Below are 144,179 nucleotides of genomic sequence, written 5' to 3'. Positions count from 1 at the left end.
AATGTATATGCCAAACAGAGATAGACTCAAGATATAGAATATAAACTAGTGCTCACCAAAGGCAAGAGGAAAGAGAAAAGGCACATTAGTGGTATGGATTAAGAGATACAAACTATTATGTATAAAACAGATAAGCAATAAGAATATATTATACAGCACAAAGAATTATAGCCATTATATTAAAATAACTTTTAATGGAGTATAATCTATAAAGGAAATCAACTGAATATTCAATAGAAGGACTGATGGTGAAGCTGAAGCTCCAATAATTTGCCACCTGATACAGGTCAGGAAGCAAAAGTTAATTGGACATGGAACAACAGACTGGTTCCAAATAGGAAAAGGAGTATGTCAAGGCTGTATATTGTCACCCTGCTTATTTAACTTATATACAGAGTACATCATGAGAAACGCTGGACTGGAAGAAACACAAGCTGGAATCAAGATTGCCGGGAGAAATACCAATAACCTCACATATGCAGATGACACCACCCTTATGGCAGAAAGTGAAGAGGAACTAAAAAACCTCTTAATGAAAGTGAAAGTGGAGAGTGAAAAAGTTGGCTTAAAGCTCAACATTCGGAAAACAAAGATCATGGCATCCGGTCCCATCACTTCATGGGAAATAGATGGGGAAACAGTGGAAACAGTGTCAGACTTTATTTTTTGGGCTCCAAAATCACTGCAGATGGTGACTGCAGCCATGAAATTAAAAGACGCTTACTCCTTGGAAGGAAAGTTATGACCAACCTAGATAGCATATTCAAAAGCAGAGACATTACTTTGCCAACAAAGGTCCATCTAGTCAAGGCTATGGTTTTTCCAGTGGTCATGTATGGATGTGAGAGTTGGACTGTGAAGAAGGCTGAGCGCCGAAGAATTGATGCTTTTGAACTGTGGTGTTGGAGAAGACTCTTGAGAGTCCCTTGGACTGCAAGGAGATCCAACCAGTCCATTCTGAAGGAGATCAGCCCTGGGATTTCTTTGGAAGGAATGATGCTAAAGCTGAAACTCCAGTACTTTGGCCACCTCATGTGAAGAGTTGACTCATTGGAAAAGACTCTGATGCTGGGAGGGATTGGGGGCAGGAGGAGAAGGGGACGACAGAGGATGAGATGGCTGGATGGCATCACTGACTCGATGGACGTGAGTCTGAGTGAACTCCGGGAGTTGGTGATGGACAGGGAGGCCTGGCGTGCTGCGATTCATGGGGTTGCAAAGAATCGGACACGACTGAGCAACTGAACTGAACTGAACTATATTTTGCCTAGTGTTTTAGGGAGTTAAATCCTTTTCCTCTATATAACAGGTAGAATGAGGATCTAATCTTTCAGATTCTTTCAAAGGGTTATTGAGCTTGAGCTTGAAATCGTCTTTAATTATATGGAATTTAGCCAGAGTAGTTTTACCTTCAGTGTCTTGCCACTGCTACCAAAGAACCTATATCTTCAATTTTGTCAGAACTGAAATGATTTTGAGCAATAATTCTTATAGTTTTGTTGCCCTTATGACAATTCTGTAGATATCAACATCGAATACTATAATGATGGCTGAGAATATGCATCAGCCAATGTGAAGTGAAAGTCCCTCAGCTGTGTCCAACTCTATGACCCCATTGACTATACAGTCCATGGAATTCTCCAAGCCAGAATACTGGAGTGGGTAGCCTTTCTCTTCTCCAGGGGATCTTCCCAACCCAGGGATCGAAGCCAGGTCTCCAGCATTGCAGGTGGATTCTTTACCAACTGAGCTATCAGTGAAGACAGCAGTAAGCATTGATTTTCATTTCTTCCTCCATTTCTCCTTTTCTGAGCAAATTACTGGTATAGGTGTCAGTGGGAGTGAGGGAGAAATTCATGAGTGAGCTATCTATTTTTGTGTTTGGAGCTTTCTCAGATGCTAATCTGTCCACATCCCACGTATCATAAAAGGTCACCTTATTTTTCCTCTCACCTCTACAAAATATCTCAGTCCATGTCAGGATCACACCACCATATCCCCATATCCGTACTAGGTACTTGCCCACAATTATGGAGCTACCATAGCTCTCTGCTCTTCTACACAGGCTCTGCCTTTCTCTGGAGCTCAACACAAAGGCTTCTTTGCTTCATCCACTCTCTGATGGCCTCATAGAAAAGTGTAATTATCATTTTCTACTTTTATTTTTTAATATAAATTTATTTATTTTAATTGGAGGCTAATTACTTTACAATATTGTATTGGTTTTGCCATACATTGACATGAATCCACCACAGATGTACATGTGTTCCCCATACTGAACTCCCCTCCCACACCCTCCCCATACCATGCCTCTGGGTCATCCCAGTGCATCAGCCCCGAGCATCCTGTATCATGCATCAAACCTGGACTGGCAATTTTCTATTTTCTACTTTTCTTATTGTTGATAATACATGAACAACATTCTTCTACAAGCTAACCAGAATCAGTGGTCTTTATTCTCATGGTTTGTTTTTGAGAATAAAATTATTTTTATGTTTATAATCCTTTCCATTTCTCCCTGTTAACTGAAGATTCATTTCAGTTGTCCATATTTTCTTCTTCTTTATCTATTTCATTGTTGTTGTTCAGTCTCCAAGTTGTGTCCAACTCTGCAACCCCATGGACTGCAGCACACCAGGCCTCTATTTCATATTCACCTATTAATTTTTTGTGTTTAGTGAATTAATTTCTCATTTATACAAATTTCCTTAACAGCTTTTTTACTTTAATTTTATGCATGGATGGTCCTTTATACCATCCTCAGTTAAGGAGGAAACCTCTGTAATTATACAGAAACAAACTCACACATCCACATGGAGTGGGCAGATTTTCATCACTCTTTGCCTTTTGGCCACACATATATTTGTTAACATGTCAAATGTAGCTGTTTTTCTTTTCAATTTTTTCCATTAATCATAATCAAGAAGCTCTGAAAACAATCAAGTGAAATAATTGCATGACATTTTTTTCCATAAGACCAGTTATTTTGTTTTCTTACCCTGCTACCAAATTTGGGTGAAGGAGGAAAATATATGTATTTCAAGAATCTCAGGCTTTTTAAATTGTTCAAAATAGGACTGTAACATAACATATGACTTGTGAAGATTCATTGTCCTTACTGGTCTTTGCCCAGAATCTTGATAACGTTGTTCTAAATAATAAAAGAACAATTGTGAATGAATCACTCACCTGCTTAAAATATTAAGATGAATTCTTACTTCAAATAGAATAGAATAAAACTTTTTATTTTGGTATAAAAAGCATTATTTATATGACACTCTAGCCATATATAACTTAAGAACTAAATCTCTTACACTTATTCCTTACTCCAACCAGGCTGGTGTTTCCTTTATGTTCTTGAATAAGATAGCATGTTTGTTTTCTTGTTATTATAACTTTCCCATATTGACAACAATGGTACCTGGCAATGGGAGGCACTCAATGAAAAACAATATTTTTTTTTTTACTTTTCTTTTTTTTAATATTTTATTTTATTTTTTAACTTTACAATATTGTATTGGTTTTGCCATACATCAACATGAATCCGCCACAGGTATACACGTGGATATTTTTTAAATAAGTGAATGATTTTCAGCCAGAATTTCCCCTTCAAGACTTCTTATTATAAAGTCCATTCAACAAACCATGTGTTGACTCAATATCTTCCTCATGGAAGCTTTTACTTCCTGGTTGCGAAGGGTATAAATCACAGGATTCATCAAAGGAAAGATCACTGTGTGGAAAAAGGAAACCACTTTGTCTGCTGATAAGGCTGTGAAGGGACGAGTGTAGATAAAGATGGCAGGCCCAAACATGAGAAGTATAATAATGACATGAGTGGTGCACGTGGACAGCGCCTTGCTCTTCCCCTCAGAGGAGGAACCATGTACACGGCAGAGGATGACTGCATAGGAGGCCAGAAGGCCCAGGAAGCACAGGAGGGTCATCAGACCACTGTTGAAGACCATAAGCAGCTCCACCACAAAGGTGTCAGTGCAGGCCAGCTTGATGACCTGCGGCACATCACAGAAGAAGTTGTCCAGTCGGTTTGGACCACAGAAGGGCAAGCGGAGGATGAGGGCCACTTGGATAATGGAATGAACAAAGCCTCCAAGCCACAGAGCCAACAGCAAGGCATAGCAGGCTCTAGGGTTCATGACAGTCGAATAGTGTAAAGGACGACAGATGGCAATGTAGCGGTCAAAGGCCATCACAATTAGGAGTAGCATCTCCCCTCCTCCAAGAAAGTGCAAGAAGAAGAGCTGAGTGATGCAGCCTGTATAGGAGATCACCTTCTTCTCAGAGAGGAAGTCCACCAGCATCCTGGGAGCCACAATGAAGGAGTAGGATGCATCCAGGAAGGCCAGGTTGCCCAGGAAGAAGTAGAGGGGGGCCGTGAGACTGGGGTCTGACCTGATGGTGAGGATGATGAGGAAATTTCCAGGGAGGATGATGAGGTAGAAAATTAAGACCAGTGTGAAGACCAGGAGCTGAACATCCTGAGACTGAGTCAGACCAGCAAGGATAAATTCAGATACCACAGTACTGTTCTCTCTCTCCATTGTCTCTGCCTGAAGTACATAAAGAAGCAGAGTTTATTGTTATTACAATTTCTTACATCTAGACTTGGACTGTTCTCTAGGTAAAAATATCTGACAAACTTACCACGTTAGTTATAAACAATATGTCTTAAGTAATTTTTTGGAACATGTACAAAGAGACACAAAAACCTTGACAAAACGCTAGTGACTTAGTCACTAGGAAAGAAAGACACAAAGAGAGAAGTATGAATGAAAAATAAGAGGAACGTAATAGAAAGGAAAAAAAAAGAAAACGAAACAATATGTACAGTGGTTTGTTATGGTACATATTTTAAGAAATATTAAAATATCTGCTTTACATGTCTCCAGAACTGAATGGAATGACTAATATACAGGTACTACCATCCACAGATGGAATTTTTGAAAATCTTCCTTTAAAATGTCAGCATATATATGTATAGAAACACTGCATGTATGCATGCATGCACACACACACACACGCTCAGAGGCAAAGTGAGACTTACACAAAATTGTAATAAAAAAAATATCTTGTAGGGCCTCCAGTTAGCCTCTCTGCTTACTTCCTAACTTGTCTCTACTTCCACAGACACTTATCTCAATATTCATTCCATCACCTGTAAATAAAAATACACCCGAGAAACCCAGGAATGCAGGTGAAGAGTTCCCTCTATTTCCTCTTAGGTTCACTGCATCCCACAAGCTCACTCAGAGTTGATGTGAGTGATGTGTCATTTCATGATGTGTCAGCGTTTGATGATATCCCTAAGACATGAGAAGATTTCTGAATGTTTTTATAATTGAGAGTTATAGGCTCTCCCACTCTGCCTATTTCTTGTCATCTCTGCTTTTTCACTGTTTTCCAACAAAAGGATTCCATGCTACCTGACATACTTGATCCATTCTCTTCCCATATCCTGTTCTTGTCTATGTATTTCCCTGACTGTGATTCCAAAATGGTGCTTCGCATCAATCCAAAGACTATGTATCAGGTGAACATTTCTCTAAGTAAAATAAAATACATTTCCAAAAAAATACATACAAATTATGACCATCACCAGAATAAAAAATTATATGTTAGCCACATTAGTGGGAAAACTGTTGCCAGGCTGAGGATGTCCCTGGTGGCTCAGTGGTAAAGAATCTGTCTACCAATACAGGAGACATGAGTTTGATCTCTGGCCCAACATGCTGCTGTGTATCTAAGCCCATGTACAAGTACTGAGCCTGTGCTCTAGAGCCAAGTACCACAACTACTGAGCCTACACGCCACGACTACTGAAGCCCAAATACCCTAGAGCCTATACTCCACAACAGGAAAAGTCACCATTGTGAGAAGCCCATGTACCTCCCTCAATTCAAGCAGAGTAGACCCTGCTTGCTGCAGCTAGAGAAAAGCCCACATAGCAATGAAGACTTAACACAGCCAAAAATAAATAAATAAAGTTATTTTGAAAAACAGCACAAGAATCTTGAAATAAATATATATTTTAAAAAATAAAAAAGGAAGAGGCTGAAAGAGAAATCTAAATTCTCACCACTATATCCTTAATCTTCTTTAGCCCTTCAGCTAATTAAGAGATGCATCTGACTCTGGCAGTGATGACACAATAGAGGAATAGGAAGGCCAAGAAGACAGCCTCCTTCACTCTTTGGGCAGAGACACAAACATCATCAGGCAACGCTGTACTTGCCTTGAGGGCAAACTGTGGTCAGACCAGCTCCTGGAGCTAGACGTTCCCCGTCTCTGAACATTTCTTCATGCTTCCTTTCTCATTTTCTCTCTTTTCTCTTTCTCTCCCTTTTTATTCATCAAGAAGCCTTTCATTTCCTAATTTATTTTATGAGCTCAATTGCAGTTTGTTTTTCCCCTATTAATTTATTGTCTCTCATTTGCTCCTAATTTTCTTGACTTTTTATTTTGCTTTCTTTAAATCTCACTCTTTATCATTTTCTCTTCTTTCTTCCATTCTTTTATTCAGATCCTTTCACACTGAAAGCTTTTCACTGTCTCCACTTCTCATGTTCATTGTTACTCCTTTATGTGTCATGCCTGTCTGGCTATTTTATTTTAAAGAGCATCACTGTTGTTTCCTTTCAAGCAAGAATGAGCAATGTGTATGCTTTCCATCATCTTCCATTCTAAACATTTGGTCTACAAAAGAATAATTCAGTATGGAGTACTAACCATTTTCCCAGATTTCAGGGAGAAATATCAATAACCTCAGATATGCACCACACTTATGGCAGAAAGCGAAGAACTAAAAAGCCTCTTGATGAAAGTGAAAAAGGAGAGTGAAGAAGTTGGCTTAAAGCTCAACATTCAGAAAACTAAGATCATGGAATCCAGTCCCATCACTTCATGGCAAATAGATGGGGAAACAGTGGAAACAGTGGCAGATTTTATTTTTTTTTTAGCTCCAAGATCACTGCAGGTGGTGACTCCAGCCATAAAATTAAAAGACTCTTACTCCTTGAAAGAAAAGTTATGACCAACCTAGATGGCATATTCAAAAGCAGAGACATTACTTTGCCAACAAAGGTCTGTCTAGTCAAGGCTCTAGTTTTTCCAGTAGTCACGTATGGATGTGAGAGTTGGACTATAAAGCTGAGTACCAAAGAATTGATGCTTTTGAACTGTGGTGTTGGAGAAGACTCTTGAGAGTCCCTTGGACTGCAAGGAGATCCAACCAGTCCATCTTAAAGGAAATCATTCCTGAATACTCATTGGAAGGACTGATGCTGAAGCTGAAACTCCAATACTTTGACCACCTGATGCAAAGAACTGACTCATTTGAAAAGACCCTGATGCTGGGAAAGATTGAAGGCAGGAGGAGAAGGGGATGACAGAGGATGAGAAGGTTGGATGCCATCACCGACTAAATGGACATGAGTTTGAGTAAACCACAGGAGTTGGTGATGGGCAGGGAAGACTGGCATGCTGCAGTCCATGGGGTCGCAAAGAGTCGGACATGACTGAGTGACTGAACTGAACTAACCGTTTTCTCTTGAATGAAGACATTTCTTTTCAATTTACAAAACCTGAACCATTCGTTAACTGCTATCCATTTCCTCACTTTTTTTCTGCATGTAAATGACCTGATAAAATGAGTTGATTACCTTTCTTAAGAAAAATAAATCTCATTACTATCTCTCTAATGAAATGAATATATTTAACAATATTTCCAAAGCTTTGAGTACAACATCTGTCATCATATTAACTGAAGCTTGTAAATTATTTAAACATATATTAACAAGTTTACATATTCTGAAAAATGTTGCTTAGGCAACATGATCAAAGGTTTAATTGATACTATGCTCACAATGAATATATAAACCATCAAACAAATGAATGCACCTTCAATAAGGAATTCCCTCATCAATAGAACAGATTGATTATAAATTACCTATATATATATATCCTTCAAATGCTAACTTTCTAGACAATGTCGTAACTGAAATTGATTTGGAATCATTTTATCTGATTATGATGACTCGGCTCAGCAATTCATTAACTCTTGACCCTGGACAAGTCACTTAGATTTCAGAAATCTGAATTTTCATTCAAGAAATAGAATAATGTGTTGACTCTGACAAGGGTTATATCAGGATCAAATTGAGCTGATGATGGTAGTAATAGCTAGCTCATTTAAGTAAGTTTAAAGAAGAGCTAAAAACCTGGAAAATATTTAGACATTAAATGATACCTCTAATGAATGGACACACTGCCACTAGAGCCTCTGTAAATGTCTTTAGGATGAACTCTGAGTGATGGTAGCTGCACAAATCTGAGTGATTAAATAGAGATAAGAAACTGTGGAGGTGAAAAAGACTTCATATAAAATTCCTATTTTTACAGGAAACTATTCTCTGTTTCACAACTTTCTATCTAACCATCAAAAACCCTGATTAGATAAATAACAGAATCACAGGCAACACAAGAATTTCTCAAATATGTTGAGTATGGAAAATAAGATCTGGGCTAATGTTCTGCAACATCTGTGAATGCAAAACATAAAATCTGTGAATGCAAAACATAAAATCTGTGAAGCTTTTCTCTGGAACCCTTGGCCTACCCTCTTTGCATTTTCTTCATCTGTACTGTAAAAAGAAAAGAAAATATATCAGTCATTTACATGCTTCTTGGTTTTAAATGAAATGTCAATTCTGAAAGCTATTGATCATTTCACATAATTATGGAAATAGAATGAAAGTGTTTGTCCACCATTAAAGTAATTCTTTCAATTATCAAAAATAAATGGAAATCTATTGGGGAGAGAGTAGAAAATGCCACAGTCATGAATTTAGACCTAAGCCTCTGAATATTCCTGCTCAAACTCTGACCTTTAGTCCATTGCATTTCAAGGCAGCCAATGAACCAGCAGAATAGTTACAGTATATTTCTATTGTCCTCTCCTTCTTGTTTCTCAAAAATATGAATAGCTCCCAAACTCCAGAAATCTGAATCTCCAGATTTTACATAACTCTCATAATGCTGCCTTCCTCCCCATTCCCATAAAACATTAACTGACCATCCTTGTCATTGTTCATAAATATTTGTCATCACATAGAGAACATTAGATTTTGAAATCTCCTCTCTTTATGATGCGATGGAGAAAGAGCTTTGGAGATTTGAGACTGCCACAACTCTGCTGACTATTTCCAAAGGGAGTGATTAGATTGTCAACTGAATTTGGCAAGGAAAATACCAGAGCTTTGTAAAGGGCAAATATTTTAGAATATGTCATCTACTGCCCCAGGGAGTTAATCCTGAATTCTGATACCAAAATCCTATCAGTGACTGAAATAGTACAACCTTATTTGGAAGTCTATTAGATCAAAAGTAAACAGAAAGTTAAGAAAAGTTTATTTACATCTTATAATAAAATCAAAAAGAGAAAAAAATGTAAATAAATGATGAGAGATTGTTGATATGTATACCAAGGAAGCAAGCAGAATCAGATTGAGGATGAGACATGTGAATTATTGCCTCAGGTGCAAAATTTACCCTGATACCAAAACCCCTAGTAATCAAGGTAAATAAAAATTTAGTGCAATGTTTAAAAGTCAGAGTTAATGGAAAAATTATGAACAAGAATATCAAATCTTCAAAATAAAGACACCAACATTACAAATGTTTCCTTTTATCTCAGGTTCCAATATGGCTCAAAATGGCACTATTACTAACCCAGCATTTATTTAAAATTTAGTGTTTATTTTGTTTATCATAGTTTTGTAAAATTAATTTTGTTTTTTTACAATATCAAGTAGACCTAGAGAATATTATGCTTAGTGAAATGTCAGACAAATACTGTATCATATCATTTATATGTAGAATGTTAACTACTAATGAATGTTTATGCTAAACAGAAACAGACTCACAAATATAGAGCACAAACCAGTGGATATCATAGGGACAGGGCAGATTAGGGGTGTGGGATTAGAAGATACAAACTCATATGTATAAAATAAATTAGCAACAGGATATAAGGTATAGCACAGGGAATTATAGCCATTATCTTGAAATAACTTTTAATGGTGTGTATCTGAATCAGTATGCTATACACTTGAAACTAATAAAATATTGTCAATCGACCCCACTTCAAAAATTTGATTAGAATATTGTTTATTACTAAATTTTTGTCACTCCCTTAGATTTTGCCCTCAAGGCATATGCATTACTCATTCCTCTATCTTCACCATCAGTCTGACCCTAAAAGCAAATAATGTGGTCAAGTCAGTAATGAGTATGTAAGATTCAGCATGTTGCTGGTTCCTGGTGATGTAGACATAGCAGACAGAATATGAATAATGCTCATGAAGATATTCAAAGCCTAGTACTTCTTAGAAAAAAGAACTGTGTGGTGTAAAATGTATCACTTTCTCAAAGATGAGTGACCTCCTAAATAGGATATGAAAAAATGTATCCTGATCTTGGTATTTGTTGTTTACTCACGTTTTCTTTCCTCAGCTAAAACAAGGAGTGGAGAGGTATTTTTTTTTTCATTGACTATTACTAAAATAAAAAATTAATTAAAATTCAGAGTAATTAAATACAACGTAATTTAGTCTTGTTATATCTCGTTGTTTTATTCATTGTTTTGCTTTAAAAGTAAATCTGAGTTTGTGTGTCACTTCAAAACCAAATCACTAAACACACATTTTTGTAAACTAAATAAAATTCATAATCAAATATATATTTGTTCTAATCTGTTTTCATCTCAAGGACATAGTGTGAGAAATTAAAAAAGAGAAGAGAGAAAAAATAAAGAAGTACAAGGTTAGAATGACCAAAACAGAACAAGAAAACAGGGAAAAGAAAGACTTATGGAGACATAAATGGAAAGACAATTATAAAATCTTTGAAGCTCAAGAGACAGAGAGACACTGGTCTGTAATACACGTTCCACAAATCCACAAACTACAAAAGGAAACCAGTGATAAAGAGGCCTGTATATAGGAAAAAGAAAGAAAAAGAAAATACACAGGGTTAGATATGCACTTCAGTGGAGTAAGAGCCCCACCTTGAAGTAGGTTAGAGTTCTGCCTCCCAAAAGTCTTTGACTTTGAAAATTGTAATGTTTTCCATAATTATAAACATAATCTGAGGCTTTCCTCACTTCTTTTTTTTTTAAATTTTATTTTATTTTTAAACTTTACACTATTGTATTAGTTTTGCCAAATATCGAAATGAACCCGCCACAGGTATACATGTGTTCCCCATCCTGAACCCTCCTCCCTCCTCCCTCCCCATACCATCCCTCTGGGTCGTCCCAGTGCACCAGCCCCAAGCATCCAGTATCATGCATTGAACCTGGACTGCCGACTCATTCCATATATGATATTGTACGTATTTCAATGCCATTCTCCCAAATCATCCACACCCTCTCCCTCTCCAACAGAGTCCAAAAGACTGTTCTATACATCAGTGTCTCTTTTGCTGTCTTGTATACAGGGTTATTGTTACTGTCTTTCTAAATTCCATATATATGCGTTAGTATACTGTATTGGTGTTTTTCTTTCTGGCTTACTTCACTCTGTATAATAGGCTCCAGTTTCACCCACCTCATTAGAACTGATTCAAATGTATTCTTTTTAATGGCTGAGTAATACTCCATTGTGTATATGTACGACAACTTTCTTATCCATTCATTTGCTGATGGACATCTAGGTTGCTTCCATGTCCTGGCTATTATAAACAGTGCTGCGATGAACATTGGGGTACACGTGTCTCTTTCAATTCTGGTTTCCTCAGTGTGTATGCCCAGCAGTGGGATTGCTGGATCATAAGGCAGTTCTATTTCCAGTTTTTTAAGGAATCTCCACACTGTTCTCCATAGTGGCTGTACTAGTTTGCATTCCCACCAACAGTGTAAGAGGGTTCCCTTTTCTCCACACCCTCTCCAGCATTTATTGCTTGTAGACTTTTGGATTGCAGCCATTCTGACTGGCATGAAATGGTACCTCATAGTGGTTTTGATTTGCATTTCTCTGATAATGAGTGATGTTGAGCATCTTTTCATGTGTTTGTAAGCCATCTGTATGTCTTCTTTGGAGAAATGTCTATTTAGTTCTTTGGCCCATTTTTTGATTGGGTCATTTATTTTTCTGGAATTGAGCTGTAGAAGTTGCTTGTATATTTTTGAGATTAGTTGTTTGTCAGTTGCTTCATTTGCTATTATTTTCTCCCATTCTGAAGGCTGTCTTTTCACCTTGCTTATAGTTTCCTTTGTTGTGCAGAAGCTTTTAAGTTTAATTAGGTCCCATTTGTTTATTTTTGCTTTTATTTCCAATATTCTGGGCTGTGGGTCATAGAGGATCCTGCTGTGATGTATGTCGGAGAGTGTTTTGCCTACATTCTCCTTTAGGAGTTTTATAGTCTCTGGTCTTACGTTTAGATCTTTAATCCATTTTGAGTTTATTTTTGTGTATGGTGTTAGAAAGTGTTTCAGTTTCATTCTTTTACAAGTGGTTGACCAGTTTTCCCAGCACCACTTGTTAAAGAGATTGTCTTTAATCTATTGTATATTCTTGCCTCCTTTGTCAAAGATAAGGTGTCCATATGTGCATGCATTTATCTCTGGGCTTTCTAATTTGTTCCATTGATCTATATTTCTGTCTTTGTGCCAGGACCATACTGTCTTGATGACTTTGGCTTTGTAGTAGAGCCTGAAGTCAGGTAGATTGATTCCTCCAGTTCCATTCTTCTTTCTCAAGATAGCTTTTGCTATTCGAGGTTTTTTGTATTTCCATACAAATTGTGAAATTATTTGTTCTAGCTCTGTGAAGAATACTGTTGGTAGCTTGATAGGGATTGCATTGAATCTATAAATTGCTTTGGGTAGTATACTCATTTTCACTATATTGATTCTTCCAATCCATGAACATGGTATATTTCTCCATCTATTAGTGTCCTCTTTGATTTCTTTCACCAGTGTTTTATAGTTTTCTATACATAGGTCTTTAGTTTCTTTAGGTAGATATATTCCTAAGTATTTTATTCTTTCCATTGCAATGGTGAATGGAATTGTTTCCTTAATTTCTCTTTCTGTTTTCTCATTATTAGTGTATAGGAATGCAAGGGATTTCTGTGTGTTGATTTAATATCCTGCAACTTTGCTATAGTCATTGATTAGTTCTAGTAATTTTCTGGTGGAGTCTTTAGGGTTTTCTATGTAGAGGATCATGTCATCTGCAAACAGTGAGAATTTTACTTCTTAACCTTCATCCCAATATGTAAGACAAAATTAATATGAAGATCTAAGCTAGTTCTTAGGCTTTTTAAAATGGGATCTTTTTATTTTAAAAAATATTGATATTATTTATCTCTATTACTGAGTTTTTTGACACATCCTTAGATTTTTGCACCAAACTCAATTAACTTATTGGGTGTCTCCCCTGAGCCTGGCAGTATTGTGTCAACAGTACAGTACAGACAAGACAAAAGTCTTTTCCTTTAGAATCTTACATTCTAATTCAGGGAGACAGACAATAAGCAAACAAGCAGGAAAGAAAACATCAGATAGTAATGAGTGTTAGAAAGGAAATATAGCAGAGTGTGAGTTGCAGAGAGCTTGGGAAAGAGATTGGTGTTTTAGGAAGGATGGTCAGAGAGGATCTTTCTGAGGAGGTTTCATTAAAGTAAAAGCTGAGTGTCTAAAAGAAGCCATTCCAGTAAGTGATCATCAAAAAGAAAGATCTGTATATCAAGCAATAATATCCACCTTTTTCTGAAAAGGCTAGTAGTCTTCTTTTTTCCAATTTAAAAAGGAAGGAAGATCTGGTGTGTTGAGGAATAGAAAAGGGGTCAAAGTGCCAAGAGAGTGAAAAAATTTATACAGAGAGAAAATTCCATCCCATTTTTTATCCCCCAACACAAACTTCACAATAGGAAATAGCTATTACTCTTTGTGCATCTTCCCCAAAACATTATGCATATAAAAACTAATGTCATTATACAGTCTTTTAAAAAAGTGATAAATATGCAAAAGTAGGGTTTGTTTAAATAAATTTTAATAGCTGCATACAACTCAATACTTTACAGGCATTTAAAGTATAATATGTATGTATAACATATATATTCATGCATAATATAGGTTCCAGAATATTTTTTAAAAAGCAGTTTAAAAAACAATATATATAATATGTCCTTATATTTAGACAAAAAAGTTTAAGTATGTACCAAATATGGAGAAAATACTTTATGTACATTCTCGACCTTTATTTTTATTGTATATATTGCTATTGTTCAGTCACTAAGTCATGTTTGACCCTGAGAACCCACAGACTGCCACACACCAGGCCTCCCTGTCCTCCACTATCTCCACTACCCACAGAATTTGCTCAGATTCATGTCCTTTGAGTTGATGATGCTATCTAACCATCTCATCCTCTGACACCCTCTTTTGCCTTCAATCTTTCCAGCATCAGGGTCTTTTCTAATGAGCTGGCTCTTCTTATCAGGTGTTATATATGTTTCATCAATTCCTTTCTACCAAAAAGTCAGTTTTTAAAATTATTATTATTATTAACATAATCACATTAAGTAAAACTCTATATTGGTTCCTATTTAAAATTTTTCAAGTCAGCTTTGTACAATAAGAAATCATAATGCATGCATTACTCATTCACTTCTTACTAGCCATTATTGAGAATCTATCAGAGCAAGTCATTGTGATGAAACACAAATAGTACAAACTCTAATTTCAAAGAAGATAGAAATTTTAAACACAGACACATATAAAATAATGGTAAAATCTTTGTAAAAGAACAGCTAGAGTATCATGAGAGCAAAGAGAAGTAAACGCTGGTATGGGCATTGGAAATATATCAAGAAGCAGGAAGCACTATGGTTCAGTCTTCACTGAAACGTTCATCAGCAAGAGGTAAAGGAGAACAGTGTGCAAAGTCATTGAAGAATCAAACTCCCTTCCTGTGCTGAAACAGTAACAGGCAAGACTGGAAAAGTGGGTAATTTCTAACAGATTATATTTGATTAAGTTTACAATTCATTGGAAGAAATTCAGGAGATAATCCATGAGATGCTGTTTTACACTACACATAAAGGATATATCTAACTGATGATAAAATTGACAATTTCTCAGCTATGTTGTGGAGAAGGCAATGGCACCCCATTCCAGTACTCTTGCCTGGAAAATCCCATGGACGGAGGAGCCTAGTAGGCTGCAGTCCATGGGGTCACTAAGAGTTGGACATGACTGGGTGACTTCACTTTCATTTTTCACTTTCAGGCATTGGAGAAGAACATGGCAACCCACTCCAGTGTTCTTGCCTGGAGAATCCCAGGGACGGTGGAGCCTGGTGGCCTGCCGTCTATGGGGTTGCACAGAATCAGACATGACTGAAACGACTTAGCAGCAGCAGCAGCAATGTTGAGCTATTATTGCTGTGTCCTGTAGATATATCGTGAGAATTTTTCAATATTTTTCAAAAGTACACTCTTATGTTTTAAATTCAAAATTTATGATGGCATTCAACATGACAGGTATTAATCTGATAGATTTATTCTGGGACATAGGACAAATTTCAAACTTTTAAAAACTGAGATCATATCAAATATGTTCTTAGACTACAATAGAATTAAACTAGAAATGTATTAGGCATATTCTCAAAACTTTAGGAAAAAACACACTCTGAATAACCCATGAGTAAGAAAATCAAAGTTTAAATTAGAATATATTATTAATGGAATGCAAATGAGAACACAACATAAAAAATATGCAATATGTAGATAAAGTAGTGCTGAGAGGAAAATTTGTAGCAGCAACTGATTTTATTTAAAAGGTTTGTAAGAAAGAATTTAAATCAATAATTTAATCTCCAAATTTAGGAAAAAAACATAAAATTAAATCCAAAGAAAGAAGAAACTAAATAATATAGGTAAAGGAAGAAATATATAAATTTCTTAAATTGAGAAAAATAAATGAACCCAAAAGCTAGTTTCTTGTAAAGAACAATAAAATTCAGAAAAATTTAGCCACATTTTCAAGGGGAAAAAGAGATTACACAAACTAATAATATCAGGAGTTAAAAAAACAATTATTATGAATATTACAGAAATTTAAAGAATGCTAATGGAACATCCCGAGCAATTTCGTGCCAATAAATTTGATAACTTAGCTCGAATGCACAAAATCCTAAGACCATTAATTACCAAAACTAACTCAAGAAGAAACAAATAACTTGAATTGCTGTATATTTACTAAAGAAATTTAATTTGTAATTTAAAATCTTCCCACAAAGGAAGCTTCAGACCCAGTTGCTCATCTGCTGTATCTGCCAAACAGTTATTCAAGAAACAATCAAATAAGAAATAATCAAACTCTCAGAAGATAGATTATTAAAGGAAAAATATCTTTAATGTCCCCTGTAATATTTCTGGTGTACATTAAGTTATTAAAAGCATGTGAATATATTTGCACATATTTGTGGAATATGTTTCTCTTCTCAGTCGTTTCCAATTCAGGCTCATTGTGGTCAGAGCATGTATTCTATATGAAATACAGTGAGACTTTTATGGGCTCTCCTATGATCTATCTTTGAGAATGACTGGTGCACTTGAGAAGAACATTTGCTTGTCATTGTTGAGTGCAGTAGTCTATAAATAGCAACTAAGTCAAATCTGTAGATAGCATTGTTCAAATATCCTGTAAGCCTTAGTCGCTCATTTGTGTCCAACCCTTTGAGACCCCAAAGACTGTAGCCCACCAGGCTCCTCTGGTGGTGTCCATGGGATTTTCCAGGCAAAAATACTGGAATGGGTTGCCATACCCCCTCCAAGGGATCTTTCCAACCCAGGGATTAAACCCGGGTCTCCTGCATTGCAGGCAGATTCCTTGCCATCTGAGCCACCAGGGAAGCCCATCTCTACTGACAGCAGCTCACATATACTGTCAATTTTTTAAAAATTAACCTCAATATAAGCTGTTGGATTCTCTACTTCTTTATTAATATATGTTTAAACGTCTATAGCCCAGCACATATAACGGTCTCCCACTCCATAAAAAATTTTATAAGTACCTAATTTCCCACATTAAACCCCACTATACTGAAAATAACTAGAGTGGTTTATGTAACCTCCAACAGAATCTACAATACCAATAAGAATCATTATCATAATCAGATTGAAATCAGTTGAAAGCAGATTTTAATATCCAGGGAGGGTTTGTAATAGCTCATTAGTAATGATCATGAAGCTCTGAAAAACAATCAAGTGAAATATTTGCATGGTACTTTTTCTATAAAACCAATTATTTTCCTTTCATATATCTACCAACTTTGAGGGAGGAAGAAGATATATGTTTTCAAAAATTTTCAAACTTTTTAAGCTGCTCAAAACAAGTCTGCAGCATAACATTTGGCTTTTAATGATGTTTTTCTGGTTATTGATCTCTGCCTAGAAACCTGATATTCCTCTAAATCATAGAAGAAACAATTTCAGATAAGTCAACTCTCTTGCTTAAAGTACTAAATATGAATTGTTACTGCAATTAGAATAAAATAAAACTTCTTATCTCAACCCAAGAGACCTTAGTTATTTGACCCTTACCTATAAATTAACACCTAAAATTTCTCACACTTATTCATTATACTGCAACCATTCTGGTGTTTCTTTTGTGTTCTTTAAACACACAAAGTGTATTCTCTTGTTATGCATAACTTTCCCCCACTAGTTACAATAAAGTGAAGTGAAGTCTCTCAGTTGTGTCCGACTCTTTGTGACCCCATGGACTGTAGCCTACCAGGCTCCTCTGTCCATGGGATTTTCCAGGCAAGAGTACTGGAGTGGGTTGCTATTTCCTTCTCCAGGGGATCTTCCTGACTGAGGGATCAAACCCAGGTCTCCCGCATTGTAGGCAGACACTTTTACCATTGGAGCCACCAGGGAAAACCCAATACTTATAGTAGTATATGAAAAATGGAAGGCACTCAATGAAAAGCAGTATTTGTTAAATGAATGAAAAATTTGCAGCCAGATTTCCCGTTCATGACTTCATATTATAAAACCTATTCAGAAAAACACATGCCGGCTCAATATCCTCCTCATGGAAGCTTTAACTTCCTGGTTGCGAAGGGTATAAATCACAGGATTCATCAAAGGAAAGATCACTGTGTGGAAAAAGGAAACCACCTTGTCTGCTGATAAGGCTGTGAAGGGACGAGTGTAGATAAAGATGGCAGGCCCAAACATGAGAAGTATAATAATGACATGAGTGGTGCATGTGGACAGCGCCTTGCTCTTCCCTTCAGAAGCAGACCCGCTTATACGGCAGAGGATGATTGCATAGGAGGCCAGAAGGCCCAGGAAGCACAGCAGGGTGAGCAGGCCACTGTTGAAGACCATCAGGAGCTCCACCACAAAGGTGTCAGTGCAGGCCAGCTTGATGACCTGCGGCACATCACAGAAGAAGTTGTCCAGTCGGTTTGGACCACAGAAGGGCAAGCGGAGGATGAGGGCCACTTGGATAATGGAATGAACAAAGCCGCCGAGCCACAGAACCAACAGCAAGGCATAGCAGGTTCTAGGGTTCATGACAGTCGAATAGTGTAAAGGACGACAGATGGCAATGTAGCGGTCAAAGGCCATCACGACAAGGAGTAATCCCTCCCCTCCTCCAAGGAAGTGCAAGAAGAAGAGCTGAGTGATGCAGCCTCTATAGGAGATCACCTTCTTCACAGAGAGGAAGTCCACCAGCATCCTGGGAGCCACAATGAAGGAGTAGGATGCATCCAGGAAGGCCAGGTTGCCCAGGAAGAAGTAGAGGGGGGCCGTGAGACTGGGGTCTGACCTGATGGTGAGGATGATGAGGAAATTTCCAGGGAGGGTGATGAGGTAGAAAATTGAGATCAGGACAAAGACCAGGAGCTGAATATTTTGAGACTGGGTCAGACCAAGGAGAATGAATTCTGTCACCGCTGTGCTATTTTCTATCTTCATCTCCTGTGCCTGTAGTGCATGGGAAAGTAGAGAATTTATTTCCAGTTTTTCTCCCACTAAAAACTGTGAATTCTACATGTTATACCATTGCTGCTGCTAAGTATTTCAGTCATGTCCAACTCTGTGTGACCCCATAGACAGCAGCCCACCAGGCTCCCCCATCCCTGGGATGCTCCAGGCAAGAACACTGGAATGGGTTGCCATTTCCTTCTCCAGTGCATGAAAGTGAAAAGTGAAAGTGAAGTCGCTCAGTCGGGTTCCACCCTCAGCGACCCCATGGACTGCAGCCTTCCAGGCTTCTCCATCCATGGGATTTTCCAGACAAGAGTACTGGAGTGGGGTGCCATTGCCTTCTCCAATGTTATACCATTACTCTCCCATACATGAAGAAATCTCTTCTACTCTTTACCTGTGTGCCTGCTACTGCTTCAGTTGTGTCTAACTGTTTGTGACCTATGGACTGTAGCCTGCCAGGCTCCTCTGTCCGTGTGATTCTCCAGGCAAGAATGCTGGAGTGGGTTGCCATGCCCTACTCCAGGGAATCTTCCCTCACCCAGGGATTGAACCCACGTCTCCTGCACTGCAGGTGGATTCTTTACCCATGAGCACTGGGGAAGCCACTTCCACCCTTTATTCTTCTATAAATCATTAAGTGCCAACACCCAAATCTTGAAGCCACACTGTTCTGCTTCTGTCCTGCACTCCTGTTAACTTCTCTCTCATGCAGCACTCTGTCCTGCCCTGCATTTGTTTATGATTCACATGAGGCATATGAACTTTTTTAAATTCTTCAAATTTTTATTTGAATGGGGGGGAGGTGGTAAGATGGAAATTGATAGCAAAAAGGAATGGCAGAGTTTTTTAAGGCAAGAAACATTGCATATCTTGTCTGTAATGGTTAAAAGTATCTTTTTTTTTTCAAAATTTATTTAACTATTAAACTAGACAAAAATTAATACATTTACTGTATGTAAATTATACCTTAGGGAATGTTTGCCTAAAACGTTTTTAAAAACCTGCTTTCTTAAAATATTTCCTTTTTCTCTATTGAATATTAACCCATCATCCTGGTCTAAATAAAAAGAATCCTGGTTGTTCTGGAGAAATTGAGATCTGAGGCTTATCTGTACAGTTGTCTTTAAATTGGCAGTGTACTTATCCACTGTACAGGATAATTTTTGGTATGAAAATTTGAAGACCCAGTGTAGGCCACCTCAAATGTGCCTCAATAAGTTAGTTAAGAAATGGTCAATGCAAGGGAGACACTCTGATCCTTCTTTCTGTCTCCCTGAAAGCAGGAAAAAATCTCTTCGTGGCACCATCTGCATCTTGGGGTAAAAGGACACCCTTGTCCCTAGAGACAGGGAATTTAAGCGAGAAGCTCATATAAACAAATCTTGTTATTTTTTATTTTTCTACCCCAAACCCAGACTCCATTTAGGTTCTTTACTAATTGACCATCTAAAGCCTAAATTTCTTTGTCCTATCTGTTACAAAGTTCCTGTTTTTTTATCTAAAAAGTATTAAAGCACCTACTTTGGTCAGTTGTTTAAATCTCATTTCTGTAAGACCTCTATGCTTGTGATTAAATTGCCTTGCATAAATTTTATTATTAGTCCAACCACAAGAACTCAAGATGGGTAGAGCAGAAATTTCCCCATCCTACACAAAAACAATAACAGTAGAATTTCTATGTATATATGATTATATCCCATTCTTTGTAATTCTATTTTTGAAAGTGTCATAATGAAAATAAATATAAAAATGCACAAATAAAATACACATGTTTTTTGTACATGCTAAAAAGTTGTTTATTTTTAGGATGGAACATTTTCAGAACTTGAAGACTTGAACTAGATGATAATACTGCACTGTAATATATATCTATTTGAAATGTAAAAATATCTGATTTTGTGTGTCTAAACCCAAATAGATTAACTAATAGCAGATGTTTTTGTATATAGCTAAAATCTGGAATTATTAAAGAGGCAGTTTACATCACATAGACACATGGATATGTATACAAATGCACATATGCACACGCACACATGCACAAACACATGAATTGATTCCCTAAGCAAAACTGAAGCACAAACATTTACAAATGGCACAATCTAAATTAACCCTTCTGTTCTGTTCTTTCCTTCCTTTCTTTTTTTCTTTCTCCTTTCCTCTTTCCCTTCTTTCATTTGTTCCTTCCTTCCTTTTTTCCTAGCATTCATTGGCTTAAATATTTATCATTTTTTTCTGTGTATAATAAAACCTGCTGCTAGAAAAGTAAGTCAGGAATCTCTCTGTACTTATTCCTAAGTTATGTGCACCTTGCACTCTATTACACAATTGGTTATTTCATACTGTTTCAGATATCAAGACTGTCTTTAGGACATAAGAGAAAACTTTAAGTATTAAAGGTTAAAGGTTGCAGATTTTTCCACTGTGCTTGGCTTTCCTATCATGCACTTATGTTCTTCTATTGACTCCTTAACAGATCGTATTGATTACCATCTAATATCCCTCACTTCTTTCTCTAGTAATATGATATATAAATTTAAGACCAAGAAAACTGGTATCTTAATAAAAGTTTTATGTATTCTCAATAAAGTAATTCTAAATATTCAGAGGAACAAGAGTTATATCATTAAGAACAGATAAAAGATGTTACTGTATTATTGAATTCAGATCTCAAATAATAAAAAAGTTTGTTTTTGCTATAACAGCTCACCATTGCATTATGAGACAGCAGATGTCCCACCAGAAAAGCTGTAACATGTTTCCATTTATTCCTTCATCCTGTTCCTTATAATATGAAGATTGACAAATATATTTACCTCTCTAGCAATCCAACATTGATCTCACACAGCAAGCTCCACCTCTTAACAGAAGGGACAATAACTGTTTATTTCCATCTTTGTTATTAAATATCTCTTCTCTCGAAGACAGACCTCTTAACATTTGAAAACAACCAATTTGTGATGCAACAGCGAATGCACTCTGGGAATTCTAAGGCTAACCAAACTGTAGAACTCTTTTAAAAGGAATTTTTAGAATGCCAACGAGATCGAAATATTAGAGTAGAGATATGCTAGGTGCAAATACTCAAATATCAGTTAAAGAGACATGGCCTTTCTATTGGAATCTAAAATTAACATTCCATCAGTGACAGAAATGATGGAATGATGAGAATATTTATTAGGTCTGAATGAATAGAAAGTCAAGGGAGGTTTATATTTTATACTGTAATTCAAAAAAGAGAAAAGTAGTGTAACTGACAGAAAATCCAAGGTATATCAAGAAAGAAAATAATGTGGTCAAGTAGATAGTAACTATGTTAGATTCAAGATAACTTCTGGTGACAAAGGGATATGCAAGGAGAAAATAAATGATGGTCACAAAGCCTCCTTAGAATAATTCTTCTAAAGAAAAAGAACTGCATGTTGTAGGACTGATTAAAAGCTCAGAGGAGATGTCCTCCATACAGAACCTATTTGGTCTTCATATTTGCTGTTTTTCATTTTGAGTTTTGCTAAAGCAATGATGGGGTTTCCCAGGTGGCACAATGGTAAAGAATCCCCGCCTTTGCAGAAGACACGGGTTCAATTCCTAGGTCAGGAAGATGCCCTGGAGGAGTAAATGGGAACCCACTCCAGTATTCTTGCCTGGAAAATTCCATGGACAGAGGAGCCTGGTGGGCTACAGCCCATGGGACCACACAGTCAGACATAACTGAGTGACTGAGCATGCACATCAATGATGCGGAGCTATTTATTTTTCAATTTAATGTTATTAAGCAGAAGAAAAATAATTAGGAATCATGCAGAAGACAACATAATTTAAACTTTAGTAGATTTGATTTTGTTTTAAAGACACAGATTTTCTATTTAAAAAATTAAAATACTAACCACATATTTTAAAAATAAAAACAATGCATAATCAAACATATTTCGTTCTAATTTATGATCAGTTCAGAAAAAAAGAGGTAGGAGGAATGACAAAAGGGAAAAGTAAAGTAATAAAGAGATATACAAAGCTATGAAGATAAAAATAATAGATAAAGAAGAAGGGGAAATTAAGGATACCAATACATGCAAATGCAGCCATGAAATTAAAAGATGCTTACTCCTTGGAAGGAAAGTTATGACCAACCTAGAAAGCATATTAAAAAGCAGAGACATTACTTTGCCAATAAAGGTCCATCTAGTCAAGGTTTTGGTTTTTCCAGTGGTCATGTATGGATGTGAGAGTTGGACTATAAAGAAAGCTGAACACCGAAGAACTGATGCTTTTGAACTGTGGTGTTAGAGAAGACTCTTGAGAGTCCCTTGGACTGCAAGGAGATCCAACCAGTCCATTCTAAAGGAGATCAGTCCTGGGTGTTCATTGGAAGGACTGATATTGAAGCTGAAGCTCCAATACTTTGGCCACCTGATGCGAAGAGCTGATTCATTTGAAAAGACCCTGATGCTGGGAAAGATTGAGGGCAGAAGAGAAGGGGACAACAGAGGATGAAATGGTTGGATGGCATCACCAACTTGATGGACATAGGTTTGGGTGGACTCCAGGAGTTGGTGATGGACAGGGAGGCCTGGCGTGCTGTGGTTCATGGGGTCGCAAAGAATCGGACACAACTGAGTGACTTAACTGAACTAAATACATGAAAAGACTGTATTAGGAAAATAAATGAATATGAAAGGATAGAGAGGTATAAAAATGTATATTCTGAAAATCACATATTCAAGTAGACAACAGATAAAAGAAAGTTCTCTTTAAAAAAAAAATTAAAATATGCACAAAAACACGTGAGAAGAAAAATTCCTGTCTTGGGGTACATTACAATCTTTATTGCCATCAAAGACTTTTTTAAATATTATTTTTTCATAGCTATAGACATAATCAGGGACCTTGCTTCCTAATGTTTGCCATAATACTTAAAATAAAATTAACTAGATGATCTAACTAGCCCTCATAACAGAGACTTCATATTACTGCTGGTAAAAATTGATAATTTTAGACAATCTTAGTAATTAAAGTCATGAACCATGCTGTATTTTAGTGTTCAGTTCAGTCGCTCAGTTGTGTCCAACTCTTTGCGACCCCATGAATCACAGCACAACAGGCCTCCCTGTCCATCACCATCTCCCAGAGTTCACTCAAACTCACGTCCCTTGAGTCAGTGATGCCATCCAGTCATCTCATCCTCTGTCGTCCCCTTCTCCTCCTGCCCACAATCCCTCCCAGCATCAGAGTCTTTTCCAATGAGTCAACTCTTCGCATGAGCTGGCCAAAATACAGGAGTTTCAGCTTTAGCATCATTCCTTCCAAAGAAATCCCAGGGCTGCTGTCCTTCAGAATGGACTGGTTGGATCTCCTTGCAGTCCAAGGGACTCTCAAGAGTCTTCTCCAACACCACAGTTCAAAAGCATCAATTCTTTGGTGCTCAGCTTTCTTCACAGTCCAACTCTCTCATCCATACATGACCACTGGAAAAACCATAGCCTTGACTAGACGGACCTTTGTTGGCAAAGTAATATCTCTGCATTTCAATATGCTATCTAGGTTGGTCATAACTTTTCTTCCAAGGAGTAAGCGTCTTTTAATTTCATGGCTGCAGTCACCATCTGCAGTGATTTTCTCACATCCATACATGACTACTGGAAAACCATAGCTTGACTAGACAGACCTTTGTTGCAATGCAATGCCTCTGCTTTTTAAGATGCTAAGTTGGTCATAGCTTTTCTTCCAAGGAGCAAGCATCTTTTAATTTCATGGCTGCAGTCACCATCTACAGTGATTTTGGAGCCCAAGAAAATAAAGTCTCTCACTGTTTGCACTGTTTCTCCATCTGTTTGCCATGAAGTGATGGGACCAGATGCCATGATCTCAGTTTTTTGAATATTGAGTTTTAAGCCAACTTTTTCACTCTCCTTTCACTTTTGTCAAGAGGCTCTTTAGTTCCTTTTTGCTTTCTGCCATAAGGGTAGTGTCTTCTGTGTATCTGAGGTTATTGATATTTCTCCAGGCAGTCTTGATTCCAGCTTGTGCTTCATCCAGCCCAGCATTTCACTTGATGTACTCTGCATATAAGTTAAATAAGCAGGGTGACAATATATAGCCTTGACGTACTCCTTTCCCAATTTGGCACCAGCCTGTTGTTCCATGTCCAGTTCTTGTTGCTTCTTGACCTGCTCTATCAGGAGTCAGATCAGGTGGTCTGTTATTCTCATCTCTTTGAAAATTTTCCAGTTTGTTGTGATCCACACAGTCAAAGGCTTTGGCATAGTCAATAAAGCAGAAGTAGATGTTTTTCTGAAACTCTCTTGCTTTTTCAATGATCCAGCGGATGTTGGCAATTTAGTCTCTGGTTCCTCTGCCTTTTCTAAATCCAGCTTGAACTGGAAGTTCATGGTTCACACACTGTTGAAGCCTGACTTGAGGAATTTTGAGCATTACTTTGCTGGCATGTGAGATGAGTACAATTGTGCGACAGTTTGAACATTCTTTGCCATTGCCTTTCTTTGGGATTAGAATGAAAACTGACCTTTTCCAGTCCTGTGGCCAGTGCTGAGTTTTCCAAATTTGCCGGCACATTGAGTACAGCACTTTCATAGCATCATCTTTTAGGATTTGAAGTAGCTCAACTGGAATTCCATCACCTCCACTAGCTTTGTTCGTAGTGATGCTTCCTAAGGACCCCTTGACTTTGCATTCCAGGATGTCTGGCTCTAGGTGAATGATCACACCCTTGTGGTTATCTGGGTCATGAAGATGTTTTTTGTCTAGATCTTCTGTGTATTCTTGCCACCTCTTTTTAATATCTTCTGCTTCTGTTGGGTCCATACCACTTCTGTCCTCTATTGTGCCCATCTTTGCATGAAATGTTAATAAATAATACATTCATTCATTTTAAAATTAATTATTTAAAAATAATCTGTACAGTGAGGAGATCTCCTTCCCATCTTAATCTCCTGTGTCCATTTGTCCTCACATCTCACAGCAGAAAATTAATATTCATTTCTGTGTGTCCTTCAAAAATTGCACACATTTACAAGAAAGCATGAAAATAAGTTCTTGATTATATTTCTTTAGATGTAATTTATAAGCATGAAAATGCACGAGTAAGTGTTGGACTTGAATATTTGTGTCAATTGTTAGCACTTAAGGAACCACTATTCCAAACAAGATGTAGAGTGTTTCCTTCATTCATTCCAGAAAATCTCTTTATGATCTTTGTCATTCTCCTCTGCAAATACTACCATAGTTAGCAACCACTTTCTAATTTCTAACATCATAGACTAGTTTTGCTTTACCTTAGGTTTTATCAAAATGGAATCACATGACATGTATTCTTTTTTATCTGGCTTTTAACTCAGCATTAAGATTTTAATGTTCATGCATGTTGCATTATCTGCAGCTGTTCCTTTTAATTACCAAATAATGTTCCATTGTGTGTATAGAATCCAAAGGTTTTATTACTTTCTTCATTTATGGGCATTTCCACGAACATTCTAATGTAAATCATTTTGTCCACAAGTTTCCATTTCTCTTGGCTAACCACTTACGGGTAGGATCTCCGGATCCTAAGGTAGATGTAAACTAGCAACATATGAGAGAGTTTAAGTTCCTTCATCAGTTGACCAACGTTTGCTGTAGTGTGTTAATTGTGCCTTTTTATTTTTTGTATTTCTGATGCTTGGACGCCTTGGGCCCTGCCAGCCCCAGAGAGTCTGTGCCTCCCAGAGTTCTCCCATTCATACAGATAACGAATAACCCACCTGCAAAGCCACCTTTCATATGCAAATCAACCAATTTAGAACGCAGTATTTCAATTGCTTCCTTTGTCAGGATCTCACAGTTCTGATCCACTGGGCAACCTAGTCACTTACATGAAAGTGTCTGGTATCTAGGATGTTATATACACCTCGGGGCACTTGATAAACTACATTTTTGTTGCCTTCTGAGTTTTACTGAGGCAAATTTATGCCTGTTCTGCAGAGTGGTGAGAGTGTGCTCTGTCTGAACACATGGTCACATGTCTTGAGCCATTTCCCAGATGACTAATGATGTGCATTTTCTCACGAACATAACGATCATTTGTGTATTTCTTTTCTGAAGTGTCTGTTCCAATCTTTTTGGGGTGAGGGGTTGTGCTTAGCGGCTTACAGGATCTTAGTGCCCCAACCAGGGATTCAACCAGGGCCCCCTTCAGTAGGAGTCCTAACCACTGGACTACCAGGGAAATCCCCATTTAAATCTTTTTACTTGTTTTTCACAAGGAAAGTGATTAGGAGTTATTATGAAATTCCAAATTTCCCTCCCAGAGTATTATTTTCTTATTAATTTCATAATGGTATATTTTGATGAACAGTAATTTTTTATTTCTTAAGGTTTAATTTATCAATTGCGTGATTACAGCTTCTTTTGTGCTATTTAAGAAATCATTGCTTGTCCCAAATATGAAAAACAGAAAACACTCATCTATGTTTTCTCCTAGGAGCTTTATAGTTCTAACTGCTACATTTAGATCTATGATCCAACTCCAAATTAATTTTGTGTGTGCAGTGAGCTTGATGTCCAAGTTCATTGTTTTCCATACATGTATTCAGTTGCTCTAGCGTTATTTGTTTAAAACTTTCCTTTCTTGGTGAATTGTATATGTTTCTTTGACAAAAATCAGTTTACAATTTGTGTGAGTCTGCTTCTGCCTACTCTGTTTTGGGCCATCAGTCTGTCTTCACATCAATACCATACTCTCTTGGTTAGTATAGCTTTTTAATGAATCAATCATGCTTATTAATGAAGCCTCCATAAACCCAGAAGGATAGATCTTTGGTCCTTTTTGGAGAATTTCCATATCCCAGAAACAGACTACCTCCACATGCTCCTGTACCAGGCTCCAAGCTCCTTTGTTAAGAACTTTACCCCATATATCTCTTCATCTGGCTGTTGATGCATATCCTTTGAAATCCTTTGTAGCAAGTTGCTAATGGTAAGTAAATAGGTTTCCCCATGTTCTGTGAGCTGTTCTAACAAATTGAACCAGAGAAAGGGATTGTGGGAACCTCTGATTTATAGCCAATCAGGCAGAAGCACAGATGACAACCTGGGCTTGCACCTGGCATCTCAAGTGGAGGTTGTTCCTGTGGAACTGAGCAGTTGACCTATGGAATCAGATTCTGTTTCCAAGGAGATAGCGTCAGATTTGAGCTAAATTCTTGGACACCCTCCTGCAGCCCAGGAATTGCTTATTAGTGTGCGAAAGCTTCCGCACAAATGTGAGGGCTGGGAACCCCACTGTGACATCATAGGGAAAGCTTCCCAAAGCAAAGAACAGACGTTAAGTACCATTATTCCTTTCTACATACCTGAGGTGCACTGGATCTGGCACAGATTACCTCCTCAATAAATAGAATCCAGATAAAGAATAACCCTGGGATTATTTTAATCATTTATTTACACACATTCATTCCTGATACTGACAAGAACCTACTTCCCTCAAAATCTAATCATAGTACGTTATCAAAAACATATGACTAAAGCTCAAAGCTCCCAAAATGCTCTTGCCCTTGGATGAAATGATCCATAGTTTCGAAATTGAAAAGTTCATTTAAATTTAAAAAGTTGCATAAACGCAAACATTACAATCTTTTACATTCTGTAGTATGGTCAGTAATTGGGTTCTGAGTATTAGGGAATTAATTGATCACTAACAAATAATTCACTAAAGAATTCTCACTAGAGAGTTAAAGAAAATTACAGAAATTATAGGTCTCTTCCATTTATATCTTAAAAAGAAACATAAAATTTGATTTAATAGTAAAGAACTCTTAATTATAGTGCTAACAAAAGCAACACACTACTAATTTAACTTTAACATAAATGGCAGAATAAGCAAATACAGAAGACATGAAGACTGACAAAAGAGGTGATTTTTAAAAAATCACACAGCTGGTTGTCTATCAATTCCAATCAACCTAGAATCCCTTTCCTCCAAGTCTGTTTTCACATTGGAGGGTGTAAGGAGACTGACTTTAAAAACTACTAGCTGACTAGCAACTTCCTCTGAGAGAGGAGTCTCACACAGTAATCAAACTACACTCAGCTATGAATTTATAAAATTTGTTTCCAACGTGTGACAAAATCTTGATTCCTGTCACCAATACTGTTGAGTGGTTACCACCTGGCATGAGTTGAAATGGCTTATATGAATAAATCCTCGCTTTCCATTCTGGAAAGAGGAAGACGATAAAGGAGTAAATAATCTATTTTTCCAATCCCAGGAAGATGGTTTACCAAACATCATCCCACTGGACTAAGACTGAAACATGATAATAATATTTAATTAGGTCACTTGGAGAAGAAAATGGCAACCCACTCCAGTATTCTTGCTTGGAAAATCCCATAGATAGAGGAGCCTGGCGGGATACAGTCCCTGGGGTCACAAAAGAGTGGGACACGACTTAGCAACTAAATAAAAACATAGTCTCTTGAAACTACTCATATTCATATACTAGCCACTTACTTCTTTGTATTCATAGAGGACACATCTCCCAGGTCTTATTAGTTTTATTATTTCTCAACATATATTCTCCTCAGAGCCAAACCCTCTCCAGAAAAGCCTCAATCAACAATTAGTGAAAATGTGTGTTTTAGCAGATCATTATTATATCTTAAATTCTAATAGTGATCTGCCAGAAATTTCAGGGAGAGTGTGAGTAAATTTATTTCCATCATAATTTCTTTATTTTTTCACCAATTAGAGGGAAAACCTAGTTGGATTTAAGACCTCAGACAAAAGGAGGTAGCGAAAGCAGCAATACTACTATAAATACTTCCTTCTTTAGGACAAAAACCCTCAGAAGGACTATAGAAAATGCCATTTATCTTTCACTTCTCTTTGCATAAAATGTATCGGTTGACTAGCTTCCTCATGGCCATTTTTACTTCCTTGTTTCGCAGTGTGTAGATGATGGGATTAAGTAGAGGGAATATCACAGTATGGAACACAGACACCACTTTATCTAGGGAAAAAGAGTCAAATGGGCGAGCATAAATGTAGATGGATGGCCCAAACATTAGTACCACAATAGTGATGTGGGAGTAGCAGGTGGACACGGCCCGACTGGTACTCTCACCTGAACCTGAGTGTTTCTTGAGCATCACCAGGAGGAAGGCATAGGACGTGAGAAGAGCAATGAAACACACTACAGAGATCAGACCACTGCTAAAGATCATCACTAACTCCTCCGGGAAGGTGTTGGCACAGGCAATCCGGACAACCTGTGTGATGTCACAGAAGTAACTGTCTAACTCATTAGGCCCACAGAAGGGAAGTCGAACAATGAGAGCTACCTGTATTGTAGAGTGAATGAAGCCCCCCATCCAGGAGAAAGCCACCAGAATACAGCAGAGACGTCGATTCATGATGGTAGCATAGTGGAGGGGGCGGCAGATAGCAGCATATCGGTCAAAGGCCATCACCGTGAGCAGGAACATCTCTGAGGCCCCAACAAAGTGCAAGAAGAAGAGCTGAGCAATGCACCCACCAAAGGAAATGACCTTCCTTTCCACAAAGAAGTCTACAAGCATTTTAGGGGCTGTGATGGAAGAGTACCAAATGTCAAGGAAAGCCAGATTAGCCAACAGGAAATACATAGGTGAAGTCAGATGTGGGTCAAGCCTGATGGTGCAAATAATAAGAATATTTACTGGAATAATGAACAAGTAGAAGGACAGAAATATAACAAATAGTACAAGTTGCACCTCCCGAGCCTGGGATAGGCCAGTGAGAACAAATTCTGTCACCCTGGTGTAATTTGCAGTTTCCATTTCTTCACTTTTTTTCATAATATGGCTATGAAAAATAAAGAAATTGTTATTACTCCAAATAGCATTTAGCTGGAGTTACATCAACACTTTCAAAATCATCAAATCTGGTCTGCCATTAAGAGATTGTACTAGCATAAGTTTGGTTGCCTGATTTTGTATTGTATAAACCAAGACAAGGAAAGAGTAAGTGATGATCTGAAAATTGGAAACGTTGAAACCATACGAAATATGTCATATATCTGACACCAAAATATCAACTTCTTAGTGTTATTTCTATTTTTTATGAAACTCAGAAATGCACTAATCCTTCCCCTAAACATCTACTATAGTAAGTGATATGTGCAGATGCTTCCAAGTTTAGCCAAATTTTAGACTGGTAATAAAAGATGCAACCTGTTCTTTCTAGATTTTTGTGGTTGTTGTTGCTGTTAATGATGATGTGAAATCCAATCAATTTGAAAACTTGGGCTTATAGTCTAATATTGGGTGTGCTGATCTGATGATATTTTAGTTATAAACCATCAAAGAGATGCCAGAGCTTCAAGTTTAATGAATGGATATTTTTTTCCTTTAACCAAAACTTAGAGAACTTAACCCTTGGTTATATATAAACAACCACAAAATACAATGATACAGGGCCCTATATAAAAATTCTTTATGCGGATTACTCCATTGGCCATGCATTTTACCCCATTTCAGGTAGTTAAGAAGAAGATGAAGTAATTAAGCAATGGATATGCTTGCCACCCAAGCCGACCCATTCTGTCATTTCAAGCTAGCAGTGGGAATAAGATTATTGATAAAATTTTTCTTAAGGTCTAATGTTGAACCTGTTTCTATTAGATCTAACAAAACCACCAAATAAAACTAAGACAATCATTTACTTTACCAAATATGCTTCCTCTTTTAAGTAATGTAAAAACTGCCACACCAAAGTAACAATTTCTTGTGAACAACAACCAATGCCAAAGAGTTGCTTCTATTCTACTGATGTGCTGTTTTATAGTATTGCCTGTCCTCAGGAAATACATATACACAAAGGTTAGGGTTCTAGAAAACCAAATAGATACCACAGTGTCTGTGCACTAAAGCTTGTGTATAATATTAACCAAAGAAATTCAATGTTTCTACCATGGAACCTACAATCTCAACTCGTGCATAATTTTAACAAACACAGACTTCCAAATGTGTTATAAAAGCATTTTATTATAATGAAGGGATGGTTCATTACAGGTGAACACCTCTCTCCTCACATTCCCTCAAAAAACAGTGTTTGCAAGGAATTTGACACAAGAGGCAGAAAAAAACGCCAAGGAAGGTCAGTGGAATTATTCAGTATTTAGCAAAGGGGAAATATTCTGACATTCATGAATAGCGCAGTACGGGTCCTCAGTGAGTTAAGTAATCATGTTAAATAAGGTAGGAACATTTAAAATTCAGTTTAGAAATATTTTAATCAAAAGAAAGATAGATGCTGCTGCCAGTTTTCAATCCTCAAGTTTCTTAAAAGAATGGTTATTCAGAAAGACATATTTCCTAGGATTTTTGAAAGCCACAGTGTTAGTGTACTTACTTGGAAAAGGTGCCCCATAGCCTCCATACTAAAAGCAGAAAAAAACAAATAATTGTAAATTCACAGCATGCTATTCATTTGCACTCACTGATAAGTCAGCTATGAGTTTCCAACAATCAAAAGTGTCTCTATCAAAAGCATCCAGAACCTTATGATTACTTAGTTTACTTGGATATTTTGCTATTATGTTACACCATTTTCAAACATGTGGAATGATTGTTTGCTCTTCATAAAATAACTGCCTTCTTGTTACTAAAAGTAAATGAATATTTCAATGCAGTAAATACTATTACAAGACACTAAGTATTTTTAGTCTTCAAGGGGACACTGATATGATAATTCTGATTATTGTCACACAGGTCACACTTTCCTCCTCTGTCATATTCTGTACCTATCCCATCAAAAAGAAGAGAAAATGGCACTAATCTAGAAAGAATCTGGGTGAATGTGTGTTGACGTACTGGAAAGGCAAACATACGTCAGGTGTTATGAAATAGAAAGGATTATTTCACCAGAAAAAAATAGTGTTAAAGAGATTTATTTTTGTACCTCAATGTCGGATATATGACATAAAATTAGAAACTAATAATATACACCTCATGAAGATAACTTACCTGACTTATTCCTTGGGGAAAAAAAAATAACAAAACATTTCATCCTTCCTTCATCCTTGGTGAATGCCTATCTCCTCCACTACTTACAACCAGCAAGTTACCAAACTCCCTACTCCCCAAGCCAGCACTCAGCTGCTACTCATAAAACACATACACACATGCAGCACTTTATCAAGGACAAACCAACATATATATATATGTGTGTGTGTGTATATATATATATATATATATATATATATATATATATATACACACCCTACATGAACATGGCCATGGCCTAAATATTATAAAACCCACAACAATTCTGACCCTGGTCTGTATTTGTGATTTGTGCTGTGTGCTCAGTCGGTACTGTTGTGTCCAGCTTTGTGACCCTATGGACTGTACCCGCCAGGCTCCTCTGTCCATGGGATTCTCCAGGCAAGAATACTGGAGTGGGTTTCCGTGCCCTCCTTCAGGGGAGCATCCCAACTCAGGGATCAAACCCATGTCTCCTGCATCTCCTGCATTACTAGTGGATTCTTTACCTCCTGAGCCATCAGGGAAGCCCACATTTGTGATTTAATGTGTATCAAAGCAAAACTTCACACATGACATTGAAAGCTCTGTCTCAAAATGTGTAAATTCTGTCATTTCTATAAAGTGTTCACTTGTTTACCCAACAAATATTTAGGGAATACTGAATGATGCTGAGGCTGAAACTCCAGTACTTTGGCCACCTCATGCGAAGAGTTGACTCATTGGAAAAGACTCTGATGCTGGGAGGGATTGGGGGCAGGAGGAGAAGGGGACGACAGAGGATGAGATGGCTGGGTGGCATCACTGACTAGATGGACGTGAGTCTCAGTGAACTCTGGGAGTTGGTGGTGGACAGGGAGACCTGGCGTGCTGCGATTCATGGGGTCGCAAAGAGTCGGACACGACTGAGCGACTGATCTGATCTGACTACTTGTTAACAAATGAGAAGACAACAGTGAACAAAGGAGACTTTCTGCCTCATTGAGCTTCCATTTTAGAAATATATACAGATAAATTAGTGAACAATGAGTAAATGAAAGAAATAAAATAAATATCACTATTGATAGAAGAGGTAAATAAAAAGGGGAATTGTGGTTAAATAAATGATGGTGGCATGTGGTAAGGTGTAGTGGTGGCTTTCTTTAGGAAAGATTCTTTGAATTGGTGGCATTTCAATTAAATTTGAAATTCAGGAGAAAAGTATTTTAGGAATATAGAACAACACATATAAAGAATGTGGCAAAAAAGAGAGTTTCTATGGACTCTAGAAGACCTGTGACTGATCGAAGAACAAACAGAATAGACTAGACAAAGACCAAGCATTTGAGTCCTTGTTAAGGAATTGGATTTGAGCAGCTTCCAGTATATTTTAGAGTAAAATCTAGAGAATGGCTGATTGCTATGTGAGTAAATTGAAGTGGAATTACATACAGGAAAAACGTTGTGATTTAATCTTTAACTTTAATCTTCAACAGCTATTTAGAGAAATGAATTGCCTCTTCAGAAAATATTTAGGATAGGCAACTGGCAGGATTTAATGTTCAATTGTATGTTATTGCCACACCACCAAAGTCAGCTGGAATGTGAGCACCATAATGACAAACTTTTTTAAAAAAATGTATCTTTATGTCTTTTATGTCTGAAATGAGATTCATCTAGCACATTCTAGGTTCTTAATAAAATTTGACTGTCTGCCAAAAATACTTAGAAGTGTTGTGTCACGCTCTAAAAAATCTTGGGATTGTGCCAATAAAATCCAGAACAAGGAATTATGTTTGTGGGGAATTCTTGAAGGGAAATTCTTAGGGTAATCCATGGAGATTGAGTCAGGACATTTCTTTCTAAAGCCACCATTTAAGAGGGGTTAATGATTCCAAGCCGATAAGTTCTTACTCAGAGCAGTTGATCAAGAGGGTTTTATTTCATTCTGCGTTCACCCACCTATACCTCCTAAGCTTCTGGATGCAAGCCTGCTTGTTTTTTCTGGGGGATTGGGGTGGGGGGAGCTTTTTTTAAAGATAAAAATTTGATACATTAAGGTGTCCTACATGATGATTTGATATACATATACACAGTGAAATGATAACTACTTTCAAGCTATTAAATACATAATCACTTCCACATAGTTAGCATTTTTTCCTATGATGGGAGCACCTGAAATCTATTATGCTAGCAAATTTCCAATACCCCAATATAGCAGTATTAACTATAATCATTTTGTACATTGGATCTCTAGACTTATTTATTGATTCTACATAACTGCAACTTTGTACATTTTGACCAGTATCTCCCTATTTCCCCCACCTCCCTACTTCTGATAACTACCATACTATTTTTAAATGGATAAAGAGATTATGATTTGTGCATATACATCTATACACACATATTATTCAGTGTTAATAAAAGGAGCTCCTACCATACCATTTATTTTGCAAAAAAAAAAAAAAGGATGAAATTAGACGACGTTATGCTAAAGAACATAGGCCAGACAAAGAAAAAAAAAAATTGCATAATCTTATCTGTAGAATCTTTAAAAAGTCTGCTGCTCCTTTAACAGTATCTTGTGAATTTCCATTCTGTGTTTACTCTGCAGGGATGAAGTATCTGGAGGATGACTTTGGAGATACCTAGGGGTACAGAGGCCCTCCCTATCAGTGGGTGAACTGTGAACTCTCCTCAAGGGAGCAAATGCTTTGGGGAAAAACAATAATCTGTGAAGAATTTATTTGTTGCTAACAATATAATGTTCATTCATGTACCTAGCCAAGCTCTCTATAGCCACATGGAGAATAGCTGTCTTGTCAATTTAAGTAACTTAGGGAGGCTTTCACACAGATCTTGAAATAGCAAAAGATTAAATAACTAAGTTACACTCATACTAGAGGCTTAAAAGAAATTAGCTATCATCTACAACTATTCTCCATTCTCTTTGCTTAAATAAGGATGTGAATGAAGAAAGTAGTATCTCTGTGAGTAAAAGTCGCCTATCCTAGCCCATCTTGATAACCAAAAGCAAAAAACTCACAACTGAAAGAAATGCTTTCAGATTGTACTTCAATAGCATTGAGTAGAAGGATTATGCTGTCACTGAGAAATGGGTGAAATGGAAGAGAAGGAAAGGTTATATTGATGAGAAGAAAGGAAGCTATAAAAGAAAGAGGAAGTTATTATCCTGTATTTCTTCTGCAGATGAAAATAGCTCATCTTTATGGCTTACATTGCCACCAGTGGAATGTTCATTTAAAGGAAACAAAACAATTTTAAAAAAGAAAACTATTTATAAAATTTCAAGTTATGATTAATTGAAAACCATTTTATAGAGAAAAAAGGTACTTTAAAGCCTCTCAAACTTGCTAATTAGGGGAATATGGTACAGGTTGTGGAGCAGAGCTTTCACTTTACTGAGCCATGGGCAAGAAGAGCAAAGAAAACACAGAAATGGAGACTAGGGGTTGCGGAGGGCATGAAGGCAGGTACAGCAGGAAGGTACTAGATATTTAGAAACTTTAAAGATATAGGATGTTTATTTTTAGAGAGTATTCCACCTGAGTAAGATATGTGTTAGAGCACAACATTCAAAAAATACATTTTTTATAACAATGGAGTGAGGAATCAAGTCATTATTTAAAGGCTTTTATCTTTATAACTCTTCTAATGCTGCATACAAGCTCAATATTTTTTTTTTAATTCTCCAAAATCTTCACAAAGAATCACATTTTAGAAAGTGTGGGATCTTTTTTTAATTTTTTTTTTAATTGGAGGAAAATTGCTTTACAATATTGTATTGGTTTTTGCCATAACCTAGAGCCTCTTATACAAAAGTGTAAAAGAGGATCTCTTAACACTCACTCCAGTTTGAAAAGCAGCTGTAAAGAGCACTGAGCAATAATTGAGAGACTTGGCTTCTCATTAGAGATCAGCCACCAAAATCTGTGTGATGTTGGAAAGGTCATTGACCTCCCGCTATGTCAGATTCTTCCTAACAACATAATGGATTTTAACAGTAGAATTTTAAGAAATCTTCTAGCTCTATAATCATAAGATTCTCTGAAAATAAAAGTAGATTGAAAGTAAAGGTCCCAGAAAAGTTAATTAACAACTTTTTGTGGTTGGCACTTTGGAGGGACAGTAGTGTAATCTTTCTGCACATGTCCACATATAAAAGAAATTTGAATTGATTTCTCCTACTTCCCAGATATCAAGCTCAACTATCCTCTTCTATAAGATAGTGAAGAGGTAGTATATGAAAAATTTTCCCCATATAGATGGGTATGTGGAGACCAAGCGCCCTGAGTCTCATACTTAAACCAGTAGCAGAAAATACCAAGATGTACATCTCTCAATTTCCTATATACTCTGTTGCCCACAGTAAACTAGGGAAGAAAAAAGCCTTAGAATCAGTGAATGGCTGATCTCAGTATGAGTGTTTTGAGGATTATTTGCTGCATGAGCATTTCTCGTATAATAGATTTAGATACGGAGCATCAGTGCCCTGGTTTGAAACACAGCTGACCACTTACTAGCTCCTGTAGCTCCTGTGATCCTGAATGACTCACTTCACTCTGCCTGAAATGCCCAATGGTGCAATGGAGATAATAAACATATCTTGTGCATAGGTATTATTGTAGGGATTAATGAGCTAATGTATACAAAACTCAGAAAAATGTCAGGCAAATAGCTCACACTTTCTTAAATTATTATCATTATTGCTGTTGCTGTCATTGTTATATTTCCCTAGCAAAATATCAAGTTCAATAGAGAAATTATCCTCCTAATATGTGATTCCCAAAGTATTATCCTTAACATCTGTTTATACCTCTCTATTCCCAGCTACCATCCTTGGGCCTGGAAGACTAAGATCAAGTCTAGGAAATAGCTTAGAGAGGAGGACAAGAACATCTGATTTCTAGATGCTACCATCTCCCCCTGCTTTCCCCGAGACTACAGTCCTATGTGACTGTTGATACATCACTACTACTAAATCTGCCAGCTATTCTCAGAAGGCCTTCTTTCCAAAACACCTGGAAGTTTGCATGAATAATTTCTAACAAGCGCCATAGAAATTTGGGCTTCTATAGGAGTACTCTGTTTACATCTCCAATAACAATTTATCCATTGCATTGTAATTTTCAACTTGTATTTTGGCCAAAGTAAACAGAAACTCTGATCTCTTGAGGTCATGAAGCATGTCTCATTATACATCTCTCTAGTACTTTAGATTACTCCTAGCACACTAAAGATCTTTAATAAATGTTTATTGAATAAATAAATGAATGATTAAATCAATTTTAAGTGAATACATCAATGACTTATTAAGAAAAATTGTCAAATACTTCCAAATCTAATTGTTTTATTAACTCATTTGGTGTTTTTTTGATTCTGCTTCATGATTCCTGGCTTTGTTTCCTGGAGTCTTCTTTTGAGATTAAGAATCTCAAAAGAATTCATCTCCGAGAATCTTCTCTGAGAGTAAGAATGGTTGATCCTGTAGGTCGGAGATGACCAAAATGTCTTCTCAGTGCTCCACTGAGCCTTTAGTTATGGAAATCAAGCAAAAGACATTGTTTGTCCAAGTCCATGCTTAAGATCTGGTCTATATGACCACCATGTTTTCCCTAAGATATTTCATTACCTGAGGCTTTCTGCTTCTTACCACTGTTCTCTGAGTATTTTACTTATTCACCCCAGTGTCTCAAAAATATAGTGGTTTATGCAATTATTCCAGCACCATTTTTCTACCTACCAATCAGAGGTGCCAGTCTTGGTGTAGTCAGGAACTACAGACGGGGGAGAAGGTGCCTCTTTCCCCATCCACAACAGAAAGCTTTGTCTTCTATATTTTGGTGTATGTCAGTTCCTTCCCTGATGTAACAATGAGCTAACTATCACTGCAGGTTGTGACTAAGAAAACTGATTCTCAGGAGACCAGGGCCAGCCAGCTAGGAATCAAAACCCTGAGGGAATAATTTAAAAGTTGATGTGTATTTCACCCAAAGAGCATGGAAACACAACTTCTGAATTGCCCACACCAAGTAAAACGGCTAAGGATCAGAGGTGGAAAATGTGTGATATGCCTTCTAGAGTATGACATTCGTTTCTAATTTTACTATCCTATAGAACTATATCTATCACTTAGAGATACTGGATCATTAGGAAAACAGGGACCTGTCCAAACCATTATTGCTGCTAAGTCCAACTTTAGTCGTGTCCGACTCTGTGTGACCCCATAGATGGCAGCCCACCAGGCTCCCCCATCCCTGGGATTCTCCAGGCAAGAACACTGGAGTGGGTTGCCATTTCCTTCTCCAGTGCATGAAAGTGAAAAGTGAAAGTGAAGTCGCTCAGTAGTGTCTGAGGTTAAATACAGAAATTTTCAAAAACTTTGTTTTAGATAGTTGAAAACCACTTCAAAACCAAGTTTTTAGTAAAGGTACATGAAGGTACGAAATAATACAAGTGTCAGGTTACCTATAAATTTTGACAAAAATAAATGACCACTAAAATAGTAGAAAAAATAACATGCTTCTTACCATCTTTTTTTTTTTTTTTTAGAAGACTTCCTAACTCCATTTCATTGGGCAAGTTACTATCTCTTAGAACTTAATTTTTCTTATCTGGGAACTAGAGAGGCTAAGAACATATAAAATTGCTATGAAGTAAAATTGAAAAGCCATATGTGACCAGTCTAGCACAGAGTCTGGTGCATATTAGAGGCATAAATTGTAACCATGACAATGAAAAAACAAAAGAAATAATGAGAGTGTCAATAAGACTAATAGATAATGTATTCCAAATTCAAGTGAGAATAAACATTGATTAACAAGAAAACACTGCCAAATTGACTGTGTTAAAAATCTACCTAAATTTTAGCATGTGGCATGCCCTAGGACTGCTTCATGAAATAGAGACCAGTTGAAGAGTTCGTGGCAGTTGCCCTGGACCAGAGAACCTTAATCACCATCCTCTTTCCCTTCCAAATGTTCTTTGAAGGAAAAACAGTCACAGCGATGTAATTCTAGTGACAAATTAGGAAAAGTTAGAGGTAGATCCGGAGAAGGCAATGGCACCCCACTCCAGTACTCTTGCCTGGAAAATCCCATGGGCAGAGGAGCGTGGTAGGCTGCAGTCCATGGGGTCGCTAAGAGTCGGACACGACTGAGCGACTTCACTTTCACTTTTCACTTTCATGCATTGGAGAAGGAAATGGCAACCCACTCCAGTGATCTTGCCTGGAGAATCCCAGGGACGGGGGAGCCAGGTGGGCTGCCATCTATGGAGTCACACAGAGTAGGACACGACTGAAGGGATTAGCAGCAGCAGCAGCAGAGGTCGATCATACCTAGTCTGTACAGGTATGGTGCCATAAATGCAAGTTGAGGGAGGAAGGATTGTGACAGGAAGGCAGGCTGGAAGACTCATCTTTCTTGTGTCAGATTTGCTTAACAATGAGTTCAGCAGTTAAGGTAAGAGAAAGACAGATCAATAACAAAGTAGGAGTGTGCAAATTTAAATCATGTCAGTCCCTGGAAACTGGACTAGTTGCTAAATTTGTTTTTCAGGTATATTTTTGCGAAGATTGTAGAGACATCCAAGCAGGATATAGAGTCTAAGTACTTAAGTCCTTATTTGAGATTGAATTAAAATAAAATAAGTAGTATGAGATTAATAGAAAAGCAATTAGAAACAATGGAAAGGAAAAGTGTGAAAGTTTAAACAAAAGACAATACATGTAGAAAAATGCTCTAAACAATTTTTTTATTAAAAAGAAAGCTTTAGGTTTACATCATTATACAAATAATTTAATTCCCGCTTTTACAAATAGTATCTTTTATGTTATTGCTTTGGCTAAATATTCATACAAAGTTTGACTGACAAACATGAGAGTAGATATCCATTTTCATTTCTAATTATATTTGCAGACTCTAAAATTTGCAATATTTTAGCCAACTTTAGCATGAAAATTAATAAACAAAATGAATGCCCAATTTAAAAAGCACAAAGGACTTATATGACTAAATGACAATTTCTGCTGGAATACATGAATAATTTGAATAAATAGAAAGAAATAACATAGTCGAGTAGACAAAAGTAATACTGAAAAATAATAATTTTTCTTAATAAACTTAGTACAAAGCATACTGAACATATTTTGGGGATACTAAAAGAATTATTTCAAATCTGAAAAGAAATATGCTAAAAAAAAATTAAGATATTTTGTAATGCCAAAAATAAATTATCATGGGGCATTGTCATCCAAGTAGAAAGAACTATTAAAGGAATAAATACAGTAATCTATCTGAGAAATAATAAAATTCAGTAGTCAGCACAATAGATTTTGGTCTCAAATTAAGTTGGAGATGACAAATAAGTTAATAAGTTGTGTTGAAACAACTTGCTAACCACTTTTGAAAAAGTAAAATTAGATTTTGTGCCTTATGTGTCCCTGCTCAGTCGATTTAGTCGTGTCCAGCTCTGTGACCCTATGGATTGTAGCCCACCAGGTTTCTCTGTCCATGGAATTCTCCAGGCAAGCATACTGCAGTAGGCTGCCATGTCCCCCTCCAGGGGATCTTCCCCACCCAGGGGTGGAACCTGAGGCTCCTGCATTGCAGGCAGATTCTTTACTACTGTGTCACACAGGAAGCCCTTTATACCTTATACCTACATAAATTTAAAAAGAGTTATATTTTATTAAGTTAAAGAAGCACTTTAAAACACTAAAGAAAAGACAAGCTCAAAATTTTAAAAAATGTGTTGAGAAACTACAAACATTTCAGGTGGGCTAAAGTTTAAGTAAACATACCACACATGAGGCAATGGCACCCCACTCCAGTACTCTTGCCTGGAAAATATCATGGACGGAGGGGCCTGGTGGGCTGCAGTCCATGGGGTCGCTAGGAGTCAGACACGACTTCACTTTCACTTTCACTTTCACTTTTCACTTTCATTCATTGGAGGAGGAAATGGCAACCCACTCCAGTGTTCTTGCCTGGAGAATCCCAGGGACGGGGGAGCCTGGTGGGCTGCTGTCTATGGGGTCACACAGAGTCGGACACGACTGAAGCGACTTAGCAGCAGCACCATACATACATACACTGAGATTTAGCTTATGCTTCTAATTTTATTAGGCTTCCCTGGTGGCTCAGCTGTAAAAGAATCTGCCCTCAAAGTTGGAGACGCAGGAGACTGAGGGTTCAATTCCTGGGTCAGGAAAATCCCCTGGAGTAAGAAATGGCAACCCACTCAGTATTCTTGCCTGAAAAATTCCAAGGACAGAGGAGAGTGGCCAGCTACAGTCTATGGGGTCACAAAGAGTTGGACACAACTGAGCATGCACACACACCTGATTTAATTATTCAAGGACATAAAATCTAATTGGAAGGAAGGTGACAACATACAGCATTATTCTTTTGCTGTCCTGACCACCAAATTCTGATATTTGTGTGTGGAGGAGGTTCACCCCTACACATTCAACACACGGTGCTCTGAAAACCAGCTGAGTGTCCCTACAATTTAACTCAGTTCAGACACTATTTACCCTGAGAAGGCATATCCCACAGGTTAAGGGTTTTGTCTTAACAAGGCTGATCTTCCCACACACACACAGCTCAGATGTCAATTGAGTGTAACCTGTGCTTCTACCAACCAGCAAGAAATTAAAGGTTCCCTTGACCCCCTCCCTGGTTTCAGTTAATTTGCTGGAGTGACCCACAGTACTCAAAAACACTGACTTTACTGACACTGGTTTATGGTTTATTATAAAAGTTATAACTTAGGAGCAACCAGATAGGAGAGATACATATGATAGGCTAGGGGGAAAGGAAGCAGAGTTTTCATGCCCTCTACAGAGAGCCCCTCTTCCAGCACCGCTGCATGTTCACCAACCTATAAGCTCTCTGAACCTAATCCTTTTGGGCTTTTATGGAGGCTTCATTACATAGTCATGATTTATTAAATAATTGACCATTGTTGATTGAGTCAGCCTCCAGACCTCTCCCCTATCCGAGGCCAAGGAGTAAGACATGAAAGTTCCAGCTCTTTCATCATAAGGTTAGTTCTCCTGCCAATCAGCCCCATCCCGTCCATGGGTGCTTTCCAAAAGTCAGCTCATTAAATATTATATCATCACATTTCATTAGCATAACAAAAATACTTTTATAGCTTTCATTACCAGGAAATTCCAAGGGTTTTAGGAGCTCTGTGTCAGAAGTGAAGACAAAGACCAAATATATATTTTCCATTATAAACCACAATTTTACAACTAAAAGTGTAATTCCCCTTGACTCCAGAACCCCTAATACTGACAATACAGTGCACCATTGGTAGTTTCATCTAAGAGCTTAAATACTAAACTCTAAGTTTTATAAAATAGGGGCCCAGTTTCATTCTTTTGAATGTGGATTATCCAGGTTTTCCCAGCACCATTTACTGAAGACACTATTCTTTTTTCATTGCATATTCTTGGTGCTTTTTCAAAAATCCATTAATCATACATACACAGTTTGTTTCTGGGCTTTCTGTTCTATTCCATTGATCTGTTTCTGTATCAATATCATATAATTTTGATTACCATAGTTTGGTATATAGTTTGCAATCAGGAAGTATGAGGCTGCCAGTTTCTTCTTTCTGGAGGTTTTTTAACTATTTACTCTCTCTCTCAAGATTCCAAAAACATTTTAGACTTGTGTTTTCTATTTCTGTAAAAAAAAAAAAAAATGCCACTGGAATTTTGATAGGGATTGTGTTGAATCTGTAGATTACTTTGGGTAATATGGACATCTTAACAATATGGTTAAGAGATTTTAGTCTTCTGATCTATGAATATGGAATTATTTTTCCATTTAATTGTATCTTCTTCAATATCTTTCACTAATGTCATACACTTTGCAGTGTACAGATCTTTCATGGTTAAATTTAATCCTAAATATTGTGAGGGACAGCCCATGGGGTTGCAAAGAGTCAGACATGACTTAGCAACTCAATGACAAATTGTCAGAAAGGGGGATATTTCCCCCTTTACCCTTCTACCTGTCTTAAATTCTTGTGGCTGGACTAATAATAAAATTGACACAAGACAGATTAACAGGAGAAAAAGAAACATTTTAATTCATGCACATGGAGGTCTCTTAGAAATGGGACCAAAAAAGTGGCCAAGGCCAGCATCTTTTATACTTTTTGAACAAAGAAACACATTCATGAGGAATTAACAGGACAAATACATATATATATATATAGGCTCTGGGTGTTTAATTAGTGAAATATCTAAATCTAGTCTGGACTTGGGATACTCAATTATAGTAATCAGGTTTGTTTACACAGGTTTCTCACCTGGATTCCCATCTCTGGCAGTAAGGTTGTCCTACCTCCACATGAGAGGTTTACTGCCTGATTTGGGGAAACAAAGGAGGATCAGATAAAGGAAGGCAGGAGGGAAGGGAAAACAGCAGGGAAGGAGGAGGGAGAGAGAGAAGGGGATAAGGAAGGCAGCTCCTAGGAAGATGGACTTTTTTACAGAGAAATTATCCAGTTCCTCAGAGATAACTTTTTCTTGTAACTCCATTCTAAACTATTGAATTGTATCTTAAGAGTGTTGGATTTGAACTGAAGGGATCTAAGGTATTAAATGAGATATGAGCAGAAGTGTTTACTCTTCCACTCTAGAAATAAGCGAGGATAAGCCTAGCCAGTATGGAAAGGTTTAAGTTTTGCTCACCTAGAAGCAGAAAGATGAAATAGCCTCAAATTATTCCCTTTTAAAAGAGAACTATGACATAGTTGAATGTTAGAGACTATTCTTTAAAATTATTAATAAGTTAAGGGCCTTGGAAGGTATCAACTAATTCTGATTTTGTAATTCTAACAAACTATGCCTTCTGCTTTTCCTTCAAGGAGACTTTGTGATTCCACACCCGATTCATGGCATTCTTTACATCCTTATTCCTCAGAGTGTAGATGAGTGGGTTTAGCATCGGGGTGATGGTAGTATAGAACACAGACACAGCCTTATCCAGTGGGAAAGTGGTGGATGGACGGAGGTAAATAAAGATACAAGGGACAAAGAAGGAAGTTACTACAGTGAAGTGAGATCCACAGGTAGAGAGAGCCTTGCGCCGGCCCTCAGCAGACTGCTTCCGAAGACTGACTAAAATGACTGTGTAGGAGGCCAGAAGAATGAGGAAACACCCCAGGGAGATGAGACCACTATTGGCAATCACCAACATGTTTACTAGGGTTGTGTCAGCGCAGGCAAGTTTTAGAACTGGGTGGACATCGCAAAAGTAGTGGTCAATGATCTGAGAGCTGCAGAAGGGTAACTGAAAGGTCAGGAGGGTCTGAACAAAGGAGTGAGCCAGGGCTCCCAGCCAGGACAGTGATGCCAGCAGGGTGCAAGCAGTGGTACTCATGATGTTGGCATAACGGAGCGGTTGGCAGATGGCAGCATAACGGTCAAAAGCCATGACAGTCAAAACAAAAATCTCAGTACAACCAAAAAAGTGGAAGGTAAACATCTGAGTTACACAGCCCCAGTAGGAAATAATCTTTTTCTCAGAAACAAAGTCTGCAATCATCTTGGGTGCTGTAGCTGAGGAATAGGCAATGTCCACAAAGGACAAGTTACTGAGGAAGAAATACATGGGTGTATGAAGCCGGGGATCAGAAAAAACCATGAGCAAAATGAGCAGGTTTCCCCCCAGGATCACCATATAGAAGAGGAGGAATAGAGCAAAGAGTATCAGTTGCATTCCAGGATCTTGGGAAAGTCCTAAAAATATAAACTCGGTAACATTGTTGACTACTTCCACGGAGATCCAGGCAGAACTGGTTGAGTGGCTCTGGTTCTCTGCAAAAATAAATGTTATAAACCACTGTAAGCGAGTAAAGCCTAACAGGAACAGCCTTCTGAAAACATTTGAAAGTGAAAGTGAAATTGAAGTCCCTCAGTCGTGTCCGACTCTTTGCGACCCCATGGACTGTAGACTACCAGGCTCCTCTGTCCATGGGATTTTCCAGGCAATAGTACTGGAGTGGATTGCCATTTCCTTCTCCAGGGGATCTTCTCGACCCAGGGATCGAACCTGGGTCTCCCTCATTGTAGACACACGCTTTACCATCTGAGCCACCAAGTGATGTTAAATATAGCAGAGGAAAATATTAATATTTCTTGAGTATAGTTCATGGATATTTTTTCTTACCACATTATTGACTCCCATTTGATTTTCTATTATGCTTAGACCTACAGTTCCTTTCTCCCAATTGTTTTCCTTCATAATCATCTTGTCCCTCTCTCTCAGTCTCTCTCTCTCTGATCTCACACTGCCCACTCCCACATCAGAAATTCTCTTTGGTATGAAAACACTTTAAGTATTAAATGGTTAAATTAATTTTTGAGGCTAAAGATACAAGCAAGGAGTTAGCATTTTAGATTTGATGTCTAAAATTCCTATGAGCCTTTTAATATAATATATACAGACCAACTTTACAAGAATAACATTCTATTTAGTCAAGTGAGAATGACTCAGTTTCTAGTTTCTAAATTAGGTTGGAAGTTTCAGTGCAATTAAAAATGAAATTATTTTTAGTGACTGAGAACAACATATACATTGACTCCCTGGCTCACCAACAACCTACGCTTGTAAATTTACTTTGGAAGAGTTTGAATCCTAATCTTTGACCTCCATAAAGAAGTTCAGCTTCACTTGCCAGTAAGGAATACATCAAACTATACAGAGAAATACTTTGTCCTATGTATTGGATAGAATACAATACAATCCAAAGTATTTTACATAGGAAAATACTTTGTCCTATGTGATGGCTCAGATGGTAAAGAATCCGCCTACAGTGCAGGAGACCTGGATTCAATTCCTGGATCAGGAAGATCCCCTGGAGAAGGGAATGGCTATCCACTTCAGTATTCTTGCTTGGAGAATTCCATAGACAGAGGAGCCTGGTGGGCTACAGTCTATGGGGTGAAAAGAGTCAGACACGAATGACTAGCATACACATTTTGTGCTAAAGAGTTGAAAAATTTTTTAATTACTGAAACTTTTATCATCCTTAATACTTTTGCCTTGAAAAGCCCCAGATAACTCTTTGCCCTTGCAATTATAGTTAAGAATTAGGAATAAAATGTCCCATACAGATAATGGTAGTAAGTGTATTTTACAATTGTATAAATTGTTTTACAAGTTACATACAGAAGTGCTTAAGACATACAGAAAAAGTACTGGATAAAATAATCAGAAATGAATTCTTGAAAGAGATGAATCAAGAGACAAAATTTAAAGATCCTCAGAATGAAAATGGCTTCTCTGAATTATGCAAATGTTTTCTCTGAATCAAACCTCTTTTCTTCATGGATAGTGGAAAGAGCACTGCCCGTAGCTGAGTGATTTGAGTACCCTCACCAACTGTTAACTTTGGGTAAATCTACTTACTTTCTCTGAATATTTGTTGTCTCATCTATAAAAGATGGATGATAAAGTTTTGGCCTCACAAAGCTGTTATAGAAATAAAATGAGATCATCTATATAACATTTTTGTATTTATGAAGTGCTTTACCTTATAATTTGATTCTATGAAGTGAAATCTCTCTAGTAGGTAGATTTGTAATTTGATGTAGTCAGTAATTATATTAAAGCTATATAGACAACTAAGAGACAATACTAAAATTCATATCTAACTTTATTCCTGAGACAATAAACCATAATGTCTGTTTATTTTCATTGTAGAAATACTATTAGTAATGGTTATTATGAACTATTAAGCACTTTTCTGTGTGCAGGATTGTATGCTAAACGATTATCTTATGTTACCTCATTTTATCCTCACAATGTGTGTGTGCTCAGTTGTGTCCAGCTCTTTGTGACCCCATGAATTGTAGCCCACCAAGCTCCTCTGTCCATGGAGTTTTCCAGGCAAGAATACTGGAGTGGGTTGCCATGCACTCCTCCAAGGGATCTTCCTGGCCCAGGGATCGAGCCCAAGTCTCCAGCATTGCAGGTGTATTCTTTACCACTGAGCAGAAGGGGCTGACATTTGAATTGTTTTATTCTGATCCTAGAACCCACAAAATACACAAGCTCTTAAATAAATGATGAAAGACAGAATAATAGAAAAATGATAGATAATTGATAATGATAGATTGATGATTATAGATATAGATGGACAGATAGATGATAAATAGATCAGAGAAAGATAAACTGCTCATGAAAAAACAATTGCATTTAAAAAACAATTGCTCTGTTATGGTGTAAAGCCCTTTGGTAGGAAGATATGCTCTGTGTCCTTAAATCTTCAAATACTCTGTGACACTGTAACAGTAAAGCCAACCTGTACTCAGTTATCACCAGCTGGTAAGATCATAAGGATTGAAAAATATTTAGATAATAAGAGAAAACACTTATCTTGTACTTACTATGTGCCAGTTATTGCTCACATTTAGTTCTCATACAAATCTTATGAGATAGGCTATCATCATTATCCCCACTTCAGAGATGAGGAAAGTGAAGAACAAAGAGAGGAAATAACTTGCCCAAGATCATGGAGCTTGTGACTGGCATTACTACTTGAACCTAGGAAATGGGATCTCAATTTTTTAAACCAATATTCATATTCCTGGGGCTGATGGCATCAAAATCACCATATCTTCTTTCTCATTGGAAAGTCTTAAACCTTCTGTATAGTCAAAATACTGTATCCCTTTTCTGCTAATCATGAAGGGTTTATTTACTTTTTAATTACGTATAGTATTTGGAGAGAAGGACTACTGTTGCAATGGGCAAGATCATCGCAACATACACAGTTTCTGTCCAACTTTGCTCAAATTTAATTTACAATAAGAATGCAATAGCAAGTGATGTGGTATTGATCATTAATCTAGATATCATTTTATTTGTCATAACTGACAATCAAATAGAGGAGGTCCACTCGAAAACTTACAATCACAGTTCTCTGAGATAAGGGTAAAGAAGTCCAGGAGAATCAGGAACACCTTTCCACACAAGGTTATCAGTGAGTGGAATTTTGGAAGGTGAATTAGAGCTAACCTGAAGATGACCCTGCAGGGTGTGGGCACAGAAAAGTGAACAAGGCAGGAAGTGAATAGTGAATAGAGTATATGATATAAATATAGGATGTAAATCATCATAGCATCCTCTATGGGAAATGTCAACAAGTTTGATGTGATTCAGCACAGAATCCATGGATGGAAGTGTCAGGAAATGAAGATGAAAAGGAAGAGTTTCTCATGTCATAAAAGAGCCCTGTGAGTTAAGTTGAAGTGTTGGAATTTATTTTGGATGACTTGGGGGATTATAAATAAGGATTCCCAGGATAGGAGGAAAGCAGGAACAGGAGGTGGTAAAGACCACTTGTTAAAAGAGGTCTGAAACTCAGTTTTCCTAGATTCAAATTCTACCTCTACTACAATTCTTGCTAGCACTATGACTTTAGGAAAGCTACTTAACTCCCTTTGCCTGTTTTTTCAAATGTAAAAGGTGGATAAGACTAAAGTATACCTCATAAGTATTGTAAAGATTACATATGTGTTCCATATAAAGCACTTATGTACATGGCACAGTGTTAAGTGAATATATGATTAGAATTACCTGTGACTGGAGAAAGGGAAGCCTGTATAGCAGCTGACTTAGGACATTAGCCTTCTTATCATGTCCATATCCTAATTCCCATTTATATGTATTTCCACACTTGTCAAAATCTTAGAAAATACATCTACTTCTGACAACAAACCTTTCAAATACATTTTTAACTGAAATAAGAACATTTTTCCAGTCCCCATGTATATGGATGTGAGACTTGGACTATAAAGAAGGCTGAGTGCTGAAGAAAATAGAAGTTTTTGAACTGTAGTGTTGGAGAACACTCTTGAGAGTGCCTTGGAGATCTCTTGGAGAGTCCCTTGGAGAGCAAGGAGACCATGCTGGTCAATCCTAAAGGAAATCAATCCTGAATATTCACTGGGAGGACTGATGCTGAAGCTGAAACTCCAATACTTTGGCTACCTGATACAAATAGCCAAATCCTTAGAAAAGGCCCAGATACTGGGAAAGATTGAAGTCAGGAGGAGAAAATGACAGAGAATAAAATGGTTTGATGGCATCACTGACTCAATGGATGTGAGTTTGAACAAACTCCGGGAGATGGTGAAGGACAGGGAAGCCTGGTGTGCTGCAGTCTATGGGGTGGCAAAGAGCTGGACACTACTGAGCAACTGAACAAAAAAGAACAATGTAGTTTATGTCCCTGTAAGGTTTTCTTTAAGAGTCAAGCAAGGATACCCAAAGATACTTATACAGCTGTTTTATTTTTCCTAAATAGTGACTATCTCAACTTTATTTTGAATCTACCTCGGTAGCCCATGAAATTAATCCAAGCCTAAGGCTCAAGAGCCTTTCTACTATCTTCGTTAGGGGAAAGAGCACAGAGATCAAAAAACTGGGCTTTACTCATAGCTCTGCTTCTTACAGGCTGTGTGATTTAAGATTTTCCTCACTTCTATTAACTTCAGTCCTCCTCTGTGAAGGAATAATGCCACCAATGCTGAGGATCAAGTCAGTTAACAGATATAGAAACAATGTGATTTGCAAATCTAAGTCAAGATCATTTTTTGTGATAGACTTTCAGGAGCATCAGTATGAGACTGGTGCAAAGCCAACCTTTTCAGGAGCATTAGTATCAGACTAGGTTGAATTCGGCCTCTCCTCAAAGATGCTAAAGAATATATACTAGGTATAGGTATAATGGAATCTATGCTGCTAAAGAAACAGCATTGCTACTATTCCAGTGACCTACCTAAATTATTTCAAATAGCACAAATAGCAAGATTGCAGCTCCCTAAAATTTTCTGAGAGAAAAGGCTCAGTCTTAGTTTCTCCTGTGAGGAATTTGCAAATGACAGAGACCAAACATTCTGGACCTTTTTCCTAACAGTAAGCTCCATCCCACAGCAAACTTTCTTTATACAATAGTGTCTAAACAAATAGAGTTGAAAAATCTGCAAATGAGTTAATGTAACACAATGTAGACTATACACATATTTCTATATTTCATGCAGCACAAATATTTATTTGTCCTTTCACTTAGTAATTGCTCAATCTCAGATGGTAAAGAATCTGCCTGTAATGCAGGAGACCTGGGTTCAATTCCTGGGTCAGGAAGATCCCCTGGAAAAGGAAATGACAACCCACTCTAGTATTCTTGCCTGGAGAATCCCATGGACAGAGGAGCCTGACAGGCTACAGTCTATGGGGTTGCAAAAGTCGGACACGACTTAGCAACTAAACCATCACTTAGTAATTATTTATTGAGCATTTTCTCTGTGTCTGGTACTGTGTTGTGAACACAAAAAGATGAATAAAAACCTATTCTTGACATAAAACCATTCATTTTAGAGTAATACCTTTAAAAGACTTTCTCAAAGCCTTGTAAATTTATGTAAAATTTGAAATCTAAATATAAAGATGGTGAAGGACAGGGAAGCCTGGAGTGCTGCAGTCCATGGGGTTGCAAAGAGGGAGACACGACTGTGTGACTAAACAACAATAAGTAAAAAGAATATGAGAGACCGCTTGACTTGCTTTATTCCACTTCTTTAACCACTGGTGAAACAAATGAAACGCAGAGAGGAAACTGAATTATCGAGGTTCCACTGTTAGTGGTAAAACTAGGACGAAACTCCAATTGGATAATAGGATAGATACTTTAAACTGTAATAAACTTCTTCCTTAATTAACAGTATTACAAGAACAAAAATTGCAAAGTGGATGAAGAATTTAAGATTTCCCTTTATGCATGAATATGATTTACATCAATAACATTACCTCTGTCTCTTTCACCAGTTGTTAACCTGGCATTCCAGGTACATACTTACTCTGGCTGTCTTCCTGAGTGTGGTCCCACGACATGGATTTGGACAACCTGAGATCTTCTTGGATCAATAAAATGTTCTGAGCTAGAAATGAGACATATATCCAGAAATTCACACTAAAAAATTGAGATCTGTATAGCGATGCTTCTCTTATGTACATGCCACATTTCACAGAAAGGACTGCCCTACAGCCTAAGATAAAGTCCTGAGTTTGATCATCTGTTTTTTTTTCTTCTCACTCTCTTTCTCTATCTCTACCTTTCTCCCTTTCTTTCTCAAAGATAGAACTTCATGAGGTTAAAACCATGCCATAGCTTCTGATCTTGGTCTGCAAGAACTTCTTCTATATTCCTGTCTGCCAGAAGAAAGAAACCATCAGCAATCTTTATGCCTCATCACAACCCTGAGGGAATTGTGGGGCCAGTGATTGGGTAGCAGCTGGACAGGAAAAGTACAAGTGTAATAACCTCTAAACCACTCCTTATAAAACTATATTGAAGGTTACTTGATAAAAAACTAGGTAATAAGTACTCAGGCCATTTCCACAGTTTTACACAATTTATTCAAAATCGGGGCAAGAGAAAGGAGAAGGTGATTCTCGGTATCAATGTATTGGACCCTTTATCAACAATAAATATTTGCTTAGACAACTGACAATATTTTACTTCATTTTAAAATTTGCTGAAGTTCTAGAAGATAAGCAAAATGTTTAATTTAACAGCACTGTGAAGACAGTGCCTCAGTCCTATTAGTACATGAACCAGTTTCTTAGGGATTTGGGTCAGGGAGGTTTGACTCGAGTTGAGGATTACACCTCTAAAATCGAGTATAAAATTTACTCAGTGAATTACATTGTGAACTTTCAGGTCGAGGCTAAAGTTCTGTGTGTTTGAATGGTACCACCATATACCATGAAAGATATAATAACCCAATTAAGATGAAAACGCACCTTGGCTAGTGATCTTTCTGAGGCAAAAAGGACTTACATTGGTTGCAGCGTAAAAAAAGTGTCTTTTGTTGTTGCTGGCAACAGTTGATTGTTCTATGATGGGGCTAGAGTATCAGTAAAGGGGTGTTTAGTTAATGTAGCAGTATTGGTTGATTAGTTGTGACAAATGTACCATAGTAATGTAAGAAATTAACAATAGAGGAAATGATGTGACATATACAGAAACTGTCTCCACTGTCTTTGCAACTATTCTGTAAATTTGAAACTGTTGTGAAATTTTAACAAAATACTTAGATTTTTAAAAGATGGTATAAAAGCCTTGAAAGTAGAGAACATTTTTTTATATTCCAAATGGGATTATTTTAATCTGATTTTGAGGAAACATATATCACCTAACATGAAATTTCCTGTGTCAAAGCTAGTTGCAATATGAATGAAGGAGTTATCAGAAGTTTTATTGTCATGTGGCAGGGGTCTAGGATTAAAATCTCTAGTTCCTCTTTGTTTCCTCTGATTCTCCAGGATCAAAAAATTGTACAATCTTCTTTCAGCTTTTATTTTGCATTGAACAGAACAGTTAGCAATAATTTTAATATAACCAGACAGTATTTAGTGAGTTCTGACCACCTGTAGACACACTTTTTAGAGCTTTACAAGTCTTATTTTTTGTTATTATTTTGTTTAAGTTTCCTGAGAACCCTGTGGGGCAGATACTATTATTTTCCTCATTGAACAAAGAGATATCAAGGTTAAGTCGCTTGTCCTCTGGTAAGTGGTGGAGGTAGACCATGACGAGAATGTCAAACTCCAGCGTCCACACTTCTCACATCTCTGCTCTACTCCCCTAGCCATCTGGGCTCACACATTGTCTTCAAATACTATTCACCTCCTCCTGGTGGATATTGAGAGCCTTTATAATTAGATATCTGGGTGACCTGTTGATGCCTGGGGGAACCCCCAAATGGCAAAATGTCTACCGCATTTCCAAGCACATAATAGGCTTTCAGCAAATAGCTACTCACTCAACGAATGGATAATAAATTAATAATGAATTCACAAAGGAATAATGAATGAATGAATATAAAAGGATCCAAAAATAGGATTTATTTATTAAAGGAACATCTGCCTGGAAATGTTTCCTCTAGATGAGGAGTAAACACTGTGATAGCACACTGACTTCTTTTCCATAACACTGAATAATTTCCAGGGCTCCAAGAGGGGATAATTTAACCATAAGAAAGCTTCTGTTTCTAAAAATCCCAAATAAATGACTCTGTAAAACTATATTGAAGATGACTTGGTAAATAGCTAGTTAAAATTCAAATCATTCCCATATATTTGTGTACAATTTGCTCAAAGTTGGCACAAGGTAAAGTGAAGGATGGTACTCAGTATTACTATTTTGGACCACTAACCCTACAACAACAAATAAAACTTGCTTTTCTTACTATTGGCTTCCTTACTTTGTTCTTACTATTCTTGACTCATTCACAAGGTGTTTAGAGCTAGGCCATAAATGTGCAGTCTTAGCTCTCACGAGTTCTGGAAATGTGAAGTCAATAACCCTCCTGTGACTTCACGAATCAGACTTGTCTTTGTATCCTTTCACTTCTTTCAGTACCCCAAAGGACTCCAAGAGCTTGTGAGAAGAGGCAGACCCACCTTGAATATCTGTGGGACTCAAAGCAAGAGTACAAATAGAACCCATGTACCATGTCTAAAAGCTATACTGAGTGAAGTAAGTTAGACAGAGAAAGACAAATATCATATTTATTGGTTATTTGTGAAATCTAAAACAACGGGTACAGATGAACTTATCTACAAAATAGAAAAAGAGTTACAGAAATTAAATATCATTTCAAGGGAATAAAGGAGGGGATAGACTGGGAGAGCAGATAAGGCAATGGCAACCTACTCCAGTACTGTTGCCTGGAGAATCCCATGATGAAGGAGCCTGGTGGGCTATAGTCCATGGGGTCGCTAAGAGTTGGACACGACTGAGCGACTTCACTTTCACTTTTCACTTTCATGCATTGGAGAAGGCAATGGCAACCCACTCCAGTGTCCTTGCCTTGAGAATCCCAGGGACGGGGAGCCTGGTGGACTGCTGTCTATGGGGTCGCACAGAGTCGGACACGACTGAAGCGACTTAGCAGCAGCAGCAGGCTGGGAGAGAGGGGAGATTGAATTGGAAGGTTGGGATTGACATATAAACACTACTATATACAAAATATATGACTAATAAGGACCTAATGTATAACACAGGGAACTCTACTCTGTAATGACCTATGTGGGAAAAGAATCTAAAAGAAGAGTGTGTATATGTATATGAATAACTGATTCACTTTGTTGTACAGCAGAAACTAACACAGCATTGTAAATCAAATATAATCCAACAAAAAAATTTTTTTAAAAAGCTATGAATCAAGGTAACAACATTTAAATTAATTTTAATTTTATCATAGAAAATAATGTTCTCATACTCATAACTAACTACTGGAAGGCCAGGTTCAAACTTAAAACCCATCAGACATGGCAGTATGGATATAGCAAGTTTGGGTGCTCAGTCCCCAGCCTGCATTTTCTGGTTCCAAATCCCAGTACAAGAGATCTCTCATGTATGAGTGTGGATTCTGCAGCCCAGCCAGGCTCTAGTCACGCAGTTCGCACTCAGTGCCCTCAGTCCGAAGGTGCACACAAACACAGAGCTATGATCCAGCCTCAGGGAGGCAGCCCTGAAGCAGCTCAGGCAAGCCACGGAAGCGCTCTCGGCGCATCTGAATTCTGAACTCTGTGTATGCACGCTTGCTAAATCAGTCACTTCAGTTTTGTCTGACTCTTTGTGACCCTATGCACTGTAGCCCACAGGTTCCTCTGTCCATGGGATTCTCCAGGAAAGAATAGTGGAGTGGGTTATTATTTCTCCAGGGGATTTTCCCAACCCAGGGATCAAACCTGTTATCTTTTATGTCTCCTGCTTTGGGAAGTGGGTTCTTACCACTAGCGTCACCTGAGAGGTCCTGTGAATTCTGTAGATAATATCAACAATGTACAGTCTGAAAAACAGAAATTTTATAAGGTTAGTTGCCGGGAGCCACCATGGGAGATCCCACCCATGACAAGGTCATGTGGAAGAGCCATGACGAGCAAGGCGGATCATGGCTCAAGAGATTCCCTGGATTTGCTCGAGCATCTACCCCAAAACCAGAATCTGTCTTACTATTTTGTGCCTTTCACCAACTCTTCTGACATTAACAGGGGGCTATCCCCGACCGCCTTTCTCTGGAAAAAATCAACTTAGGGCTTTAGTTCATGGACATGATAAGAGTGTTTCAATTCAAACCCCTCTGTTGGCATTCTAGCTTGCCTGACAGGTTTATCCATACTCTTGCAATTAACACACATGATCGTTCACAACTCCCCAACCTTGAAAGGCACGGGAAGCCAAAACATTCTAAAAGTCCTAATGAGCATAGAGTCCTTTATGGGATGTCCTTTAAGGGATGAAAAATTATTAGAATAGATAGTACTGATAAAGAGCTTCATTATTGGGCCAATGCTTGCTGCCAAGTGCCCATATCCCTTATCCATGTGCACCTGGGAGTGCATTGGTTAACATAGTTGGAATGTGAGAAAAACAAGTAGCAGCCTTGGAATTAACCACATCAGACCTTTGAGCTAATTGGTTCTTTCTTTGTTGTGACCCACTGCACCTTTGCTCCGTGAGAATGTAACTCTGTTTAGTACTTTCTGAGGCTGGGAGAAATAAAGAAGAAACACTTTAAGGGAAAAAAAGTTTTCTGGCTGAGCAGCCTTTATCAAAAAAGGGTCATAAAATGTCCACAGGCCTCCAAGGCCAGAAGATAATGTACACAACATTGTTTATGGGAAAGGTATGCAGAAAAAATCCTGGTTTCCATAAAGACAAAACAGATGTAATGTTTGGGCTGACTCTGTATGACTTTGCATCTTTAATTTCCCTCTATGTACAATTCAAGGTATAAAAGTTCTTTTTGAAAATAAAGTTATGGGCCTCGCTCACCAAAGCTTGGTCTCCCCATGTCATTCTTTTTTTTCCTTTTCCCTCCTTTTCGCTCTCTGTTCTTCTTTCAGGATGACTCCTTGGAACACGGGAACTTTATTGGCTTTCTGTGTTAATCAAGGAAGATCAAGCCTCTTTCTCTTCTATCTATCCCTAATCGCCTAGGCCGTCATCCTGAGGGTACCCCTGGATCCTGCTGGGGCTGGACCCCGGCAGTTATTACTAAAACTTTTTGGTGGTGCTAATGGTAAAGAACCTGTCTGCCATGCAGGAGACATAAAAGACATGGGTGGGTTCAATCCCTGGGTCAGAAAGATCCCCTGGAAGGGTCATGACAACCCACCCCAGTATTCTTGCCTGGAGAATCTCATGGACAAAGACTGGCAAGCTACAGTCCATAGGGTCACAAAGAGTTGGACACAACTGAAGCAACTTAGCACTCAGCAGAGAACTGATAATGCAAAAACAGTATCTTGCTTTTCTGAATATTATGCTACCAGTTCCAGATATCAAAAGGACTTTTAAAATGTGGTGGTCAGAACACAGGAAATTACATGTTGGGTCATATGTGTGTGCATGGGTGTGTGTATATATATATACATATATATATATATATATATATATATACACGCATACACAATATGAAGATAACAGAAACTTTCTGATTGCCAAATTATCCCCTCTAAGAGCTCTAGAAATTATGAAGTGTTATGGAAAAGAAATCAACATGCCATCACAGTGTTTACTCCTCATCTACTAAAAACATTTCCAGAAAGATGTTCCTTTAATAAATAAATCCTATTTTTGAATCCTTTTATATTCATTCATTCATTATTCCTTTGTGAATTCATTATTAATTTATTATCCATTCATTGAGTGAGAAGCTATTTTCTGAAAGCCTATTATGTGCTTGGAAATGTGGTAGACATTTTGCCATTTGGAGGATCCCCCAGGCATCAACAGGTCACCCAAATATCTAATTATAAAGGCTCTCACTATCCACCTGGAGAAGGTGAATAGTATTCGAAGACAGTATGTGAGCCCAGATGCCTGGGGGAGTAGAACAGAGAGGTGAGAAGTGTGGACGTTGGAGTTTGACATCCTCATCATGGTCCAGCTCCACTATTTACTAGGGGACAAGAGACTTTACCTCTTGATTATCTCTTTGTTTGATGAGGACAATAAAATAATAGTATCTGCCCCACAGGGTTCTCAGGAAAGTTAAATACAATAACACTTGTTACCCTCTAATAAGTGTGATTTCCTAAGGCCTTCAATTTTCCTATGAAAGAGACATTAGAAAAAGGGGATGTTGCAGTCAGCTGATGCAATAAGAAAGCCTGGAGCTTCATGTTCCTGCAATGTTCCTACAATGTGCCTGGCTGACTCTCAGCACCACTTAATCCCTCCTGTCAACTCACACACTACTCTGACTGGCAGTTTCCTCATGTCAGCCCTTCTGGATATCTATGGTAGACAATAGTTCTCTGTGGAAATATCATGGAGTGAAAGGAAAAGAAGAGGGTGTAATCAGTACCAGGAGGCCATGCACCCTCATTCATCCTGTTAAGAAATCACCCAAGTGGTAGCTTTGTTCCTGGTCTTTGAGAATTCCTTCTGTAGCCACATATACATACACACACACACACACACAAACACACACACACACACACACACACAGTTTCTTAAGCATAAAGTCACTAACTCCCAGCATAAAACTGAAAATCCACTCTTTATTCCAATGTAAAGAAAACTCTTACATAATGAGTATTGCAAATTATCTAGTAAATCAAAGTACTAGGTAGAATTTCAGACTTTTTTTCTGAAGTATGCTTTTTAACTAAGTAATTAGAAAAGCCTCCCTATAGCAATTGATTAGGAAATAAAGAGAACAAATATAAAAATATTCTTCAAAGTCCATCATTCTATTATTATTTAGTAAATAGAATGAATTCCTTCCATAGGCATAAAAAGTTGCAAAGAGCCTTAAGTCATAGGTTTGTTGTAGTTGTTTAATCACTGTCATGTCCTACCCTTTGCGACTCTGTAGCCCTCCAGGATCCTCTATCTATGGGATTTACGAGGCAAGAATACTGGTGTGGGTTGCCATTTCCTTCTTCAGGGGATCTTCCTGACACAAGGATCGAACCCACATCTCCTGCTTGGCAGGCAGATTTTTACCACTGAGTCACCTAGATAATCTTAAATATAAATGTTCTGGTGAATCTTTTTAAGGATCTCCTAGGTCTCGAGATCCTATGCAGGTATAATTGAAATAAAGCAGTTAGTTCATCTGATTGTATTAATACTCTTCCTGGGGAGAAAAAAATATTAACTTAGACTTAATTAAAGTTTTTAGCTTTCTTGGTTAATTACACTTTTTCTACATGATCTTGGGCAAGATATTATTTAACAAATTTGAGTTGGTAAAAACAAAGTTGAATAATATTACTTACTTTTCAAAGCACTTCTGGGCAGAGCAATAGTTCTTCAAGGGCAGGAACCAGGTAGGTGGGAGCTTTAAACCATAGCTCATTTCTTTCTCTTTTTCCTTTAGAGTTCAGAGCTCTTAAACATTGTGAACAGTTAAAGAACAATCTTATCAGTTCTCTCCCAATACTTCAGCTAAAAGAAAAACTCTAGGTGAAATGGAATGCCTCTTCTAAAGAATTCTCTACAGCAGAATGCTGAGAGCTTCCCTCACTCCAGCACCCTTAGACTTCCTTTCCTTTACACATAAACTTCATTAAGAGCTTATGTTCAATCAAATGAGTTGTTCAACTGCATTTCCAAAAATTGGCACAATGTACAACATAGTTCCTGGGTGACCACTGTTATACAGGCTAGTTTGTGATGTTTTCAAGCTTTGTTGCAGACAAAACAAAAGCGATTCACATTGCCTTGGAAGATTCTCTGATGAGACCTCAGAAGGAACTTCTGGACACCAGGAAATGTTATACTCTAGAGGACTAGGACACAAAAGGAGCTGTACAATCTTCTTTCATTTGAAAAGAGCTTAAAAGGGAAATGAATAAAGGAAGACCACTTATAGGCAAAAGGCTAGAAGAGCTGATCTTTCAACGTGTCCCTTTGACCTTAGTACTCAATTCTTCTTATCATTTGTGGGCCAGTAAACACTACTGAGGTCCTTGCTTAATATTTGACACCTGATAGTCACCTATGCCTCCCAGCTATATTCAAGAACAATGCATTATAATTTTTATACTGCCTTCTTTTTTATACCAAAGTCACCAAATTTCTTCTCATGCATGTACTCAGGTATAGGATGAGTTAAGAGTGTTAAGAAAGAATACATTTTCTAAATCACCTCTTCCTGTTCATTCTTGGACATGGCAGCAGGCTGTCACATGTTTTTTTCTCAGCTTCTTCATAGCTGTCTTCATATCAGTGTTTCTGAGAGTATAAATGAGGGGGTTCAACATAGGTGTGATCACTGTGTAGAAGACAGAGAAAACTTTGTCCACAGAGAAGCTGCAGAAAGGTCTCAGGTAGATGAATACACACGGCACAAAGATCAGACTGACCACTGTTAGGTGGGAGGCACAGGTAGAGAGTGCCCTGTTCTGGCCCTGGCGGAAGCGAGTTCTCAGGGTGACCAGGATGACAGCATAAGAGAAGAGCAAAACCAAGAAACAGACAAGAGACAATAGACCACTGTTCGAGACCATCAGCACTTCTACTACATATGTGTCTGTGCAGGCAAGCTTGATGACCTGTGGGACGTCACAGTAGAAGTTGTCCAGTTTATTGGGCCCACAGAAAGGCAGCTGAATGACCAGTGTGACCTGTGTGATAGAATGGACAAAACCCCCACACCAACAGGCAAAAACCATCTGAAAGCAGAGCTGGCGGTTCATGACTGTCAGGTACTGCAAAGGATTACATATGGCAACATACCTATCATAAGCCATGGCTGTCAGCAGAAACATCTCACTGGCCCCCAGAAAGTGCAGGAAGCAGATCTGGGCCAGGCATCTGGAAAAAGAGATGATCTTGTCCTCCTGTAGGAAATCTCCTAACATCTTGGGCACAGTAACACAGCTCAGGCATAGGTCAATGAAGGACAGGTGGCCCAAAAAATAGTACATAGGTGATTGGAGCAGGTGAGTATCAGCTCGCACTGTTACCACTATCAAGAGGTTTCCCAGGACAATGGCCATGTAAAACAACAGAAATATTAAGAAGAGAAATAGCTGCAGCTCCAAGGATGATGATAGACCCAGAAGAACAAATTCTGTCACCTTAGAATCATTTTCTTTTTTCATCAGGTCAAGAATACCAAGTGACCTAAGAAAGATGAATTAAATTAGAATAAGAGAGATTTAAGCTAGACAAAAGGCAAAAAAAAAAAAAAGAAGAAGAAGAAGAAAGAGGAGACTGAAATAATGGAAGAAATGGGAATTAGGATCCAGATGGGTTATATTAGAATTAGGTAGGCTCAGGACAGTATTGCCATGAATCCAGCTATCGTTGTATTACCACTAAGTAGTGTCCGACTCTTTTGTGACCCCATGGACTGTAGCCTGCCAGCTTCCTCCATCCATGGGATTTCCCAGTTGACGAACCCACCGTAGTGGGTTACCATTTCCTTCTTCAGGGCATCTTCCCACCCCAGGGATTGAACCTGCATCTCCTACATTGGCAAATGAATTCTTTATTGTTGAGCTTCCAGGGAAGCCCCCATGAATCCAGTGCCTTCTGTTATGTAAATTTGATCCTGTCTTATCCAAATCTTGTAGCCAGCTTCCAAAATACTACCATCCCTAGAATTCCCTGATGCTGTGGGAATTTCATTGTTCTGTAAATGCTTCTAAGTGCATAAAACAAGAACAAGACTCAAATTATTTCTTAAATTTAAGATTTATAAATGTCAGTATATAGAAAAAAAGAGTATGAACAACAGGAGGTATAAAAAGGATTTCAGAGTCAGAAAGAGGTATAAGGGAGGAGACTGGAGATCTGAGAAACTTACATCATTGAATATCAGGAACTATGCAGTTTCAAAGAAAGAACATTTTACCCTGCTCTTCATTCCACCAGCTCCTTCTTCATAGTCTCAGGCTAGCAAAATGAGAAATTCTCAGATGACCATCAAAGTTGCCCTGTCTGTGCCCTCATGGTGTTCTTATGAGTCAAGCCTTAATTGAGGGCTGGCTGTAAGGACTGGAGAGATCCCCTCTCCCTAGGGCTTTGTCTGTATCTGACGCTTTTATGGTCCTTATGCCACCATTCAGCCTAATGAGTCCTGGGATTCCCTGGGCTGCTGTTGTTTGAGTTGTCTGCATGTCAGTTCTTGCTGGAAAGCTGACCTTGGGCTCTGAAGGTTCTGAAACAGTCAGACCTTATTGTACAACACAGCCCTCCCATTTACCTATTTCGTATTGATTAATTTGACACTACGTGCGCTACCAATTTTCCATATGTCAGTCTGTTATCTGAGTAAAACAATTCTCAGTGGTTTCCCAACCATGCTTCCTGGAGTGGGTTAGGCTGAATGATAAATGCCAAGTTACCATAGGAAGCTGTACAAGCAGGAACACTTCCTTCAGGGTGTTACAGTCTTAATACAGCACAAGTCTCTTGATGATACTTCAAGCATCTTCTCTAACTGCCTATGTATGGATCTTATCCAGAAAACAAAGATGCTATCTTTAGTAACTGACTGTGTTGCTGTCAAAGTAAAATTTTTTATGTTATAAAACATAATTCTGATATGGCTGATTCATGTTGAAGTTTGAAAGAAAACAACAAAATTCTGTAAAACAATTATCCTTCAATAAAAAATAAATTTAAAAAACATAATTCTGAAATAGATGATGAACACATGTCAAAATTGTATTTAATTCTTTAATGAGGGATGGTAGGATGACAAAGCCAATTCAAAAAACAATATAAATAATGACTGTATAATCACAGTATAAAAAAGAACACTAAAATAAAATTTCTAAATATATAAACCAGTTAATGCCCTAAAGGAAAACACAACCTTAACATTTGGGATTTTTTTCCCCCACACTAACAAGAAAATTGACACAGTTTAGCAGTTTTCTATTATATCTAACTATATAATTGTACACATCTGAAATCCCATAAATAGCAAATACTAGGTTAAAATTACATCCTTCTAGAGTTAGATGAGCCTTAAGTAGGCTTGTTAAATAACATTTTAACATGACATTAAAAGGTAACACTTATACTTGGATTTCACTTTAGGATAAGAATAAGAAATAAAGCATACCAGCAGGATAATATCAGACATTTCTCTCTTGCAGAAGGAGTTCTCATGGCAGACAGGTTTTTAGATTTTTTTTCCCTCCCACTGCAAAGTGACAGTTCAAGGGAAAAGAAGAGATATACGCAGGTGAGAGTAGGACCCACACTGAGTTAGATTATTCAGGCATTGTTGAGGTCAATATCACCCATCCAACTGCATCAGCATAGCTCCAGGGTCCCTGAAAGAAACATACCCAGTCATTAGAGTCATTGCTCTCCAGAATGCCCAAATCTATGTCTTCTCATCAGCCTCATCTATGGCTTTTTAATAGGCCATTCATTATCTTCTTAATCTAGATAAAAATTTCTAAGTCAGTTTTATCCTAAGAATTATTTCCCATAAGCATAGTTGACATTCCACCATTTTTAGGTTTGCAATGAACAGAGATAGAAAATTAACCCAAAATAATATTTATTTAGAAAAAATTATTGCAGTTACTTTGAACTAAAGTGAGTAATATACTTCCCTTCAAACTTCTAAATTGTTCTGTCTCATCTCAAATTTTATGTTTTATCATTTTTATTTTATATATATCCAGCATAAGGAGATCAGTCCTGGGTGTTCATTGGAAGGACTGATGTTGAAGCTGAAACTCCAATACTTTGGCCACCTGATGAGAAGAGCTGACTCATTGGAAAAGACCCCGACGCTGGGAAAGATTGAGGGCAGGAAGAGAAGGGGACAACAGAGGATGAGATGCTTGGATGGCATCACCAATTCAATGGACATGGGTTTGGGTGGACTCCGGGAGTTGGTGATGGACAGGGAGGCCTGGTGTGCTGCAGTTCATGGGGTTGCAAAGAGTTGGACACGACTGAGCGACTGAACTGAACTGAAATGAACTAGCCATTTATGTTTTTAAACAAATTACTCTTCTTTGCTCTTAATAAGTAAAAACATATCTATTGTCTTGCATATACATTTGTATTTCCTTGCCACCTATGTATCTAGTAGAGTCTCAACAACCTATATTACTTACAATTGTCAACAAAACGATACTTGAGGATTTTTGTCATACACAAACATCTCAGCAGATAGGAATAAGCACACATTTTATGAATGCCTATAGTCACAAAAATTCCTTTTTGTTTCTTAAAGAGGTGAAAATAAAAATATGCCTTAACATCGTCTAAGGGTAGTTAAACACCCTATCAAACTGTTATCAAATAGCCATTCTATAATATATATAATGTATAAAAATAGAAAAATCAGAACTAAACATGCTTCTCACTCCAATTCTAGGGAACTGTATGTAGGGAAGGTTGCCTTGGTAATAAGTAGATGGAAAGAAAAAAAAAAAGGCCTTGAGAAGCTGGGGTTACAGAGAGGCCTTCACGAATGTGGCGGCCTTAGTTTACATATCAGGAATCTCAGACTTTGCTTTCATTTAGGGATATCCTTAACAAATAGTGTCCTCTGGTGCCTGATAGCCACAAGCCCAAACCCTGGATGAGGAAGGGATTTTCCTCCTGGGTCTCACAGAATCCACACAAACATCTTTTTCAAGGACAATGAGCAGACAATGCCAAAGACAACTGCATTACTTAAAAAATTTTTTTGGTTGTAATACTTTTGTACTGCTACAGTAATGCAACAAATGACCACCAACTCAGTGGCTTAACAAATAAATTTATTATGTTTATAATTCTATAGGTCAGAAGTCTAACAAAGTCTTGCTGTGATAAAAATCAGTGTTGGCAGGGCTATAGTTCTTTCTGGGGGCTTTGGCAAGAATCTTCAAAGCCTGTAACACTAAATCAAGCCTTGTCTCACACCTACCATCTTTCTGGTTCCTGAAACCAGGAAAGGTTCAAGGCTCTTAAGGACACAAGGATACACCTTGAATGGGGCCACCTGGAAACTGAAAGTTTTCCCAGCTGAAACTCCTTATCTTAGTACATCAAAGTCCATTTCACCAGGTGAAATAGCAGATTCACAGGTTTGGAATATGTTAGTCTGAGGATTAGGCCCCTGACATCTTTGGTGCTGTTATTTTTCTTACCACAAAATTCAATATAACAAAGTGTCACAAATTAGAGCCAACAAAAAGCTCAGACACAAGAGACAGACACCCAGACTTCAGACACTGGGCTTATCACACATGGTTTATAAAAGAACTCTCAGATATAGATTGTTTAAAAATTATGTCTAAAGAAGTAAAACACAAAGTCTGGATATTTATTAGAGTTAGGAAGGGCACACCTCACATGTTTCTCCACACTGCTTTTATTTAACGTGTCTTTGTTTAACACTGATCCTCCATGGATGTTGTTCCTGCTGATGCAGTTCTGATTTGGCAGTTTCTCTCCCAGAATATTCAAGATATAATTCCACATATGGTTTTCACTGTAGATATTGAGCAATCAACTTTCTGCATAAGTCCTACTTCTGGAGATGTAATCAATCAATTTTTTTCTCTTGTTTCTTTTCAAGCAATATTTTTGTCTTTAGTTTTCTGTTGCTTACATAAAACTCATATAACTATGAATCTATTCTTATTTATACTGTTTGTAATGTGTTGGGCTTGCTCTTTGAGACTGTAGATTTTTGTGCTTGACCAAATCTATAAAAAGTTTCAAACATTTTGTCTTTAAATATTTGCTTGTGTCTGCTTCTCTCATCTTTTTCATTTGTCAAACTAATATTGGACTTCCACTTTAACTTCTCTTTCATTTTTCTCTTTTTTATCTATTCAGAATGCATTCCTTATTCTTCTGATGTAGTCTCGAGTTAATATATTTTTTATCTGCTCTCTGATCTGCTGTTAAACTAGTCCATTAAATTTCTTTTTTTAAATTTCTGGATGGTCATTAACTTTTCTCCAAAGAATATTTCCACATCTGTTAATCAGCATGTTGACACATCTACCTGAAGCTAGTGGGTAAAGATGTTAAATGACATCTTTACCCACTAGCTTTTAGACTTTTAGACTTTTTAAACTAGAAGTTTAAATCAATTGCCATGGTAGAATGCAAGAAGGTCTCTGTCCCCTTACAAGGAAAAGTTATTAGGAAAGCAGATGTCTGGCCTTTTAAAAAATATGTTGACATTCTTTTTTGGCTTGTTTGTTTGGCAGCTTGGCTTGAGGGATCTTAGTTCCCTGACCACGAGTTGAACACATGCCCTCGGCAGTGAAAGCAGAGAGTGCTAACCCCTGGGCTTCAGGGAATTTCCCTATGTTAACTTTCTTATCTCTCTTTTTCTGCCTTTTTAGGACTGAAAGAGGTGGAAGTTTAAAAAAAAATGTTGAGCATTAGCTTTTATGGAGAAGAGAAAAATATGTCTGTGTGTGCTCAGTCGCTCAGTCGTTTCTGACTGTTTGCCACCCCATGAACTGTAACCCTCCAGGCTCCTCCATCCATGGGATTTCTCAGGCAAGACTACTGGAGTGGGTTGCCATTTCCTGCTCCAAGGGATCTTCCTGACCCAGGGATCGAACCCACATCTCCTGCACTGGCAGGTGAATTCTTTACCATTGAGCCTTAGCTTTTATGGAGAAGAGAAAAAGATGCCTACTGGTTGCTAAACCCAATGCTAGGGAACGGTGGCTTCCCCCAGCAGCAAGAAGAGGGACTTTGTCAGCTAAAATGACTCTAAATATCATAGAAAACAAATATACATGTCAAATATTTCTGTCCACTAAGCAGAAGATACGTCCAATGAATTCCCAATTTGTGAAATAGAATGGATATCTTTGCACACTTGATACTAATAAAAATATTTCCATCACAGTGGAAAACCTCCCACCACAATGCACATGAAGTTTGAAACACTGATCTTATTTCATCACAACACAGAAAGAGTTGTATTTGGGACAGGGTAAAAACCAACAGTTGGCAACCTATGGCAAGCCTAGCACAGATGAAATTAAGATAGAACTGATCCTAGACAAAATTGATAAGTAGGGAAAGTGTGTCTTGGTCCATGTTCACTCTACGTTGGGTCCTCCATTATTAATCATACACATGCTGTAGTTCTAACACCTCAAACTGGCTCCTGATGCTCATGGTTCCCCACCTTGCACTATAATGACCTATATAAACTTCTAATATTTTTTGCTCAACCTTTCACTACCACATAGAAATAGACACTAACAGACAGATTATATCAATCTGTCTTACTATACCTGACTCCAGAGATCCTCTAAAAGGTCATTCGGGGAATTCCCTGGTGGTCCAGTGGTTAGGACTTCACATTCTCACTGCAAAGGGCTTGGGTTCAATCTCTGGTTGGGGAACTAAAACCCCACATGGTACACAGCATGACCAAAGATTTTTTTTTAATTAAAGTATAAAAAAATGGTCATTCATAACTGATTTTTCTGTTTTCTTCTGTATTTTTCCATGACTGTACGTACTGCCTCGTCTTGATTTACAAGCAAAACTACAAAAATAAGTGTTTTGTGGTTTATCCATGAATAATACAGAAAATATTCCTGTTATATTTTTGGTGAAAAAAAATTTTGTAAAGTTTATTTCAACCTAAATGAAATGTGAATTTTGTTTGAAAAAATAAATGGTCATTCACATAGTGACTCTGAAAAAAATATGTAGGTAACACCTCAGTTGGAAGATATTTTTGAAATAGCATTATTGGGCCTATTATATTGATCAAAAAAGATAATTATTTTTTTGTACACAAAAAAAGTTAGAATAACATTGGGAATAATTTCGAGAATCTTAAGAGAAAATTCATCATACTATGATGTATGCTAAGTTGCTTTAGTCGTGTTCAACTCTGTGAATCTATGGACTATAGCCTGCCAGGCTTCTCTGTCCATAGGATTCTCCAGGCGAGAATGCTGGAATGGATTGCCATGCACTCTCCAGGGGATCTTCCTGACCCAGGGATCAAACCCATGTCTCTTAAATCTCCTTCACTGGTAGGCGGGTTCTTTACCACTAGCGCCACCTGGGAAGGCCTCATACTATGATAGTACAGAGCTAATACAGTTAAACCACTGATTCTGAAGGAAACAAAAAATAAACCATAATGGCACCACTAGCAACAAAAATCTCATATTCCTTAAGTTTTTCCCTTTTTTTTCCTCATAAGAAAACATTTTCAATCTTCTACATTTCTCTGGTGATCGATTATATGGCTGTCACCTTTCCCTAGAGGCGTGGTCTTACAGAATAAAAAGATATTTCGTAATTAACTTTGAGTTCAGAAGACACAATCATATGCTCAGTTCACACAACTACTTATTTTTCCTAGTTGCTCTCTAAAAGGTATTTAATCACAGATGGTAAAGGCAGATACTGGCCTGAGAGACTAGCCTTCCCAAAGGACAACTTTTTAAAATATACAAAGAACCAAACCTTTAGGATGCTCTCCAGAACGCCATTTTTTAAATTTGTTTTTAATTAGAGAACTGTTGCTTTACAATGTTGTGTTGGTTCAGAACTCCTTTTTTTTTTGATTAAAAACTTTACATAGATGGTACTTGAATCCTTTCTTCCAAATTAAAAACTAAAAACCACTCCCAAAGTCTAACCTTCACCAATCTCCAGACATCTCCCCTGACGAGAATCTTGGCAGTCACTGCCAAGTTAATTGTACAAAAGGAGGTTTGTTTTTCAGTGAAAGTCCTGGGAATCACACTTTTGAGACAGGAGCTGAGAAACAAGGACACAACTGATTCAGTTCCTCCTGAGCATAGCTCACAGGTATGCAGAAATCACACCATGCCCTTATCTTTTCTTTTTTCCTCAAGAAATAATCCTGAATTTGTTTCTTTGTGGTGATGCTGGTGGTGGTATCCTTGATGAAAGATCTGAGGGCCAAAAATCCAAATAGCTTCAATTCCCAGGCAAATCTGTGGTGTTTGTCATTAAAGGAAGTATCGATGAATCCTTTTTCTAGCTTTTTCACAACTCTAAGTGACAGTATGCTCTCTTTTGAAAGCAAGAGAAGAGTTGAGTTATGACTAGCAATTCATAGGAGATGATGTCAAACAGGATTAAAAGTATCGCTTCCCTGGTTCCACTTATAGGAGCTGTATTTACATATCCTTACATTGTTTCAGAGAGACAGAACCGATGACAAACTACAATACTTACCATCCACTTGGAAGTCCAGGTAGGTTAAGGAATTAGGAAAAGCAAATCAGTTTGGGAATGTTTCATAAATTCTTTTTAAAACTAAAAAAATATTAACCCTGTTTTGTTTTTACTTATATGTATATATAATTGTCTATCTACTGGGTAATCAAGTCTTGGGAAACCATAACAATGCTTTTTTTTTCATAACAATGGTTTTATCTGATAAAATAGATTCCATATCACTGCATTTAGAAAGAAGAGACAGAGACACAGATCCTGGCCAAACCAGGACTAATGACTGTCAGGGAGACATCCAAAGTTCTTCTGAAGGAAGTGTCAGACATCAATGTGGTTCATACCGATACCAGGAATAATAAAGTATTTCTTTCCCTTAAGTAAGGAAACCAAATTAAACTATTTTAGGTCTTTCTTTTTCCAAGGTTGCTATATGTTTTCTTTAGTATATTGATCATCGGAAAGCAGATCATTAAATGTTTTGAAAAATCATCAACTCAATCTAGATCAGAATACCAGCCCCAATTTCTTCTTAAATACAATGCCAAATCAATCTGTCTCACTGGCTGCTGCTTCCTCCCATTATATTTCCCCATTTCCAAGGTCTTCATGGAGTCTTTTTCTTCTAATAATACCTTCAGAGAAATTTGATTGAAAGAATCAACTACCTTCAGGTAACCATAAGAAGAGAAAAAAGCAGACTTAGTCAAAGGAAATATGGGTCAAAAAAATGCAGCATTACTGAGTAATTTAGTTTAGAATGGAAAGAGTATCAGGGCTGCATCTACCCACCCAAGGACCTTGGCCATGTATTTCCACACAGCCTGCATTTCTGGAGTGTGAAATCAGTTGATATGAGTGTACTTGGCTGCACAGGACATCCAGCCTTCTTGGAAGTCCATTTGGACAGCCCCTGCTGTTGTTGCCAAGTGTCTTCTCAGTACTTGTGTATGTCCTCTTAATACTCCCATGGTCATAGTGAAGCCCTTTCCTTTTTCTCTGTGGACAAATAAGAGAAAGGAGGGACTTCAGTAAGATCCAAGGGGACCAGTGCACATGCATTTTTGAGGTAGCTGGGTCAACTTTGGGACCTCATTTGGTCTCAAAGTGACAGGCTATCCCTGCTTCTCTGGGGCTGAGGGTTCCCTGAGTTACAAGACTTTCAGGGTTAAAATGAGTTCAGTTCCAGGCAAACTGGCACGTTTGGTTACTCTAGTCTCACACCATATTGATCCACCATCTCCTCTTTTTGCCATATCCTTGCACTCATCTGCCCCCACTTTCTTCTTCAAGGTCCAATGGTATGGTTCTTTCCTTGCATATGTGAAATGATTAAGGCTTCCAAGTGGAAAGTTATCTGAATTAAAATTCAAATGGGGGCAGAAATGATGATTTATTCACTTAGCAAGCAATTACAATGTACATATTACCTAAAAAATAATGTGAAAGTTGCTCAGTCGTGTCCAACTCTTTGTGACCCCAGTCCATGGTATTCTCCAGGCCAGAATACTGGAATGGGTAGCCTTTCCCTTCTCCAGGGGATCTTCCCAACCCAGGGATTGAACACAGGTCTCCCGCATTACAGGCAGATTCTTTACCAGCTGATGTATTAGATACCAAAAAAGATCAAAGATGATTAACACTTGGCCTCTGTCCTCAGAGGTTTACAGTCTAGTAGTTATATTAAGACATGAAAAATAAATAAATAAATAATGCAAAGTACAAAGTGCAAAGTCTTTGGTGTAGAAAAATGCTGTAGCTTTTAGAGTGTTTTCTTATTGCTTCTGGAAAACATTTTAGAATGTTTTTTCAATCCTTAAAAAATAATGATTCATTTCTTTAATGTTGATTCAGGAAATATGTTAGCATGCCTATGAAGTGAACTGAACTGTGCTAGGAATTCATAATATGGAGATGAAAAATACATCTCTGCCTTCAGAAGCTCAGACTGGTAAAGAGAAAAGTGACAGTTACAAGAAGGCATAATATAAGTTTACATACACATATGTCAGATGCTATGGAAAAAACAAAGAATTACTATATGATGGTGAAGTCCAGCAGTATTTCATGAAGTTGGTAATCAACAAACGGTGTAGATTGCAAGTACCAGTTATTCGATCAAAGGAAAAAAAGTAAATAAATAGTAAAAAGATGGAGAAAGAGAAAGGAAGGGATCCAGAAGGGATGGGCAAGAAATAAGAAAGGAAGGAAAGAGGGAGGGAGGGAGGGGTGTAGGAAGAAAGGGGGGGGAGAAAGAGGGAGGTAGAAAGGGTGTATGTGGGTGTCACGTGTGTGCGTGCTAAGCTCCTTCAGTTGTGTCCGACTCTTTTCCACCCTATGGACTGTAGTCTGCCAAGCTCCTCTGTCCATGGGATTCTCCAGGCAAAATTACCAGGGTGGGTTGCCATGCCTTCCTTCAGGGGATCTTCCTTACAGAGGGATCAACCCCTGTCTCACGTCTCCTGCGTTAGCAGGCAGGTTCTTTACCACTAGCGCCACCTGCGGGAAGCCCAAAAGGAAGAGCAACAGCTATCTTAAGAAGAATAGCATGTCATTTGACGGAAATGTGACTATTCTTTTCTTATCTGGGACATAGAACTCAAGAGGTGAGGTTAAACAAGTAGATAAAGATCAGATTGTGAAGGGCCTTGTGTGTTATGCTCAGTTGTTTGGATTTGGCTTCACAATAATAATGTTTCATTGCAGCACAGCTTACAGACTAAATGAACATCTCCGAATCAGCATCCCATTCTGAATCAGTGCGTGAATTCATCCTTCTGGGTTTTCCCTGCAGCAGGGAGATTCAGGTCATTCTGTTTATGTTCTTCTCCATGGTCTACCTCCTGACTCTCATAGGAAATGGAGCCATTATCTGTGCTGTGTGTTGGGACCAGCATCTCCACACCCCCATGTACATCCTGCTGGGGAATTTTGCATTCCTGGAGATCTGGTATGTCAACTCCACTGTTCCAAACACACTGATCAACTTCCTCTCAGAGAGCAAGGCCATCTCTTTCACTGGTTGCTTCCTTCAATTATATTTTTTCTTTTCCATGGGCTCCACTGAGTGCTTCTTTCTCTCAGCAATGTCGTTTGATCGATACTTTGCCATCTGCCGCCCTCTAAATTATGCCACAATTATGACTGGTAGACGTTGTTTCAACCTAGTGATTGCTTGTTGGGTATGTGGATTTCTCTGGTATCTGGTGCCTGTTATTCTCATTTCCCAACTGCCTTTCTGTGGTCCTAATGCAATTGATCACTTTGTATGTGACTCAGGCCCACTGCTGACCCTTTCATGTGTTCCTGCTCCCATGTCCAAGCTCACCAGCTATACTCTAAGTGCCCTCATCATCCCCCTTAGCTTCCTTTTCATCCTCATCTCCTATGCCCTGGTTCTACTTGCTGTTCTTCGATTGCCCTCAGCATCCAGTCGACAAAAGGCCTTTTCAACCTGTGGGTCCCATTTGGCTGTGGTGCTGCTATTCTACGGGACCATTATGGTGATGCATGTGAGCCCTGGATCCAGCCACTCCACCTTATTGCCGAAAATCATGACTTTGTTCTATGCCATGGTGACTCCACTCATCAACCCTTTGATTTACAGTCTCAGGAATAAGGTTATGAAAAAAGCTCTCTGGAAAGTTCTGGAAAAGTTTAAAATTTCTTTTAAAGTCTTTGGAAGCAGGCGCAGGAGGAATGTGGGATAATCTGGTTTAGTGTAATGTGGGTAAAATGGCCATCCTTGAACTTTCACACATTTGTCCCATCATCCATTCAGTAAATAGTATCCGAACGCCTCCTTCATGTTGGACACTGCACTTGGCACTGTATTGTGAATATAATTATGAAGATAAATCAGACACAATCTCTTCCTCAAATTGAACTCTAATGGTGCAAACAGGTAAGAAAATAATTAATATAAAATGCAATAAATATTCTAACCGATATATGTACAATATATGAAACACAAGGAAAAAACAACTAATTTTGCCTGGGGTCGTGGGCAGTCAGGATTAGTGTTAGGGAAAACTTCAGTCAACATCATGGCAGACATGTATATTTTGTGATGAGTTTGGGGAAAGCCTTGTGTTCTGTTTAACTTCTAACTAGATTTCTTTTTTTATTAATATTTTTAAAATTTTCATAAAAAAATAGTTGACTCACAATGTTGTGTTAGTTTCAGGTGTACAGCAAAATGAAACAGTTATACATATACGTATATCCACTCTGTTTTTTTTATTCTTTTCTTATATAAGCTATTACAGAGTAGAGTTCCCTGTGCTGTACAGCAAGTTCTTATTAGTTATGTTTTATATATAGTAGTGTGTATATGGAGAAGGCAATGGCACCCCACTCCAGTACTCTTGCCTGGCAAATCCCGTGGACGGAGGAACCTGGTGGGCTGCAGTCCATGGGGTCGCTAAGAGTCAGGCATGACTGAGCGACTTCATTTTCACTTTTCACTTTCATGCATTGGAGAGGGAAATGGCAACCCACTCCAGTGTTCTTGCCTGGAGAATCCCAGGGATGGGGGAGCCTGGTGGGCTGCCGTCTATGGGGTCGCACAGAGTCGGACATGACTGAAGCAACTTAGCAGCAGCAGCAGCAGTGTGTATATGTCAGTCCCAATCTCCCAGTTTATCCCTCCCCCCCTCATCCCCTGGCAACCATAAGTTTGCTTTCTACATTTGTGACTGTACTTCTGTTTCATAAGTAAGTTCATTTATACTCTTGTTTTTTTAGATTCACATATAAGCAATATCATATGATATTTGTTTTTCTGTATCCAACTTACTTTACTCAATATGACAATCTCTATGTCCGTACATGTTACTGCAAATGGCATTATTTGATCTTTTTATGGCTGAGTAATATTCCATTGTATATATGTACTACACCTTCTTTATCTTGTACCCTATTGATGGACATTTATGATTGTTTCCATGTCTTGGCTATTATAAATAGTGCTGCAGTGAACATTGGGGTGCATGTATCTTTTCAGTTTATGATTTTCTCCAGGTATATGCCAGGAATGGAATTTTTGCATCATATGGTAGTTCTGTTTTTAGTTTTTGTGAATAAAACAACTGACAAGGGATTAATCTCCAAAATATACAAACAGCTTATGCATCTCAACATGGAAAAAAACAATCAAAAAATGGGCAGAGTATGTATAGAGACATTTCTCCAAAGAAGGCATGCAGATTGCTAAAAAGCACATGAAAAGATGCTCAGTATCACTAATTACTACAGAAATGCAAATCAAAACTACAAGGAGGTATCATCTCACACAACTCAGAATGGCTATCAGCAGAAAATCTACAAGCAGTAAATGCGAGAGGGTGTGGAGAAAGGGAACCCTCCTACACAGTTGATAGGAACCTAAACTGATACAGCCACCATGGGGAACAGTATGGATGCTCCTTAAAAGCTAAAAATAGATTGCTTTTTCAATCCTACTATGATGTCTTTGAAAGGATATGAGACTTAAAATCAAAAGATCTAGGTGGGAACTCAATTCTTCCATTAATCCACTGTGAATTTGGCAGGTAACTTCATTTCAACTAAAATTGAAATGGCAGTTGAACAGAGAACAATTCGTGTGATGTTTTAACAAATCATGAGTCCCAAAGTTCTTAAAACAGTACACAGAAAATACGTAATAAATATTAATTAAATATGAATGTTAATGAATTCTTTGTTCTCATGTTCTTTATCAGAATCAAAATCTCAGGTCCTCCATGAAAGTCACCTCCTATAACTTTTGGCAAAGCCCTTTTACAACAGCTCTCCTTCTCAACTTTCCTTGAGACATAACTAAATTATGTTTTCTCCATTTATAGCCAAAATACCACATGTTAATTTAATTTTGGTTTGTGAGTGTGTGTGTGTGTGTGTGTTTACAGTGTTCTGGAGAATTAAGTCTTTGAAACTGGGATTTGTTTACCCCTGGGATACATGAAGACTTTCCAAAAGGCACACAAGCATACATAGTTCAATTTCTAGATCTTCAACTTACATATGCATTTTCCTAAAGCTGCCGGGCCTAAGAACACATCTCTTATTGAAGTTTCAAATGGACTTATTGCACACATCCTCTTTCACAAGTGCTTTTCTCCCACTTCAGATATAAAGCCTGCCATTCACCAATTCTGACCTTAATATTTTGCATTGTTTGGGTATATAAGCTTCTAGTTGGGACACTGAACAAATAATTTGAAATAATGATCACTCTACTGTGAAAGTGAATGGATTTGACAGATAATACATCCTTTGGTAACAAATGGTTTACAAGTTTTTCTTTCCAACAAACTAAAAAAGGGTGTCTTGTTTTGGATTGTCATAAAAGAAGAACCATGCAGGTAGTTTATTATTAATAGAAGGTGGTTTCAGGTAGTATGAATGAGGAATGAGAAGAAGCTACTATGACCAATGAAAATTTGATTCCACTAGAACCTCTGAGAATTGTCCATTCAAATGGCACAGGTCTAAGATATTTATTGACTAACCATGGTTACACAGGGAGATATTGACTACTCGTGTTTCCAAAAACACATTGACTGGTGCACCAAATAAGCCATGTGTCTTCAGAAAAGGCCCTGGGAAGAAAGCAGGAAGACTCATGGATAGGGCTTGAGACGGGAGGGATGCCATCAGACTGATTCTAAGCTCCCAAGGGACTGCCCACCACCTCTGAAACTAACATCAGAGGTAGGTCAGGAAGCTCACAAATATTCGCTACACAGGCTACTTACCTATCCTGATAGCACGTTACAAATAATTTGCAGTTAACAGGCAATATGTGGTAATGGTCAGAACTAGACTGCCTGAATTCAAATTCTGTCTGCACTAACTGCATGACTTCGTATATGCCTCCATTAACTCATATTTAAAGAAGCAATGATGATAGAGCTTTCCTCCTAGTGCCATTGTGAGGATGAAATGAATCAATCTGCTTATCAGAGAGTGTAGCAAAGAGTAAACCCTAAAATATCTCCATCATTGTAATACTTCATGCTTATGTTCACAGGGAATTTACTCTCATTACAAGTTCTAATTTGGAAGTTAATTTTCTATCCCAAATTCCCAATTACTAGAATGTAGCTAAAAATGTGGACAGTATAATGAAGAGTTAACAAGTCAAACATTGTATACTCAGATTACAGAGAAATAAAGAGTATATCAATATAGAAATATAGAGTGTATCAATAACATAGATGTTGCTGAATCACAAGCAAAGATGTTAGTGTGTTGAAGCACAAGATGGTTTTCTCAGTAATATGACTGACAAAGACTATCTTAACATGAGTTATGAGCAAATGAACATGCAAACGCTGAATTACCAATTTAAAAAACCAATGTCCTTGTATGAAAGAACATAGGACATGCAGAATTATAGATTGCAGTTACCTATAATCTGAGAATGGTCTCAGTCTCTTTTTCCCTCTCTCTCCTCACCCTTCTTCCTTTCTTCTTATGCCCCTCTCTCTCGTTCTCTCTCTCTCCACATACACTGTTGTGCTTCTCAGGGATCATAGACCTCTCTGACTTTTGATAGGAAAAGAATTTGCCTTCAAATCTGCCAGATCCTGAAAATACTCTTCTCCACTGCACAGATATCATTCAATATCATGTAATATTTCTGTTGCTGCACAATGGAAATCTAGCAATCCGGTGTTCTATCTTGTAATATAAATGTTCTCTATATATCTCTATATAAATGCTCTCACATTTCAAAACAAAACAATTTGTTAGTTGGGAATCAGAATTGCTCCCACTGCTAAATCTGAAAATGCTGCCAGCCCTCTGTGTCTGGTGCACTGGGGATAGAGAATCTGCAGTATCGACTGTACTGTGCCATTTTTATGTAAGGGACTTGACATTCCCTGGACTTTTACCTTAGGGGATCCTGGAAACAACCCCCCCATAGATATGGAGGGATGGCTATACTCCTTTTCCTTGGAATCTTTATAACCTTTACACTATAACCTGAATATTTGTGTCCCTCTGAAATTCAAATGTTGAAATCCACACCCTCAACTCGATGGTATGCTATTAGGATTTGGGGCCTTTAGGTGAAGAGGTCATGAGGATGGAGCCATCATAAATGGGATCAGTGCCCTTTGGAAAAGACCCCAGAGAGCTCCTTCATCCCTCCCACCATGTAAGGTTGCACTGTTAACAAGGCTGTCTAAACAAGAAGCATGCTTTCACCAGATACTCTAACTGCTGATGCCTTGACCTTGGATTTCCTAGCCTCCAGATCTGTGAGAAATAAAAGTCTGTTTATATGGTACATATAGTTTATAGTGTTTCTGTTGAAGCAGCCCAAACAGAAAAGACAGTTCAGAAAGTAGTCTTTCTGTACCATGATCTTTCAAAGACACTACTTTAGGGGAGCATTTTGTTAATTTGATTGGTCTCTACTCTGCCTCTTCCTCTTTAATTCTCTGGCTTAACCAAAGCATTTTCCTTACCCTAACTAAGGCTTTCTTCCCACCCACCGCTGTCTTCTTTTTCTTCTCTCCTATCAACTTCAAAGATGCACATCACAGCCTAAAGACCCATGTACCCCACACACAGTTCTCCTATTTAGAATGCCCTCCTCATTCAGTTTGAATTCTACCTGTCCTGTGAGTCAGTGCCTTTAACTGAAGTGAAAGAACCCAATTCATTGCAGTTAAGATTAATAGTTTCATAAAATAAAAAAATAATAATTAGAAAGTGAAATATAAAAAAATATATAGCTAACTTTTATATTATTAGATTCAACACATCACAAACTAGTCAACTATGAAAGTTTCTAAATGCTTCATCTTAGTATCTGAATTTATCACAGACAGCAAACAATTTGCTGCTGCTGCTAAGTCACTTCAGTCATGCCGACTCTGTGCGACCCCATAGATGGCAGCCCACCAGGCTCTTCTATCCCTGGGATTCTCCAGGCAAGAACACTGGAGTGGGTTGCCATTTCCTTCTCCAATGCATCAAGTGAAAAGTGAAAGTGCAGTCACTCAGTCGTGTCCCACTCTTAGCGACCGCATGGACTGCAGCCCATCAGGCTCCTCCGTCCATGGGTTTTTCCAGCCAAGAGTACTGGAGTGGGGTGCCATTGCCTTCTCCAGCTAACAATTTGAGGACTATGCTAATCCATTAACTGAGCTTGGAGTAGGACTATTCTATGTCACATTTCAAACCATTTCTTGAATCAATTTTCTAAGTCTCTCATAATGATTTTAACCTATATAGAGCTCTCCCTGGCTGAATCTCTTTATTATCTGCAGATGTAGAGTAATACTGTAATGTACCTTGATTTTTTTTTTTTTTTTTGCTTTGGTTCAAGTTCAGTTCAGTTCAGTTGTTCAGTCGTGTCCGACTCTTCATAACCCCATGGACTGCAGCACACCAGGTTTCCCTGTCCATCACCAACTCCCGGAGTTTACTCGAACTCATGTCCATTGAGTCAGTGATGTCATCCAACCATCTCATCCTCTGTTATCCCCTTCTCCTCCTGCTGTCAATCTTGCCCCACATCAGGGTCTTTTCCAATGAGTCAGTCCTTTGCATCAGGTGGCCAAAGTATTGGAGTCTCACCTTCAACATCAGTCCTTCCAATGAACACCCAGGACTGATCTCCTTTAGGATGGACTGGTTGGATCTCCTTGCAGTTCAAGGGACTCTCAAGAGTCTTCTCCAATACCACAGTTCAAAAGCATGAATTCTTCAGTGTTCAGCTTTCTTTATAGTCCAACTCTCATATCAATACATGACTACTGGAAAAACCATAGCCTGGACTAGACAGACCTTTGTTGGCAAAGTAATGTCTCTGCTTTTTAATATGCTATCTAGGTTGGTCATAACTTTCTTTCCAAGGAGTAAGCTTCTTTTAATTTCATGGCTGAAATCACCATCTGCACTGATTTTGGAGCCCCCCAAAATAAAGTCAGCCACTGTTTCCACTGTTTCTCCATCTATTTGCCATAAAGTGATGGGACCAGAGCCATGATCTTTGTTTTCTGAATGCTGAGCTTTAAGCCAACTTTTTCACTCTCCTCTTTCACTTTCATCAAGAGGCTTTTTAATTCTTCTTCACTTTCTGCCATAACTTTGGTTCAAAGGTGCTAATTTTACAAACAACAAAACTCATATAAAAAAATGCCATTTAATCAAATATTTCATGAGGGCCAATAAATGCAATGTATTTTTATCTATTTGCTAGTTCAAAGCTGAACAATAATAGTTGTCTGCCTCCAGACACTTTATAATCTGGGAAGGGGGAAAAAATAAGTATATAACTAAGGACAAAACAAAGTTTCTGATGAGCATCATAAGAAAAATACAAAGACAGTTAAATAAAATTTCAGAGGTGAAAAAGGTGTTCCATTAGGGGAATAAGGAAAAGTATTATGGGAAAATGTCATTTGAACTAGAGATTGAAGGATAGATGGGGTTTTGCAGGTGCAGAGGGAGGTAATGAGGATTTCCAATAAGCAAAATGACCACAAAGATGCAAATATGAGAAGCTGAAAAGTACTCAGAGAATTAAATGTTATTCACTTTATCTGAAAGGGGGAGTAGGAAAAGGTAAGATGAGAAAGGCATTTGAAGTCTATTTGTGGAGAACTGGGGAAATTTGCATAAGGAAACCAGTGGTGGTTTTTAAGCAGGCAAATAACAAGATCAAAGCAATGTTTTAAGAGTTTCTAAGGACTGACGTAGTATCACTAAAAGGTAATAAAAGTCTAAGTAATCTATTTCCCCTTTAGTCTCTCGGTTTGAAAGTGTGAGTTGCTCAGTTCTATCTGACTCTTTGTGACACTATGAACTATAGCCCCCCATGTTCCTTTGTGCATGGGATTTCCCAAGCAAGAATACTGGTGTGAATAGCCATTTCCTTCTCCAGTGTATCTTCCAGATCCAGGGATTGAACACGGATTTTCTGCGTTGCAGGTAGATTCGTTAGTGTCTGAGCCACAAGGGAATGACACTTTTAGTGTGAGCAATTTACATTTAAATATTCCCACTCCAGTATTCTTGCCTAGAAAATCCTGTGCATAGAGGATCCTGGCAGGCTGTGGTCCATGGTGTAGCAAAGAATCGGACACGACTTAATGACTGAGCACATGTGCATGCGCAAACAGCTTGTGGTTCACAGACCAGTGTTCCAAGGCATCTATTCCTGATGTCTGCAATCATTTTATGCTACATGATAAGAGCATTCATTCACACCTGGGTGTTTTAGTATACTTGGTAAACCCTAAATGACTTAAGGTAAAAATTGAAGGATAAAAAATTTGATGTCTCATATTAATCAGGAAGTCACATGTGCCTCTGAAGTATTTCAGTCAATTAACTTAAATACTTCTCTCATATCTAAAGAATACTATGCTGTAAGCTATTTCTAAATTCTCCAAATTTTTATCCTCAATGTCCTACAGTTTATTCACCTCAACATTTGCCTCATTGGGTTCTCTGCCCATCACTTCCTTATCCTCCAAAATATGCCCAATGACCTTTGAAATGTTCCTGTAAGAAAAGACATTTACTCCTTGGAAGGAAAGTTATGACCAACCTAGATAGCATATTCAAAAGCAGAGACATTACTTTGCCAACAAAGGTCCATCTAGTCAAGGCTATGGTTTTTCCTGTGGTCATGTATGGATGTGAGAGTTGGACTATGAAGAAGGCTGAGCGCTGAAGAATTGATGCTTTCGAGCTGTGGTGTTGGAGAAGACTCTTGAGAGTCCCTTGGACTGCAAGGAGATCCACCCAGTCCATTCTGAAGGAGATCAGCCCTGGAATTTCTTTGGAGGGAATGATGCTGAAGCTGAAACTCCAGTATTTGGCCACCTCATGCGAAGAGTTGACTCATTGGAAAAGACTTTGATGCTGGGAGGGATTGGGGGCAAGAGGAGAAGGGGACAACAGAGAATGAGGTGGCTGGATGACATCACTGATTCGAAGGACATGAGTCAGTGAACTCCGGGAGTTGGTGATGGACAGGGAGGCCTGGCGTGCTGCGATTTGTGGGGTCGAAAAGAGTCAAACACGACTGAGCGACTGAACTGAACTGAACTGAAGAATCTTTTGTGACACATCGTATCTTATTTCTCCTCAAACTGTGCCTTCTGGAAACTTTTGGAATCCATATTTCAGATGGGCTAGTGATTTGTAAACAATAGGGCCTCAGAGTAATAGTCACTTCTCTTTACTGATTCCTCAGAGAATATGCAATAGGTTAACTTTTAATGAACCATTGGCTTGGAGGAGAACTTCCCTAATGCTACAGAGGCCAAATCCCAGAAAGAACTTCCCTAATGCTACAGAGGCCAAATCCCAGAAGAATCTGTGGGAAAGAAAGTGCAATCTTAATTTTTGTGCAGCAATAAATTCTTTATCCATCTGAAGACAAGAAGATATAATTATTTAGACAGGTCCCTAGAGATTCAATGTATATCAACACCTTTATCTTTTGAGCACAGCAGAGAGTCCTGACACCTCTTTGTCAGTCCCTTTTATTCTATGATTTCTTTATTGTTGATTTATTAATGTTTCTGATTTGGAGTAGTTTTGAAAAGATTCATATTATTAAATAAAGGAATTTTAATTCCTTCCACCCATCATTATAGAAGACTTCGTAGAGCACTGGTGTGGAGAATAGGTGGGGAAAAATTCCTTCTGAAAATTGTGTGTTTGTGCCCATAATATAAACCCTCACAATTTTTAGGACTCACATCCCTGCATATTGCCACACACAAAATATTTCAGGGAATTTATATTCTTGTCATAGTTTTCATGAGAATGTAGGATGAAAGACGTTTACTTGTGACCAAGAAAGCTTTTGATTTCTCTCATATAGTGGAAATTGTTTACTTCAAATGAGTATATAAAGAATCAGTTCAGTCACTCAGTCGTGTCTGACTCTTTGTGACCCCATGGTCAAAATAATAAAGAAACCTAATCCCAGAATTTTGTGGGAAAAAAATACTTAAAAATATAAAGTCTCATACCTAGGTTTATTTTACAAACTTCTGTCTAGGTGAAAGATTAAGCGAAAATGTCAAGCCACTGCTTTCTACAGAAGACATTGCAACATTACAATATTAAAAGTCAATGTCAGTAAGTAATATCATGGTCTTAAATTTTTATGGTGCTTAAGCAGAAATGCAAAAGTATTGACTTTAAAATGATTTCTAACAAGTTGGTAAAACATAGTCACTTGTTTCACTGTTGAATGGTATGTTAAGTAGCACATTTAACTGAAAGATAAATAGTAAAATTAAAGCCTTTACTGAGTCTGTTGCCCCACGAAATGGGTTTAGGGAAAGAAACTAGTACATTTATTAAGAGCAAATATGGGGCTTCCCTGGTGGCAGACAGTGAAGAATCTACCTGCAATTCAGGAGACCCAGGTTCAATCCCTGGGTCAGGAAGATCCCCTGAAGAAGGGAATGGTAACCCACTCCAGTATTCTTGCCTGGAGAATCCCATGGACAGAGGAGCCTGGAGGGCTACAGTCCATGGGGTTGCAAAGAGTTGGACACTACTAAGCAACTAACACTTTCTGATATATGCTATCAAATCTATGAGAAACTATTATAGATCATGCTTTCCCCAAAGAATAATAAGCTTACAAAATGAGTTTAAAGTTTTTTAGTGATATCATAGTAAGGAAAAATTTAGAGGCAAGCAAAAGCTTTTTTCTGTGAAGCCAGCTATCTACTGTGCCCCAATTTGTATTTGTCTTCTCTTAATTCTTAAATAGGAACACATTTGAAGGTAGTCCTAACTAATATGTGTCTGTTGATGTTGCAGGTTACTGATCCAGTGAACATGAACATCTCTGAGCCAGATTCCCACTTTGTCTTTGTAAGAGAATTTATACTCCTAGGTTTTTCTTATGAGTGGAAGATTCAGAGCCTCCTCTTCTCACTCTTCCTTACAATATATACTCTGACCATAACAGGGAATGGGGCCATTATTTGTGCTTTATGGTGTGACCAGCGACTCCACATCCCCATGTACATATTCCTGGGGAATTTCTCCTTCCTAGAGATCTGGTATGTCTCTTCTACAGTCCCCGAGATGTTGGTCAACTTCCTCTCACATAAAAAGACCATCTCCTTTGTTGGATGTTTCCTACAATTTTATTTCTTTTCTTCCTTGGGAGCAACTGAATGCTTGCATTTGACCGTTATGGCTTTTGATCGGTACCTTGCTATCTGCCGTCCCTTGCACTACCCTAATATCATGACTGGGCATCTCTGTACCAAACTGGTCCTTATCTGCTGGGTCTGTGGATTTCTGTGGTTCCTGGTCCCCATTGTTCTCATTTCTCAGATGCCTTTCTGTGGACCAAACATCATTGACCATGTTGTGTGTGACCCAGGGCCACTGTTTGCATTGGCATGTGTCTCTGCCCCCAAAACCCAACTGCTTTGCTACAGTCTAAGCTCAATAGTTATCTTTGGTAACTTCCTCTTCATCCTTGGGTCCTATACTCTTGTCCTAACAGCTGTGTTGCATATGCCTTCAGCTACTGGGAGACAGAAAGCCTTCTCCACCTGTGGGTCTCATTTGGCTGTGGTATCCCTGTTCTATGGCTCTCTCATGGTCATGTATGTGAGCCCAGGACTTGAACATTCTGCTGGGATGCAGAAAGTCACAACTTTATTCTATGCTATGGTGACCCCATTCTTCAACCCCCTCATTTATAGCCTCCGGAATAAGGAAATAAAGACTGCCCTGAGAAAGGTTCTGGGGAGTTTCAACATAATGTAAGACATTCTAGATGATCTGTCCATTATCAGGTCAGTATAGTCTAACATAAAACAACCAGAATTATATTGTTATCTAATTTTTAAAAATGGGTCTAGTGATAATAATTTATATTAGCCTATGAAATTAATCATTTATACATTATAATCATAAAGTGCTAACATTATTCAGATAAGTAGAAGTGTTGGGTTATTATGTGGACTGCATATTAAATGAGAAATGTACACATATGGGTGTTTTCTTGATAGTTCGTGTGATTCATCTGGGATAAAAATTTTTATACTCTTTTTGGAATTTTAGATTATTAATTCTAGGGTCAACAAAATTATAATTATGTCATTTTTATCTTTATTCAGCTAGTTGTAAATAAAAGAAGGAAATATATTCTTTTCTGATTGTGGTTCCTATCATTTTTTACTTTATTATTTTGTGATAGCCATTCATAGTAAATAAGCCCTTAAAAGCAATCATCCAAAAATTCTGTTGGACAATAAAAGTCAAGCTAGCCTAATGACATCCAGACATAATTTGCTTCCTCTACACATTACCCTTTTCTAAACCTTTAAAGGGTGGTTCTAATTCCATATATAACAGTATCTATCAAAGTATTCAGAAAGGGAGTGTTATCAGTAATAATATTTTCACCAAAATGAAGTGTCACTAAAAATTTGATTGGTTCAATAATGGGGTTTTAGGAAATAGAACCTCTCCTCTTAAAAACTGGAGAGGGAAATGATCTTGTGGAAAAATCACTTTTATTTAAAAGAAAAATGACAGTTCATTGTTACTTGTTGCTGAAACAGTGTTAAAATAACATTAAGGAAAAATTGTAAAGAAGAAAAGCATCCAGAATTCAATTCATATAATACAACAACAATATTTTTATTTTCATTTATATGTATGTTTTATTTAATATAAAGTCTCAGTTGTTCCTTTATTATAGCAAGCCTTTATAATTATTTTTTAGGAACTATAATATTCCATTCAAGTAATGTGGTATGGGTTTCAGATTTTTATGTGGTGAAGTGAAATTTTCCTAGAAAGAGGATTGTCCTTCCAAGTAGCTTGATGTTAACTTGTGAAGCGTATCAGCACAGTTCAGTCACCCAGTTGTGTTTGATTCTTTGTGACCCCATGAACTGCAGCACTCCAGGCTTCCCTGTCCATCACCAACTCCCAGAGTTTACTCAAACTCATGTCCATTGAGTCGGTGATGCCATCCTCCCATCTCATCCTCTATCATCCCCTTCTCCTCCCGCCTTCAATCTTTCCCAGCATCAGGGTCTTTTCCAGTGAGTCAGTTCTTTGCATCAGGTAGCCAAAGGATTGGAGTTTCAGCTTCAACATCAGTCCTTCCAGTGAATATTCAGGACTGATTTCCTTTAGGATGGACTGGTTGGATCTCCTTGCATTCCAAGGGACTCTCAAGAGTCTTCTCCAACACCACAGTTCAAAAGCATCAATTCTTTGGCACTCAGCAGTGAAGGGTATAAGAAAAGAGATTAGGAAAAAAATGAATGTTACCAATATATATTAATGACTGCTTACAGAATTAGTGCTCAGAGAATCAGACTCTCCTTCCATTCATTACCAGTCCTTTCCTTGAACAGTCTTTCCACTCTTTTAATGTTAAAAATAGTACCTCAGGGGCTTCCCTGGCAATCTAGTGGTTAAGAATCCACCTTGCAATGCAAGGGACACTGGTTTGATCTCTGGTCTGGGAAGATCCCACATGCCACAAAACAACTAAGCCTGTGTGCCACAACTACTGGGCCTGCACTCTGGAGCCCAGGAACCACAGCTACTGAATGCACTCACCTTAACCACCGAAGCCCACTTGCCTGAAGCCCGTGTTCTGCAACAAGAGAAGCCACCACTATGAGAAGCCCGCCCACTGTAATAAGCCTCACTTGCTGCAATCAGATAAAGCCCACATGCAGCAACAAAGACACAGCACAGACAAAAATAAAATAAATAAATATATATATATATTTTTTTTTTAATTATCACAATAAAATCTTTAAAATATTTGTCATGATGAAAAATTGCAAATCTGTATTAGGATTCATTTAGTCCAACAACAAACCTGCTCCAGAAAATCTAGGATATAAGAATGTTTTGTGCATGTAGCAATTTCTCTTGTAGAGTTTTTCTCTTAGAACAGTTTTCTGGGAAAGAGATGAATGACTTGGTTCAAAGTAAAGTTGCTCAGTCGTGTCAGACTCTTTGCGACCCCATGGATGGTAACCTATCAAGCTCTTCTGTACATGGGATTTTCCAGGCAAGAGTAGTGGAATGGATTGCCATTTCCTTCTTCAGGGTGTCTTCCCAACCCAGGGATCAAACCCGGGTCTCCAGCTTTGCAGGCAGACACTTTACCGTCTGAGCCACCAGGGAAGCACTTGGTTCAAAAGATAGGAAGAAACTGTGAGTTTTGAAACAGATATCCTGGGTAAGACAATTATTTTTTCTTTTGATTTAAGAACTTGCTAAGCTTCTTAGTCAATCTTACTTTCAAACCTCTGCCATATATCTCTCACTTATCTTAGTCCATGGAAGAATTTTTCTAATTCTATACCCCTTTCCAGGGTACACAACATTTAAATATTCTGAGATTAGATAAGCACGGGGCTCAAGAAGAAGGGATTGATGACCTGTTGACTAGGCAAGAAATGCTTCAACCATATTGTCAGACTCTCTGCCTTGGGTTAGTAAATTAATACGTTGTGCATCCTCTGGTTTTCAGTGATCCCTTCTTAAAACCCAAAATACTATTATATTTTCACAACCAATTCCATAGCATAACATTACAACTTGTATAGGATATGTTTTAAAGGCCTAAATGCATTCCCAAAGAAAGAGGTGAAGAGAGAAAAAGCACAAGGAATAGCAGTAAGAAGATAGTGTTCTGTTTGTTTGTTTGTCTCTTGGTAGTTAATCTTTCAAAAGAACACAGAAAGATGGTATTTAAGACATCCAGGTGGCCAAGAGGCACATGAAAAGATGCTCAACATCACTAACTATTAGAGAAAGGCAAATCAAAACTACAATGAAGTATCACTTCACACCAGTCAGAAGGGCCATTAAAAATATACAAACAATAAATGTGGGATGGGGTATGGAGAAAAGGGAACCTTCTTACACTGTTGGTGGAAATGTGGATTGGTGCAGCCATTCTGGAGAATAGTATGGAGATTCCTTTATAAACTGAAAATAGAGCAATATAATCATGTTGGAGTCTTCTCCAACACCATAGTTCAAAAGCATCAATTCTTTGGTTCTCAGCCTTCTTTGTGGTACAACTTTCACATCCATACATGACTACTGGAAAAACCATATCTTTGACTATCCAGACCTTTGTTGGCAAAGTAATGTCTCTGTTCCTTAACATGCTGTATAGGTTTGTCACAGCTTTTCCTCCAAGGAGTAAGTGTGTTTTAATTTCATGGCTGCAGTCACAATTTGCAGTGATTTTGGAGCTAAAAAAAAATAAAGTCTGTGATTGTTTCCATTTTTTCCCCATCTAATTGCCATGAAGTAATGGGACCAGATGCCATGATCTTCGTTTTTTGAATGTTGAGTTTTAAGGCAGCTTTTCACTCTCCTCTTTCACTTTCACCAAGAGGCTCTTTAGTTCCTCTTCACTTTCTGCCACAAGGGTGGTGTTCTGCCTATCTAAAATATTAATATTTCTCCCAGCAATCTTGATTCCAGCTTGTGCTTCATCCAGCCCAGCATTTCGCATGATGTACTCTTCATATAAGTTAAATAAACAGGGTGACAATACACAGCCTTGATGCACTCCTTTCCCAATTTGGAAACAGTTCATTGTTGCATGTCTGGCTCTAACTATTGCATCTTGATTTGCTTACAGATTTTTCAGGACTCAGGTAATGTAGTCTGGTATTCCCATCTCTTTAAGCATTTTCCACAGTTTCTTGTGACCCATCCAATCAAAGGCTTTGGCATAATCAATAAAGCAGAACTAGACATTGTTCTGGAATTCTCTTGCTTTTTCTATGATCCAAAGGATGTTGACAATTTGATCTCTGGTTCCTCTGCCTTTTCTAAGTCCAGCTTGAACATCTGGAGGTTCTCGGTTCATGTACTGTTGAAGTCCTGCTTGGAGAATTTTGAGCATTGCTTTGCTAGCCTGTAAGATGAAAGCAATTGTGCAGTAGTTTGAGCATTCTTTGGCATTGCCTTTCTTTGGGAATAGAATGAAAGCTGATCTTTTCCAGTCCTGTGACCACTGTTGAGTTTTCCAAATTTGCTGGCATATTGAGTGCAGCACTTTCACAGCATCATCTTTTAGGATTTGAAATAGCTCACCTGGAATTCCATCACTCCCACTAGCTTTGTTTATAGTGATGCTTCTTAAGGCTCACTTGACTTTGCACTCCAGGATGTCTGTCTCTAGGTGAATGATCACACCATCGTGATTATCTGGTCATAAAGATCTTTTTTGTATAGTTCTTCTGTGTATTTTTGCCACCTCTTCTTAGCATTAGCATCTTCTGCTTCTGTTAGGCCCATACCATGTCTGTCCTTTATTATGCCCATCTTTGCGTGAAATGTTCCCTTGGTATCTCTAATTTTCTTGAAGAGATCTCTAGTCTTTCCCATTCTATTGTTTTCCTCTATTTCTTTGCATTGATCACTGAGGAAGGCTTTCTTATCTCTTCTTGCTATTCTTTGGAACTCTGCATTCAGATGCTTATATCTTTCCTTTTCTCCTTTGCCATTTGCTTCTCTTCTTTTCTCAGCTATTTGTAAGGCCTCCTCAGACAATTATTTGCCTTTTTGCATTTCTTTTTCTTAGAGATGGTCTTGATCACTGCCTCTTGTACAATGTCACAAATCTTTGTCCATTGTTATTCAGGCACTCTATCAGATCTAATTGCTTTAATTTATTTGTCACTTCCACTGTATAATCATAAGGGATTTGATTTAGGCCATACCTGAATGATCTAGTGGTTTTCCCTACTTTCTTCAGTTTAAGTCTGAATTTGGCAATAAGAAGTTTATGATCTGAGCCACAGTCAGCTCCCAGTCTTGTTTTCTTGTTTTTGCTATATACATGCAGGTATGTATGTGTGTATATATATATATATATATATATATATATATCTTTAGATAATAAGGTGATTTTGAAGATATATATATATATATCTGAAAATGGCAGCTGAGTTTTGCAACAGGAAAGAGGCCACCCATATTCCACATTATTTTTGATGGACCAGATTGTGCCACACAATGGCCCCTGTATACCAGCAAGGCTGTAACATTTGATTTTTTAACCTGGGCACATTGCCTCCATAAGAGAATGGAGATTGTGTTAGGCAGGAATATAAGAAAAATGGGTAGTAAGTATGCATTAACACACTCAACCACACATGTACTGAACATAAAATTAAAAAATGAATATAGGGATGGAAATAGCCTATTTTCTCAATGCTGCCACTTATGAAAGTCAATAGTCAAGCAAATCTTCATATAAAAGAAACAGCAAGAAAGACAGTGGCTAGAAGAGCTAGTGGCCAGAAAAGTTTTGAAGGATAAAAATTTTAATTAAAACAAAAAAATGAGGCACTATAGAACCTATGATTTTAACCAAAATTCATGAAGCTGTGTGGAAAAAAATATACATAGCTTTGTGTTCCTGGTCCTCAACCAGCAAAAGCACTTCAAAAAGCTAATGCTTGGTACAATACATGAGAGAAATATTTTAATATATCCATAATCAAAGTTATGAAATCATTAGTCTAAAAACAGACAAAAAAAATCAAAAAAGAGTTTCAGTCAAAAAATTTCAATCAAGTCAGTGAAAGTCACTCAGTCATGTCTGATTCTTTGCAACCCCATGGATCCATGGAATTCTCTAGGCCAGAATATTGGAGTGGGTAGCCTTTCCCTTCTCCAGGGTATCTTCCCAATCCAGGGATCAAACCCAGGTCTCCCACATTGCAGGCAGATTCTTTACCAACTGAGCCACAAGGGAAGCCAGAGAATACTGGAGTGGGTAGCCTCTCCCTTTCTCCAGTGGATCTTCCTGACCCAGAAATCAAACCTGGGTCTCCTACATTATAGACAGATTCTCTACCAACTGAGCTATCAGGGAAGCCCCTCAATCAAGTCAAGCATGATGTAAATGAAAGGAAGAAGGGGAGGAGGGGCCATCTCTCTTTGGATGCTAAGTTACCAAAACTCAGCCCTAGTTCTGATTTCATGACCTCCTCCCAGAAGTATCTCAATAGCCCATATCCTCTGGAAAAGGAGTACCATTCATATAGAAATGTACCATTCCTTTCTTCTTCTTCTTCTCTGCACTGCAAACCTCACTTTGAAGATAAAGTTCTCTCCAGCAAAATTATGGGCCCATCTTCAAGCTGCCTCATACAAAGGGGCTTAATATTAAGACATTGGGAGGACTCAGAGTATAGGGATAAAAATGGAGAAGATGGTGTGTTGCTATGAATAGAAGAAATAAAACTGTCCAGGAAAATGGAGAAGCATCTTGTTCTTTGGACACGGTGCAAAAGCAGTGAAAACGGAAATCCCCAAATCAGACTGGAAAAGAGAACATCATGAAATAGAAAAAATTGTTAAGAAGAAAAAGAGAAAAATTCGTGTAGATTTGGGGAAAATGAGAGGTTAATGGAGTACCCTCCTCTTTGCCCTGACATTTCCCATCTCCAGTTGAACTCCAGGTGACACCCCTGTAGGGTAATACACCAGGGAATAGCCATGGAAATAGAATGACTCAACATGAAATGTGTTGAGGAATGTTCACAATGAAGCTGATGGTTTTACAAGGTCAAGTTACCTGGGTGCATATTCCCCAGGCCTTTCTCCTCGTGCCTCCTCTAAACTTTTTATTCAAGTGTGAGAAATATACAACAGTGTGCTTGAGGAAAGGTAGCTTCAAAGCTTCCAGAGCCAGCACTTTTGTGATCATCCAAGCATGTTATCCTCATGGGGAACTCAAGGAAAAGACAGAAAAGTCTGTATCTTTTCCTATCAAATCCTCTTTGCCCAGTCAATCTCAATGCCTCTCAGGAGAGTGGCACCCTTCATTGCAGTTAACTGACATCTGTTCTCCCAGAGCAGCCATCTGATCTCCTGCCTTTTTCTATCTTCTCTGGCACCTAGATGAGGGACACGTGATTATGGCCCATTTCTTAGTGAGGAAATGGAGTTCTTCCTATGGAGGAGGATAAGTAAGCAATGAGAAAGAGTCAGTGGGAGCTCCTACCTCCGTACTGTATTCTGAGCACAAAAGTATCAAAGTTTCATTTTCCTTCAACTGCCCTTTAGATTTTTCCATTCACCTTATTACTTTCTATACTTTATATTTTACCTGAAATAACTTTTGTGATTCTCTTTATAAACTCAAAAAAAACTCAAAAGGAGAATTCACTTGAAATATTCCCTTAGTGTTGCCTGAGGACTTCTGTTGTGGAAAGACCACCAAATTTAGAGGTAGAAAACCTGGACCATAGTTAAAACTCTGTCACTTTTACCTCTCTAAGAGTCTTTAACACCCAGCTGCCTCATCAGTAGAATAAGGAGAGTAATATGGGTTCATGTATATTACGTGGCTAAGAATCAAACCAGGCCTGAGTGCCAGAAAATCTGGTTCCCACCTTGGAGAAACCTTTTCCAGTTGGCAAGGGTCTAAGGCAATGCCTGCCTGAGAGGGAATTTGGTGTTGAGCAGGAGAGGATGGATGCTATGGCCACGAGCATGGAGAGTAGCAGACCACCCTCTGTGTGCTCAACTGCCAGGCCCTGGAAAGTTCCTGGTACAATCTGGGGTTAAGACTCACCACCTACCACTTGGTGGCCAAGCCTAAGACTGCTCACCTCCTGCTGCTATTTCTGTAACCTACTGCCGGTGGCAGCTGCACAGGTACCACCACCTTACCCTGTGGCTGCAGAAGAAGGACTACTTCAATTTGTCCTAAGGAAGGGTGGGTGGAGTGGGATGTTTCTGTGAGCAGCTCTGGGAGAGGCTAAGGAAAGCTGGGTGAGAGAGGGGATTAGGGGATGTCAAAGAGAGATTCAGCCATGCTGAGAGTAATAATTCTCAGTTAGGGCCTGTATGCTATCACATCCCTGGAGGACATGATCAGAAAGACAATCTATAAGCAATGCTTAGTTCAAGCTCATTTTCCACACTAAAAATTACAGATGAAGAAACCAAATCCCAATGGAATAACATATTAGAAAGCACTTGGAAACAAAAAAAAAAACAGTTCTGATAACTGCTAGTCCTCTCAACACAAGTCATTCTGTTGTTTGATGGGGAGAATATACAAAACTATGTTATAAAATCTACATTTTTCATAATAAATTCATTCTGCCTAATGAAAGGAATGTATTTACTTGTCTGGTTAAAAAGAAAATATATATATATATTTACACATAAAAATATACATATTCTAGCAGAATGGAGCAAGAATCAATGAGCTATTTGTCAGTGTTCTACAGCTAGATTGAAATCATGTTTGCAATTCACCAAAACTCCAAAAATTCATAGTTTCCCTAACTCATGAGACTCTCACAATATCAATATTACATGAGTCAGAATATCTTCAATGTTATATTACAAATGCAAAATCTAAGTACATAAAGTTTAGGGATTTATCATCCAGGCACAGCCAGTGTATCATTAAAGTTTAGATCAGGCCCCAATTCCTTAAGTCACACTCCAGTATCCTAAGTTCTCTACACAACTGTCTTCCAGTGATTGCTAACCTATGACAACTTAGCTTGCTGCTGCTGCTAGGTCGCTTCAGTCATGTCCGACTCTGTGCGATCCCATAGACAGCAGCCCACAAGGCTCCCCGTCCCTGGGATTCTCCAGGCAAGAACGCTGGAGTGGGTTGCCATATCCTTCACCAAAGCATGAAAGTGAAAAGGAAAGTGAAGTGGCTCAGTCGTGTCCGACTCTTCATGACCCCATGGGCTACAGCCTACCAGGCTCTTCCATCCATGGGATTTTCCAGGGAAGAATACTGGAGTGGGTTGCCATTGACTTCTCCGACTTAGCTTGCTACAAAGTTAAAAGAGTTAAACATCTTAAAAATACATAGGCATATGATCTAATCCCAAAAATATTTTCTAAAGAAAAAGAAAGTAGATTCCCAGAAAATTACATAAAATAAGTCTTCCCAAAGAGAAGGATAAAATACATTGCTTAAAATGGAATATCATGCACCCATTGAAAATCATGCTTAAGGAATATTTAGTTCTACGGAAAAAGAAAAAAAAACTCAAGACATGATACTAAACAAAAATATTGACAAACCACATGTGCTATAAATCCAATTTTTTAAAAGTTGCATATGTACCTAATATGAAATATGTAGAAAGAGAAAAAAGACTAGAAATGGCCCTTCATGGATGATTTAAACTTTTTATATATTTCAGTTTTGTTCATCTTCTTCTGAAATAAGCATGTTACTTTCAAAATAATAAAAATAAAATAATTCTATTTCAAAAGTAACAGCCTTTAGTGTAGACCAGTTTAAGTAGTTCTCTACTTTGTGGTGGCACAATGGGAGCTTTAGAGAAAGCATGAATGCTGAAATTTGGATAAATGAAGAAAACAGAGTGAAAAGTCACCCAAAACAATCTATGTCAAAGACCATCTGTCATATAAATGAACCAAAGATGCCTTCTATATATTGACTTGGTTGTTTACTTCACAGCAAGTTGAATTCTGTTAACTCAAATACCCACCAGGGCCAAAAATTGAACATGTCCAGTTGTTTCATATGTAGCCGAAATATGCAGATTTTTGGGCTTCCCCGGTGGCTCAGCAGTAAAGAATCCATTTGCAATGCAGGAGATGCAGGAGACAGCTTGGATCCCTGGGTTAGAAAGATCCCCTGGAGGAGGACATGGGAACCTACTCAATATTCTTGCCTGAAAAATCCCATGAACAGAGGAACCTGGCAGGCTACAGTCCATGGAATTGCAAAGAGTTGGACATGACTGAAGAGACCAAGCATGGCACAGAGTGCAGATTTTTAGCTATTTAGGGCCTGTCTGCTTTGCATATACCAGGAAACTGTGCCCACCTCTGCCAACCGCAGATAAGATAAAGATCCCGAGTTACTCCTGCCCTTCGGAGTTTTTGGCACGGAGTCCTCAGCCTCATCAGGCTGACATCACCTCAACAAGTAAACTTGCTCTCTCTTCTCCTTTCTCCTAGGCGTTCCTTTATCCCTCCTCCCCTTCTTACTAGCTCCCAAGTCTACAGCCTCTGGAAGGTCTCCTGCTGTGAGGGATTTCCTGCATGCAAATCTGTCAAAGCAGTGTCCCCAAATAAAACTTGTGTGTGCTACTGCCACCTCTTTCCTTGTTCAGACCTGAAGTTCTTCTGATCCCCCTACTCAGTCCTAGTAGAATCGTCTTTGACCAAAACTGAGGAGCCACTCAGTTTTTGGCTCAGAGAGCAAGTTCCACACACATTTTTTCAGGAAACAAAAATGCCAGTTTCTTCAATTAATAGAATTAGACTATCTGTATTCCCAAGGCATAACCCAAGGACTTTGCTGGCCAAACCACTGTCCAGAATTCTCTTTTCTCCTCCCTTTGTCTGCTGTCAACTAATGACCATTAAAATACACCATTCATTTTTATCAATATAAATGAAAGCCTCAAGTTCTCATTAACCTTAATATTTCCCATTACATTTTTTTTTAATATCACTGATGTTGCCTGGATAGGTTTTCTTTTCTTTTCTTTTTGTTTTTGATACATCTTAAATGCATATAACCAAATTTCAATATTGAAAGACATTTGCTGCTGAAGCTTAAACCCCCTCTACCACTTTCCCTGCTTTTATCTGATGAAATCCATGCTAGAAAGTAGTCTTCTGATAGAAAACAGCACTAGGTAGGATTCTGTTACAAAATTATTCTCCACATTGGATTACAATGTGTCTCACTATAGATTTAACTATTTATTTTTAATTTTCTACTTTGAGGGATAGATGGGATAGATTGGATTGTTCTATTAAATGGTCATTTTTCCTCTGTCTGAATGGAATCTTTTGTTCTCCAATTTAAAATTCCAATTCCTTCCACTGTTACTCATACATCATACTTCTACGGATCTTTAAGTTGTTTTCTACAAATTTACTGCAGTTTGCCCATGGTCTTCTTAAATTATGAGACCCAGAACTTGTGAAGAGCTCTATATCTGATACCTACAGATAAAATCAAACAGGATTAGATCTTTACCTTCATTTGAATATTTCAATATGATGTTATTAGTTGTGGTGACCATAGTGTTGATTTCAATGTCTACTTTTCTCTGGCTGAAGTAATATTGAAAGGACAGGTCACAAAACAAGTGGAGTAATATTTACAGTCAAGTATCACTTCATGGCAAATAGATGGGGAAACAGTGGAAACAGTGGCTGACTTTATTTTTGGGGCTCCAAAATCACTGCAGATAGTTATTGCAGCCATGAAATTAAAAGATGCTTACTCCTTGGAAGGAAAGTTATGACCAACTTAGATAGCATATTCAAAAGCAGAGACATTACTTTGCCAACAAAGGTCCGTCTAGTAGAGGCTATGGTTTTTCCAGTAGTCATGTATGGATGTGAGAGTTGGACGTGAAGAAAGCTGAACACCGAAGAATTGATGCTTTTGAACTGTGGTGTTGGAAAAGACTCTTGAGAGTCCCTTGAACTGCAAGGAGATCAAACCAGTCAATCCTAAAGGAAATCAGTCCTGAGTATTCATTGGAAGGACTGATGCTGAAGCTGAAACTCCAATATTTTGGCCACCTGATGGAAAGAGCTGACTCATTGGAAAAGACCCTGATGCTGGGAAAGATTGAGGGCAGGAGGAGAAGGGGACGACAAAGGATGAGATGGTTGAATGCCATCACGGACTCAATGGACATAGGTTTGGGTGGACTCTGGGAGTTGGTGATGGACAGGGAGGCCTGGCATGCTGTGGTTCATGGGGTCACAAAGAGTTGGACACAGATGAGCGACTGAACTGAGCTGAAAGAGGGGACACTTGTTGTGCACATGCTAAGTAGCTACAGTCCAATTCTTTGTGATCCTATGGACTATAGTCTGCCAGGTTCCTCTGTCCATGGGATTCTCCAGGCAAGAATACTGGACTGGGTTGCCATGCCCTCCTCCAGGGGATCTTTCCCACCCAGGGGTCAAACCCATGTCTCCTATGTCTCCTGCATTGGCAGGTATGTTCTTTACCACTAGTGCCACTTGGGAAGCCTGGGACACTTGTTACTGATCCCAAAATCTAAACATTACCATAGCATACTTGGGGTTGGTTCAGGTGTAGAATTGTGGAAAGAAGGGAACAGATGGAGCAAAATTTTGAAGTGTTTTGTAAATTCTTTGCAATAATTAACTTCTGTCCTTATATCCTTTGACTTTGTAGAACTCTTGCCTTTACATTCTCATTCCTAAAGCCAATATCACCTCTATTGTGCAGAAGCATAGCTATACTACTATAAAAATATATACAGACGCTGCTGGTTGTATTTAATGCTCTGATTCAAGGCTTAAAGCCAACTTATTCTTCAACTTGGACCTCAGGCCTGCCTCATCATCTTTCCCTTTTCCCCTAAAGGCTGAACCAGCACTTTCTGAGATCTGTCCAAAATGTTCTCATTGTTGTCCCTAGATGAAGCCACTGGGAGAAGTTTGGTGATCTCGGACAGTCAGACACAATCTTCATATATTTATTGAAAAGCATGCTATGAGCAGGATTTCAGTAGTAAGGCCTGACTGCACACCTGGAGTAACATTGGATCATCTCCTCCCAAGGTAGAGTGTTTTGAACAAAATAGCCATGTCTCAGGATGTGTTTGCTACTAATACACAAAGGGTGTATTAGTAGAGAAAAGAGTGTGATTGGTTCTTCTTAAATCAGGAAAGACCACATTGCCATTTATAACCACATGGAATCACCTTTTCAAATTGTTTAAATAGTATGGTTATTCTGTGGGCTTTGAATAATTACTATATTTAATAATATTACATTCCAACACTCACCTCCCCGACTCCACTCCATTAAGAAGATACTCAGATGCCAGTTTGAATTTGTTGTGCATTTCCTTCTGCTGAAATGAGAGAACAAGGAGACTGAGGCTGACTGCATACTCCAGGAGAGAGAAATATTGGAGTCTGCCTCTACCAGATACTATAATTCTCACACAAAAACTTCAGATAAGATACAATTCAAAAATTTTCAAAATGTCTTTTTCACTTTTCTCTAATCCTGTATTGTAGTTTCTTCATATAAAAATGTAAACTAGAATAGCTTGCATATGATTGGTTAGATTCTCAACTGTGTAAACTGTATAGCATCTAGTATTCTCAACTGTATACTGTATAGCATCTAGTATTCTCAACTGTATACTGTATAGCATCTAGTATTCTCAACTGTATACTGTATAGCATCTAGTATCAAAACTGATTTAATTAAATGTTAGGTTATATGTGTGTTATTTATAATTAAATAATTTAAGAAAAATAATATCTCACTTAAGTTGAGATGTTAACTTAACCACAGAACCACATAGGCCAGGAATAAATTGTAGAATGACCACTTTATTCTATACTTTAGTACTTATTCAAGTCACATGTACCAGATTTCTTGACCTTGAATATGAGACAGAAGAAAATATCAGACAGTAAGAAAAGTACATTTTTCTATTAAAGTGCTTTGGCTAACCACATGGGGGAAAAAAATCAGTTAGACTATATACATTTTCTTTAAGAGGGAGAAATATAAAACAGTTCACTACCCATTTAAAAAGTCACTCAATTAAAATGTTTATAATTAGATACAGAAAAATACTGAAAGAATAGACAGCAAAAACCAGAGTGTCTGTTCATACACACACACAAACATATACAAACAAACACCCTTAAAGCATGATTATAACTTAGCAACAGTAAGAAAGCACAGAGCATGAAGATGAGTGGATAGAGAGGACATAAAGAAAGACAAAGTGATTCAAAGAGAGAGGTAGCCTGGAGGAGGTTGCCTGGAGTAGGCTCCCTTCATGGATCTTCTGTTTTCAGGGACTGAGGCTTTCTCCCACACAAGTGTGTTGCCTTGTTTTGTTGTAATTGTGTTCAAAAGGTTGAGAGTGGGCTTCCCTGATGACTCAGTGGTAAAGAATTCGCCTGCCAATGCAGGAGACACAGGTTCCATCCCTGATCCAGAAAGATCCCACCTGCCATAGAGCAACTGAGCCCTTGCGCCACAACTACTAATCCTGTGCTCTAGAACCAGGGTGCCACAACTACTGAAGCCCACATGCCCTTGAGCCAGCAAGAAGAGAAGCCACTGCCATAAGAAGCCCATGCATTGCAACTTAGAGAGTAGCCTCTGCTCAATGCGACTAGAGAAAAGTTTGTGCAGCAATGAAGACCTAGCACAGCCAAAAATAAATAAATAATTTTGTAAAGTAAAAAAAATTGACAGCAAGTATTTGACATGATCAGATTTTTTTTTTTTACCTATGTTTTGAACAGGAGGCATAGAGATTTTGTTGATGATTTGGATGTGGACTATTGAGAGGTGTGGTGAGGACGTGGCCAAAGTTTGTGGCCTGAGCAACTGAGCAAATGGAGGTGCCATTGGATGATATGGCAAAAAAGCAAGGACCCACCAGTTCAGGCTGAGAAGAACCAAGAGTTTTGTCCTAGGCTTCTTGCCTTTTGGGCTTCCCTTGTGGCTCAGCTGATGAAGAATCTGCCTGCAATGTGGGACACCTGGGTTTGATCCCTGGGTTGGAAAGATCCCCTAGAGAAGGGAAAGGCTACCCACTCCAGTAGTTTGGCTTGGAGAAATCCATGGACTGTATAGTCCATAGGGTCACAAAGAGTCAGACATGACCGAGTGACTTTCAGTTTCTTGCATTTTTGTTACATTCAGTAGCAAATGGAGACGTTGAATACAAAATTGGGTAGATAAATCTAGGTTGTAGAAGATACTCTACAGTTAGGGAGAGAAAATGTGATTTCATCTCACATAGGTGGTTTTTATACATGTGGCTAGTTGACAGATCACTAACAGAGAAAGCATAATTGGAAAAGGAAAATATCAAGGACTAGGTCCTGAAAAAAAACATGTATCGGTCAAGGGAACCTGAAGGAACTCTAACATAGAAGTCTCGAATTAAAGAGACAGGGAGAGAAAAATGAGAATGAATAGTCCATGAACAGATCTTCAATCAATATAATTCAAAACTCAGAGTGCTTTAATGATATATATACCACAGTAGCTATTTCTGCTCTATGTGACAAAATATATATGTAGAAAGTAACACCATGAGGTACTTTCCCATTATGTGATAAATTTCAACTGAGGACTGAAGCCTGTGTCCTCAACTTGGGATAAATTTTCAATTAAAAAAAGAATAATGTTAGTTTATAGTCTGAACCTCATTCATGCATACCAGTTTCATTTAAAATGTTGTTCACAGTGACTGTGCATGAAGCTTACTCCTGTTAAGCAAGAAATTCTTACCTACAAAGAAGTGAAGTGACGTGAAATTCACTCAGTCATGTCCAACTCTTTGAGACCTCATGGACTATAGCCCACCAGGTTCCTCTGTCCATGCAATTTTCCAGGCAAGAATACTGGAGGGGATTGTCATTTCCTCCTCCAGGAGATCTTTCCAATCCAGGGATCAAACCCAGGTCTTCTGCATTGCAGGCAGATTCTTCACCATTTGAGCCACCAGAGAACGTCTTTGCAGGTCCTCTGCCTACAAAGAGGACCAAGTTAAAAATGAAGAGTACATTGGAGAATTGTACAAACACTGAAAGACATCAACAATGAATATTGTGGAATCTTTTTACAGATATCTTAAAAATAAGAGGGTACATGAACTTCATAATTGGCCTTGCTATAAGCAATCACTGGTAAATATTATGTTCTTTATCTCTTTTCCAACACTTCCAACAGTACATAAACAGAAACCCCATCTAAAACTGTGCATGTGTTATTACTAAAGCTTACATAATAAAAAAAAAAAAACTCTTGCTTTATGGCTATATATTCTCACAACATTTTCTTCTATTTACACAGAGAATGATCTGTACAATTGTTTAAACGTCTATGTGTCCTTATGTAGGTTTGGCTCAGGTGGACATTTCTGAACCACAAAACTAACACAATATCGTAAAGCAACTATACTCAAATTAAAATTAATTCTAAAAATAATAGAAATTTTTAAAAGGAATGAATAAGGAAACTATTGATTGAAAGATGTGTCAGACATAGGAACCAGTAACAAAATGTGAACTTTATTTGGCTCCTACTTCTTTCACTTTCACTTTCAAACAAACTGAAGAACTCCTTTCCTTCCAGTGGTTAGGACTCCATGGCTGGGGAACTAAGATCCCACAAGCTGAGTGGGCATGACCAAAAAGCAAACAAACAAACAAATAAATTGTAAAACAAAACAAAACAAGTCTGATGGACAGGGAGGGATGGCGTGCTGAGATTCATGGGGTTGCAGAGTCGGACACGACTGAGCGACTGATCTGATCTGATCTGATAAAATTAAAGAATTATTAATTTTTGGATTATATAGAGATATTTTAATTATAGTTTTAAAATTTTTCCAGGGTTACATGCTGAAATATTTTGTAATGAAATCATACGTTTGGTATCTGCTTTGAAATAATATGGGAGATATGGAAGTAGGTGGAGTTACAGCAAGTTTGCCCATGAATAATTGTTGAAGCTATGTGATAAATGTGCAGGGATTCACTATACTCTTCTGTTTGCTTTTGTATATCCTCCATAATTGAAAGTAGAAAAAAATTATTCTTATTAGACTTTGCTTCCCATTCTCTGGGGGAAAAAAAAAAAAAGCCTCTGAATGGCGAGGAGAATCTACCTTGGTTTATGTATTGCTGAGGACACAGACAAAGGAAGACATTAAATGGACCATGACAGGCATGATGATCATGAAGATGAGGCCATAATTAGCCCCCACACTCCAAGTTCCTTGTTTCTTCCCAGTGTCACATTGGGTCAAAGAATGCTAAAAATCTTTAAGTAATCTAAAATCATGCTGCTCGCTGAATTAATGTAAAGCAGTTCAGAAATATCTTAATGAGAAAACTTCTGTAGAGTCATTTGAAAGATAATGATGTATTCCTACTGCAATTTTAGGAGAAAAAAAATGAAAAGTTCAGGAGGAAATAATCACTCTGACCCTGTGAGTGAATTCATTCTCCTTGGAATCCCTTGGACCTGGGAGGTTCAGATCTTCCTCTTCTCACTCTTCTCTGTGATCTATGTGTTGACACTAACTGGAAATTTGTGCATTATCTGTGCAATGTGGTGGGATCACCATCTCCACACCCCCATGTACATCCTGCTGGCCAATTTTTCCTTCCTGGAGATGTGGTATGTCACTTCTACTGTCCCCAGTATGCTAGCCAACTTTCTCTCTGAGACCAAGACCATCTCCTTCTCTGGCTGCTTCCTCCAGTTCTACTTCTTCTCCACAGGCGGTGCCAAGACCTTCTTCCTGTCTGCCATGGCCTTTGGCAGGTACCTTGCCATCTGCAGGCCCCTTCACTACCCCACTGTCATGCCAGTGCAACACTGCATCTGAATGGGAGCCTGCTGCTGGGTGTGTGGCTTTTCCTGTTTTCTTCTCCCAGTTTTTCTCACCTCCCAGCTTCCTTTTTGTGGCCCCAATACTATTGATCACTTCCTATGTGACCCATGACCCCTTATAAAGCTGTCCTGTGTGCCAGCCCCTGCCACTGAAATCATTTGTGCCACTTTTAATTCAGTCATCATTTTCTCTACCTTAGTCTTCATTACCAGCTCCTACACCCTGGTTATCAGAGCTGTGTTTAGGGTGCCCTCAGCAGAATGCTGATGTAAGGCCTTCTCTACATGTGGATCCCATCTGGCTGTGGTGTCCCTGTTTTATGGCTCCATCATGATTATATATGTAAGTCCAACAGCAGGCAATTCAGCAGAGATGCAAAAATATGTGACTTTGCCCTATATTGTGTTAACTCCGTTATTCAATCCTTTGATCTATAGTCTCTGAAATAAGGAGATGAAAGAGGCACTGAGAAAATTATTTAAGATGGTGAGATTTAGTCAAAGGCATGAAAGAAATCTCTGAAGAACTGTGTTCATAACTGAAACAATGTATGGGAAATAAATAATTAAAAGATTGGTAATCAATTGTACTAATTAAACTAGGAAAATGTATTTTGGAGGAGGAGGAACATACTCAAGTGTAATTAGATGTTCATTAAATTAACTGTATCCATTTTTTTAACTGTATCCATTTTTATTGTTAGAGAAAATTTTATATTAATAGTAAAACTTTTCAAATTCAAATAAAAATAATCAAAAGCCAGATGATCAGTCATCTTGCTGGCATTCAGATTGAAGCTAGTTAATATTTGCTGCCAATATCACATACATACATACATACATACTGATACATGCAATCTGTCCATTTTAAATTTATTACCAATATTTCTCTGGTGAGTCAAAAGTTTTGTATGCTAAACTTATAAAACAACATTTAAATTTTACTATCTCAATATTAAAAATATAGCAAAATGCATTCACCTTCTTATGAAAAATTGATTTATCATAATTTTATTTCTTTACATTTTCTCATCAAAATTTAGTTAAAATAATTTTACTATTTGGCCATTTATATGTACTTTTAAGAATTATTTTTGGAAAGAGCTCTCTTTAAAAAAAAGCCAAACCTTTTCTTAATACATCATTTGTGTCTTCTGTAGGTTAAGGTTAGAAGATAATGACTAGTGACTCTTAGGTATATTTCAAATTACAAAATTGTTAGGTTTGCCTCTTCCAACTATCTCAAGAACACTAATACCTCATGCTATCAACCAGAATTTTCCTCATACCACAAAGAGAACCTGGACCCGTTAGCTATCACTCCCTAATTTACTCTCTCTCCATTCCCTGGAAACAGTTAATCTACTTTCTGTTTCTATGGATTTTCCTATTCTGTAAATTTCATATAAATGGAGTCATACAATATGTGACATTTTGTGACTGGTTTCTTTCACTTAACATAATGTTTACAAGGTTCATTTATGTTGTAGCATGTGTTCAGTTTAGTTCAGTTCAGTCGCTCAATCATGTCCGACTCTTCACAACCCCATGGACTGCAGCATGCAAGGCCTCCTGTCCATCACCAATTCCTGGAGCTTGCTCAAACTGATGTCCATTGAGTTGGTAATGCCATCCAACCATCTCATCCTCCGTTGTCCCCTTCTCCTCCCACCTTCAAACTTTCCTAGCATCACAGTCTTTTCAAATGAGTCAGTTCTTCAAATCAGATGGCCAAAGGATTGGAGTTTCAGTTTCAGCATCAATTCTTCCAATGAATATTCAGGACTGATTTCCTTTAGGATGGACTGGTTGGATCTCCTTGCAGTCCAAGGGACTCTCAAGAGTCTTCTCCAACACCACAGTTCAAAAGCATCAAATCTTCAGCGCTCAGCTTTCTTTATAGTCCAACTCTCACATCCATACATGACCACTGGAAAAGTAGTTTATTACATTTGTGGTTGAATAAAATTCCACAGTATGGATATACCATATTTTGTTTATCTAGTTAACTGTTGATGGCATTTGCTTGCATTATTGGTCTATATGAGTTATACATAGACAAGTTTATTTTGTGAATACATATTTTCACTTTTTTAGAGTATATCCTTGGGAGAGGAATTTCTGGGTCACATGTTATTTCCATGGGCTTGCCAGGTGGCGTTAGTGGTAAAGAACCCACCTGCTAATGCAGCAGACTGGAGAGACGTGAGTTCCATCCCTGGGTCAGGAAGATCCCTGGAGGAGGGCATGGCAACCCACTCCAGTGTTCTTGCCTGAAGAAGTCCATGGACAGAGGAGCCTGGTGGGCTATGGTCCATATAGTCGCAAAGAGCTGGACACGACTGAAGTGATTTAGCCCAGCACAGCACACTATCTTGATATTACTGAATAGACTATCTCATACCACATATTTTCAAGAGGAATCCATTTGATTATGTCCCTGAATCTATTATTTCTTCATCTAACTTTTAAAAAGAAATTTTTGACATAATTTATAATTAAATGGGACTTTACAGAGATATTTAAAACATTGATTTAGGATAGGGAAAGAAAGAATGAGAAATAAATTTCTGATAAAAGGAAACAATAGAATAGGCAAATTGCAGAATATGGGGTAAGTGGAGAAACGTAATTAATGAAATTACTATAATGATTGTAGTAAATAATACATAATAATAAAGTTCTTTTCTTTAAATACATTATAAAGAAAGCAAATGTATTAAAAAAGACTTAGTATGTCTAAACTATTGGTATTGTCAAAACTTTTGTTCACAATCTTTTCTTTGTTTCTGTTTTTATAGGTTGAACAATTTCCATATTGTCAAATATCACTATGTGAACATCATTTTAGTCAATTGTCTTAAGTGGCCATTTTTTTTTTTTTATTCTTCCAATTTTATTTTATTTTTAAACTTTACATAATTGTATTAGTTTTGCCAAATATCAAAATGAATCCGCCACATGTATACATGTGTTCCCCATCCCGAACCCTCCTCCCTCCTCCCTCCCCATACCATCCCTCTGGGCCATCCCAGTGCACCAGCCCCAAGCATCCAGCATCATGCATCGAACCTGGACTGGCAACTCGTTTCCTACATGATATTTTACATGTTTCATTGCCATTCTCCCACATCTTCCCACCCTCTCCCTCTCCCACAGAGTCCATAAGCCTGTTCTATACATCAGTGTCTCTTTTGCTGTCTCGTACACCGGGTTATTGTTACCATCTTTCTAGATTCCATATATATGCGTTAGTATACTGTATTTATGTTTTTCCTTCTGGCTTACTTCACTCTGTATAATAGGCTCCAGATTCATCCACCTCATTAGAACTGATTCAAATGTATTCTTTTTAATGGCTGAGTAATACTCCATTGTGTATATGTACCATAGCTTTCTTATCCATTCATCTGCTGATGGACATCTAGGTTGCTTCCATGTCTTGGATATTATAAACAGTGCTGCGATGAACATTGGGGTACACGTGTCTCTTTCCCTTCTGGTTTCCTTAGTGTGTATGCCCAGCAGTGGGGTTGCTGGATCATAAGGCAGTTCTATTTCCAGTTTTTTAAGGAATCTCCACACTGTTCTCCATAGTGGCTGTACTAGTTTGCATTCCCACCAACAGTGTAAGAGGGTTCCCTTTTCTCCACACCCTCTCCAGCATTTATTATTTGTAGACTTTTGGATTGCAGCCATTCTGACTGGTGTGAAATGGTACCTCATAGTGGTTTTGATTTGCATTTCTCTGATAATGAGTGATGTTGAGCATCTTTTCATGTGTTTGTTAGCCATCTGTATGTCTTCTTTGGAGAAATGTCTATTTAGTTCTTTGGCCCATTTTTTGATTGGGTCGTTTAATTTTTCTGGAGTTGAGCTGTAGGAGTTGCTTGTATATTTTTGAGATTAGTTGTTTGTTGGTTGCTTCATTTGCTATTATTTTCTCCCATTCTGAAGGCTGTCTTTTCACCTTGCTAATAGTTTCTTTTGATGTGCAGAAGCTTTTAAGGTTAATTAGGTCCCATTTGTTTATTTTTGCTTTTATTTCCAATATTCTGGGAGGTGGGTCATAGAGGATCCTGCTGTGATGTATGTCGGAGAGTGTTTTGCCTATGTTCTCCTCTAGGAGTTTTATAGTTTCTGGTCTTACGTTTAGATCTTTAATCCATTTTGAGTTTATTTTTGTGTATGGTGTTAGAAAGTGCTCCAGTTTCATTCTTTTACAAGTGGTTGACCAGATTTCCCAGCACCATTAAGTGGCCATTTTTTCACATTACTATACTTACAGATTTTTTTTTTTTTTTGAATGTGGAATATATTTGTTGGTCCAGTTAAAATGTCATAATAGGGGCAATTTTGATGGTGGCCAAATGGTAGCAAGTAATATGTTTATAAATGTATGAGAGGAAGGAATTAAAGCAGCTGGTGTGTTATCCATTCACTCCCTTCACCATGAGGAAATTCCTGAGTAAAGGAAAGAAGACAGGGGAGCCACACTAAATTCCTTATCAGCTAGACTCCAAGTAAATAAACTAAAGGTATTTTCTAGAAAAAAAAAAAAAAAACAGACTTTAATCTCTTAAATTCCCTCATCAAAATGTTACTGATAAAGGATCACCTACTATAATACAAATCCAATATCCATCTAGAGGCATGGCTCTCTAGTAAATATTATGTAAGTTATACAGCTCTTAGGAATGTAAAAAGGAAATTTTCCAAGTGACCTGAACTCATCAGATTACATTTTAGTAAATAAATAATGCCACCTTGCTTATTTAACTTATATGCAGAGTGCGAGCTAAGTCATTCAGTCATGTCTAACTCTTTGCGACCCCATGGACTGTAGCCTGCCAGTCTCCTCTGTCCATGAGATTTCCCAGGCAGGAATACTGGAGTGGGTTGCCATTTCCTTCTCCAGGGGATCATCAGAGTATATCACGGTAAGTGCCAGCCTGGGTGAATCACAAGCCGGATTCAAGATTGCCAGGAAAAATATCAACAACCTCAGATATGCAGATGATACCAGTCTAATGGCAGGAAGTCTAGAGGAACTAAAAGGCTCTTCATGAGAGTGAAAGAGGAGAGTGAAAAAGCTGGCTTGAAACTCAACATTCAAAACCTAAGATCATGGCATCCAGTCCCATCACTTCATAACAAATAGAAGGGGAAATGTGGAAGCAGTGATAGATTTTATTTTCTTGGGCTCCAAAATCACTGCAGACAGTGACTGCAGCCATCAAATTAAAAGACCCTTACTCCTTGGAAGGAGAGCTATCACAAAACTAGACAGCATATTAAAAGCAGAGACATCATTTTGCCAACAAATGCCAATATAGTCAAAGCCATAGTTTTTTCCAGTAGTCATGTGTGGATGTGAGAGTTGGACCATAAAGAAGGCTGAGTACCAAAGAATTGATGCTTTTGAATTGTGGTGCTGGAGAAAACTCTTGAGAGTCTCTTGGACAGCAAGAAGATCAAACTAGTCAATCCTAAAGGAAATCAACCCTGAATATTCCTTGGAAGGACTGATGCTGAAGCTGAAGTTCCGTATTTTGAACACCTGATGCAAAGAGCCAACTCACTGGAAAAGACCCTGACACAGGAGAAAGATTGGAGGCAAAAGGAAAGGAGGGCAGCAGAAGATGAGATGGTTGGATGACATCACCAACTCAATGGACATGAATTTGAGCAAATTCTGGGAGATAGTGGAGGACAGGAGACTGGCATGCTACAGTCCATGGGGTCACCAAGAGTCAGACAGGACTTAGCAACAGAACAATGACAAATAAATATTACTTTGAAATGGACAATCTTATCTGCTAGTGAAACTGTACCGAGTTCCACAGGAACACAAAAAACCAGATTTACCAGTCTATCTATATGTAGAATCTTAAAAAAACAAAAAGCACAAAACTCATTTTAAAAGGGATCAGACTTGTGGTTGCCATAAATAGAGTGTTAGCAGGAGGGGTATTTGGAGGTAGGTGGTCAAAAGATACAAAGTTCCAGTTAAAGATAAATAAGTACTAGGGTGAGTCTCTTGATGAGGGTGAAAGAGGAGAGTGAAAAAGTTGGTTTAAAACTCAGCATTCAGTAAATGAAGATCATGGCATCTGGTTCCATCACCTCATGGCAAATAGATGGAGAAAGAATGGAAACAGTGACAGACTTTATTTTCTTTGGCTCCAAAATCACTGCAGATGGTGACTGTAGCCACGAAAGCAAAAGATGCTTACCCTTGGAAGAAAAGCTATGACAAACCTAGACAGCACATTAAAAAACAGGGACATTACTTTACCAACAAAATTCCATCTAGTCAAAGCTATGGTTTTTCCAGTAGTCATGTATGGATGTGAGAGTTGGACCATAAAGTAAGCTGAGTGCCGAAGAATTGATGCTTTTGAACTGTGGTGCTGGAGAAGACTCTTGAGAGTCCTTTGGACTGCAAGGACATCAAACCAGTAAATGCTAAAGGAAATCAGTCCTGAATATTCATTGGAAGGACTGATGCTGAAGCTGAAACTCCAATCCTTTGGCCACCTGATGTGAAGAGCCAATTCATTGGAAAAGATTCTGATGCTAGGAAAGGCAGAAGGCAGGAGGAGAAGGGGACGACAGGATGAGATGGTTGGAGGACATCACTGACTCGATGGACATGAGTTTCAGCAAGCTGTAGGAGTTGGTAATGGACAGGGAAGCCTGACATGCTGCAGTCCATGGGGTCGCAAAGAGTTGGACATGACTGAGTGACTGAACAACAAGTACTAGGGATGTAATGTAAAACATGATGGCTATAGTAAACAATAGAAAGAAAAAGAAAATGAAGTTGCTCAGTCGTGTCTGACTCTGCAGTCCCATGGACTGCAGCCTACCAGGTTCCTCCATCCATGGGATTTTCCAGGCAAGAATACTGGAGTGATTTGCCATTATAATGGTTGTATAATACATAGGAAAATTGTTAAAAGAGTAAATCCTAAGTGTTCTCATCACAAGGAGATATTTTCTTCCTTTTCTTTTGATTGTATCTGTTTTGATTCATCTGACATGATGAATGCTAATTAAACTTATTGTGATACTCACTTCATTGTATATGTAAATCAAACCATCATGCTGTACAACCTAAACTTCTGCAGTGATATATGTCAATTATTTCTCAATAAAACCAGAAAAATATTTTAATGGATTGAGGGGACTCCAGCCAGACAGAAAGGTACCCTAAGAGTGGGTTAAAGGACCTAGAAAAATTGGGAACTTTTTTCCAAGGCTAGGATATCAAGACTATCCTTGAAAGAAGCTTAGGCCTGCCCATTGCTCTGATTTACTGGTTCATCTGTTAAAAGTATCCTCAATTGGAAGAAAACTGAAGGTGATGAGAAATTGACTTTATACTGGGTAAGGTTGGAATGAGGTCCACAAGCCAGTTCGCAAACTTACAAACGTCCATGCAACTGGCTACAGATTTCCATGTTTTCACATTACAACCTGCTTCTCCTTGTCCCTCCATATTATAACATTGGCAAACAATGGCAAAGAGGCTTGGTGGAGAAAAAGGAAAATATATATATTAGCAAGCTATATAGAAAACTATAAAAATTTACTGAGAGAAATTCAAGAAGACATAAATTAACAGAGAAATATGCCAAGATCATCGATTGTAAAAGTAATCATTATATAACTGACAATAAATCTACCCATTCAAAGTAATCCCAATCAAAATTCCAGCAATAATTTTTTGTGCAAATTGAAAAGTGGATCACAAATTTATGTGGAAATGTATTAAGCCAAGACTGCCAAAAAAAGTTGAAAGATAAATAAATTGAGAAGACTTATCTTACCAGATATCAAGACTTATTAAGTAGCTATGATAATTAGAGAATGCGGAACTGGTCAATAGGTACAAAAAGCAGATGGCATTAAATAGAGAATCCATAAAGCAATCCATGCATATACTAACACTTAAAATAACAAAAATATATACACTATGAAAACAGTGTTTAAATATTTAGTAGTGCTATTGTAAACTCTGTGTTAATCCTAAAGGAGGGAAGGATCACTTTCCTATGGAGATGATAAAAATAAGACTACATACAGGGATAAGACTGCATACATAACAGGGATGGACTTAAAGGGTTTTTTTGTTTGTTTGTTTTTCTACCAAAATGAAAAAATCTAGGTCAAATGGATTTTCATGTTGAAAAATGAAATTTGACTTCTATTTCTTACAGAGAAGTTAAGCCCAAGATGATTGTAGATCTCAAATGTGAAAGTTAAGATAGAAAAGCTTATAAAAAATTAAGTAGAATGTTTTCATAATTTTGAAATAAGCAAAAAAAAATTAACTCTAAAAAAATTAGACACATTAAAATTTTAAATTCTGTTCAGTAAAAAAATGAGACTGGAAACATAAATCACATAATTAGCAGAAAATACTAGGAATGCATATAACTCATAAAATGTGTTTTTAAAATCTTTAAAGTGATAAATTCCAAGTAGAAAAATGGGCAAGACTCTTAAAAAATCATTCCGCTTTCTTTGCAGTAAGTAGTTTTCTATTGTACTGCGTAGTGTCATTTAATAAGTGAACAATCTTGGAAATCAAATTAATCTTTGAATCCTTAAGTGAAGAAAAATAAAGCTGTGTTATCTTGAGGAACTTTAACTCATGTTTCTGAGTCTAATTTTTTACTTGCAATTTGGGACTAATTAATGCATTTAAAATAATACATATAATGGCATAGAGTAAGCATTCAAGAATGATCAGTACATTATTTTTATTCTGCCTTATTTTTTTGTATTTTGGTCCCATATTAAGAAAAATAAAAACTGCATATGTGTCATATTTTTATTCTAGAGCTTATATTGTTGATTCTTACAACTGAATTTCAATTCATTTAATTTATAATTCTGCAAGAAAGAGGGTAAATTTTGTTTATAATTTGAAATTTTTAGGAATTTGTTTTTAAGGACTGAAGAGTGTTTTAAATATACCATGATCCATACATGTTTATGGGTGTTTGAATGGAAAAATTGGCCTGTATATTTACATTAAAATATATTTGTTAAATGCTGATTACATATGAACTTATGTACTAAATTTCAAGAACTAACCAGGTAAGGCATAGCCCCTGCCCTTAAGGAGCTTACAATTGAGAAGTTTTACACAAATGGTTAATAATTTAAAGCATAAATATTAGTCCTTGCAACTAAGATAATCAAAAAAAAAATCATTAGGCTTTATATTTATTTTTCACTTTTATCAAGTTAATGGAAGCCAAACACAGAATAACCTCCATTGTTATTCTAACCTCCACTGCTATTCCTTATGTATTGTATCACTGTTATTTCATTCTCTTTCTATTCTCTCCCATATAGCTTTTCTTTAGTATTTGGGTAAAAAACTCCATTAAATAATAATTCAGTTGCCTCTTGACCAGAGGTTAAATGAAAAGCTTGAGGAAAAGAGTGAATATTACAGAAACATTTTCCAAATGGAGTTAGGAGAAAAATCAAGAGAAGTTTATTCAGATGCTATCTATCAGGATGGAGGTATGACTTGGCTGAATAAATTTAAGCTTCTCATTTCAGAGTTAAACTTCAAATGAGAGTTTAAACTCTCATTAAAAGGGTTAAAGCTCAGTTAAAGGCATAAGAAGACTGATTAGATAATCCCCTCACAAAAAGGGATTATTAGTGTTTAAATTTTAGATAAATATTTCATGGTGTTCTACTGGTTGACTAATAAGTTGTTGAAATTCCATAAATTAAATTAATCCTATTTCTGGACTTGGAGACAGACACAACATGTAGATATAAATTGAATGCCTAGAATTTTCAACCTCTTTTATAAGGTCTGCTGCTGCTGCTGATGCTAAGTCGCTTCAGTCATGTCCGACTCTGTGCGACCCCATAGACGGTAGCCCACCAGGCTCCCCCATCCCTGGGATTCTCCAGGCAAGAATACTGGAGTGGGTTGCCATTTCCTTCTCCAATCCATGAAAGTGAAAAGTGAATTGAAAGTGAAGTCGCTCAGTCCTGCCTGACTCTTAGCGACCCCATGGACTGCAGCCTACCAGGCTCCTCTGCCCATGGGATTTTCCAGGCAAGAGTACTGGAGTGGGGTGCCACTGCCTTCTCCGTTTATAAGGTCTATATGTTGTCAATTTGAAGTGCTTCCAGTGAGATTTTAGGCATTAATATTCTTCTTGGAATGTAGGTAGTAGCCTCTGAATCTCTTCAGAGCATTCTTTATCTCTTTATTTCTCAGGGTATAAATGGCTGGATTTAGAAGAGGTGTAATAACAGAGTAAAACACAGCAAGAAATTTGTCCACCCAGGTGATGCTGAGTGGCCACACATAGATGAAGATGCAGGGCCCAAAGAAGAGCACCACCACTGTGATGTGGGCAGTGCAGGTAGAGAGTGCCCTAGATGTACCAGCTTTAGAGCTTTGGTGAACAGTAAGAAGAATATATGTGTAGGATATCAGCAGCAGAATAAAGCAGGTCATGGCCAGAACCCCACTGTCAGCATTCATTAATATTCCCAAGTTATAGGAATCTATGCAGGCAAGCTTGATTACCAGTGGTATATCACAGAAAAAGCTGTCAATTTCCCTGGGGCCACAGAAAGGCAATTGCACAATCACAGCCATTTGACTCATGGCATGCATAAAGCCAATGGTCCAGGAAGTCACCACAAGCCCAATGCACTTTGGAAGGTTCATTATGGTTGAATAGTGGAGTGGCTTGCAGATGGCCACATAGCGGTCATAGGCCATTACCACCAATAGCACCATCTCACCCCCTCCAACAAAATGCACAAAGAGGATCTGGCACATGCAGCCTCCAAAGGAAATAGTCTTGTTCTCTCTGACAAAGTCTGTAATCATCTTAGGAGTAGTTACTGAAGAAAGCCACATATCAACAAAGGACAGGTTGGCCAACAAAAAGTACATGGGGGAATGCAGACGGGGGTCAGTGATGATTAAGATCATGATGACAATATTTCCAGATACAATGATCAAATATAGCATACAAAATATCAGTAAGAGTAAGACTTGCTTATTCCATGACTGGCAAAGTCCCAGAAGCATGAATTCTGACACTACAGACAGATTTCTTTTATCCATTGTACTCAGCATGTCCTCTAAAATAACCTAGAGAGAAAAATAGATTGTCAGTTAGTAGGATGGGAAAGGCTACTTATTTTCTAGACTTTGGTTAAAATTTATCTCACTGAAATTTAAATTTCATTGAAATTTAGCATCTACATCTGAAAGTGAAAAGTATAATTGGGAAGATAAATTTTGGTAAAATATTCAGGGTAGTGTGCCCAAAAAGAAGTAAAATGCCCAAAACTGTCTTTCCAAGATCAGATTCTTATGAATGACTGAGAGGGTTCTTTCACAATGAGCAAGTGAGAAAGCTAGACAGCAAAATGAAAGGCTGAGAAAAGATTGTTGGGCCACCTAGAATCTAGCTTTAGTCTGCTTCTCCAGTGAAAAGAATCTGGATGGGTGACCAACAACATCTGTTATAAGTTAATAACCAAAAAAGTAGTCTACCTAGGAAGATGATGGTGAACAGATACTGAAATCCAGAACAAATGACATGGCACAAAATTACAGTTTCTCTGTGTTAAGCATAATGATTTCTTCAAGCGTCAGTTGAACTTAAAAATAAACTAAACTAACTTTTTAGTTTATTACTCTAAAATATGGGCTTCCCAGGTGGCTCAGTAAAGAATCTACCTGAAAATGCAGGAGACCCAGCTTCCATCCCCGAGTTGGGAAGATCCACTGGAGAAGGGAATGGAAACCCATTCTGGCGTTCTTGCCTGGAGAATTCCATGGACAGAGAAGCCTAGCGGGCTACAGTCCTCGGGGTCGCACAGTGTGAGATGTGCCTGAACAACTAACACTTCCACTTCACTTTTCAAGTATGTATTGGAACAAGCTTTTTTAGGAGAGAAGCTATACAGAAGGCCATATAAAAAATACCATGGCATGATCATTCAAATGCAAAATAAGCACATAATTTACCATTAGTTAGGATCACAATTAATACAATTCATTTAGTAAACTGAATCTATTAGGGAAAAAATGTCAGGGGAGTGTTATGTGAGAAAGGGATTGACCAAAGTTTCTACTTTGGTGGCAACCCAGACTCACATTCTGATTTAATGACCTCTGAACAAAGGTTTTTTATAACTCAAGTTTATCAATAGAAAATATTTACCTTCAACTATGCCAATGGATTTTTTGAAATATTGCCATAAAAATTTTAAATGTATCTTTTCTAAAGTGAAAATAAGCTATAGACATGTTAGTACCAACTGATGTGAAGTTAAAACTTTAGAGATCACCTTTAAATGGAATTGCTTATATTGCTAATATTCATCCTGAAGTAAATTAAGAATTCCTTTCCAGCTGGCTGGTGGAAAGGTAGTTATATCTTTCTCTTTCCATTTTATCTATTTCCCTTGTCCTCATTTTACTTTTAGGCTGTTGAATCTCCTTTTTTTAATTTTATTTTTTTATTGACATATAGTTGATTTACAACGTTGTGTTAGTTTTAGGTGTACAGCCAAGTATTCAGTTGTACACACACATACACACATACACACATACACACACATATTTTTCAGATTCTTTCCCTTATAGATAATTACAAATATGGAGTATAGCTCCCTGTGCTATACAGTAGGTCTTTATTAGCTATCTATTTATATATAATAGTGCATATATGTTGATCCAAAACTCTTAATTTATCCCATCCCACCCCTTTCCCCTTTTATAACCATAAATTTGTTTTCTATGTCTGTGGGTCTATTTCTGTTTTGTATGTAAGTTCATATGCACATATGTTGCATCTTCTTTTATCCTTTGAAATCTCAAGGGCGGTACCAAGGAGAGCAGGTGAGCAAAAATGAAAATCATTACCTCATCATGAGCACTGGTTTTCCCTTCTCTCATACTGAGAACTAAGAAGTATAGATAAAGGATGGAAAGCAAGAAGATTTTTTAAAGGAATTAGGTAAGTCACATATTTGCTGTGAGAATGGGAACATGTGACAATAGTTTCACAACTAACAAATAAACATAACCTCCATTATATTTATTTAATTTCTAAGAAAAAATATTCTGATATTATATGCAAAAGACCTTATTTCAGCCACTCAGTCTTGTCCGACTCTTTGCAACCCCATGAACCGCAGCACGCCAGGCCTCCCTGTCCATCACCAACTCCAGAGTCCACCCAAACCCATGTCCATCGAGTTGGTGATGCTATCCAGGCATCTCATCCTCTGTCATCCTCTTCTCCTCCTGCCCTCAATCTTTCCCAGCATCAGGATCTTTTCAAATGAGTCAGCTCTTCGCATCAGATGGCCAAAGTATTGGAGCTTCAGCTTCAATATCAGTCCTACCAATGAATACCCAGGACTGACCTCCTTTAGAATGGACTAGTTGGATCTCCTTGCAGTCCAAGGGACTCTCAAGAGTCTGCTCCAACACCACAGTTCAAAAGCATCAATTCTTCGGTGCTCAGCGTTCTTCACAGTCCAACTCTCACATCCATACATGACCACTAGAAAACCATAGACTTGACTAGATGGACCTTTGTTGACAAAGTAATGTCTCTGCTTTTTAATATGCTGTCTAGGTCAGTCATACGGAGAAGGCAATGGCACCCCACTCCAGTACTCTTGCCTGGAAAATCCTGTGGACGGAGGAGCCTGGTAGGCTGCAGTCCATGGGGTTGCTAAGAGTTGGATACGACTGAGCGACTTCACTTTCACTTTTCACTTTCATGCATTGGAGAAGGAAATGGCAACCCACTCCAGTGTTCCTGCCTGGAGAATCCCAGGGATGGGGGAGCCTAGTGGGCTGCCGGCCAAGGGGTCGCACAGAGTCGGACACGACTGAAGAGACTTAGCAGCAGGTTGGTCATAACTTTCCTTCCAAGGAGTAAGTGTCTTTTAATTTCATGGCTGCAATCACCATCTGCAGTGATTTTGGAGCCCCGAAAAATAAAGTCAGCCACTGTTTCCACTGTTTCCCCATCTATTTGCCATGACGTAATGGGACCAGATGCCATGATCTCAGTTTTCTGAATATTGAGCTTTAAGCCAACTTTTTCACTCTCCTCTTTCACTTTCATCAAGAGGCTCTTTAGTTCTTCATTTTCTGCCATCAGGGTCGTGTCATCTGTGTATCTGAGGTTACTGATATTTCTCCCAGCAATCTTGATTCCAGCTTGTGCTTCTTCCAGCCCAGCGTTTCTCATGATGTACTCTGTATATAAGTTAAATAAGCAAGGTGACAATATACAGCCTTGACGTACTCCTTTTCCTATTTGGAACCAGTCTGTGGTTCCATGTCCAGTTCTAATTGTTGCTTCCTGACCTGGATATAGGTTTCTCAAGAGGCAGGTCAGGTGGTCTGGTATTCCCATCTCTTTCAGAATTTTCCACAGTTTCTTGTGATCCACACAGTCAAAGGCTTTGGCATAGTCAATAAAGCAGAAATAGATGTTTTTCTGGAACTCTCTTGCTTTTTCGATGATTCAGCAGATGTTGGCAATTTGATCTCTGGTTCCTCTGCCTTTTCTAAAACCAGCTTGAACATCTGGAAATTCATGGTTCAGGTATTGCTGAAGCCTGGCTTGGAGAATTTTGAGCATTACTTTACTAGTGTGTGAGATGAGTACAATTGTGCGGTAGTTTGAGCATTCTTTGGCATTGCCTTTCTTTGGGATTGGAATGAAAACTGACCTTTTCCAGTCCTGTGGCCACTGCTGAGTTTTCCAAATGTGCTGGCATGTTGAGTGCAGCACTTTCACAGCATCATCTTTCAGGATTTGAAATAGCTCAACTGGAATTCCATCACCTCCACTAGCTTTGTTCGTAGTGATGCTTCCTAAGGCCCACTTGACTTCACATTCCAGGATGTCTGACTCTAGGTGAGTAATCACACCATCATGATTACCTGGGTCGTGAAAATCTTTTTTGTACAGTTCTGTGTATTCTTGCCACCTCTTCTTAGCATCTTCTGCTTCTGTTAGGTCCCTACCATGTCTGTCCTTTATTGAGCCCATCTTTGCATGAAATTTTCCCTTGGTATCTCTAGTTTTCTTGAAGAGATCTCTAGTCTTTCCCATTCTATTGTTTTCCTCTATATCTTTGCATTGATCACGGAGGAAGACTTTCTTATCTCCCCTTGATATTCTTTGGAACTCTGCATTCAAATGGCCTATGTCTCCTTAGAAATTTGAATAATTTGACCTTTACCTTGAACTTAACTTTTGTCAAGGTAAATCTTTCCAAAGCTAGTTTTCAATAATTAGTTTTGTACCGATTGGAATAAGAGACATGGAAGATAAATAATAGCAAAAGTAGAATTTCAACTGTGTTTGAGAGAGAAATTTGCTAAAAGATGAATATGTATAATGCAAGGGAACAATTTATCAATAAGAAATCATATTGTTTCATCAGTTTTGAAATTGCTAATATTTCACAATGTTAGTAGAGATATTATTCAATCAATATTAGTCCAACATTTGGGATAATTCATAGAATAACCATGGACTTTTTAAAATAGTCAGATCTAGTCTGAACCCTGTTACTTGTTGACCTTATGCCTTTTACCTAAATTTATTTCTGTTTCCATGTCCTCATCTGTAAAAAAGACAACACTCAATCTAATAGACTTGTAATCAAGTCAGAAAATATACCGAAAGCAATTAAAATTTTGATAGTGCATGTTTAATAAATATTAGTTATTTCCCTTCTTCATTCATTAAAATGCAACCTAAAGCTCTACAGTTTCCAAAACTTACTGGCAAAAATCTTAGTGAATGGCCAACCACCTTCTGTAACCAAAATACATGCGATAACCTTTCTCTGTGGGCTTCCCTGATAGTTCAGCTGGTAAAGAATCTGCTTGCAATGCAGGAGACCCCAGTTTGACCCTAAAATACCTACTGCTTATATTTTCTCTAAAATAATAAGTAGATGCTTAGCAACCCTATAGGATGTAGAGGCAACTGAATTATCAGACTTGCTTCTTGCTTTCCACGAGCTTAATAACCTTTTTACCTTTCAATTCTGCTTTTATCCAGGAGGCATTTAATATTTTAAAAAGACTGACAAGAGGTAGTTACACGTTCTTTTAAAGCACCTTTGGAATTCTGTAACCTAGGGTGGATTTTCACAAAAGGAGGTAGTAAAATTGAAAGATTTGAATTTTTCAGTTGGGATTAGTGAAATTGAAAAATTAGGGAAAGGAAATAAACTGAGTTACTCTTTTTGAGTATTAAAATATAGCAACAAAAAAAAATATAGCAACATATTTTTCATCCTAGTCTGGATGCAATGTCCTTCCATTAATTTTTTCATGATAGTAATCCTAAAGCTGTGAGATTCTCAACACTTATAATATTACAAACAGAAACTTAGACTCAGAGAATTTAATAGATTGCCTGATATAAACACTGGCTGAGGTACACAGGGAGATACTCCAAGTTCCTTCTTCTACCTAATGTTGCCTTCCTTTTTTCTCAAGTTATGAATTTTAATCCTGTTAATCCCATAATAAATGAGTTTTATATCACTTCTCACTGGGTACATAACTCTTTTCACTTCTATCTCTATGCTAAAATTTGTCTTAGTATGCAATACTCTCTCTGATATAAAACATTTATTTTCTAAAATGTTAAGAGCCATTTAGTCAGGATAGCTGGAAGTTCTTCATAATCAAGTAGCTGTCAAAGCCCTCTGATCTCCCAAAGCAGACTTGAGAGCATCTCTGAGACACAGCATCGTGATGATATGTACATTTGTTAAAGAAACTGCAGAAAATCCAGTAGGAATAGAATATGAGGAGAAAACCCATGAATGATCTCTTTAAAGTTCAGAAGTTAAATGAGCCATACTCAGTTCCAAGCATAACAGGCATGTGTGAGACAGAAACAGATATAGGAACACATGTACACCTGTGGCAGATTCATGTTGATGTATGGCAAAACCAATACAATATTGTAAAGTAAAAAATAAATAAATACATAAATTGAAAAAAAATTCTTTTAAAGAACAGAGTCCCAGAGAATATGAGATAACTTACCATACACAATTTTCTCTAAGACCAGATTACTTTTTACTCTTCTCTTCTAATATATGCTTGAGATAATCTCCATTGTTGGATAGAGACAGTATCCATGCAAGAACTTTCCCTCAGCCTGACACATATTTACCACTGGAAGGAATCCCTTGAGTGAAATTTTCCTATTCTCTATTTTGGACAGAACAAGAATCATGAAAATAATTTGCATTGGACATCTCTTGGGAACTTATTTGTTAAGAGCAATAAATTTTGCATATTCTGATAATCAAATTAGAGAGACAAGAAAATCCACATATAAAGCAGCTAAGCATTAACCATAAGCGAAGTTTTAGATTATTTTTCGTTTAACGTGTAAGTACTAGGCAGATGTCTTCTGCAATCTTAGTCTCTAACTAAATCTAAATCATCAGATACAGTTAAGGTTTCATTAATAGTTCCAGTTCCAAGAGAAATCATATCTTGGCCACTATGATATGTGGCCACCAACAGAAAACCTTGATGTGGATGGCATGCTCTAATGAATGCCTAATGTTTTCTAAATAGACAGGTAATGTTGGTTGCCTGACTAATTTGTTTCAACATTATCTATGATTACTTTAGGTCCTGATAGTTATGCACTGGATGTCAAACTATTAAAATATCTTCAAAAGAACACTGATATTAGCATAAAATACATTTAATTTGATCTTTTGGGTCTTTAAAATAATTTTATTGTGGTGTAATTAATATATAACAAACAGCACATAAAGTGTGCAATTTGATAAAATTTGACACGTGTTCAACAATGAACATCATCACAATCAAGATAGTGAACATATCCATCAGCCTTTATGTTCCTTGATAACCCCTCTTTAATAGAAAAGATACATGCATCCTGATGTTCATTGCCCAATTATTTCAGTGGCCAAGATACAGAAAAATTTAAGTATGCATCAATATATGAATGGATGAAGAAGATGTAACATAGATATAAATATATACACAATGGAATATAAGTCAATGAAATAATTAAATTCTGCCTCTTGCAACAACATGGATGAACTGAAATGTATTACATGTAATGAAATAAGTCATACAGAGAAAGGCAAATACCGTGTGTTATCACTTATATGTGATCTCAAGCCATTTCTTCAATGAGCTTCCTAAGAAGTCTCTCATAATGAGTTGTAACCTACATACATCTCTCCTTCCCTCTGAATTTCTTTCCCATCTGTGCATATAATGTAATATTGTCAGGCACCTTGGTGTTGTCTTTTTTTACTTTGGTGCCCCAGGTGTTGATTTTACAAATAATTGTGGTTGTTGTTTAGTCGCTAAGTCGTGTCCTACTGTAGCCTGCCAGGCTCCTCTGTCTGTGGGATTTCCCAGACAACAATACTGGAGTGGGTTTCCTTCTCCAAGGGATCTTCCTGACCCAGGGATCAAATCTGTGTCGCCTGCATTGGCAGGCAGATTCTTTACTACTGAGCCACCAGGGAAGCCAGTACGGTTCCGGTCCCATCACTTCATGGGAAGTAGATGGGGAAACAGTGGAAACAGGGTCAGACTTTATTTTTCTGGGCTCCAAAATCACTGCAGATGGTGACTGCAGCCGTGAAATTCAAAGACGCTTACTCCTTGGAAAGAAAGTTATGACCAACCTAGATAGCATATTCAAAAGCAGAGACATGACTTTGCCAACAAAGGTTCATCTAGTCAAGGCTATGGTTTTTCCTGTGGTCATGTTTGGATGTGAGAGTTGGACTGTGAAGAAGGCTGAGCGCCAAAGAATTGATGCTTTTGAACTGTGGTGTTGGAGAAGACTCTTGAGAGTCCCTTGGACTGCAAGGAGATCCAACCAGTCCATTCTGAAGGAGATCAGCCCTGGGATTTCTTTGGAAGGACTGATGCTAAAGCTGAAACTCCAGTACTTTGGCCACCTCATGCGAAGAGTTGACTCATTGGAAAAGACTCTGATGCTGGGAGGGATTGGGGGCAAGAGGAGAAGGGGACAATAGAGGATGAGATGGCTGGATGGCATCACTGACTCAATGGACGTGAGTCTGAGTGAACTCTGGGAGTTGGTGATGGACAGGGAGGCCTGGCGTGCTGCGATTCATGGGGTCACAAAGAGTCGGACACAACTGAGCGACTAATCTGATCTGATCTGATCTAGTATCACCAAGAGGTAATAACATCTAAGTAATCTTTTTCCTCTTTAGTCTTTCAGTGTAAAGAGTTTGCTTTTATATGTTAATTGGGAAGTCACACATTCCTCTGAAGTATTTTAGTCAATAAGCTTAAATATTGATATTTCTCGCTCTTTTCTCTCAAATCTAAAGACTTCTACCATACTGCCTTTCTAAACGATACTTCCAAATTCTCCAAATTTTTGTCATCAGTGTCCTACAGTTTCTATATCTCAACATTTGCCTCACTGGGGTCTCTGAACATCCCCTCTCTATTCTCCAAAATATGCACAATGATATTTGAAATATTCCTATCAGAACTTTGGCTGACATGGTGTGTCTTTTTTGTTCCACAAACAGTGTTTTCTGGAAACTTTTGGAATCTATATTTCAGATGGGCAAGTTATTTGTAAATAATGGGCCCTCAGAGAAGTTGCTACTTCTCTTTACTGATCCCTCAGAGAATGTGCACTAATTTAACTTTATAAAGAAACTTTGGCTTGGAAGAGAACTTCTCTAAAGCTACAGAGGCCACGTCTCAGGAGAACCTGTGATAAAGAAAGTGAAATCTTAATTTTGTGAAGCAATAAACTCTTTATCCGGCTAGAGACAGAAGGATATGATTTTTTAAACAGGTCTTAGAGATCTGGTCAACATTAAAACCACAGGTCTTTCTTTCAAGCATAGCAGAGAGTCTTGACACCATTACGCCAATTCCCTTTTATCCCCATCTCCTTATGATTTCCTAATGCTCTTGGACTTGGAGTGATTTTAAAAGGATTTAGATTACTAAAAGATGCACACACTTTTACCAAATCATTATGAAAGACTTCTCAGAACACTGATGTGGAAAATAAGTGGAAGAAAATTACTTTTGAAAATTTTGTGTTTGTGCTGAAAATATAAGCCTTCATAACTTTTAGGACTCACATGCCTGCATATTGCCACAAAAAAAATTTTTAAGAAACTCAGATATCTGGCATCCTTTCCATGAGAATATAGAGTAAAAAGAAATTTGCTTACAACAAAAGAAAGCATTTGCCTTCTCTTGAATCCTGGAAATGTTTTACTTTTAACTAGCTTATAAGTAAAATCAATCCCAAAAATCCCAGAAAAAAAATACTACAAAATACAGTCCCATACCTAGCTGCTTTTTTCTACACAATTTTAAGTAAAAGACTAAGTGCAAACTGAAAGCCACTGATTTCTAGCGAATCACTGTAACATCACAAAAGCCAATGTCGGTAAGTAACATTATGCTCTTATATTTTTATGTTGCAGAAAAACAGAGGTATTGCCCTTAAAATGGTTACTGCCAACTTACTGTAAAATATGTCCATTTATTTTTCACATTTTAGTGATATGATAAGGAATATATTCAACTGAGATGTAAATTGTAAAATCTTCTCTGCTATTTGACCATAAGATGGGTTTAGTAAAAAAAAAAAAAAACTAGTATATTTATGGTGTTAACTTTGTGTTACATGCTATACAGAAACTGTCACAGATCATCTCTGTCCCCAAAATAACAAGCTTACAAAATATGTTTAAAATTCTCAAGTTCTATCAAAGTAAGGGAGAGATTCAGAAGCAGGCAAAAGTTTGTTTCTGTGCCACCAGTTATCTACTATGCCCAGAACTCAGAGTATATAGCCAAGAACAAGCAGACTATATTCTCTTCCCAAATGATGAATTTTGGAAAAATATCTTCTCCTCATTCTCAAACAAGAACACATTTGAAACTAATTCTAAATAATAAATGCATCTCTTTTGAACTTTCAGGTTACTGATAAAATGAACATCTCTGAGCCAGATTCCAGCTTTGCTTTCGTAAGAGAATTTATACTCCTAGGTTTTTCTTATGAATGGAAGATTCAGAGCCTCCTCTTCTCACTCTTCCTTACAATATATGCTCTGACCATAACAGGAAATGGGGCCATTATTTGTGCTTTATGGTGTGACCAGCGACTCCACATCCCCATGTACATATTCCTGGGGAATTTCTCCTTCCTAGAGATCTGGTATGTCTCTTCTACAGTCCCCAAGATGTTGGTCAACTTCCTCTCACATAAAAAGACCATCTCCTTTGTTGGATGTTTCCTACAATTTTATTTCTTTTTTTCCTTGGGAACGACTGAATGCTTACTTTTGGCTGTCATGGCTTTTGATCGGTACCTTGCTATCTGCCGTCCCTTGCACTACCCTAATATCATGACTGGGCATCTCTGTACCAAACTGGTCCTTATCTGCTGGGTCTGTGGATTTCTGTGGTTCCTGGTCCCCATTGTTCTCATTTCTCAGATGCCTTTCTGTGGACCAAACATCATTGACCATGTTGTGTGTGACCCAGGGCCACTGTTTGCATTGGCATGTGTCTCTGCCCCCCAAACCCAACTGCTTTGCTACAGTCTAAGCTCAATAGTTATCTTTGGTAACTTCCTCTTCATCCTTGGGTCCTATACTCTTGTCCTAACAGCTGTGTTGCATATGCCTTCAGCTACTGGGAGACAGAAAGCCTTCTCCACCTGTGGGTCTCATTTGGCTGTGGTATCCTTGTTCTATGGCTCTCTCATGGTCATGTATGTGAGCCCAGGACTTGGACATTCTGCTAGGATGCAGAAAGTTGCAACTTTGTTCTATGCTATGGTGACCCCACTCTTCAATCCCTTTATCTATAGCTTCCGGAATAAGGAGATAAAAGCAGCCTTGAGGAAACTTCTTGGGAGTTTCAACATAATGTAAGACATAGTAGATGATCCATCCGTTGTATTGGCAGGTGGTTTCCTTACCACTAGCAATATACACCAGTACAAATTTTAAAAAAGAAGTTTTTTTTTTCACTCTGTTGAACAGTAATGGTCAATGCTAGCCTAATGACATCCAGACATATGTTGTTTCCTGTACATATTACCCCTTTCTGAAGCCTTAAAGGGCAGGTTCTAATGCCTACATAGCAGCATCAATCAAAGTATTCAGAAATGTAGTATTCTGAATACTAATATCTTCATCAAAGTGTCACCAAAAATTTGATTGTTCCTGTAATGGGGTTTTAGGTAACATAACATCTCCACCTAGAAACTGGAGAGAGAAATGGTCTTGGGAATATACTACTTAAGATCAAAGAAATGAGTGACATTTCAAGGTTATTTGTTACTAAAACAGTGTTAAAATAACATTGAGGGACAACTTTAAAGAAAAGCATCCAGAATTCAATCCCTGCAATAAAGCTATTTTCATTTGTATATATGCTTCATTTAATATAATGTCAAATTTGTTCCATATTATGATGAGTCTATAATTATTTTTAGAAACTATAATATTCCATTCAAATATGTGTCATGGATTGTAAGTTTTTACGTAGTGAAGTGACTATTCTCCAGAAGGAAAATTGTTCCTCCAAGTCCCTTGTAGCTGACTTGTGAAGGATCTAAAGGAATTTTCAGAACGTAGATTAAGAGAAAAATATATGTTACCACTAAATAATAATGACTGCTTACAGAATTAGTAGTCAGGGAATCAGACTCCTGTTCCATCCACTACCAATCCTTTTCTTGAATATTATTTTCATTATTTTATTGTAAAAAATAGTACCTTAATAAAACCTTTATAAAGATTTGCAGTGGAGATACATTGCAAACCTAATTTAGGACTCATTACTTAACCTCAAAAAAACTGCCCCAGAAAATCCAGGATGTAAGAATATTTTGTTTATGTAACAATTTTCCCTGTTTTATTCCTGGGAAAGAGATGATGACTCAGTTCAAAACATAGGAATGCATTTGTGAGTTTTGAAGTGGACATTCCAGGGAAGAAAACTATTTGTTTTTGATGTGAGGGGTGCTCAAGCTGCTAACTCATTCTTACTTATCACAACTCTGCCATATAATCTCTGGCTTCTCTAGTCCATTGAGATGCTTTCTAACTCTATGCCTTTTTCCAGGCTACATGACTTTTAAATTTTCTGAAATCAAGTAAGAAATGGGTTCAAGAAGAAGTAATTGAGGCAGGAAATATTTCCACCCTGCCCTGGTTAATATGCTAACTGATTTAACATATTAAAATTATATTAATAAGTTAATATGTTTCTGCAGCCACTGGTTTTCAATGACCTCTTCTTATAACCCCAAACATAATGAAAGTATTCTCATTAGCTCAATTTTATAGATTAAAAAGTAAAAAAGAAAGGTCAAATAATTTGCAAAAGCTTGCAGTCACTGTGTCAAAGTGTTTTGTAAATGTTAAAGAGCTTTGCTAATGGAAGAGTTTCATAAAATTAAGTGAGAGCAAGGAGATCAAACCAGTCAATCCTAAAGGAAATCAATCCTGAGTATTCATTGGAAACACTGATGCTGAAGCTGAAGCTCCAGTACTTTGACCACCTGATGCAGAGAGCCAACTTATTGGAGAAGACTCTGATGCTGGGAAAGATTGAAGGCAGGAGGAGAAGCAGGCAACAGAGGACAAGATGTCTGGATGGCAGCACATCACTGACTCAATGGACATGAGTTTGAGCAAACTCCAGGAAATAGTGAAGGGCAGTGAAGCCTGGCGTGCTGCAGTCCACGGGGTCACAAAGAGCTGGACACAACAGAGTGACTGAACAACAAAGTGACATCAATTCTATAATATCATGTATAATATGCTATTTTGATTGGCTTCATTTATTCATTAATATATGTAAAGAACTTAAGATTGTGCCTGACACAAAACAAGTGGCTCAAAATGTTAATTATTCTTCTTTTCAAAGTAGCCAACAACAACAAGCCCTGTAGTGGTGAATTTGCACATGCAAAACTTGTTAAACTCATAAATTCACTTTCTTTTTTCTTGCAATGTTATTTTCCCATGTCCTACATGCCCTTATTTTTCCTGGAATCTGGAACATTAATAATGTATGATTTTATAAATAAATTTAACTTTGCAAAGGAGTTAGCAGCATTGAAGGAGAGTCAATGTTTGGTCAGCTTAACAAGGGTTTAAAGGCAGCTAATAAATATGATGACTCAAATTAAAGGTAAAAAAAATACTGACTTTTTCATTTCCCCTGAGGAAACCACTAACCATCACAGTTATTTTTATTTTTTTAATTTTATTTTATTTAACTTTAAAATATTGTATTGGTTTTGCCATACATCAAAACGAATCCACCACAGGTATACATGTGCTCCCCATCCTGAACCCTCCTCCCTCCTCCCTCCCCATACCATCCCTCTGGGTCGTCCCAGTGCACCACCCCAAGCATCCAGTATCATGCATCGAACCTAGACTGGTGACTCATTTCATATATGATATTATACATATTTCAATGCCATTCTCCCAACACAGTTATTTTTAAACATCACCTTTCTGTGTTCTTTTGAAAGCTTAAGTACTCAGAAACAGACAAACAAAAAGAACACTATCTTCTTACTGTTATTCCTAGTGCTCTTTCTCCCTCCATCTCTCTCTTTTGCTCTGTCTTTGGGATACAGTTTGGCCTTGAAAAAATGTCATATACAAATTATAATGTTATACTGTGCAAGGGTTGTAGAGCAGTAAAAAGTCATGAATGTATGTGGAAAAAATAAACTTTTATTTCCCTGACCCTCAACAAACAAAATCACCTCATACAGTACTTTAAAAAAAAATGAATTATTGATACAAGTGGTAAAAGAAATATTTCAAAATATCCATATTCAAATTTATGAAATTGTTACTCCAAAAACAGGCAAAAAAAAAATCCCAAAAGAATTTCAGTCAAGTCAAGCATGATATGAATTGAGGGAGCCTTCTCTTTGGGACATGAAGTTACCAAAACCCAACCCTGGTTCTGATTTCATGACTTCCTCACAGGACTATCTCAATAGCCTACATCCTCTGGATAAGGAGATAATACCATTCAGGTAGAAATCTACCATTCTGTTTCTTCTTCCTTCCTCCTCTACACTTCCTCCTCTACACTACAGTTTGATGGTCAAGTTCTCTCCAGAAAAATCATGGGCCCATCTTTAATCTTCCTAATACAAAGGGACTCAATATTAAGACTAGTGGAAGGACTAAATGGAAAGAGATAGAAATGGTAAAGATAGTGGATTGTACTTACAATAAGGAAGAACATAAACTCTCCTGGAAAACAGAGAAGCATCTCATTATTTCAGACATCAGGAGGTATGACACAAAAGTAGTGAGAACTGAAACCCCCAAACCAGATTGGCAAAGAGAAATCATGAAATAGAAAAAGCTATTAAGAGGGAAAAGAGAAAGAAAACCTTGTAAGTTGGAGAAGTTAACAAAGAGGTTAACAAAGCACTCTACTCTTTGCCCTGACAACTTCCCACCTTCAGTTGAAAAGGGTGTCACACTTATGGATGAGAGGAAGAAAAGATCACAGAGGAAATGAAGATGAGAAAGAGGGACTTCCCAGGTGGTCCAGTGGTTATGAATCCACCTTCCAAGGCAGGGGATGCAGGTTCAATCCCTGGTCAGAGAACTAAGATCCCATATGCCACGGGGCAACTAAGCTCCTGCTCTGCAGCTACTGAGTCTGCATGCCCCCAGAGCCTGGGTACCACAGTAAGAGAGTGCCACACACCACAACTAGAGAAGCCCGCACACCACAACTACAGACGCCCGCACACCACAACTAGAGGAGCCCGCACACCACAACTAGAGGAGCCCGCACACCACAACCAGAGACGCCCACACACCACAACCAGAGAAGCCCGCACACCACAACCAGAGACGCCCGCACACCACAACCAGAGACGCCCACACACCACAATCAGAGAAGCCCGCACTCTACAACCAGAGACGCCCGCACACCACAACCGGAGACGCCCGCACACCACAACTAGAGAAGCCTGCACTCTACAACTAGAGACGCCAGCACACCACAACCAGAGACGCCCGAGCACCACAACCAAAGACGCCCGAGCACCACAACCAGAGAAGCCCGCACTCTACAACTAGAGACGCCCACACACCACAACCAGAGACGCCCGCACACCACAACCAGAGACGCCCACACACCACAACCAGAGAAGCCCACACTCTACAACCAGAGACGCCCGCACACCACAACCAGAGACGCCCGCACACCACAACCAGAGACGCCCGCACACCACAACCAGAGAAGCCCGCACACCACAACCAGAGAAGCCCGCACTCTACAACCAGAGACGCCTGCACACCACAACCAGAGACGCCCGCACACCACAACCAGAGAAGCCCGCACACCACAACCAGAGACGCCCGCGCACCACAACCAGAGAAGCCCGCATTCTACAACCAGAGACGCCTGCACACCACAACCAGAGACGCCCGCACACCACAACCAGAGAAGCCCGCACACCACAACCAGAGACGCCCACGCACCACAACTAGAGGAGCCCGCACACCACAACTAGAGAAGCCTGCACACCACAACTAGAGAAGCCTGCACTCTACAACTAGCACACGCACCATAACAAAGATCCAATGAGGCCCAAAAAAATAGAAAAGAAGATGAGAAAAAAATCCTTCCTCAGAAATGTCAACTCTGTCTCCACTGATCTTCATTTCCTCTGTTCAAATGTAAAAAATTGCTCCAGTGCCAGGTAAGCTTTGTGGACAGTGTGGAAGAGCAAGTAGTGAAAACAAACAAGGATGAAAGCAAAAATGGAGACTCTCTCCTACATAGAGATCCTGGACTTCTCCAAGGGAGGCCAGAAGCCTCAAGTTAGGCAGGGGATGGGCAGAGCTTAAGGGGAACATTTGGGTTAAAACTAGCAACATTTAACTGGCCAAATGAGGAACCATCATTTGTGGACAATCTAAGTGATGCCAACAAAGCTGATTTCCTAAGGACAAAAGGACATTCCACAGCCCAGAACTCTTCTGTATTCCTTGGATCTCTATTCTAAGGTCACTGTGTGTTCCTAGTCTGAGATCTATCCTAGGCTCTGGCATGCAACTTGACATTTAGAGGACTATGGGGGTGAGCTCAAGAAGCAGTCTTTCTAAAATGCAAGGAATAGCCATGGAGACAGAAGCACTCGGCATAAAGTATGTTGAGTGACATATGAGGCTGGTGGTTTTGCAAAGTCAAGTTACCTAGATGAATATGCCCAGGCCCTTCTCCTCATGCCTCCTCTGAACTTTTCATTGAAGTCCGAGACACATACAACTGTGTTGCTCGAGGAAAGGTAGTTTAGTGCTTTCAGAGTCAGCCCTTTTGTGATCACCCAGACATGTTGTCTTCATGGGCAACCGAAGGGAAGGAGGAAAAGTCTATTTCTTTCAATACCAAATCCTCCTTTGCCCAAAGTCATGAGTTACTAAAAAAGCTAAATCCCTCTCAGGAGGGTGTCTTCACTGTTGTAACCGACATCTGGTCTCTCAGGGCACCAGTCTGGTCGCCTGTCTCTTTCTATCTTTCTTGGGCTGGGATGAGCGATATGCGATTACCACTTATTTCTACTGCTTCCAGCTTTGTATACTTGACCTTGGGAAGGACCAAATTCAAATTGTAAAGTACAAGAATTTCTTGAGCTATTGCTCCCTGAAACACCTCAGCCTTCATGCCAATGGCTTGCAGTCACTTCCTTCCAGGCTCCTGAGTGCCCTGGCCCAGCTTCAGAGGCTCACTCTGTCAAAGAATAAACTGGGCCCAGAAGGCTTCCAGTGTGCCAGTTCAGCTCCACCTGAGGGTGCTAGATCTGTCCCACAACAAACTCTGGGGTCCTCTCCTTTCTCCCTCAACTCCAGGAGCTCTGGCTGAGTGGTAACAATAATTCCAACTTACCCAACAAGAACCTGGAGGGACTGAGGTCTCCTTAGCATCATAGCACTGTTTGGAGGTCTGGTCAGAAGTTTGCAGTGAGTTTATAAAGACCCCTTCTTGTTCTTGGAGAATCTCACATTGCAACCTTCACATATGTTGCTGCATCCAGATGACACTGTCCACCCTGCGTCACCTCACTTTGAGAGGCTGCATCCCCTCCATCTTCTCTAGCCATTAATCTAGAGATTCCTCCCATAGCTTCCGCTTCTGGAGCAGTTGCACTTCTGGTCTGATCATGAAGGTACAGAAGGTCTATGTCTATTTGTGATGCCCAGGCCGCAAGTGTTGGAGCTGGGGGACCTGGATGTGCTATGCACCAAGTTCAGTGAAGCTGGAGATGCTACTGGAGGAGCTGCCTCTAAAGTTCCAGGTGCTGGCACTGAGAAACCTGAACCTCAGGAACACTCCATCTCCCGCTTCAGAGACTTGGGCCTCTCTTAGAGGCTGCTCCTTAGCTCCACTCTACTGCCTTCCAGTGATCTCTAACCTACGACCACTTGGCCTCCTACAAAGTTAAAATAGGCAAACATGGATAACATCTTAAAAATATAGGATAAATTCCCCAAAATTTTTTAAAGAAATAAAAATTTTAAAAATTACCAGATTATATAATGTTATAAGTGTTCCCAAAGAGGAAGATAGTTTAACCACATTGATTAAAATGGAATATCACGCACCCATTAAAAATCATGCTTAAAGGATATGTACTTTTATGGGGAAGACTTGTAACATAACATTAACATATATGCACTGCTGCTGCTGCTGCTGCTAAGTCGCTTCAGTCATGTCCAACTCTGTGTGACTCCATAGACAGCAGTCCACCAGGCTCCCCTGTCCCTGGGATTCTCCAGGCAAGAACACTGGAGTGGGTTGCCATTTCCCTCTCCAATACATGAAAGTGAAAGTGAAGTTGCTCAGTCATGTCCAACTCTTCGAGACCCCTTGGACTGCAGCCTACCCGGCTCCTCCATCCTCCATGGGAGTTTCTAGGCAAGAGTACTGGAGTGGGTTGTCATTGCCCTCTCCGATATATGCACTACTCTATACAAAATAGATAATTAATAAAGATCTACTATATAGCATAGGGGGCTTCTCCAATGGTTCAGCAATAAAGAATCTGCCTGAAATGCAGGAAACACAGGAGATGCGGGTTTGATCCCTGGGTCAGGAAGATCCCCTGGAGGAGGGCATGGCAAACCAGTCCAGTATCCTTGCCTGGAAAATCCCATGGACAAAGGAGCCTGGTGGGTTACAGTCCATGGGGCCTCAGAATTGGACACAACTGAAACAGCTGAGCATAGCACAGCATATAGCACAGGGAACTCTACTCAATATTCTGCATTAACCTATATGAGAAAAGAATCTAAAAAATAGTGGATATATGTATATATATATAACTGATTCATGTTGCTGTACACCTGAAACCAACACTCTACTCAATTTTAAAATGTTTTAAAAATTTACCAACTGCCTGTACTATAATCCAATTTTGAAAAAGTTGCATATGTACCTAAGATAGGAAATATGTGGAAGAGAGAAGACTGGACTTCCCAGGTGGCTCAATTGGTAAAGAATCCCCCTACAGTGCAGGAGACCCAGGTTCAATCCCTGAGTCAGAAAGATCCCCTGGAGAAGGAAATAGCAACTCACTCCCGTATTCTTGGCTGGAAAATCCCATGGACAGAGGAGCCTGCTGGCTCCAAGAGGTCACAAGAGTCAGATACGATTCAGTGACTAAACACCACCAGAAGAGAGAAGATTAGAAATGTAAATTAGAAATGGCCCCAGAAATGGAATTGTGGATAATTTAAACTTCTTATATATTTCTTTTTTATTCATTTTTTCTTAAAAATAAGCAGGTATTACTTCCTAATAATAAAAATAAAATAAAATCTCTTTCAAAAGTGAAACCATTTAATACAAACTGAATTAAGTAATCTCTACCTTATGGTGACACAATGGGAGCTTTAGAGAAAGCATGAATGCTGAAATCCGGGTAAATGGAGGAAACAGAGTGAAAAGCCATTACAAATCACCGATTTCAAAGACCATTTGTCGTATAAAGGAGCCAAAGATGGCTTCCACTTATTGGCCCAGAGGTTATTTACTTCTTCACAGCAAACTGTATTTTACTAGCTCAAAGACTCACACATCCAGCAGTTTCATTCGTGGCCCAGATGTGCAAGTTTTTAGCCATTTAGAGCCTGCCTACTTTGCACATTCCAGAAAACTGTGCCCAACACCTGCTGGCCACGGGTAAATGTTCCAAATTATTGCCTTTCAGAAGTCTTTGGCACAGAGTCCTCACACTCACCAGGCTGACATCACTTAGACAAGTAAGCCTTCTCTCTGTTCTCCCTCTTTCTCCTAGGAGTTCCTTAGCTCTGCTTCCCTTCTTAGTGGCCCCCAAGTCTATAAGCCTCTGGAAGGTCTCCTGCTCTGAGGGATTTCCTGCAAGCTGATCTGTAAAAGCAGTGTCACCAGACAAAATTATGTGTACCACGGCCACCTTGAGGCCATATCTTTTTCCTTGTCCAGCCCTGAAGTCCCTTGAGCACTTACACCCACCTTGCAGAACTATCTTTGGCCAAACCAAGGAGCCACTCAATTTTAGGCTCAAAGAGTGAAAGAGTTCCACACACACTTTTTCAGTGTGTGCATGAAAAATTGGCATTGTAAAAAAATACCAATTTCTTCAGTTAATAGGATTAGACTATTTGTAGTCCCAGTATATAACTCCAGGACTTTGCTGACCAAGCTGCAGTCCAGAATTCCCTTTTTGCCCCCGTTGTCTGCTGTCAGCTAATGTCATTAGCTGACCATTAGAATATACTATTCTTTTTTATCAACGTTAATGTGAAAAGCTCAAGTTCTCATTAAACTTAGTATTTCACATTATTCCTTTTTTCTTTTTTTGATACATTTTAAATGCATATAACCAAATTTCAGTTGTAAGAGAAATTTGCATCTGATGTTTAAACCTGCTCTACCATTTTCTCAGCCTTTATCTGGTGAAATCCATGATAGAAAGTAGTCTTCTGAAACAGCTTATTCATCACTGGCTAGGAATCCTTTTCGAAGTTATTCTCCACATTTAATTACAATGTGTCTCCCTATGTGTTGTGCTTAGTGGCTCAGTCATGTCCGACTCTTTCTGACCCCATGGACTGTAGCCCACCAGGCTCCTCTGTCCATGGGATTCTCCAGACAAAAATACTAGAGTGGTTTGCCATGCCCTCCTCCAGGGGATCTTCCCAACCCAGGGATCTAACCCAGATCTTCCACGTTGCAGGCGGATTCTTTACCAGCTGAGCCACCAATGAAGCCTGAGAATACTGGACTGGGTAGCCTATCCTTTCTCCAGGGAATCTTCCCAACCCAGGAATCAAACCAGGGTCTCCTACATTGCTGGTGGATTCTTTACTACCTGGGCTACCAGGAAAGCCTGTATCTCCCTATGCTGCTGCTGCGGCTAAGTCGCTTCAGTCGTGTCCGACTCTGTGCGACCCCATAGACAGCAGCCCACCAGGCTCCCCCGTCCCTGAGATTCTCCAGGCAAGAACACTGGAGTGGGTTGCCATTTCCTTCTCCAGTGCATCAAAGTAAAAAGTGAAACGAAGTCGTTCAGTTGTGTCCGACTCTTAGCGGCCCCATGGACTGCAGCCCACCAGGCTCCTCCGTCCATGGGATTTTCCAGGCAAGAGTACTGGAGTGGGGATAACTTCTATTAAAAACTATTATTTTAAATTCTATATTGGGGGGATTAAATGAGACAAAAGCAATTGCTCTGTTAAACAATCATCCTTCCTTTGTTCTGAGGTTCTTTTGTTCTTTTTACTCCAATTTAAAATTCTAATTCCTTCCACTATTACTTCTTTTAGATACTTGTAAGCCCCTTTCCAAATTCACTGATCTTTGCCTATGTTCTTCTTAAACTGTGAGATCCAGGACTTATGAAGGGTTCTATCTCTGATATCTACAGATAGAATCAAACAGAATTAGATCTTTACCTTCATTTAAATATCTAGTCACATTAGTAATTATGGCAATCATAATGTTAATTTATTTTTTAAGTTGTATTTGTATTAGTTTTTAAAGACTGAGGGCTAGAAATAGCGATAAAGTGGACTGCAGCTTAAAAAGGCCTGTACTAATCATAGTTCTTTTGAAGTATTTTTAAAAGTCATACATCCTTAATATTTATCTAATTGGTTGTGTCGTAGTGAAAACTGGATGAAAATAAAGAGATTAACAAACTGAAAAATCTTTCTTTACTTTTTTTGCTTTCCTTATTTTCTGTCAAAAGCTGTGGACTTTCTCTTATCCAGAATGATCCTGCCCTGGGACTTCCCTTGTGGTTCAGTGGTTGAGACTTTGCCTCCAATGCAGGGGTTGTGGGCTCAGTCCCTGATCTAGGAGCTAAGATCCCACATTCCTTGCAGCCAAAAAATAGTAACAACAACAACGAAAAAAAAAACAGAAGCAATATTGTAGCAAATTCAATTAGACTTTAAAAATGGTCCACACCAAAAAAAAATCTTTAAATTAGAATGATCCTGCCCTTCTGCCAACCTCTCTTTCTGTACCCTGATGCCATGTGTTCTTTTGACCAAGCACTTCCTTTTGAAATTTCAATATTTTCTTTTTCATATGCTATTTAATCTCAGAGAGGAAAGCTGTTTAGATCACATCCAAACTTGAAGACATTCCTTAACTCTAATAATCTTGCAAATTATTTGCCACATTTTTTTCTTTAAAAAAAAGAAATTGTGAAATACCAGTTGCCTCCCTTTGTCATCATGCACTATTCATTTGGCCAGTTCATACACTGGTTTTCACTGGTGCTATTCTGACTCTGAAGTCTCAAAGGTTAGTAATAACCTCTTACTTGATTAACACAGAGATATTTTCCAGTTCTTCTCCAAGTTTATATTACTTGTATTTTGCATTTCATATCACTTTACATTATTAATTCTCATTTCTATCTACTTAAATGACTAAGAAAATATAATATTTAAGAAAATAAATTAGTGACTTTGCACATTTTCAGTTTGCACAATTTGCACATAACAATTTGCACAATTGTTATGACACACTCCTGTGAACTAGTTCCCTAGATCATTTGAATTTTGTCATTCAAAGAACAGTTGTAAAGTCAGTCTTTGCTGAGAAAGAAAAGATTTTTATAAATTATTTTGCCATAATTTCAGACATTGGAGTTGTTACTTTGATTTAAATGTTTACCTTTCTCTGGCTGAAGTGAGATTGAAAGGACAAATTCACAAAACAAGTGGAGCTATAGTTTATAGTCAAGAATGAATGGAGCAGTTGTTACAGATCCAAAAATCTCAACATTACCATAGTATATGTGGGGCTGGTACATATGCAGAATTGTGGAAAGAAAGGAATATTGTGGAAAAGAAAGGCTTTGAAGGTTTATTTTAATTATTTGCAACAACTAACTTGTCTGCATATCTTTTGGCTTCATAGGCACTTTGCTCTTACATTTTCTTTCCTAAACCCAGTATCATCTCTAACATGGGAAAATAAAGCTGCTTTACTATAAAAAATGCATATAGATGCTTCTGGTTATAGTTAATATTCTCATCCAAGGCTTAAGGCCAAATTATTTTTCACCTTAGACCCAGGCTTCATCATCCTTCCCTTTTCCTCTAGAGGTTGGACCAATTTAGACCACACTTGAAATACTTTCTGAGGTCTGGCCAAAACTTTCTCATTGTTATCCCCAGATGAGGCCACAGGGAGAAGTTCAGTAATCCAGGATGGTCAGAGACAATCTTGGCATATTATTAAAAACTCTGTGGGGAACAGGAGCTCATGGTTAAAAGCTGACTACACAGAGTGCCCTGGATCACCTTCCCTCCAAGATGGACTGCCTGGAACAGATCAGCCATAACTCAGAATGTGTTTGTTAACATACTCTCCTTTAGAGGCAGGAATGGAATTGGTTCTTCCCAAACCAGAAAAGACCAGTGTCCTTTACAACTGCATATAACCACCTTTTCAAGTTGCTTAAGCAATATAGTCATTGTATGGCCTTCAAATAATTGCTATGTTTGATAATATTACCTTCCAATACTCACCCCCTTTTAGAAGCCATCAGATACTCGGATGCCAGCCCCACTGTCTGGCTCTGCTGCACATTTCTTCTGCTGAAATGAGAGAACAAGGAGACTGAGGCTGACTGCATATTCCAGGAGAGAAAAACCTAAATTTGAACTCTGCTCTCTGCCAGATTCTGTAATTCTCACACAAGATCTTCAGGTAATATACAGCTCAAATTTCTTTGTAGTGACTTTTTCACTTTCCTCTAACCCTATGTTGTAGTTTCTCCATATGAAAATGTAAATTAGAATAGCTTCCTCATAATGGAAAGTGGTTAGATTCTCAATTATACAACATTGCCTCTGGTATTAGAACTGGTCTGATTAAGTGCTAGATTTTGTGTGTTTCATTTATAAAATATAGGTAAACATATTTGAACAAAATAATATTTTTATTAAATGAATATGTTATCTATATCACAAAACCACATGGGCCAAGAATAAACTGTGGATGACAAGTTTATTTTATATCTTATTACATATTCAAGTCAGATGTACCAGATTTCCTGACCCTGCATATGATACGGAAGAAAAATCAGGGAGTAAGAGCATTTTTCTGTTAAAGTAACTTGAACAGCCACATTTTCTTTAAGCTGCTCTTTTGATTTTAGGCAGGAGAAATCAAAAACAGTTCACTTACCTATTTAAAAATAAGAAAAAAAAAGAATTATAAAAATCATTCTTTTAAAATATGGACAATCAGATATAGAAATAGATTGAGAGAATAGATAAAGAAAACTGTGCATGCACACACACACACACACACACCCCTTGGAGCATGATTTTCACTTAGCAACAAGAAGAAAGCACAGAGCACAAAGCAGAGTGGATGAAAGGAACATAGAGACAGTGTGATTCACAGAGAGAGGTGGCTTTGGTAGGACTGTCTTGAGTGGGCTCCTCTCATGGATCTCCTGCTTATGAAGGCTGAGGTTGTTTCCCCATACAAAAGGTGTTGCCTTGCTTTTGTGTTTTTAACAAACTGGAGAAACCAGTCTTTACATTTTCTTAAACGTTTTTCCCTGTCTAAAGGAATGGTTTTCCTGTTTAGTTACTATTAGGGCAAGGCACTGATTGAGATGACAAATATTTAATGAGCATCCCTAATATGCCTTGCCTGGTGGGCTATCGTCCATGGGGTTGCAAACAGTCGGACACGACTGAGAGACTAAACAACAAAAAATATGTCTTGAACACTATCCGAGATTCTGGGAATACGTCAGTGAGCAAAATGATGTCCTCTTATATTCAAGCAATTGAGATAGAAAATACATGCTAAGTATATAATACAATGCCAGGTGGTGATATGTGTTTTGTAGAAAACCAAAGCAGAATTGGGAAACGGAATAGTAAAGATGGGCTAAATCAAGGAAGGTTTTCCAGGCGGTAAAGAATCTGCCAAGGCAGGAGACACAAGAGACACAGTTTGATCCCTTACTTCAGGAGATATTCCTATCTCCTGAAGTAAGACATGGCAACCCACTCCAGTATTCTTGCCTGGAAAATTCCACAGACAGAGGAGCCTGGTGGGCTACAGTCCATGGTGTCACAAAGAGTCAGATGCGATTGAGCCTTCACACGTGTAAGTTTAAGAAAGGCCTCTCTGAGTCTCTGATTTTTCCAGATACCTGAACAAAGGAACAAGTTAAAGCCTATGAATATTGCAAAGAGGAATAAAGGACATTCCAGACCTTGATACTGGCCACACTTGGCATGGGCAAGTATCAGTGTGTCTGGAGTGAGGTCAGTAGAGGGAAAGGTGCTAGGAAATGAGGGCCTGGAGTTAGGTCTCATTGGCCTTACAGACTGTGGGAAGAGCTTTAGACTCTCTTGTAAGTATGTTTGAAAGATTGAGAGCAAGTAGTTGACATGATCAGATTTTTTTTTAATTATATTTTGAACAGGAGGCCTAGAGCATTTGTTGATGGTTTGGATGTGGAGTATTAAGAGGAGTGGTAAGGATGTGGCCAAAGTTTGTGACCTGAGCAACTGAGTAAATGGAGGTGCTGTTGGGTGATATGGCAAAGAAGTAAGGATCAGCCAGTTTGTGGTGAGAAAAATCAAGAGTTTTGTCATGGGCTTCTTGTTTTAGTTACCTTCAATAGAAAATGGAGATGCTGAGTAAGAAATTGGGTAGATAAATCCAGGTTACAGAAGATAGACTTCACAGTTAGAGAAAATGTGGCTTCATTTTACATGAGTAGTTTTTATGTCAAAGGGCTAGCTGTCACATCACTTACAGAGAGAGCATAATTAGAAAAGGAAAAATATCAAGGACTAGGTCCTAAAACAACATTTATAGGTCAAGGCAACCAGAAGGAACTCTAACATAGAAGTCTCGAGTAAAAGAGATAGAGAATAATGAGAACGAATAGTCCGTGAACAGATCTCCAATTAATGTAATTCAAAACTCAAAAGTGCTTTAATGACTCATACCACTGTAGTTATTTCTGTTCTATGTGGCAAAATATATATTGAGAGTACCATCATAAGGTACTTTCCCAGCATATGATAAATTTCAACTGGGCACTGAAGCTTGTGTCCTCTACTTAAGGTAAATTTCAGTTAAAAGAGAATTATATTAGTTTGCAGTGTGACCCTCCTTCATGCATACCAATTTCATTTTTAAATGCTTATTCTAGTTGAAAATATATGAAGCTTACTCTTCTTCTGCAAACTTTTTTTATTACAAAGAGGACCAAGTTAAAAGTAGAGTGTTTGAGAATTGTGCATATGTCACTAAACCCTGAGAGAAATTAACAATGCAAATTGTGGAATTTTTTTCAGGGAGATTTTTAAAAAGAAGAGAGAATGCAAATACAATTGGGTTTGCTGTAAGCAATCATTGATAAAACATCATTTTCCTTACTTCTGTATCCAAAATTTCCAATAGTACAGAAACCCCATCTAAAATGATATACATATTATTATTAAATTTATAGTAATAAACTCTTAATTTACAACTATGAATTCTTGCAATGTTTTCTTCCATTTACACACATCATGAACTATTGTTATTATTATTATTTAAAACTCCATGTTTGTGCATGCTAAGTCACTTCAGTCACATCTGACTCTTTGTGACCCTATGGACTGTAACCCACCAGGCTCCTCTGTCTGTGGAATTCTCCAGGCAAGAACACTGGAGTGGATTGCCATGCCCTCTTCCAGGGGATCTTCCTGACATCTTACATCTCCTGCATTGGCAGCCGGGTTCTTTACCACTAGAACCACCTGACTCAATGGACATGAGTTTGAGCAAACACAGAGATAGTGTATTTGCACACACAGGGCAGCCTGATGTGCTGCAGTTCATGGGGTCACAAAGAGTTGTACGTGACCTACTGACTGAACAACAATGAAAACTCCATGTCTCCTTATATAGGTTTGGCCCAGATGGTTGTTTCTGAACCAGGTTGAAAGCCTCTAAATGGCAAGGACTACCTATTTTGGTTTATGTAGTGCTGAGGACATTACACAGAGGCAGGTATTCAATGGACCATGATGGGCATGATGATCATGAAGATAAAGCAACAATAAGCAAACGACCTCCAAATTCCATTTCTTCCCAGTATCACACTGGGGCAAAGAACGCTGGAAATCTTTAAGCAATCTAAAATTATGCTGCTTATTGAATTGTAAAGACATTCAGAGAACATCTTAATGAGAAAACTTCTGTAAAATCATTTGTAACATGATAATGTCTTGTTGTTGCAGTTTTCTGGAGAAAAAAAAAAATGAAAAACCTGGAAGGAAATAATCACTCAGACCCTGTGAGTGAATTCATTCTCCTTGGATTCCCTTGTACCTGGGAGGTTCAGATCTTCCTCTTCTCACTCTTCTCTGTGATCTATGTGTTGACACTAACTGGAAATTTGTGCATTATCTGTGCAGTGTGGTGGGACCACCATCTCCACACCCCCATGTACATCCTGCTGGCCAATTTTTCCTTCCTGGAGGTGTGGTATGTCACTTCTACTGTCCCCAGTATGCTGGCCAACTTTGTCTCTGAGACCAAGACCATCTCCTTCTCTGGCTGCTTTCTGCAGTTCTACTTCTTCTTCTCCATGGGCACCACTGAGACCTTCTTCCTGTCTGCCATGGCCTTCGACAGGTACCTTGCCATCTGCAGGCCCCTTCACTACCCCACTGTCATGCCAGTGCAACGCTGCATCAAGATGGGAGCCTGCTGCTGGGTGTGTGGCTTCTCCTGTTTTCTCCTCCCAGTTTATCTCATCTCCCAGCTTCCTTTTTGTGGCCCCAATATTATTGATCACTTCCTATGTGACCCAGGACCCCTTATGAAGTTGTCTTGCGTGCCAGCTCCTGCCACTGAGATTATCTGTGCCACCTTTAACTCAGTCCTAATTTTTTCCACTTTCCTGTTCATTACCAGCTCCTACACCCTGGTGATCAGAGCTGTGCTTAGGGTCCCCTCAGCAGAAGGCCGGCATAAGGCTTTCTCTACATGTGGTTCCCATCTGGCTGTAGTGTCTCTGTTCTATGGCTCCATCATGGTGATGTATGTGAGCCCAACTGCAGGCAATCCAGCAGGAATTCAGAAAATTGTGACCTTATTTTATTCTGTGATGACTCCACTTTTCAATCCCTTGATCTACAGCCTCCGCAATAAGGAAATGAAGGAGGCTCTGAGAAAACTGTTCAGGAACGCGATATTTGGTCAAAGAAAGCCTCTCAAGAACTAGAATCTATATATATGTAGGACATATAGGAATATAAAAGTTCCAGACATTAATAGTTTTAATAAATTTGAGAGAAATGTTTCCTATATTCCCTAAAATATTTTAGGTTGCATTTCAATGAAGCAAATAACAAATAAGATGGCATTAGAATTTACATAAATCATTTGTACTAGGCTTTATTGTATTAGTGTTCCTGTGTGTACTGTATGGAAACTGGAAAATGCCACTCTCTTATATTTTTCCAGGAAAAAAACATATATAACCCAGATGTCAACTGCTCAGTTTCTAAGTTTCTAAGTCAACTTCTCAGTTTGCAAATTTAAGTTTAAGCAACAGTTGGAACCGGACATGGAACAACAGACTGGCTCCAAATTGGAAAAGGAGTATGTCAAGGCATATATTGTCACCCTGTTTATTAAACTTATATGCAGAGTACATCATGCAAAATGCCAGGCTGGATGAATCACAAGCCAAAATCTAGATTGCCAGGAGAAATACCAATAACCTCTGATATGCAGATGACACCACCCTTAAGCAGAAAGTGAAGAGGAACTAAAGAGCCTCTTGATGAAAGTGAAAGAGGAGAGTGAAAAAGCTGGCTTAAAACAAGCTTCCATAAACTAAGATCATGGCATCCAGTCCTATCACTTCATGGCAATTGATGGGGAGACAATGGAAACAGTGACAGACTTTATTTTTCTGGGCTCCAAAATCACTGCAGATGGTGACTGCAGCCATGAAATTAAAAGACGCTTACTCCTTGGAAGGAAAGTTATGACCAACCTAGATAGCATATTCAAAAGCAGAGACAGTACTTTGCCAACAAAGGTTCATCTAGTCAAGGCTATGGTTTTTCCAGGGGTCATGTATGGATGTGAGAGTTGGACTGAGAAGAAAGCTGAGTGCCGAAGAATTGATGCTTTTGAACTGTGGTGTTGGAGGAGACTCTTGAGAGCCCCTTGGACTGCAAGGAGATCCAACCAGTCCATTCTGAAGGAGATCAGCCCTGGGATTTCTTTGGAAGGAATGATGCTAAAGCTGAAACTCCAGTAGTTTGGCCACCTTATGCGAAGAGTTGACTCATTGGAAAAGACTCTGATGCTGGGAGGGACTGGGGGCAAGAGGAGAAGGGGAAGACAGAGGATGAGATGGCTGGATGGCATCACTGACTCGATGGACGTGAGTCTGAGTGAACTCCGGGAGTTGGTGATGAACAGGGAGGCCTGGCATGCTGTGATTCATGGGGTCGCAAAGAGTCGGACATGACTAAGCGACTGATCTGATCTGATCTGATGTATGAATTTGAGTGTTGGACCATAAAGAAAGCTGAGGACCAAAGAACTGATGGTTTTGAATTGTGGTGTTGGAAAAGACTGTTGAGAGTCCCTTGGACTGCAAGGAGATCAAACCAGTCAATCCTAAAGGAAATCAGTCCTGAATATTCATTGGAAGGATGGACACTAAAGCTGAAATTCCAATCCTTTGGCCACCTGATGGAAAGAACTGACTCATTGGAAAAGACAATGCCATTGCTGGGAAAGATTGAAGGCAGGAGGAGAAGGGGACAGCAGAGGATGGGATAATTGGATGGCATTACCAATTCAATGGACATGAGTTTGAGTAAGCTCCGGGAGTTGGTGATGAACAGAGAAGCCTGGCATGCTGCAGTCCATGGGGTTGCCAAGAGTCAGACATGACTGAGTGACTGAACTGAACCCAGATGTCAACTGCTCAGTTTCTCTCTTTTGCAAATTTAAGTAGACTTGTCTCTGACCCCTAACTCTATAGTGATTAGATGTCTAGAGTCCCCATCACTATTTCCCTACACACACACCATACAACCACTGTCTCCCTACACATGTGCCCTACACATGAGGTGCCATACAACCACTATCTCCCTACACACTCAGCATACAACCACTATCTCCCTACACACTCAGCATACAACCACTATCTCCCTACACACTCACCATACAATCACTATCTCCCTACACACACACCAGACAACCACTATCTCCCTATACATGCACCATACAACCACTTTCTCCCTATACATGTGCCATATAACCACTGTTTTCCTACATATGCACCATATAACCACTATTTTCCTAGATACACACTACACAAGGGGTTCATGTGTGCTTCTCTCCTCTCACTCCTAGTCTGCCTGCTATCTTGTTTTGATCACATCAGTCTGAGTGTGAGACTCGTCCCCAGCAACATTTTATCCAAAATCAAACTGATCCCAGCTTTTTTTGGTTTAATATACCTGACTACAGGATGGAGTTAGGAAGTAAGAGGAAGGATCTTTGTGCTGAACACACCATCAAGTTCTCATATTATACCTGGTGCTATCTCTATCTCTTTCTTTCTCACCCTCTCCCCATCACCCACAAAAGTGACCAGAACGTCTTTCCCTTTAATATTCAGAATAATTTTGTCTATATGTAGGCTCTTTGGAGTTTGAGCTTCTTCCCCAGATAAGTTTGTCAAAAAACTTCTTCTTAGCAAAGTCAGTTTTTGCTGGTGAAAATAGTTTTCTCCAACTCCTTAGTTTGGGGATTGTTTTAAAATCATATAACTTGATATATTACATCTTTATTTTAGTACCACCTGGGAGCATGCAATACAAAAGAATAAATGTACTTAAACAGAATACAAGTGATACCTGGAAACAAGATTCCCTGGAAAAAAATTACTAAGGCCACTATAATTCATATTTTAAGTACTTTAAGATGTTTTAAAGTGCTTTTCCCCCAGTGTATATAATAATGGAGATTAATCATGCAGCAAGGACAGTGTGTAAAAGTCTGAAGACAGAAATAAGATAGTTTAGCCAATGTCTGAAATGAGATACATTACTCTGCAGTTAATTTTCAAAGCAGCCTGGAATCAGCATATTGCATCTTAGTAAATAAATTTCATTCTGAGTGACACAGTCTTATCTACTATTGAAATTGTAGCCAGTTCCATAGAAGCACAAAAAGACCAGATTCACTAATATATCTTCATTTTAGCTATGCAAAGGAGGTAAAATCAGGATCTAAGTGAGGTGATAGTATGACTTAATTTAAAGTTTGGGTGCAGGGCCTCAGGTTAGTCTCTGAAGCCCTTTGCATAAATTATCAAATCAAAAAGCAGCAGCCCCTTAGCTACAAGTCTTAACCAGAGGTGGTTTTATGCACCCCCTCCTCAGGGGGGACTCCCATGCACATCAGGGTGCACACTTCTACTCCCTGGGCACAGGTTGAGTGACAGCCCCAACTCCCTCTCTCGGACAGGCTCCCTTATGTCAGGAACAAAACCTGCAGAGCCTTACAATATCCGTTGGTAGTGGAGGGAAGAAGTAAGCCACATGGAGTCTTCCCCACCTTCTCTCATTAAAAGTACTGGAAAAAGGGAAGGCAAGCATTTAACCCTCCAATTCTCCCAAAAGAAAGAGGGAGAAGATAGGGATTAAAACATAGCACATCATACTCATCAATTAGTTCTTGAATTAAAACTCAGAAATTTACTCTCATCCAAAAACTTATTTTTCTGCCTATTTTTCTTTA

General features: G+C 38.3%; 10 protein-coding genes and 1 pseudogene across 10 annotated transcripts; 5 read left to right on the top strand and 6 right to left on the bottom strand.

Moving 5' to 3' along the window:
* Positions 1-3,453: 3,453 nt before the first annotated feature.
* LOC133255373 (olfactory receptor 4N2-like) lies at positions 3,454-4,562 on the bottom strand. The gene has a single exon (XM_061429832.1). It carries the CDS (start codon positions 4,560-4,562, stop codon positions 3,636-3,638), a length of 927 nt encoding a protein of 308 aa, XP_061285816.1. The 3' UTR covers positions 3,454-3,635.
* A 13,528-nt stretch (positions 4,563-18,090) lies between these two features.
* LOC133255372 (olfactory receptor 4N2-like) lies at positions 18,091-19,017 on the bottom strand. The gene has a single exon (XM_061429831.1). It carries the CDS (start codon positions 19,015-19,017, stop codon positions 18,091-18,093), a length of 927 nt encoding a protein of 308 aa, XP_061285815.1.
* A 10,881-nt stretch (positions 19,018-29,898) lies between these two features.
* Positions 29,899-31,051, bottom strand: LOC133255370 (olfactory receptor 4M1). Its single transcript, XM_061429830.1, has one exon. The coding sequence runs from the start codon at positions 30,856-30,858 to the stop codon at positions 29,899-29,901; it is 960 nt and encodes a 319-aa protein (XP_061285814.1). The 5' UTR covers positions 30,859-31,051.
* Positions 31,052-44,909: 13,858 nt separating this feature from the next.
* On the bottom strand, positions 44,910-53,670 carry LOC133255193 (olfactory receptor 4S2-like). The gene is made up of 3 exons (XM_061429742.1): positions 53,595-53,670; positions 51,931-52,015; positions 44,910-45,945 (listed from the first exon to the last, which is right to left on the bottom strand). The coding sequence occupies exons 1-3, from the start codon at positions 53,668-53,670 to the stop codon at positions 44,910-44,912; spliced, it is 1,197 nt and encodes a 398-aa protein (XP_061285726.1).
* A 6,590-nt stretch (positions 53,671-60,260) lies between these two features.
* Positions 60,261-61,223, bottom strand: LOC133255192 (olfactory receptor 4Q3). The gene has a single exon (XM_061429741.1). The coding sequence runs from the start codon at positions 61,206-61,208 to the stop codon at positions 60,261-60,263; it is 948 nt and encodes a 315-aa protein (XP_061285725.1). The 5' UTR covers positions 61,209-61,223.
* Positions 61,224-71,861: 10,638 nt separating this feature from the next.
* On the top strand, positions 71,862-72,986 carry LOC133255191 (olfactory receptor 11G2-like). The gene has a single exon (XM_061429740.1). It carries the CDS (start codon positions 72,000-72,002, stop codon positions 72,984-72,986), a length of 987 nt encoding a protein of 328 aa, XP_061285724.1. The 5' UTR covers positions 71,862-71,999.
* A 10,027-nt stretch (positions 72,987-83,013) lies between these two features.
* On the top strand, positions 83,014-84,060 carry LOC133255369 (olfactory receptor 11H12-like). The gene has a single exon (XM_061429829.1). The coding sequence runs from the start codon at positions 83,074-83,076 to the stop codon at positions 84,058-84,060; it is 987 nt and encodes a 328-aa protein (XP_061285813.1). The 5' UTR covers positions 83,014-83,073.
* Positions 84,061-101,234: 17,174 nt separating this feature from the next.
* Positions 101,235-102,155, top strand: LOC133255190 (olfactory receptor 11H6-like; annotated as a pseudogene).
* A 9,738-nt stretch (positions 102,156-111,893) lies between these two features.
* LOC133255368 (olfactory receptor 4K14-like) lies at positions 111,894-112,962 on the bottom strand. Its single transcript, XM_061429828.1, has one exon. The coding sequence runs from the start codon at positions 112,848-112,850 to the stop codon at positions 111,894-111,896; it is 957 nt and encodes a 318-aa protein (XP_061285812.1). The 5' UTR covers positions 112,851-112,962.
* Positions 112,963-122,782: 9,820 nt separating this feature from the next.
* Positions 122,783-123,739, top strand: LOC133255367 (olfactory receptor 11H12-like). Its single transcript, XM_061429827.1, has one exon. It carries the CDS (start codon positions 122,792-122,794, stop codon positions 123,737-123,739), a length of 948 nt encoding a protein of 315 aa, XP_061285811.1. The 5' UTR covers positions 122,783-122,791.
* A 15,920-nt stretch (positions 123,740-139,659) lies between these two features.
* Positions 139,660-140,628, top strand: LOC133255189 (olfactory receptor 11H6-like). The gene has a single exon (XM_061429739.1). It carries the CDS (start codon positions 139,660-139,662, stop codon positions 140,626-140,628), a length of 969 nt encoding a protein of 322 aa, XP_061285723.1.
* The last annotated feature ends 3,551 nt before the right edge of the window (positions 140,629-144,179 follow it).

Source organism: Bos javanicus, chromosome 10, assembly GCF_032452875.1.
Source record: "Bos javanicus breed banteng chromosome 10, ARS-OSU_banteng_1.0, whole genome shotgun sequence".
Lineage (NCBI taxonomy): Eukaryota > Metazoa > Chordata > Mammalia > Artiodactyla > Bovidae > Bos > Bos javanicus.
The sequence above is the reverse complement of the archived record's forward strand: the minus strand, read 5'-3'. Positions and strand labels throughout refer to the sequence as shown.

Bases quoted from the DNA above. Each gene is read 5' to 3' on its own strand.
- LOC133255367 (XM_061429827.1), top strand. From the start codon at position 122,792: ATGAACATCTCTGAGCCAGATTCCAGCTTTGCTTTCGTAAGAGAATTT.
- LOC133255370 (XM_061429830.1), bottom strand. From the start codon at position 30,858: ATGAAAAAAAGTGAAGAAATGGAAACTGCAAATTACACCAGGGTGACA.
- LOC133255193 (XM_061429742.1), bottom strand. From the start codon at position 53,670: ATGGTCTACCTCCACCACTTACCAGAGGACAAGCGACTTAACCTTGAT. The intron at 52,016-53,594 runs GTATCTGCCCCA...TCTCATTTCTAG, and splicing joins GTTCAATGAGGAAAATAATA to CTCAGAACATTTTATTGATC. The intron at 45,946-51,930 runs GTATGTACCTGG...AAATGTTTTCAG, and splicing joins CAGGAAGACAGCCAGAGTAA to AAGGCTGTTCCTGTTAGGCT.
- LOC133255369 (XM_061429829.1), top strand. From the start codon at position 83,074: ATGTGTCTGTTGATGTTGCAGGTTACTGATCCAGTGAACATGAACATC.
- LOC133255191 (XM_061429740.1), top strand. From the start codon at position 72,000: ATGAACATCTCCGAATCAGCATCCCATTCTGAATCAGTGCGTGAATTC.
- LOC133255372 (XM_061429831.1), bottom strand. From the start codon at position 19,017: ATGAAGATAGAAAATAGCACAGCGGTGACAGAATTCATTCTCCTTGGT.
- LOC133255189 (XM_061429739.1), top strand. From the start codon at position 139,660: ATGAAAAACCTGGAAGGAAATAATCACTCAGACCCTGTGAGTGAATTC.
- LOC133255373 (XM_061429832.1), bottom strand. From the start codon at position 4,562: ATGGAGAGAGAGAACAGTACTGTGGTATCTGAATTTATCCTTGCTGGT.
- LOC133255192 (XM_061429741.1), bottom strand. From the start codon at position 61,208: ATGAAAAAAGAAAATGATTCTAAGGTGACAGAATTTGTTCTTCTGGGT.
- LOC133255368 (XM_061429828.1), bottom strand. From the start codon at position 112,850: ATGCTGAGTACAATGGATAAAAGAAATCTGTCTGTAGTGTCAGAATTC.